Raw genomic sequence first — 137,836 nt, 5'->3', positions numbered from 1 at the left:
TCCCTCTGGACTTCACTTCCTTGAACCTTTCAAAAACTCTACCTCCAGCACACCTCATTTCCTGTTCCACTAACTGTCAACCTCCAAACACAGATCAACTTAACCTGTCACCTCATTTCTTCTTGTCTCACCTACCACTGAAGAAAAATCCCATCGCTTCTGTGACTGGTTCCATCACCAGGTTATGAGTTCCAATTTTGGCGGAGTCCTCCAGGGTTCAGGAATCTTCCACTCATGCCATCATCTTCAGACCTTCACCTCTCACCTCCAGCCACCTACTTCCTCCCGGTCTGCTACCCCTCTGTCATCTGATAACTTACCTCTTACTTCATCAAAACAGTAAGACCACCAGGTTTACATTCTTCCTCTTGGTTCTCTGCCCCCTTGAAATCTACCCATATACTCACCCACTTCCCTCAGTCTCAAAGAAAAGGATCACACTCTCCTGTCTTCATGATCTTATTTCTCCTACCTCCTCCAAGACATTGGTTCAATTGCCCCTCACCCTTACTAACTCCAACTGCTTCCTTCCCCAACAAACAAGCTCAACCTCCTCTCATCACAGTGTAAATGGGAAATCCTGCTTAATTCATTCAACCTATTAAGGACCAGGCCTTGCCACAGACATCAGAGATGGGGCAATGAACAAGACACCAGGTCCCCAGTTTCACTGACATCATGGTGGGAAGAGACAGGAAACAAACATGTGAGCAAATAAATGGACAAGGTAATGAGCAAGCACAATGAAGAAAACAATAAGATGATGTAATCAAGAGTGACTACAGGTACTTGGTGGGGACTACTTCACATTCGGGTGATGAGGAAAGGCTTCTCTGAGGAAGTGACATTTGAACTGAAATCTGAAAAGCAAGAGAGAGCCAGTGACAAGGCAGTCTTGGGAAAGCGCACTCCACGGTGAGGCTCACAACCAAGGGAATGGGTCTTCTTCTCCCTTCCTCGGCACTGATACCCCTAGGGCTGGCCCTGGAGTACACAGTGAATAGTATGCCTGGTGGGGGACACGAGTAGTTTCTCTGGTGAAGCACCGCACATGGCTTCTCGGCAGAAGCCACAGACTCACTGTCACCTTCCACTTTAATCAGGACAGTTCCCCAGTGGGCTACTGGCAGCCCTCCTCTCTTCCACTCTGCACTCATTCTGTTTAGGCTACCACTCCCATATCACATACAAAGGAATCCAGAATCAGAACTGCCTTTGAAGACAGCCTGGCCACCTCCCAGTGGACATTTCCAACCAGACATCCGTTGGCACCTCTAACTTACTGTGTCCAATCCAGGCTGGTCCTGACACCTTTTCCCTGCGTGCTGCTGGGGCCTTGCCAATTCTCCCACCTCCTATGTTGCCCATTTTAATAATTAATCATGTCAACATCCACACAGTGTCTCAAACGGGAATCCCAGAAACTGTTTTTGATTCCTTCCTTTCCCTCACTTTCCAAATCCAATTGGTCAGCAAGCCTGGCCAAGCCTCTCTCTGAAGGCATACTAAGTCCACTCCCTTCTCTTGGCCTCCAATGTCACTGGACTAGTTCAGGATCTCGTCATTTCTCTCCTGAACTCTAGCTGGAATAACGTAGATTCCCAGGGCCCAAGACACTTAGCAGACGCTCAGTAAATGATTTTTGAATAAACAAAACAGAGGGAACATGCATGAATGAATAAAATGATTGAACAAATGAGTGAGTGAGAAAATCATTGAATAAATACAAGAAATGCATGCTATATACAAAGAAAACTAAGGAATATATAGTTTAATGAAGGAGATGCAACCAAGCAAGTACAGGGCATCAGGTGATAAACAGAATGTTGGGGGCTGTGGTGCCGGGGGATGGGAGGAGGGGGAAGAGATGGAAACTAACACTCATTGAGTCTTCCAGTTGTCAACTACTAAACCAGGCACTTCACACACAGTTCACACATGATTCACCCAGAAACTATATGATATACTGTGCTTCTGATGGAGAAAATGACATTCAAAGGAGTTAAATAACCATCTAAAGTCACCCAACTCACATGTGGCAGGGTTCAGATTCAAACCTAGGTCTGCAGGCCCCAAATCCCATCATGGTTAACAGTCATAGGCTTACAGGATAGGCTGGACCTCAAAAGATGATAATAATAATAGCCAACACACAGAGTACTTCTGACAGAGTCACCATTCTAAGAACTTTGCATATATCCTCAAAAAAATCCTATGAGGGGCGCCTGGGCAGCTCAGTCAGTTAAGCATCTGCCTTTGGCTCAGGTCATGATCCCAGAGTCCTGGGATCAAGTCCCACGTCGGGCTCCCTGCTCAGCGGGGAGTCTGCTTCTCCCTCTCCCTCTGCCCCTCCCCTGGCTCCTGCTCTCTCTCTCTCTCGCTCACTCTCTCTCTCAAAGTCTTTAAAGAAAAAAATCCTATGAGGTAAGCTGAATGTGATCCCCATTTTACAGTTAAGAAAACAGAGACACCAAGAAACTAACAAGTAATTTGCCAAAGGTCATAAAGCTACTAAGTGACAGAATTGGGATCTGAACCCAGTCTGGCTCTAGTGTCTGTGTTGGTCGTCCCATTGACCTTCTGTGCCTTCGTGACAGAGGTAAGAGGGCAGAGGGGGATCCAAGTGGAGAGAAGTATGACAACAGGCCGTGAGGCCCGAAGGTGGGAACAGGAAGTGGTTCACTGGGACTGGGACTGAGGGGGTGGTCGAAAGTAAGGCCCCAGAGGAAAGATGGGCTCAGAAACGCAGCTTCCCGTTACCTGGTCCAGGGCCACTGGCCTGTCTTGTTTAATATGTAAAGTGCCTCCACCTTTCACAAGGTAGTGAACAGTCAGAGGAGAACGTTCACTGTTTTCCTAACCAACGTATTTAGTTCTCCTGAATTGGAAGGTGGAAAAGCTAAAAGGCAAAGGAACTGCTGATGCTATCAAGGTCTCACCGTGAACTAGCTGGTACAACCTCACCCACACTCCATGGAAATAAGTATCAGCACCCTAACCCACTGGCATGTATTTTTGAAACAGTATTAGTTTGAAAAGATTACACGTTTTTTTTTAATCTCTCTCTCTTTTTTTTTTTTTTCCAGAGAGAGAGAGCAGGTGAGTGTGGGGAGGGACAGAGCGAGATAATTCTTAAGCAGGCTCCATGCCCAGCACGAGTGAGACATGGGGCTCAATCTCACGACCCTGAGATCATGATCTGAGCCGAAAACAAGAGTCGGACGCTGAACTGACTGAGCCACCCAGGCACCCCGAAATCTCTAATTTTGTTTCATAATACTTCAAATGTGAGCCAATAAATTGCCATCTTTATGCCTCACTACACAAGTCAGTCAGATCTAAATTTTTCTTAGGAAAACTTCCGTAGAAACAAATTAAAAGGCAGACCCCAAAACTAACCTTTTGCTCTAACACGGCTTTGGGAAGGAAAAGGAGAACAGGACTCACAAGCCATCCAAACAAGCCCTTAAGTCATTCTGATTCAGACTCCCATTCTCATCAATCATTGGAAAAGATCATCTTGGAGGAATCTGAAAGTGCTACTCTGGTTCCTTCCTTCATGAGAATCTAGGAGGTTAAACAATAATCACTTCAGGCTCAAGGCCTCCCAACTTGTAGGAGACCAACATGCTCATTCCTCACAGTCAAGGGGAGAGACCTAAGGACTAAGTGAAAGAACCCAAAGAAATGTTCTCTGACCTCCAAAAGTAAATATTCTAAAGGGCTTGTTTGGCTCCATGGGAAAGGGGCAGGATCAGATCACCCAGTGCCCTCTGCCATGGGGGTGCCAAGCAGGGAGAAGATGGGAGATAGAGCAGAGTGACGTGAGCAATGCGTCAGACAGAAATAACCCCTGCCCTAAGCCTCGTCAGAGCCTCATGTTAAAATCTGGTAAATTATAAGTAAACAAATAAAGTGACTTGTTCAGCCCCTTAACTGTAAGTTGTTGCTGAACTGAAGTAGAGGACAGTGAAGTCACTAGGGTGCCCAGTGGTCAGCTGGCCTCACTCGCTCCTGGTACATGATTCATTCCCTGCCCCGGCATAACCTGGACCAGCTGTCACTGTTGGATCCGTGACCTCATGGGTCTGAGGTCCACCTGGAAAGGAGCCTTGGCCTGGGGAGTCTGGCTAGGAAAGGACTCAGGGGCAAGACCTCACAAAACTGACCAAATTAAAGCCAGAGGGAGTGTTTTTCAGACAACACTAATCTTATGATCTTGTCAGTTATTTCAGTCCAAAGATTAACAAAATACTAGAAGGGCAAACAGATGCAGGTGGTTGGGGAGTGGGAAAGAAAACCCAGACTGGCTTTGTTCTAGGAGCAGACTTGACAGATTCAAGTTCTCCGGGAATACATCTGGATTGAAGCAAAAGTCAGGATTTCAACACGGCTAAATTGTTACCTTCATACATTTGAAAAGGGTAAGCTAGCTGGGAGAATCATCTTGTCCATTAACTAGCTCTGTCCCATGACTCTGGGCTAGATATTGCTCTACCTGCTTCGTGGTCACATAAGACGCGACGCTATGTGAGTCAGAGCAGTGCTCACACCTTGAGCCTGCCCTGAATATAGGCTTACTGACTCCAAAGTCTAGAGCTCACACCTCCTTCAACCCAGAGTCCCCACTTCTAAGAAGGGATCCCTGAGAAAGAGGAGCACCCAGGGGCAAAGCCACATCCATGAGGCTGCTCACCTGTGGCCATGTTTATAACTGGAGAAGCTGAGACAACCTGAATGCCCACTAGTAAGGGAACAATTAAAGTAAGACACATTCGTGGAATACCTTGCAGTTGTTTAAAAAAGGGGGGGGAGCTCAGAAGAAGTACTATCCATGATGCACAAAGTGGGAACGACTTGCAGAACAATATGTGGTGTGATTCCATTGTTGGAGTATGTACATTGTCCAAAAGAAAACGAAAGGCCCAAAACGGAGTCATGTATGCTAGACCATGCCACCAAACCAGGGCTTCATACCTAACCTAAGTGCAGTTTAAATCTCCCCCAGAAATGTAGTCTTTACGGGTCAGTCAGGAATTTTCTGGTCAGCACCAATAAGATAATCTGTCACATGGGCCCTCACTTCCCTCCTCCTGAAAAGGAAGGTGAGGTAATCTTCATGATCATACCCCCTACTCTTCCCAAGGGAAAACAACCTTGCCTGAAGCAATTCTTTCTTTTTTTTTTTGCTAATAACTTCCCTGCCCCATCCTCTTTCCTATAAAAACCTTCTACTTTGTACAGTTCCTGAGAGCATCTCTCTACTTGCTAGATGGGATGCTGACCAGTTGAATTTTGTTTTTTAACAACATACATGTGTATACATTTATATGCACTGAAAAAGATTCCAGAACATGTGTGCCAAAGTGAACACAACTGAGGTGTATGGGGGAGGGGGAGACTTCCTTTTTTTCTGCTTTAGACACTCCTGGATTACCAACAACTCTTATTTTTTAAAGTGCATTACTTTTGTGATTTGAAAATATAGATAAAAATAAATGCGTAAATGCACAGAGCATATACAAATATGTAAAATAAACTGGAGCCCCCATTCACCTTTATTCCTCCTCTGCTGAATCAGGAAAAGCCAATTACTAGGAAAGGAAACGAAGCCTGGGGAAGAGACCACTTCCCTTCCTCCCTCCAGCAGTGTCTGACATTTCCCCCTCCCCTGGCCGACACATCAGGCTGTACTTGTATCCAGTTCTGATCCGTCAAAAACCACACTTAATTTCTGAGGCAGGATTCGCATTAGCAGACAAATAAAACAGGAACCTTGGAGCAAATGCCGCGGGGGTTTGGAAGCCAGTTCAGCCCGGCCCAGACAGGCCCCATCAAAGTCGGCGGCGGTACCAGGCGCTGACAGCCAGCAGCATCGTTGGCCAAAGGTCCCCTGGATATGTCTTTCCAACTCCACCCATATTGTCTACACCCACTTCTGAATACATTATTTATGTCGAGTTCATCCTTCCCTCGCTTCCCAATGGATGGGAAGCAGTTCCCAAAGAGCTTTAAGGCAGCAAACCATGGTTGACCCGAAGACACAAAAGCTATTAACACAGGAATTGTGATACAGAGAGAGTCAGAAGGAGGAAGAAGCAAAAATGTTATTTTAAGTATAAACTCCTAATACTCATCTGCATCTTTACTTTTTGGTTAATATACATTAGCGCGCCTTAACATCCGTACTGTAAAACCAAGGCTTATAACGATCAGGAAACTAATCCAGAAGGACATCCCTGCAACATCCTCTTCCACTGACTTAGTGAATAAATGTAAATTCAACAAGCTTCCCCATGCCCTTCAGAGGCCACAGACATTTTTCATAAGCCTTTCTCCTGACTGGGTAAGTCTAATTAATCTTCTGACATATATCTACCCTGCTGACACAGTGTTTGATAATCTTCGATAACTAGCTCAAAAGGCAGCATGGAAGTGTTTAGAGCTCAGATCTGGAGCCATTCGCATCTGGGTTCAAATCCCAACTATGCCACTCATGGCCGTGTGAACTTGCACAAGTGACCTAACTTCTCTGGTCCTCCGTTTTCTTTTTTTTTTTTTTTAAGATTTTATTTATTTATTTGACAGAGAGAGACACAGCGAATGAGGAAACACAAGCAGGGGGAGTGGGAGAGGAAGAAGCAGGTCTCCCGCAGAGCAGGGAGCCCGACGCGGGGCTCGATCCCAGGACCCTGGGACCATGACCTGAGCTGAAGGCAGACGCTTAACGACTGAGCCACCCAGGCGCCCCTGGTCCTCCGTTTTCTTGCAGGGGGAATATAGGATTCTTAATAGTGCCTGTTTCATAGGATGAGGATTAAATCAGATAATGTAATGTACTGAAAGCACTTACCAAGTGTGCAATAAAAATTAAGTGTGACCACTGGCTGGATCTTTGGTACCTTTTTCTTCAAAATCTAAGAACAATGAAAGATGCAAAAAATTATTATTGCAGTAAAAAGCTTGACTGTATACATATACATGTGTATGTATATGTCCCAGAGCACAGAGAGAAAAGCAAAACTTGCCATTCTCAAAGGATGCCCAGAAACCACTACACCTTTAGCTATAAAAAATATCCATGCAAAACTACACTGTAGCAAAAATCACTGGGCAAACACAGTACGGTATTGGTACAGAAAATAAGCATTAGCCTGGCTACTCAAGATTGACTGCCATGAGAAATAGAAATGTAGGAGATGTGATCTAAAAATACTGGGTTTTAAAATCTCAGCACATTACAATTGCTCCCAAGGCAGCCCCTTCTGAATTTGACTTCACAGCAGTGTGGCTTTGTATGAGCCTTCCCCACGTCCTAGATGCCAAGGACACTTGGCCTAGTTGAAGACCATCAATAAATCTCCCTTTAGGCTTCCATTTTCCAAGTTAAGTATCCTCAGGTATTTAGTGGCTCTTGCTAACCAGAAAAAAAAAAAAAAAAAATTAACAAGTATCTTTTCAAAGTTTCCAAATCAACAGAAAACAGGGACAGTAATAAAAATAGCTACTGGCTCAGATGGTTAAGTGTCTGCCTTCGGCTCAGGTCATGATCCCAGGGTCCTGGGATCGAGTCCCGCATCGGGCTCCCTGCTAGGCGGGGAGCCTACTTCTCCCTCTGCCTCTTCCTCTCTCTCTCTCTCTCTCTGACTCATGAGTAAATAAATAAAACATTTTTTTTTAAAAAAAGCTACTATTTCGGAGCGTCAGCTATGTGCTGGCATTGTGCAGAGCATATTATGTGTCCTGCCTCACTGGATTCCCACAACCACCCATTTTATAGATGAAGACACTAGGCTTTGAGAGGTGAAGTAGCTTGCTCAAGGTCATCACAAGGTCACCAATTCGTCCAAGGGCAATGCTGGAATTCAAACCCACCTGTCTAGTTAACCTCTACTCACTTTTCCGATCTTGGTCCCCGTCTCACTAACCCAGAGGAGCTTCCCTAACTCCCTCCAGCAAAGTCAAAACCCCCCTAGTTACACTTCCTTTGCACCATCATCTTCCTCTGTAGTTCTGGTCACATTGATATTTTTACCCTTACTTGTGTCAATACTGAATTAATGTCTGTCTCCCCACCAAACTATAAGCTCAGAGACAGCACAGGTCCTCACTGTGCTCGTTTACTTAGGATCTGACCTCTTACCACAGTACCAGGCACATAATGGGTTCTCCATACACATTTGCACCAATTGCATGAATAAACATAAATATAATAAATATAAATATAAATAAAAAATAAACAGTGCTCAGAAATAAGCCAGCCACTTGGGCACTGCACCAGTGGACATCCATGTGGGGGCACCACAATGCTACCTGCCCATTCTCAGGGACAAGATAACAATCTTGGCAGAACTGGAAGAGGATCTCAAGCACAAAACCTGCCAGTATCATCTTCCCATCTGAAAGAGGGCAGTACAAGAGCTGGACACTTCATCCACCCAATCAGTACACCATTAATAATAAATCATGTTTCTGATTCCCTTTGGTTGATTCTTTCCACTACATATGGCTTATTTCTGCTTTGATTCTCTTTTTTTTTTATCAAACAATTTTTTCTAAAGATTTTATTTTTAAGTAATCTCTACACCCAGTGTGTGGCTTGAACTCACAACCTCGAGATCAAGAGTTGCATGCTCCACCGTCTGAGCCGGCGAAGCGCACCCCCCCTTGCTGTTCTGATTCTTTTTCCTGCTATTATTAATCTGCTTTCTAAGTCCCTTCCTTGAATATCTGTTTTCTCAAAACACTTGAAGCAGAATCACATGGCGTTCACAGGCTATTTTCTTAACACTCAGCTACGAAACTGAAAGCAACTGGAAATAAAGGAAACTATATTCACAACAAAAAATAGTTATTAAATCTCAGCACTTCTTCACAAGTCACTGTCACAAGGAAAATCCCAAGGGTTTCAGAGTAAAATCTTTTTGTCTTCTTGGCCCAACGTGGGGCCCAAACTCACAACCCTGAGATCAAGAGTTGCATGCTCCACCAACTGAGCCAGCCAAGAGCCCCTGAATTTTTTTTTTAAGATTTTTAGGTAATTTCTACCACCAATGTGGGGCTTGAACTCACAACCCTGACATCAAGAGACATGCTTGAACGACTGAGGCAGCCAGGTGACCCTAAGCAAAATCTTTTAAGCAAGCCCTAGCACCATCCCACGTTATAGTCACTCATAATATTAAAATGTAAAACAGTAAAAGCATTGAGCCCTTCACGATAATGGACTATATTTTGGGGTGCCTGGCTGGCTCAGTCAGTAGAGCTTCATCCAACTCTTGATCCCAAGGTCATTAGTTCAAGCCCCATGTTGGGCATGGGGCCTACTTAAAACAAAACAAAACAAAACAAAAAAGACAGTATTTGAGAAAGGACTATATTTTGAAAACATATCCACAGCAAGCGATTTTAGTCCAACAAGACAAAAAAGGAGTAACTTCTTTAAAAAGAAAACTACATTTGATACCTGTCAAAAAATCGGGTTTTTAAAGGGCTCAGGGTCTGATTAGCAGTCTGATGACAGCTACAACTTTGCAGTGTTTTTTATTTTATTTATTTATTTATTTATTTATTTATTTTTGTTTTTTGTTTTTTATTTTTATACCACAGGTGAACACTGGGCTCTGAGAGGAGAGAGGAGGCAGAGATAATCTGGAGAGGGGGTCTAGTTACACAAATGCTCAGGATAGGGGAAAAAACAAACTTAGCCACACTGATTTGGCAGAGCCCCAAATTCATGAAAGCCCTACACAATCTAACCCTTTTTTAACATGCAATCTTTATAGGTATAAAATTCCTCTGAATATTCTTTTCAGAGCGTCAGAGATACAGCAGGTCTCCCCAGCCGGGCAGAACAATCCTGGAGAACCCAGCTATGCAACCTCTTAGCCAAGAAAAGTACCGCAGGTGAGTGAAACAACAGCCTTGGGGAAGAAAGACATCAGCTTACAGGTTCTAACATGATCGATCAAGTATCTGCTAGAAGAACCAATCTAGATAGCTGCTGTTCAATATGGTACTCATTGGTAACAATACCACATTGTATACTTAAAAACTTGTTAAGGGGCGCCTGGCTGGCTCAGTCCATTAAGAGTCCGATTCTTGATCCCAGCCCAGGTCTTGAGCTCCGGGTTATGAGTTCAAGCCCCGCATTGGGCTGATGCTGGCCGTGGAGCCTACTTAAAAAAAAAAAAAAGAAAAAAGAAAAAAAATCTGGTTAAGAGGGTAGATCTCATATTAAGTGTTCTTACTACAATAAGAAAAAAAATTTTTAAATGATCGTATATCTGCTAAGTGGTATTCTACTTAGCCCACAGGAAGGACTGAGAAAGAGAAACTGCAGGATTCCCCAAATGTTGCAAAGATGTCCCTTCATGCCTCTTCCGTGAACGTGCACACATACACACACACACGCACACCCACACACAACCAGCGTCTTCCTCCTTTTTCCAGTTAACTTCTAAATCTTGATTCCTATGTGTGCTTCATGTATCTTCTTCATATAAACCCTTGGCCCTTTCGCAAGAGGCAGCACCGTGTATAAAAGAAAAAGGTTCTGTTTCCCAAGTTGGCTACCACCTGCGGGTGGAGTCACTCCAAGCCTGTTCCCTCAGGAAGAGGAAGGGATGTGAAGCTACGGGCATGATCTCAAGGGCCCGGCATGAGCCCTCATGCGAAAGTTTTAAGAACTATGTTCTTAAGAACTAGCCTCCACTTTGCATGAATTGACCCACAGCCAGCCCTACGAGCCACCATTAGCATCTTTTTTTTTTTTTAAAGATTTTATTTATTTATTTATTTGATAGAATGAGAGAGAGAGCATGAGAGGGGGGAGGGTCAGAGGGGGAAGCAGACCCCACGCTGAGCAGAGAGCCCGATGTGGGACTCGATCCCGGGACTTCAGGATCATGACCTGAGCCGAAGGCAGTCGCCCAACCAACTGAGCTACCCAGGCGCCCCCACCATTAGCATCTTGAGTGTCCTCAGAATATATAACTCAAACTGCTTTATCACAATGGTCCTTAATCTCCAGTTACTCCTCCGGGCAACTATAATAAAGTCAAGAGGGACCAAAGCTTCCGTCATTTGCTTCCCACAGGACTGGGAAGGAGGCAGCCCTGTGTCCAGGGAACCACACCTTGCGCGCTGCGCTCCCCTGTCAGGAGGACCATTCCTCCTGGTCTCGTTCTGAGAAGGCAGTGGCAGGGAAGGCCAGGCGCCTGTCCAAACACCACCCAGACGCCAGCTGAGAGCCCTGGAAGAGGAAAAGAGAACCTCTACTGTGGGATAGAGGGAAAGGAAAAGCAAAGCACTTGCAGATGTTTCCCCAAACACCACCCAGAAACCCAGGAGACCTGGAGCCCAGACTGCTGCATCACCAGAACGCCTCTGTCCGGCTAAACTGAGGGCCACCATGTACAATGACGACCTGGCCCTGTCACAGATATGACCTCATACCCATAGGCTGTCAACACACATGCTACCGTCTCTTGGTTGGGATCTGTTTCCACGAGAGCAGGGCAGGCACTGTGCCGGTTTTATCACTAGTTTACCAGCCACCGTGTAGGTACTCGAGGACTACGAAACGGATGAGTGAACGAATACATGAATGAGTGATATCCTAGTCACAACAATCCCGTGAGGCAGGGAAAGTACTATGGTCTCTGTTTCTCAGGTAAGAAGAGACACCTAATGGAGGTGATGACTTGTCCAAGGACAGACGGGTCTGGGCGTTTCTTCACATGATCATAATAAACACACTCATTAGCACCTACCTGTCCCTTTGCACAAGTTCACTTATCAGATAATATAGGAGAGAAGAGGCCTTGAAAGACTGACACTCTAGCATCTAAATTTTTAGGGGGTGAAAGCCAAAGTGAGAAGGAGGGGCAGAAGGATGAGATGAGTCAAGAGCATGGAGTTCTCGGGGAATGGGAAGGAAGGACGCACTGAGGATCCCCTATTTCAGAGACAGCTCCCTGAGAGGCCCTCGGCATCCCAGAGTCTGCAGGAGGAATCTGAGCTGTGAGGAGAGAGGGATTTCCAAAAAGCAGAGGGAGAACACACAGGGACTAGGCAGCTGGTCTGGAAAATTCAGATTCCCATTTCTGCTTACAATGCCCCACCTCAGGATCATTCTCTCCAAGAACTCTGAAGGTTCTGGTGGTTCATCTGCTCAAGAACCAGCTCTACATGTTGAGAGGACAGAGACCCCAAATGGCCAGAAGGGAGCTGACTTCTGAAAGAGAACAGGGATAGGCCCAGCCTGTGGGGAGCTGCCGAAGCCACGACCCCGAACCCTGATTATCTAGTATTGATAAGATCTTAGATGGTGGCTCCTGAATCCAAATCCTGCAGGGTGGCAGAGGGAGCCCTGAGGGGAGTGAAGATGATCATCTTGGTTAGAGGTCAGGCCGCTCATTGTGAAGGGACAGAAAAGACAAGGTAAGTGGGAAGAAGACTCTGGAGTTCAGGCTCAGAAACCAAACCCGCCTCCCCACTTAAAGAAATCTGATCAGCACCCTTGCTCTACTCATTGTCATCCTACCTGCTGAATCTTCCAGGGCACTAAGTGGATGCTCTGCAGGCCAGGTCCCCAGGCCACCATCATCTGGCTCCATGCTCCTAAACAGGCTTTCTGCTCCTTCTCCCCACCGGGGCTCCCACCACTCAACTGAGAGCAGTGGGCTTGCTATCCCCAGATGCTCCACCACTGCCCCCTGCCTGCCTCTGCCTTACCCATCCATTAGGGCAAAATATCAACAGCAAACACTCCCATGCCCTTGGAATGGCCAGGAACCACTCCAAGCACTTGACACACATTGACATACTGACTCTGAACAACAGCCCTTTGAAGAGGCATTATTAGTATCCCCACTTTACAGATTAGAAAACTGAGGCACAGAGAGATTGACTTTCTCCAGGCCCCATAAGCTAGGAAGAGGCAGCGACAAGATTCAAGCCACAGTCAGCACCAGCGTCCTTCTTCCCAACCAGCAAGCTGCACTGCCTTTCACAGCACAACCCAGCCAGCCCCTCCTCCCCCAGCCTTCCCCAGCCCCTTCGTGGACAGCTCCTTGCAAATCTTCATGCCACTTTCCACATTGGCGTGGCATGATTATTGATTCGATTCTTGTCATCGCTTCCCTCCTAAATTAGAAAACCTAGGAGAGCAAGGCTTCGGGGTTATTTCTACATCATCTTTGTATTAATTTCCTATAGCTGCTGTAACAAATTGTCATCAATTTTGTGGCTTAAAACAACACAGATTTATTATCGTGCAGCTCTGTAGGTCAGAAATCCAACACCAATCTCTCTTGGCTAAAATCAAGGCATCTGCCTGGCTGGGGGCTCTAAAGGAGAGACTGTTCCCTTGCCTTTCCCAGCTTCTAGAGGCTGCTAGCATTCCTTGGCTCCTGGCCCCTTTCTCCATCTTCCAAACCAGCCACATATCATCTCTCTGACCCTTCTTCTGTGGGCACATCTCCCTCTGCCCACAGCCAGAAAGGTTCTCTGCTTTTAAGGACCCATGTGATTAGACTGGGCCCACCTAGAAAACCCAAGATAATCTCATCTTGAGACCCTTAACTTAATCACATCCATCCTTGAATGCAAGGAAACATTCACAGGTTCTGGGGATTCGAACATGGACATCTTTGGGTCCATTACTCTACCACAATCTTTGTATGAATGTCTTGAACACAGTGCTCCCCTGACCAATATGGAACTGAACTGAATCCCCATCAGACCTCAGCTGCACCAGCTCCTGAATGCTTGATTATATGATCCTTCCACTGGCCTCTGATTGTAGTGTACATTAGTCTTGTGTGCCCAAAATGGCCAATAGCGCTTTGAAAGGATGTCTCCCCTTTTCATAGCCCCAAACTGTGATACTGGTGGACACATAAAGATGTTTAATAATCTGGGCATCAAACACAATGCTAATGAACCTATAGGTAGGTTCAATCCCTATCTCAACTACTGTTTTATTTTCTATTTTTTGTTTCCTATTTAATATTTATTAATTCTTAAAATAGAACATTTATTTTAAAATGTAAAAAAATACAAAATACAAAAATACAAAATATATTAGTCTATAATAATAAAAACTCTCCCTCTTTCTCCTACCTCTTAGTCATTTTTTAGTATCCTTCCAGAGCCATTTTATGCATATGCAAACACATACACATATTTATTATTCCCCCCTTCCTTTCCTGTAAATGGTAGACTCACTTAGGGCCCTGTCTACACCTCACTCTGTGTAGACTGCTCCACAGCTGTCCACAGAGCATCCCTGTTCTCTTTTTGTGGCTGTGTCCTGCTCCCCTGTGCAAATGTACTGTAATTCATGCTCACCAGCTCCCACTGATAGACACTCTTGCTACTTAAACAGTGAATACTGTGAATTTATCTGAAGGACAAATTTCTCTAAGTGGAATTTCTGAGTCAAGCCAGACCATGTGAATTATTAACTCTGACAGATACTGGAAATGTGGCCCCTATAGGAAACTAATACACATTCACCAAGCATGTATGTGTGAGTTTTGTTTTCCCATAAACTCCCTAACATGGATGGTTTTCAAAATGTTTCTATCTTTGTCAATCCCAGATAGGTGAAATGTGGTAATATTTCAGTGCAATTTAATCAGAATTTTAAAAATCACATGTGAGGTCAAGCATTTTTTATGTGTTTAGGAGCCACTAAATTATTTTCTATGGATTGTTTGTTCATATCCTTTGACCATTTTCCTATGGTATGTTTGTTCTTTTCCTTATTGATTTGTAGTTTTTTACGTATTAGGAAAAATAATCCTTAATACATGACATGAAATGCAAATATATTTTTCTGATTTGTAATCTTTTACTTTGCTCATGGGGGTTCTGCTATGCCAACTGTTTTTAGGTAATGAATTCTATCAAACATTTCCTTATGGCTTCTAATTTTGTACCATACTTAGAAAGCCCATTCCTACTGCAAAGTTATAAAAATATTCTCCTTTGGATTATTCCAGAAACCAATCATCTATAAGCAGTGAAAAGTTATCTTCTATGGTCATGAATTACATCCTGGCCAATAATGCACACACACGGAATTTAAGTTTCTTAAAGTAACTTTTATTTTCTAACGTTCTGCAGTTTAGAAAGCACTGTCCCATGGCAGTTGGTGAGGCAGGCAACTTATCTGTCTCATTTTACAGAAGAGGATACCAATACCCAGAGAGGATAAATGACCACCGAAAGCCACACTGTGTGGTCCAGACTCAAACTGAGGGCTCCTAAATGCCAGAAACTGCTCTCCTCTCCCCTGTACCTCTTCTCTGAACAAAAGGACAACATCCACATGCATTAAAATCTTAAAGGACATCTCCAAAGTCATTTCTAAATAATTTCAAAAGAAAGCGAATCATAACTTTTCTATTCAAAAAACAGTATTTATTTAAGTGGGTCACACAGTGATCCAATTAAACAGTGACTCATCTTCAAATGCCCATGCCGATGTTCTCACCAACTGACAGAATTCCATGTTCTACAGTGTGCCTATATAACCTCACAAATTTAATTGAAAATTAAGAGATGTAAAAGTTCCCAGGAGGGGCGCCTGGGTGGCTCAGTCGGTTAAGCATCTGCCTTCAGCTCAGGTCATGATGATCTCAGGGTCCTGGGATTGAGCCCCATGTGGGGCTCCCTGCTCAGCAAGGAGTCTGCTTCTCCCTCTCCCTCTGTTCCTCATCCCTGCTCGTGCACTCTCTCTCAAATAAATAAAATCTTAATAAATAAATAAAGTTCCCAAGATCCCATGGCTTCAGAGTGGATCAGGATGAGCAGGGCTTCTTATTTTGGGGAAGGGGAGAAAGTGAGGTGTATCCAAATCATGGAGGGTTCTTTTCAAATCTCACATACCGCAGCATTCTCCATCACCAACCCCTCAACAGTCCCACCCCAGAAGGTCACTGCATGCCCCCTCAAGGGTACTGATGCTAGAAACTTTTTGAAAACCACTGTTTCAGAGGACATGGTCTGTATCTGCGCAACCCCTACAAAGTACACTCCTCTGGTTCTCCAACAAACACCTTGTCTCAACTCCTCTGCACACTCATAGTGACTAATTGCCATATAGGTCAGTTCTGAAACTCCCACCTCAGGCCTCTTGTTTTCTCTGATGGCCCCTCCCACCTTCCCACCCAACCGACCATGGTGGCTCCTTCCCATCCTGCAGGTCTTGGTTTAAATGCCACCTCCTAGGACACCTGGGTGGCTCAGTCGGTTAAGCGTCTGTCTTCAGCTCAGGTCATGATTCTGGAGTCCCGGAATTGAGCCCCACATCAGGCTCCTTGCAGCAGGGAGTCTGCTTCTCCCTCTCCCTCTGCTCCTCCCCCTGCTCATGCTCTCTCTCTCTCTCTCACTCTCTCTCTCAAATAAATAAATAAAATCTTTTAAAAAAGTAATAATAAATAAATAAATGCCACCTCCTCGGAGGGGCCTCCCCTGACCACCCACTAAAGCAAACTCCCCCAGTAATGCTCTACCTTTTTATTTTCTCCTTAGGATTTATCACAGTCTGTATTATTTTATCTATTAATCTATTCTGTTGTTTATTATCTGTCCTCTCAAAGGTCCCATGAGGGCAGGGACCTTGTCCAAATCATTCACGCTTTATAACCCAAGCACTTAGCAGAGTGCCTGCCATATAGTAAGTGCCCAATAAATATTGGGTCAATTAAATTTTATTGAATTAGTCCCAACTAATTTTCTCCACATCTGCATCACCATCAAGTTTCAAAGTAGCACAACCACATGGGCTGGGAGGTGGGGCATGAGAACAAGGGGCCTACCTCTCCTGCCAGCCCTCTTCCTCTTACCCGTGGTTCATCATTCACCTTGGGAAAAAAGAAAGCTTCTAGCCAGCAACAGCCCAGAGGGGAATGTCTTCAAGACCACATGTCTTCCTCTATTGTTTTCTATCTTTCCTCCTGACCTACCGCCACTGGATGGTAAAAGATGAGAATGGGGAGTAACGTTAGTTATGCCACTAATAATCAGAAATAGTAATCAAAGTAAAAATAGCAGATTGCTAACTATGTGCCAGACACTGTGAGGGGCCTCTAACATGAATTATCTCATCTAATCTTCGAGATACTTGTACTTCAATTTTACAAATAAGGAGACCGTGCCCAAGGTCACGTGGCTAAGGAAGTGAAGGAGCCAGGATCGGAAGCCAGGTTACTAGTCCCCCGCCTTACCACAGGGACCCCCTATGCCCAGCATGGCATCCGTGCTACATCCTTAGAAATAAATGCGTAAAAGATAGCAACCAATAAATTGAGTTATTAATGTCTCAAATGCTTTAGGGAGGTGAGGTGGGGGCAGAGTTCTATCTGTATCTGAGCCTGGGAGAGCCAGCAGCCGAACATCTAGACATGCCTTTCTCATCCTCAGAAAGGAGACCTCCTTAGTGTCAGGGGCTATAAAGAACCCTCTAAGAATAGGAGACAATGACAATTCAGTTCAATAAGTAATCACTGAGCACCTACTGTGTGACATTCTAGGTCTGGTCTTGGTGAGGAGCATGGTTTTTTTTAATGGTTAAGTTACATTCTCTGAGTTCTATGACCTAAAAATGCCCAGACAAGGATATGAGACAGTTCACTTGTAATGCAAAGCTCACTGTATGTGAAAAAAAAAAGATAGCACTGATAACAAGGCTACTGGCAAGAATGGAGAGGGAGAGGCTTCATGGACAAGGTGGGGCTTGATGAGGCCTTGACACTTGCATTAGGACAAGCACAGAAAACAGGACCAGGTGATTAAGAAGCAGTACCACTTTTGGAGATCTAGAGATCCAGCCTCCCAGGAGTGGAGGAGCTATGTTGGTAGAATACTGCAAGGAAGTAAGACTAGAATGCTTCCTATGGGCATCTAGGATGGGAAAGTCCCCTGCAGGATAAGAGGAGGAATTTGAACTTCAATCCTGCTGGAAGGCAGGGATGAGCGAGTTTCCATGACATGATGGCAATGACTCATCTGGGGATGGGGTGGAGGAGGGATTGACAGGGAGAGAAATTATAGGCTGGGGGCTTCACCAGGGGGTTGCTAGGATGCTCTAGCCTGCAGGAGAGATCATGGACCCAAGGTGAGCAGCGGGGGGGATGGAAAAGTACTTGAAAGTAACAAGAAGCAGGACACAGAGGGTGTTGGGGGCAGTGAAACTATTCTGTAGGCCACTAGAATGGTGGACACATGTCAGACCTTTGTCAAAACCCATAGGGTGTACAGCGCGGTGAGTGAACCTTGATGTAAAGTGTGTACTTTGGGGGGTGATGGGGGAGGGAAGGCTGGCGGTATATAGCATCTCTCTGCGCTCTCCCCCACGTCTGCTGTGAACCTAAAACTACTCTTAAAAAAAAAAAAAAAAAGGAAAACAGTATAGAGTTTCCTCAAAAAGCTGAAAATAGAGCTGCCCTACGACCCAGCAATTGCACTATTGGGTATTTACCCCAAAGATACAAATGTAGTGATCTGAAGGGGTACATGCACCCCGATGTTTATAACAGCATTGTCCACAATAGCCAAACTATGGAGAGAGCCAAGATGTCCATCGACAGATAAATGGATAAAGAAGATGTGGTATATATATACAATGGAATATTATGCAGCCATCAAAAGGAATGAAATCTTGCCATTTGCAATGACGTGGATGGAACTGGAGGGTATTATGCTGAGCGAAATAAGTCAATCAGAGAAAGACATGTATCATATGACCTCACTGATATGAGGAATTCTTAATCTCAGGAAACAAACTGAGGGTTGCTGGAGTGGGGGTTGGGGTGGGAGGGATGGGATGGCTGGGTGATAGACACTGGGGAGGGTATGTGCTTTGGTGAGGGCTGTGAACTGTGCAAGACTGTTGAATCACAGACCTGTACCTCTGAAACAAATAATACATTATATGTTAAAAAAAAAAAGAAGATAGCAGGAAGGGAAAGATGAAGGGGAGAAATCGGAGGGGGAGACGAACCATGAGAGACTATGGACTCTGAGAAACAAACTGAGAGTTCTGGAGCAGGGAGTTGGGGGGATGGGTTAGCCTGGTGACGGGTATTAAAGAGGGCACGTACTGAATGGAGCACTGGGTGTTATATGCAAACAATGAATCATGGAACACTACATCAAAAGCTAATGATGTAATGTACGGTGATTAACATAATAAAATTTAAAAATGTAAAATAAAAGAATCTATTTAAAAATATGTACATAATGAGAAAAACTTGGACAAGAGCATGATGGGGAAAAGGGAGTCAAGGATGACTCAGCAGGCAGGCGACTGGAAAAAAACGTCACCAGCAGAAAGAAGTCAGAAAGGGGGCGCCTGTTTTCAGAGCTGAGCGAGAAAGATGAGGTCGGGAGGGAACATGCTGAGATGATGTAGGACATCCACACAAAACCACCTTCAGGCACTTGGAGAACAGTTGGGGGACTGCGAGAAAAACAGGGTACAGGTAGGCAAATTAGAGACAAAAGTGAGCATTACATGTTCCTCTTCCAAACCGAGTGACAAATTCCCTTTCAGAAAGGAAAAGCGTTACAACACACTGGAAATAACAAGCGTCCCACGGAGCCGGCCGCCTCTGTCACAATGAAGTGCCACTTGGGTTTGTTCACTTGTGAGAAATTTGGTTGCTTTTGAGAAAAGCGACATCGGGAATTGTGATGTACTGGTCAAGTTCAAATCTGCCCAAAGTTACATCAGTCCGGATACGAAGGACTGGCAAGTAAGGTGAGGGCCAACTGAAAAGGGAGATTTTACCTTTGACTCCCCCTAAGAGGAGTTGGAAGGCCCAGCGAACCGGAAAGCAGAGAAGCTATTCAGCGCCAAGCAGCCTGGCTGTGAATTTCCACTCTGCCCTTTGCCAACGGACAGTATTTAACCTTTTTGTGCCTCGGTTTCCTCACCTGTAAAAAGGGGGACACCTCCTTGTCTGAGGAAAACGGCTGCATCCTCGAGACAGACTGGGAAGCAAGGATTTTGGGATGAATGTGGTAACCTGCCTCTAGACTTCCAGCCTCCTACCTCTGGGGCACAGCCCAGCCGACCCTGTTCTGCTGCAGACCAGCTGTCCCCACAGCCCACGCCCTTCTGTCCTGCCTAGTGGGTATTTGTGCAATTCGGGACTTTATTTCCACAAACTGACCCTTGTATCAGTAGTCTTGAGATTTAAGGACCTTCCTCCAGCTCTGAACAGCTTTTCCCCTCCATTCCAATCCAAAGATTTAACATGAACCTTTCCAGTTGGCTCCTTTGTGGGTGGCTTTTTTTTTTAAGATTTTATTTGAGAGCGAGAATGAGAGCATGAGGGGCGGAGGGTCAGAGAGAGGCAGACTCCCTGCTGAGCAGGGAGACCGACGTGGGACTCAATCCCAGGACTCCAGGATCATGACCTGAGCCGAAGGCAGTCGCTTAACCAACTGAGCCACCAAGGCGCCCTGTGGGTGGCTTCTTTGCAGCTGACATTCTCAGTCCTGTTACCTTTACATCTCAAATGGTGAAAATCAGTCGAATCAGTCCAATAAAATTCGAACTGAGAAAAAAAAAAAAAAAGGGGGGACACCTGCCTACTTTGTGGATCTGCTGCAAAGAGCAAACGTGGAGGTCTGTGCCTAGGGCTGGCTGTGTTGGCCACTGTCACCGTTCACTACCAGCCATCCTAGACTTTTCCAAGACCTTGGAGGTAAAAATGCTGAGGTCTCTTCCTTGGGATCACAGAGCACTTGCTCCTTTAAAAAAAGAATGTTCTCTTCAAGTATCTATTTTGTCAGATGGAAGAGTAATATTTACAGAAACAGAAAATTTTAGATCTCTATGCTCTGAAACTCTTGGCCATTGCCTGCAGCCAATCATTCCCCCAGGGATGTCTAACGCCTGACCTTGATCCAAGAAGGTGAAGATAAGCCAGATAGAAAGTCCTTTTTAAAGTCGGTGAAATAGCATTAATAAGTGAATAAAATCTCTTATGATTTATAAATAATAAACATAAATGAGTCTTGAATGAATGAATGAATGAATGAATAAGTAAAATACCAAAGTTATTATTCCTTAAATTATTTGCCAAAGCGCTGACTGTAATCCAAGGGCATTTGACACGTGTTTGTTTACAGACTTGGTTTAGCAAAGTTCTCAAAACAGAGGTCACAGTTTTTCAAGGTTTCTCAACTGTCAGGGAAATGAGCTGACTAGAAAAAACCAGCATCTAGTCTGCACCTCCTTGTAAATCATTGCATTGATTACCTGGCATAAGAACTTTCATGTGTGTTCGAGCAGAAGGAGGCCAGATTCTCAGGGTCTGGTCATCCATACATGGCTGATAAAAAGGTTCTGTCTCCTGTTCTGAGATACCAGAACCCAGAGCTATGATACCACCCCCCCAACCCAGCCGGGAACCCGGGGTTGCTGCAAGGACACCTGCCTTCTCCCCTTTTTTCCCTTCTCTCCTGCTCTTCCAAATGCCACTTTACAATAAGGACAGCTGCTATGTCAGTAAGAAAAGGGAAGAAAATTATCAGGTAATAGAAAACTCTTCTTTGCATGTTTGTATTTCTAAGTCCTGAGCACAGGTTCCCAACACACAAAGCGCCTTGTTGGGCTCTGCACTTTGAACTGTTTGGGTCTATAAGTTTGAGGAAGGAACTGGGGAGTAGCCACAATCATAGAGGGAAAAGCCTGCAGCTCAGCCGAAAGTGAGGAGGGAGGGAGGGACAGGGCTCAGAGGCAAAGAGAGGGAAGGTCAGAAGCCACACGGGCTGACTTCTCCCTAACCTAGGTACGTCCACTGAACAAGCAACACACGTGGTGCCACAGATTCCTTCACCAGTATGTCAGGGCTGACACCAAGGTAAAACGGAGAGAGCAGGGGAGCCCTCTCCCACTCGCACCCGAGGGAATTAGCAGAAAACCTGGGAGGATTTGGAATTCCCCAGGCCATGGGCTTATGGGTTCTCACCAAGGTTTATTAGTTCTCTAAGGAACAGGAGGCCCCAGATGCCACTTGGCTTAAAAAACAATGTGCCTTTCTTCCCCAAAACTAATTAAACAGTCTGATTTTACTACCTAACATCGAAACACCACAGGAACACATCCAAACGCAAAGCATGAAGGGACATCCACCCCATTTCGCTTGCACTCCACAGGTTTCACGTGGCACCCAGGTTCTCTCAGTGAAAGGTGGTAAACTGGGACAGAACCAAACAAGCAGTAGTGAACAAGGTGGGTGTGCCTCTCCAGATGCACCCCCACTTCTTTGAAACTAGTCTCCAAAAGGTCAAGCTCGTGTAGTGTGACCCCCACCCCCACCCTCTGCCATCCACCCCACATTCATGGCCCTGCCACCAGTTTCGGCCATTTGCAGGGACCATTCAGTCCACACTGTAGGGCTGGCAAATCAAGGGGATGACAGGTTCCAATGTATGTTCTTAAAAAGATTACTCTGGGGGCCCTGGGTGGCTCAGTCTGTTAAGCATCCAACTCTTGGATTCAGCTCAGGTCATGATCTCATGGTTCCTCGGGCTCCATACTCAGCAGGAGTCTGCTTGGATATTCTCTCCCTCTGCCCCTTCCCTCGCTCTCTCTCTCAAATAAATAAATAAATCTTTAAAAAAAAAAAAAGTTTACTCTGGGGGTACCTGGGTGGTTCAGTCCCTTAAGCTTCTGCCTTGGACTCAGGTCATGATCCCACAGTCCTGGGATAGAGCCCCGCATAGGGCTCTCCTCTCAGTAAGAAGCCTGCTTCTCCCTCTCCCTCTGCCCCTCCCCCCTGCTCGCGCTGTCTCTCTCTCTCTCTCTCCCTCTCAAATAAACAAAATCTTAAAAAAAAATCCCAAATCTGGCTGATTTGGGAAACTGGATTGGAGGGGAGCAGAGTGGAACGAGAGATAGGATCAGAAGCTGATTAAGGGGGAGCTGGGGCAGGGAGGAGAGCACAGACAGATGGGAAAATCAGCCAAGACCTTGAGCTGGCTTGGGTGGGGGTGGGATGGAGAAATGGCTCCGGGGTGCTAGCCTGGACAAACAGGCAGATGGCAGTAATAATCTCTTCAGATGGGCAAGGGAGGAGGATGGGTTAGGTGAGAGTGGGGAGCAGAGAAGGAATGACCAAGAAGTTAAAGAAGCTCCAGTTTCTGAGGCCACAATCTACACAGACACCTCCGTAGTCCTGTACTGCATTTTGCATTCACAATGCTGTGTACTTTTTCTTAAAGAGGGCCCCCAAATTGCCTAAGAGTTCAGCCCTACAAAACCGGGGAGGGGATGATCAATAGTGTTGGGCAAATTAATGAAAATGTCTGAGACACATCCAAGGAGTCAGATTCAATGTGAACTGCATAATCCTGGAGCTCACAAGAGAGCCAGACATCAGCATCCAGGAATTGATGGTTTAAAGTCACAGAAATGAATAAAACCGGCTGGTCCAGTGTTTGTCATTGCATCTGGATCACGTGGGAATCAAGATACAGATTCCCAGTTCTCATTCCAGACCTACTGAATTAGACTATTTGGAAGAAAGGCCCAGAAATCTGCTTTAACAAGTTTCCCAGGTAATTCTTATGCACAAAAACATCTCAGGAGAAAGCGTGGAGAAACAAAAGAGGACCCAGGATGGGCCGAGGAGCTACCAACTGAAGGGGTCAGCGGGGCAGTGGAAGAATAGGCAAGGGAACAGATCACTTATCTGGTCATTAATAAAGTTAAACATTTTTATATACATATGTGAATTACCTATTAATAGCCTTTGCCCATATTTCTATTGGATTTTTTTTCTATTGATTTCTAAGACTCCATTCCTGTTATATATTTTGCAAATATTTGGTTTACTAATTTGTCATCTGCCTTTCAACTTTATGACATCTTTTTTCTTACAGAAGTGTAATGTTTCATAAAGTTAAATCAATATTTTCCTTTATGGTTTCTGAGTTTTATTAAAGTTGGCAAACTCCAATAAATAAATAACTCCAAAGTTATTTTTAAAAACCATCTCATCTAGGTATATATTTTAATGTCTATAATTTGGTTTTGACATTTAATCTTTACTCTAAATGGAATGTGTTTTTATGAATGATGTGAGGCAACAGTCTCAACAGACTTTACTGAAGTCGATTCTGTCATACCTTCAGTTCCTGTCTTCACAACAGAACCATTTCTGGACTCCCCATCCCTGGTCCTACAGGATATATTTTGAAATCTGGCTGAACAATACATTTCAAAATATATTGCCTATCAGTACACAGCTACTTTTCCAGGTAAACTTTATCAGTTTGTAAAAATTAAATGAAGTTACAGGGCTGGCCTAAATTCATAAAGATCTCATGACCTTGGGGCGCCTGAGTGGCTCAGTCGTTAGGCGTCTGCGTTCAGCTCGGATCATCCCAGGGTCCTGGGATCGAGCCCTGCGAACCCTGCTTCTCCCTCCCCTGGTCCCCCTGCTTGTGTTCCCTCTGTCTCTCTCTGTCAAATAAATAAATAAAATCTTAAAAAAAAAAAAAATATCTCGGGCGCCTGGGTGGCTCAGTTGGTTAAGCAACTGCCTTCGGCTCAGGTCATGATCCTGGAGTCCCGGAATCAAGTCCCGCATCAGGCTACCTGCTCAGCGAGGAGCCTGCTTCTCCCTCTGACCCTCCCCTCTCTCATGTACTCTCTCTCATTCTCGCTCTCTCAAATAAATAAATAAATCTTTAAAAAATATATATATATATCTCATGACCTTTCAGTCTTGCTTAGTCATTGGAGCGTCAGCCTTTGGCCAGGAGGTGTGGCCTTACTTCCTAGTGACTCACACACTACACAGAAATCTCAGACTTCATGGCATTTTGAATTTACAAACCTCTCAGCAAAAACGTTTTAACCTACCATTCTGCCAAGAGGCCCACATGGCCTCTTTGAGACTCAACCAATGCATGTTCTGAATCTTTCCCCATCTTCTCAATTTTTATGCTCCCGGCTCATACCTTTACAGAGTTGCCGATGCCCATTCTGAATCACAGTAAAGTGGTCCAGTTAATAATGTGACATGCCAAAGGATGCTCTATTTTAAGAGGCACTTCCAGGAAGCTTTGCTGGCCTCAAACACTGTGGCAGCCTTATAGGAGAGGAGGGAGTCTTTTGGTATCTCATAATTTATTCACCTGGCACCCCTATTCCAAAGGGAGATAAGGGAATGTGATGGAAAGAAGATGAGACCAGGGGACCTGAGTTTTAGCCCCCTTTCTACTTCTAATGAGCTGTATGGTTCAGATTAAGTTATTCTGCCTTTCCACTGGGCCTCCGCTGCCTCATTTGTAAAATGAGATTATTGGAATAGAATGGGCATTTCTAACTTTGCTTTCCAGCACAGGTGACCCTTTAAAAATCAGAAGTAAGCTATAGATTCTCTCCCCCAGAATAATGCACCTTCGCACATGAGTATAAAATCAGACATGTTCAGGGGGTTCACAGATCCCCTAAAGCCTATCTCTGTATTCCTAGGATCAAGATCACAGAGACCTACCACAAGCTATTAAAAATAACAGAGAATACAACAAATATACACAAAATCACAAAACCTTAAGCTAAGATGAATCACTTGCAGAACTAAGAGCATCTCCCCTGCAGATCCTAGGAGTAGGGAGTAGTTATTTAGGGAAAAATAAATGGAAGTGCCAATAAGACTTGCCCTTGATTGAGGCCTGGCTCAGCCCTTTCCCTCCATTCACAGGGGACTGGGTGAGACCTCCCACTCCAGAGCCAGCCTGCCCAGTTCAAGTCTTGGCTCCATCATTTACTGGTTGTCTGCCCTGGGCTCTGTGACAGTTTCTTCATCTATAACAAAAAAAGGAGGGTAAGGGAGTAGAAATAGTACCAATCTCAAGGACTGTTAATAATATACATAGGGTATTTGAAACAGGGCCTGGTCTACAGTAAGCCCTAAATGATTATCAGCTACTCTAGAAAGGTGGAACACATTTACTGAGTGGTTAAAATTGTAGCTGTGAAGTTTAGGGAAGTCTTAAATACCTTGATGCCTTAGCTTCCCCAGATGTAAATAGGATCTGCTTCATCAGTTTGTGGTGGGGATTAATGAGACTGTCACGTAAAAACTCTCTCACAATGCCTAGCACATAGTAAGAGCTCAATAAATGTCAGCTGTTGCTATTAACAGTTCTGGGGGGAGGGATTATCACTACCTTTTTTTTAAAATTTCCGAATAAAGGATAAGTTATCGTGCCCTGCTGACAGTACCTCAGCTAGCAAATGATTGTGTCAAGACTTCAACTCTGATGAGTCTGAAAGCAGAATCTGTAACCATTACCCTGTACAACTATCTCTTACTTGAACAGGGCTAAGACAGCAGAAATGCTGACTCATACCTACTACCTTACCAAGAGAAAGAAAGAGGGGGGTGATAACAGTCTAAAATTTGGCGTATTCTCCATGGGGGTCAACCCAGACTTTGGCAAAAAGCCCCTCTTTGCCACTCTTAGAAACGAAAGACTCCAGAGGCTGGAACCCTATCTCTACCAGTTCTAAGCCTTTCACAAGCGGTTGCTAAACCACAGCAAAGACACCGAAAGAGGAAAAAAGAAGCCATTTCCCATAATAGCTTAACTAACAAAGTGAACCCTTTAAAATGAAAGTAGACATCCTAAGGCTGAAAAAAGATATCAAGAGTGCTCCGAAGCCACGTAAAAAACTGTGGTCTAGGACACAAACGAGAGTCTTTAATTAACACATTTTTATTTAGAAAAGAATGACAGTTTATATCTATTTTTTGGGATCTCAAGCTCCAGGGGGCCTTCCCCTAAGTAAAAGAAGAGGAAGTTCCCAGCACAACCCAGAGTGGCGGGGAGAGAAGTGGAGCGCCAATCAAGAGACCCCTTGGTGAGGAGCAGCGTCCCCCGGGCAGGTCCCCACTTTTTCGACACCAATTTCCTCCCCATTGAAACGGTACGGTGAGCACTGAGAACTTGCGAAACGGGCCACCGGAAGAAACAGGATGATCAGTTCAACAGAAGTCGGTGCTAATCACGTTGCTTCACATCTTCGTATACTGACTTCTAAGTGTATTTTATTTGTGTACCTCTATCCAAAACATCCCCAGGGGTCGATCTTCAATCCACCCTTGCTTAGAACAAAAGAGGCCTGAGGGATAGCCACCCCTGGAAGCCACGGCCCGAAGCGGCAGGGGCCCTCCCCTCACGTCCCTGGTACCCCCCTTCTGGGGCTGAGGTCGGTTCCCGCTGGCTCTCTCCCGCGTCCACCTCACCCCGCGGCGGCGCTCAGCCCCGGGGGAGGACCGCGAGGTCGCCATTCCAAGCCCGCCCCCGCCCCGAGGGTGGGAGTCAGAAGCCCCCTGGAATCTAGGCCTGTGTCTGCTTCCATCTGGCTGAAGGGCTCCCCTCCCCGGGCCTTAGTTTCCCCGTCCTTAAAACGAAAGGTTTGAAGGAGATCACGTGAAAGCCTCGTTCCTGCTCTAAATCTCTAATTCCATCACTCTTACAAGTAAACGCGTCTTGCAGAAAAAGACGCCCTTCTCCTCAAGCAGGACAGCTGCCTGCGTCCCCGTGACCATTCCCCTCAATAACCCGTGCAATCTCACCTAAGTATGATGCATCGGAACTGAAAAACAGGCTGTTGCTTTCCCGAGGCACCAAACCTGGTCATCATCATCATCAGTCAACGTGGATTTTCTCTCGGGCCTCTTCCCTCGATCCCGCAATCCCATGAAAACCCCTGCCTACCCTTCCCAGTTTCTAAACTCAAAGCTACCCCTTTCATGGGTTAAAAAAAAAAAAAAAATATATATATATATATGCCCACCCAACGCCGGCCTGGTGTAAGGTGCCCCAGCACTTTTTCTGGCATCCAGGGTTCCACCTCCGCCCCACCCTCTCCCCGGGGTGTCTTTTGAGCCATGAACCCCTGGATCGGGACGTAATACCCCCCATGCCCTCCCCTGGCAAACGGGCCGACCATTTCTTCCTCCCCTGCACATCCCGGCTGGGAAGGTGGCAGCTCCCCGGCTCCAATCCCGGGAGACCCAAGCTCTTCCCAGCCCGCAGGCAGCGGCACCTGGGCGCAGCAGGCCCTCTGGAAAGAAAAGCGCGGCCCTCGGCCGCGGCCCCCACCCGGGCGGCACGCGGGCAGGCCTCCCCCGCGGGGCTCCTGTCACTTACGGACGGCTCCTCCGGGCAGGGCCAAGCCGGCGGGCTGGCAGGCGGCGGAGTTTGCTGACTCAAAGGCACGGCGGCGGCGGCGGCGAGCGCCCAGGAGCGCACCCGAGCGCAGCCCCGCGCGCCCCGCGCACGCAGCGGCCCCGCGCCCGCGCTCAGCGCCCGCAGACCTCGTGGGGCCGCCCGGGCCGCCGCCGCACCGCGCAGTCCAGGTACGGCGCCGCGCCGCCCGCAAGCCCCGCCCTCCCGCCCCAGGAAGATGAGGGCGCACCCTCGGCCCGCCGGCCTGTGGCGGGCGGCGCAGCCGCCGGGGGGCGTCGCGGAGCCCCGAGTCCGCCTTCCGCGTCCGCCAAATCCGGGAGGGAATACCGGCGCTCGCCGGGGCCCTAAAACTGAAGGTATGCAAAGGGCATCCTCTGGAAGCACCACTTGAAAGCCACCTGCAGTTTGCTACTCCCGCCCCCTTAGTGAGGGGGAGGATTGATGAATGGGGAGAGAGATGAATAGATACTGTGACCAACAAGGAAGGTTGAATGTTAATGGTGGAATCTAGGTGGTGGACATGTGGGGTGTTTACTGTAAAGGTCTTTCAACTTTGCTGCGTATTTGAATTTTTTCGTAATAAAACTTCTAGGGAAAAGAAATGAGATCTGCCAAGGGGCCTGAATCAGGAAACCATTTCCCAAATGGCATGTTGGCCTGAGTGTGACCCACCTGTTTGCAGGGAAAACCCCAAGAATCACTGAAAGAGCTCCTGGATGCCTACAGGCCAGAATAATAACGTAGCCTTATACTTCATATTTCAAGCACGAATTTTCCCATTAGACAGCCGGCTGCAGATTATCATTCAGGGCCGTTCCAGGCCCATCTGAAAATGTGCCTATCTACCCTCCACACCTACTGACTTTGCCTAACAAAACTTCTAAATCTACAAAGTAGTGTCTTAACGTCTCGGGTCCTGAACTTGCAGCTCTGGATCTTGAAGCTCTGGTGTAAAAAAAAAAAAAACCCAAAAAACAAAATTTAACAGAGTAAATTTAAAGATCTTATTGGCTTTATTTGCCGATTCGCGAATCTGGCGGCATCCCAACTAGCAGATAGAAAGCTCTGAGGAGCTGTACAATATGGGAGAGTTTATAGGCAGAAGGGAGCAGGACAAGATATAGGAACAAAAAGCGGGTTGGTTGCGGTCAGGTTATTGTCCTTTAGGGTTTAGCAGGGGCCTATCAGGCAGATTCCCTAGCCAGTGCTAACCAGGTTATTCCTGATTGACTGGTTTAAGATTCCATTTCTGGGAGACATTAAAACTAAGGAAGTCTCAGTTTGGTGATGTGGAGCTTAGCATAACTGACTCCATTTGGGGCCTGTTGTCTAACATTGCTATTTAATTTCTAAAATCTCACCCAAGTCATTATTACACAAGTGACTGTAAACATGATCGCTTTTGAAAAACAAATTAAAGTGTATTTTTCAAATTCCTGTTCCTTCGCTCCACAAAGAAAAGCATTGACTGGAAAACAAAATGCAGCGTTATGTCTAAGATCCCAAGAGATTCTGGAAAATTAAAATCTTTCTGAATGTATTATTGTCAAATCACAACCTTACAACTGTAGACAGAGTAGCAAAAAACCTTTGAAGAGTCTATAGGAGGTCATTTAAATATCTGTTAGAATTATGACCCTAACAGAGAGGAAGAATATGAAAAGAATTCAGAATAGAATGAAGCAATAATGGAGTCTTTTAATCCACTCCATGGGTGTCGCAGCTGGATGGTGTTATAGGCTTGAGGATTGTAATGTGCAGCCTGAATCCAGAGAATGGAGCTAAGTGACCACCACCTTTTTAGGTTCTGACTTTGCTATACCATCGGTGGGCAGGTAAAAAACTAGGACTTTCTGGTGCTTAAGAAATCCTAGCCAGCTGAGAAAATCACCATAAAATTGCTTTTTTTTTTTTTTTTAAGATTTTATTTATTTGACGGAGAGAGACACAGCGAGAGAGGGAACACAAGCAGAGGGAGTGGGAGAGGGAGAGGGAGAAGCAGGCCTCTCACTGAGCAGGGAGCCCGATGCGGGGCTCGATCCCAGGACCCTGGGATCATGACCTGAGCCAAAGGCAGACGCTCAACGACTGAGCCACCCAGGCACCCCCATAAAATTGCTTTTAAGAAGAGATTCTTTTAACTGCCAAATCCTGCCTGACAGTGGCTGCTGGTATCCAGTTAACTGAGTTCAAACACTAGCTTTACCACCTTTCATTATATGATTTTGGGAAAATAACTTAAACTTCTGGGCCTCATTTTCCCATATGAGAAAGGATAGTAAGAGGGGCGCCTGGGTGGCTTAGTCGTTAAGCGTCTGCCTTGGGCTCAGGTCATGATCCCAGGGTCCTGGGATTGAGCCCCGCATTGGGCTCCCTACTCCGTAGGAAGCCTGCTTCTCCCACTCCCACTCCCCCTGCTTGTGTTCCCTCTCTTGCTGTCTCTGTCTGTCTGAAATAAATAAATAAAATCTTAAAAAAGAAAAGAAAAAAGAAAAAGGATGGTAAGAATAGCACCAGCCACATAGGGTTGTTGTGGCAGTTAAGTGAAATAATCTAGGTATGGGGTGCCTCACTGGCTCAGTTAATAGAGCATGTAACTCTTGGTCTTGGGGTCATGAGTTTGAGCCCCTTGTTGAGTGTAGAGATTAGAAAAAAAGTTAAAATACTTCAAAAAAAATTTTTTTAATAATCCAGGTAAAGTTCTTGAACTGTGCTGGGTATATAATAAGTGTTCAATACATATATTTATTATTATTATTTTATTATAACTGTTATTATAATTTGATCCTCTTTTCTAATCTCTTCCATCTCCAACCTACTCTTAGTAGACATTATGGAAAGGCACCTCCAGTATCCTAGCTCAAAAGAATAGTGAGTTCTTCCTACATCCCCTGGGAAGATTGCAAAATCCACAAACGGTAAAAATGGAAGTGGCCTGGACCCAGTGTTCAGAAATTATAACTAGCTGACAGAACATTACATTAAAAACTCTTCTTTTTTAAAAGATTTTATTTATTTATTTGAGAGAGAGAGAGCACAGAGGGAGAAGCAGACTCCGCACTGGGCAGAGAGCCCAACTCGGGGTTCAATCCCAGGACCCCGGGATCATGACCTCAGCTGAAGGCAGATGCATAACTGACTGAGCCACCCAGGTGCCCACATTAAAAACCCATTATCTTTAAATTTACATAAATGGTCCTGCCTTCTTGAGAAACATTGTCATGGTAGATATAATGTACAGAAGATGGCTTTTCTCACTCATCAATAAGGTATATGAGCCAAAAAATTAAACAAACTGCAAATAATTTGGATTTTGACTTCTGATCTTACAATCATAATCTTTTTTGAATAGTATGAGGACAGATTAACATGAATAAAAATAACCACTCCTGACCATTACTCTAACATGTTTTTTTCAAAATATCTCTCTTATGCACCCCTGCCAAACAATGACTAGAGAAAACTTTTGAGCCTGATTACCTATTTGTAAGATAAAGGGATTTAGGCTTCTCATCCATCTATCTACCCCTCCATCTTCCTTATTTTTGTTAGCGGACTACCTTTCTCTCAGTTAAAAGCCACAATCCTACCAACTTAGGCACTGCCTTTGACCTGTTCCCTTCCCGAATCCACACAGATCCAAGTCCCATGCATTTCACTGTGGTCAGATCTTGGTGTTTCCTCACCTTCAGCTTTCTATTCTCCTATCCAGCTCTTCGCTCTCTCAGAATCCTACAATAACCTCTTTACTGTGGTCCAAGATAGTGGTTTTCAAATGTTTTTAGCAAGGGCTAAAAATGAACCCCCTTTATAAAACCTACATAAACAGTATTGCATTACTATACATTTATTTGAAAACTTTGATTTTGTAACATTTGTATATCATAAAGAAATCCAAGGGGTGCCTGCGTGGCTCAGTTGGTTAAGCGTCTGCCTTCGGCTCAGGTCATGATCCTGGGGTCCTGGGATCGAGCCCCACATCAGGCTCCCTGATCAGCGGGGAGCCTGCTTCTCCCTCTCCCTCTGCCTGCTGCTCCCCCTGCTTGTGCTGTCTGACAAATAAATAAATAAAAATCTTTAAAAAAAATTCAGGGTAGTGGTTGTCTCTAATGATGGGGAGAGAGACATGGGATTAGGGAGGGGTGTGAAGAGGCTTGAGCTGAATCTGTAACATGTCTAAAGGGGAAAAGAGGGGGCACCTGGGTGGCTCAGTCGGTTAAGCGTCTGCCTCCGGCTCAGGTCGTGATCCTGGGATCGAGCCCCGCATCAAGCTCAGGGAGAGCCTGCTTCTCCCTTCCCTCAGCTGCTCCCCACTGCTTGTTCTCTTTCTCTCTCTGTCAAATAAATAAAATCTTTAAAAAAAAAAAAGAAAGAAAGAAATCCAAGACCACCGGAAGCTGCTTTGTTGAACACCAACATTTGAAATCAGGGATTTGTGAATGATTATTGGAATCTCCTATCAGGATCAACATCTGATTTATTTCTGTATTTATTGCTCAATATTGAAAAGAATCCTAATCTACTTAGAGAGGTATTTGTAAATAGTCACAGTTAATAAACAATTTTTTTCTTCAATCTATTCAGAAGTTTGAACGAGGAGTAGTTGAAATTTTTGTTTCAAAGATGAAGCACTAAGTATAACACATCTTTGTGTTTTCTTGCAAATAGAAAATTCAGGTCAGGGGGCGCCTGGCTGGCTCGGTCAGAAGAGCATGCCACTCTTGATCCCTGGGTTGTGAGTTTGAGCCCCACATTGGGTGTAGAGATTACAAAAAATAAATAAATAAATAGATAAACTTTAAGAAAAAAAGAAAATACAGGTCAGAAGACCAATATTTACAATAGGTGCTAACATACATATAATGGGAATTATTGCCACACGATATGCTGGTTTTCCAAGCAACATCAGATGGCTGTCCTATGAGTCACTTCCGTTCTGACACTGTCCCCCTGGAGTTAGTGTCAGATCCCATAGGTTAAGTGCTCAGTCCCATAAGGACTGCACTTGGACGCCAATTCAAGTTCCAAGCTGTCACCTGTACAGACGGTTCCTGACTTAAGATGGTTCGATTTAGAATTTTTTGACTTGACGATGGTGTGGAAGTAGTATATCTTCACTAGAAACTATATTTCAGATTTTGAATTTTGATCTTCTCCCAGGCTATGATATGTGGTATGATCTCTTGTCACACTGGTCCTTCTCCCCTTCCTAAAGGATAGGAAGTGGGGTGGAAAGTTCCGAGCTTCTAACAATGGTTGGGTCTTTCTGGCGACCAGCCTCCATCTTGAAGCTATCCAGGATCCCACCCAGAGTTGCCTCATTAGAACAAAAGGCATGCAAAGGATCTTGGAAATTCCAAGGGATTTAGGAGCTCTGTGTCATGAATCAAGGTCAAACCAAATATTGGAACAAAAGATCTCCCAATGTTCTTATCACTTAGGAAATTACAAGGATCTTAGGAGCCCTACGCCAGGAACCTAGGGCAGATATATATTATAATTATATATATATATAATTTTTTGTATTATTTCACAACAACCAACAGAGCACACACCAAGCAGAGAGGTGGGTACCTTGCCTAGTATTCCACAAGACCCACGCATGGATGTATGCTACAGTGATGTTCTGTCATTCTGCTCTATCAAAATAGCTAATAGCTCCGTTCCCTAAAAAAGAAAGAAAGAACCAAAGAAAGCTTTGCATTATTAAGAACTTTATTTTATATTTTATTCATTTTTTAAAGATTTTGTTTATTTACTTGAGAGAGAGCAAGCGAAAGAGAGAGCATGAGCAGCAGGGAGGGGCAGAGGGAGAGGCAGAATCCCCACTGAGCAGAGAGTCCGATGCGGGGCTTGATCCCAGGACCCCAGGACCATGACCTGAGCTGAAGGCAGATGCTTAACCAATTGAGCCACCCACGTGCCCCAAGAACTCCATTTTAAAAGCATTGGTTTTACTAGTAGATTTTTACAAACTAAAATAATAAATGGTTGGTTAGAACAGACCAAAAACAAGCAACAAAACTTAGCATTACTGAGCATATCTTGAACATAAATCCAGTCCTAAGATATCTCATTTCTAAGCCTTTGATACAAATTGCAGTATTGTCTAATTAGCACCAACAGTCAACCAAAGAGCAAGAGAACAACGGAGAAGCCGTCCTCTTGAGTGGGAGGAGCTCTGCAAATGCTGTAGCCTTTATTTTATTCACATGGTACTCGTTCTAGATTGTGAGTGCATTACAGCCAACAGCCATGTGGAGGTAGTAGAGTGCACTGGTTATGGCTCCAGAGCCAAAAACTCTGCTCTAATCCCAGAGCTTTTACTTAGTAGCCATGTGACCTGGCAAATCACTCCAAGTCTCAATTTTCTTATCTATAAAATAGTATCTCCGCAAGGGTTGGAATTAAAGGATAATAAATATAAATGACTTAGCCTGATTCTGCAGCAGAGTAAAAAGGAGCTTCATAAGCATTACTTAGATATTGTTGCTTCTAATGCACACCTCAACTTTCTTAAATAAATGGTTGCCTAATAACTAAATCTCATTGTGATAAATCTTGCAGAAGAGGATATGCTTACACTCATGTATACAATTTTCTGTGAATGGACATACACACGCCTACATTTTTAAAGATAACCAGTCTATGCATATGTATGAAATATCTCTGAAAGGCTACACTTTGGTGAGGACAAATAGGGAGTTGGGGCAAAGGTGGGAGGAAGATTACTTTTCCCTCTATATCCTTCTGAACCTTTCAAATATGAAAGAGCACATTTAAAAATATGCAAACAAAGTAAGAGGCAAGCACTAAAGACATGAACAGACAAAAGAAGTTCCAGTAGCTAATAAACCATAAAAGGAGAATCCATTTTTCAACAGTTAGCTGAGTTTAAAAAAAAAAAAAAATTGTAATTGCGAGTATTACATGTTGACCATAGATATTGTCATGCTCTATTCATGAGAGTGTAAATTGGAAAAACAATTCCAGAGAGCAATTTGTTAGTGTCCTATCAAGTCACGCATACCCCGTAGGCCAGCAATACCACTTCTCAGCCTCCCTCCTACAGAAACCCTTACTCATGTGATTGAGAATATGTATGTGCAAGGATGGGCATTGCAGCATTGTTGGTAAGAGCAAAAAACTGGAAGCAAATTCAACATCTCCCGATAAGGGAATGTTTAGAAATTCTATGGTACATGCATAGCAATGTCTGTCTGCATTGACATCAAAAGATCTTTAAGACATATTAAGTGAAAAAAGAAAAGTGGAAAATAATATAGTATGCTACTATTTATATAAAAGTTTTAAGCTTATAAAACTTGTTCTGTTGGTGTGTGTGTGTGTGAATAGATGGTCTAGGAGAACTTTAAACATTTATAGAGGTTTCTTCTGGGGAAAAGAATGACCCAACACCGCAGCAAGCCCTTTGTGAGAATTTGTTAAAAGCTCTCTTTCATCGGGACACTTTATGGCCATCTGCTGCGAAACTATCATTTAAAATATATGAAAACTTGGGGCGCCTGGGTGGCTCAGTTGGTTAAGCGACTGCCTTCGGCTCAGGTCATGATCCTGGAGTCCCTGGATCGAGTCCCGCATCGGGCTTCCTGCTCGGCGGGGAGTCTGCTTCTCCCTTTGACCCTCCTCTCTCTCATTCTCTCTCTCTCAAATAAATAAATAAAATCTTTAAAAAAATAAAAAATAAAAATAAAATAAAATATATGAAAACTTACTACCCCGTGAAGAGTGCCCCCCAGGGTTGTTCGAGGGTACAACCACACAATCCTGCTCTGTGGCCCTAGAGGACATGCCCTTTATGTGTAACAACTGAACTTTTTTGCAGTGAGAGGAGATCAAGTTTCATTCTGAGTTCTATACAAAATAAGTGAACAGTTAACCTGGCCACATGGATAAACATCAGGTAGTGTTCAATGTGTTAAAATTTAGCATGTAACACATTTCAGTGTGTGAAGGCAACTAAGTGGCGATGTGGTGAGGTGTGTGGTTTATGTCATTGCCAACATCAGAGACTTACTGCTTCCAGGGCGCCTGGGTGGCCCAGTCAGTTAAGCGTCTGCCTTCGGCTCAGGTCGTGATCTTAGGGTCCTGGGATAGAGCCCCCACGTTGGGCTACCTGCTCAGAGGGGAGTCTGCTTCTCCCTTTCCCTCTGACCCTACCCCTCGCTTGTGCTCACACACACACACAGACACACACACTCTCTCTCTTTTTCTCTCTCTCAAATAAATAAATAAAATCTTAAAAAAAAAGAGAGAGAGAGAGACTTAATGCTTCCAAGTACAGGGAGGATTTGAGCAAGCGGCAACTTTGGGTATCAGACCAGACAAATTAATTACCTCTCAAATCCTTCCTTTTAGATGATAGGAATGTAATAAATCTTGCATAACAGGGCGCCTGGGTGGCTCAGTTGGTTGAGCGACTGCCTTCGGCTCAGGTCATGATCCTGGAGTCCCTGGATAGAGTCCTGCATCGGGCTCCCCGCTCGGCGGGGAGTCTGCTTCTCCCTGTGACCTTCCCCCCTCTCATGTGCTCTCACTCTCTCAAATAATTGAATAAATAAAATCTTTAAATAAATAAATAAATAAATAAATAAATAAATCTTGCATAACAAGTTATCATTTCTCAGTAGCACCAGGTATCCATTTTCTTGCTTCTCTTTATATTTCAAACCATGTTTTGGAGACACCAGGAATTGGTGCAGTACTTGCAGCAACTGCTCATGGCAGCTTAGAGTGTTTTTGCAATATTAAGCAATTCGAATTGCTATGTGGGTTTAGATAAACAAGGGTAAAATGTGATATTGATTATTTAGAGTAGCAATTAAATTGGCATTGAGCATTAAAATTGTGAAGAATTTTGTTTGTATGAAAATATTAAATAATATTTCATTATTTTTCTAAAAAAATCAAATAAAAAAGTATCATTGTATTTAAATAATTTAATTAACAAATTTTATGTTTAGTAAGTATACTTTATTTTTGCTTTTTTGGTTTCTCATGTGTGTTTTTTGCTTTGGGGTGGTTTTTTTTGTTTTTTGGGGATTTTTTTGCCCATGGTTCTGTGGGTCAGGAATTCAGGTAGGACATAGCTAGGTGGCCCTTGCTCCATGTGTGTTGCCTGGGGCCATTCACTTGGTTGTATTTGGCTGATGACTTGGCTGCCCTCTCTGACATGTCAGTCTCAAGTTACTTAGCCTCTCTAGGCTGGTTCCTTTTCTTCCTATCTCAGATCTCCCTGTCGCCAGCAGTCCATGTGTGGCCCAGGAGAGTCTGCTTGGGCCCATTTCCAGGAGAAACCACGGAGTCTCCCAGGCAGAAGTGTCTTTGATGTACGACAGGCAGGGCATAAGGCAGTCAACGTGCATCTCTGCAGCCAGGACCCGTCTGCCCATCTACAGGGAGCTCAGCTTTGCAACCTGTGGTGGGCATCTCTGGCCACTCCTGCCACTGATTCCACCAGCTTCTCAGGGTCTATTTTTGCTTTTTAATTTTAACCGGGGATAGTGAATGTTTTGGAAGGAAAAAGAACTTTTGGAAAACACCTGAAACTTTCTATTCAAATTGTGGTCATTTTGACTATAATTACATTTTTGTTTGTTTGTTTGGTTTTTGTTTTTTTGTTTTGTTTTTGTTTTTTTCTTTTTTCTTTATTTTTTTGACTATAGTTCCATCTTATTTTTCATTCTTTAGATCGTTACTGTCAAGAGAAGGCAAATTACGTGAAAAATCTTCATTATAGTAATAAAATTAATGATTTAGCCAAAATAAAGAAAAATAACTTTATGGGATAAATGTGTAATAATTTATGAATTGTGAATGTTTATTTCATCCCTCATACAAACATCACCATTCCATCAACAGAACACCAGACATGCCCAATAATAATTAAATTTAGTCATCTTGGATATTTTATCAAACGTCAATCACATAAAAACATGACTATGAACATATTTTTCAATTTTGACACTATAAAGGTAGATCTGTCAAAGTAGAAGAATTGTATTTCATTTAACAGTTTGTCAGCTTGACTTATAACTTGTAAGTATTTAGACATACACTATGTATATCTCCATTATACACTTGGCCTGGGACCTATGAATGTTAAGGACACATTTATGAAAAAATATATATATTTACATTGTATGTATGTAAAATATACATAAAATGCATAATCAAATTAACATCACACCATATAGAAATATTATTTCAAGATGCATCATAGACCTAAATGTCAAAGGTAAAACTATTAAGCTTGATGATGATTAAGCTAGATGAACATTTAGGATACTATTTGTTGGACCTAAAACAAGACATAAAAAAGCACTAATATCAAGACCAATTGACAAATTGGACAAATTTAAAATTAAGAAGTTCTGTTCATTTATTTATTTAAATAAATAAAAATAATTTTAAAAAAGCAGAATGAAGATGAGAGAAAAAGAGGAAAACAAAAATCCAATCTCTAGTAACAAGTTTTATTGCGATTTGAGATAAATTTCACATCATTAAAAGAAGTCTGGATTTGAGAAATAAGACTGTTTTAGGGAGGGGCGCCTGGGTGACTCAGTCGGTTAAGCGACTGCCTTCGGCTCAGGTCATGATCCTGGAGTCGCTGGATCGAGTCCCGCATCGGGCTCCCTGCTCAGTGGGGAGTCTGCTTCTCCCTCTGACCCTCCCTCCTCTCATGTACTCCCTCTCTCTCATTCTCTCTCTCTCAAATAAAAATAAATAAAATCTTTAAAAAAAAAAAAAGACTGTTTTAGGGAAAGATCTTTTTCCTAAAAAAAAAAACCCCAAAAAACAAAAAAAAGAAGTTCTGTTCATCAAAGGACACCACTAAAAGAGTTGGAAAAATTAACCAGAATAGAAGATAGTTGAATATGTGAAATCTAGCAAAGAACTTATATCCAGAATATATAAACAACCCCTTAAAATCAATTTTTTAAAAACCAGACAGCCCAGTAGGAAAATAGACAAAGTCTTGAACTTCCCAGAAGATGATATTCAAATACACAACTAACATATACACATATAACAAAGTGTTCAGCCTCATAAGTTTTCAGAGGAATATACACCAAAACTACCAACCAGAATAAGACTAAAAATACTAAATTTTGCTGAGGATGAAGAGCAACTGCAATTCTCATGATCCATTTTGGAAAATCCTTCGGCATAAGGTAGTAAAACTGAACATATACATACCATATGGCTTAGTAAATGCACTCCTGGCTATATGCTCAACACAAATGCACATCTATGTTCACTAAATATAAATAGGAATGCTCAGAGCAACACTATTCATAATACCCCCAAACTGTCAACAACCAAATGACCATCAACATCAGGAAAGGTAAATTGCAGTGTATTCATACGATACTGACAGCGAATGCACCTATTGCCATGCACAACGATGTGGATGACTCGTACAGCATAATGTTCCATGAAAGAAGCCAACTACAAATGAGCATATAAAAATCAGTCAAAAGTCATCTGCAGCATTATTAGCCATAGCAGTGACCGGAAAGGACATGACATAATCGTCTATTTCTTGATCTGGCTAGTGTTCACACAGGTGCAGATGCAGAATGGACGAATACAGGGAGACGCGGTGTCTAATGTGACCCCCCCACACACATCTTGCGGCTTAGCCCTGCCCAGCCGAGACTATTTCATATAATCTCCCTCCTGTAAACTCTTTATACTCCCTATAAAGTTTCTTCCTAGGATCCCCTCTTGGGAATGGGAGACTGCTGGCTCCTAGTGAAGCGCTTTGGTAATTCTCTAGGACTAGATCCGCAGGGAGGACCACATGCCACACCGTGCCGCCCTGTGTGGGATGTCCTCCCCTTGTATCGCATCGCATCCCAGAAACACCGCTGAAGTTGAGTCTCTGGTTTTGCTGGACCTGCAGTGGTCCCAGCCTCTCCTTCATGAGAGTCTGTTTTCATTACTTCAGTGTTTGGCAGTTTTCTTTCACTGCCTCTCAAGTGTTCCGCTAAGCATCACTGGAAGATACAGATGGAGTTTCAAGAATCTCCCTGCTCAGCGTTTACATAAGCATGAACTGCAACAATAAGAACTTGAGCAATAGGACTTCCATGAAGGTCTTCATTCACCACAAGTAGAATTTTCCCTAGGCCAACATAGCCTGGCTTTAAAACAGCCCCGTGAAGCATGCTGGAGTCAAAAATGAATGATTTTATTTGGCTGAATCCCTCAAAGGGGAATAAATGGCTTCTGTGAGCAAATGTTCTGCAATCCCAACTAGACGTGACTGTTGCATTAATCCCTGCACAGTGAGGCATTTTTTTTCTCATTGAATATACGCTGTATGCAGCTTCCTGGATGCCACCAAGCCACCCTGCCCTCTTGACCCGGAGACACAAATGATAACCTACCACAGATCATGGTGGCATCACTATCATTATTACTGAAGGCAGAAGCAAGAACAGCATCCTGGAGGAGATCGAAAGGAAAAGAATGCAGGATGGAGCAAGGCTCAGGGATAGGATGGGTTAGAGGGTAGCGTATTTCGTGTATAGGACTCACTCCTTTTTTAAAAAGAAAGCTCAAATTTAATGGTTGGTTATTTTGTCTGTGTGAAAGTATGTTATGTCAAAACATCAGCTTCAACAAGTTTGCGTCAAGATAATTAGGTCAACAAGGTCACATACTATAATAAGAACTGATTTTTTTTTTCTAATATATTCTGATAACTTTTAAGTCTTACACCTTCCTCTTCCCCTCGCATCCCACGTCTTGGCAAGCTGATAAGAAAGTGTGGTGCTCCCCCCTTCGGCACCAGCAGGAAGTTCAAACACACACCAGGACTCCTTACCTGGACTTACCCCAAACATAATAAAAATACCCTCAAGCCAGTCTCTTTTCCCTGCTCTCTCAAACTATTTTGAGACCTGCGTGGGAGACACCCTACTCTCCCCGGTGAGTAGTAAACCTTTTCATACCCTTTCTGGGGTATGTGTGCCATAATCAGTCTCAACATCCCAACCAAATGCTTAGGTAATTAATTTGGACAGATGTGCTACAGATGCACTAGGATTTAAAATAACCACGGATGAAGACCCCCAAATGAGCTCCATCTGTAAGTCTAAAAAATGGTACACCTACGTTAATGCCCAAATCATAACGCTGAGTTGTCACCTACTTGACAGCAGAGCTTCACCTTCTGTCTTCCCAGACCCCACCCCTCCTTGTCTTTGGAAGCCCCCAAACAGGCCCTCATGTGCTACTTACACACCTGCCAATCTTCATCTCCGCCGGGAATCACCAGTTCCTCCTCTCCTGCTCCAACACTCACACGCTGCTGTCCCCTTGCCATGAGGTTCCTTCAAGGAAGTCCCCATTCATTGCTGTGGTAGAGGCAAACTGAAGAGAAGCTTCGTCTCTTCTCATGCGAGCTTCCGCCCCGACCCAGCCCAGATGGTCTCCATGTTGCTCTCCAGCTCATGAGACAGATGACCCCAACCAAATCCACCTGCTGCTACGTCACTGCATGGGTGAAGCCCCTTCCTCACTACAGGCAGGCCTGGAGGAGCATTTCAGGAACTCAGACAACGGGACAGCTTCAGAATGGTTTCCTGCGAGCTTCCCCCCAACATGGTTTCCTCTCCATACCCTGGCTGGCACTATCGCTACTCGACAGACCTTCCCCCAGCAGCACCTGGTCTCTGTCTCCATGGCGACCGGCAGGCCTGAAGGAGCACACTCACCAGCTTCCCTCCAGAGGACAAAATTAGGGTGCTCACACATAAGCTTACTACGGAAACAAAGACAATTGGCTCAATCAGAAAATGGAGTAAATGGAGGAGCAACTCATCTGAACAATGACCAAGATGAAGTTAACAAAAGTAAGAGAAAATTATATAAGGATGGAAGGAAGTTCGTGATATAATATCTAGTGAAAAAAGACAGGTTATAAAAGGTATGTAAATTATACTTTCATGTTTGTTTTCTTAAAGGAGGCACATATAGGTAAGTATAAAGTGGCAACCGCTAACTTGTTTCTTCAAGAAATGACCCATTTCTATATTTTGTTTATGAAAATAAATTGGACTCTAAATTCTACTGGTCAGTGGGAAAGTCTATTTCAGGCATCACGTCGCGTATTGCCCTTCCCCACAAGCCAATACCTGCCTCCATGACAGGCTAAAAAGGAAGCAGAGGTCTTACTCAGAGCTAAATATTTAAAGAAGCTTCAGGTCTTCGGTCTCCGCTGTTGTCACCAAGATGCCCATTGTCCAAACTCTTGTGGTCCTGTAATGTTACCTCCATGCCATGGGAATTTGATGAAGCTCTCTGGAAAAGGCATTGTATGTGCTTAGGATGTTAAAAGAGACAAATAAAGAAACAATATCCACTAAAGGGAAAAAATTATAAATCCAAAATAGGCAGAAGAGAAACAAGAACAATTAGATATACAAAAGTACCAACTGAAACTCTTAGGAAGGAAAACCATAGTCAGTGAAGTTTAAAACTCAACATATGGGGCACCTGGGTGGCTCAGTTGTTAAGCGTCTGCCTTCAGCTCAGGTCATGATCCCAGGGTCCTGGGATTGAGCCCCGCATTGGGCCCCCTGCTCGGCAGGGAGCCTGTTTCTCCCTCTCCCTCTGCTGCTCCCCCTGCTTGTGCTCTCTCGCTCTCTCTGTCAAATAAATAAAATCTTTAAAAATAAATAAATAAATAAAACTCAACATATGAGATAAACTCTAGGCTGACACAGGTGAAGAGAGAATTACTACACTGGAAACATAATTGCAGCATTTGCCCAGAATGCAACCCAGAGACAGGTAAGAGATGTGGATAATAGGTCAAAAGACTCCAAAACACATACAAGTGCTGTTCCAGAAGAAGTCACCGGATTGAATGGTAGAGAAGCAATGTTTCAGGTGATGGCAACTGGAAATTATCCAGCATTGATGAAAGGCATGATTCTTCAGATAGAAATTGTACTTTAAAATACAAGAAGGAAAGATAAAACTAAACCTACACTTAGACTTATAAAAAGCAATACCGCAGAACATCAAGGGTAAAAGAAAATCTATGAAGCTTCCAGAGAGAAGAAGCAGATTGCAGGAATGATCTATAATGGCCGTAGGCTTCTCAGCAGCAGCAACAGGTACCGGAAATGCTTAGGGAAAACAGCCGACAACCTCAACATTTTTATTCAGCTAAGCTGTCACTCAAGAATGAAGTCAAAATTTGAGGTACACAAAGATTGAGAGAATTTACTCCCCCAAAACAAAAATATCAGGGCTCCTGAGGCAACCCCAGGAGGTCCACGGTGAGATCAGGTGTTGCTGAGAAAGTGCACTGGTTCTGAAAACAGTTGCCATAAATCAGTGTCCCAGGGGCCAGCATTCTTGTACACCATCTTACTTAGTCCTCTAACACCCTTGCCAAGCGAATGGTCAAAGTACATGAATGTCAAAGATGGGGAAATATCAGTATTCCCTGTTATATATTCCTTTGCCTCTGTAATAACTCCTTTGCTTGACATCTTACGAGAATAAAGTGTTACACATTTTCCAGATGAGATGGAATCAGGAAGAATAACACCCCTCTCAACTAGAGGATTCTGGCCAGCACAGTTGTCTGCAACAAAGCTCCATGGTTACTATAAGGGATGTACAAGCCTCATTACTAAAACCCAACACCTCACAGGTAGGAGACCCTTAACACTCAGTTGGACCCCTTTTCCTTTTATTAACTGCAATTCTTGAGTAAACGGTAGCCCAGAAGACAGAAGGGCAGGAAATGTTAGAGGTAGACATGACGACACCAGAAAGGAGAGAGAAAAACATTTTAAAAGCAAGTCTGCAAAGATGCCTGAAGTTCCAACACCACCACAAGGCTGATGTCCACCATCCCCAGCAGCCTGTGAGCTTCCTGAGGGCCTTGACTGTGCCTGTATGCGGTAGACCTCTGTAGTTCCAGACCCAGTGCCTGACACACAGGCAGTAGGTCCTCAATAAATAGTCGCTAGGATAAAAGGGCGAGGGGACAAAGGAGGAAAAGAAAGAAAGGAAGCATGCTGAAGAAAACACTGAAGAAACCCAAGAAAATCCCAGTTGGCTGATCCTAAGGTACGTTGACTATATTTTCTTATTTTCTGTATTCTTGATCCTGGAGAGACTGCCCCCCCACCCAGGGTAGCTAATTCCTAGAGATAGCAAATGACTCCCTTGCAAGCCTGCCTTTGATATATAAACCAACTAAGCCAGAGCCCACACACTCAACCATCTCCTTTATCAAACTCTCCCATACCAAGCCGCATTCCTCTTGCCCTAAACCACCCCAGGACCAGGTACTGGACAACTAGAGACCACCCCTAGAGCCCAGAGTCTGCCCAAATTATTCAAACCATCTGATCCTAAGCTGACTCAGTGTACCTACCCTTCCTTGGTGGATCCTTCCCAAGAGAGCTCCAATAAAGTTTCTGGGCCATGTGCTGCCCTCTCCCGCTCTTCCACCTCCTGACCATCCTTGGTCCTTCCCCATGTGGCCCTCCATGGCATGGTGTGCCTCCTGTTTCTAGGGATCTGTAAGTATAAACTTCTTCTTTCCTGACAGGCATGCCCATGTCTGCTGTCTTACCACACCTGATTAAAACAAATCCGGCTACATTTTTAACACATCAGGGTAGGCTTTTTTCCATAGAAATATATCTCCAGCTAAATAACAGAATTGTGTGGAGAAGACAGGCAGGATCTATATATTTCCCCCCTATTATCTATTCCATAAAGCAAAGGGTACCTTGCCAAAAAAAAAATCCACAAATTTTATAAGACGAGAACAAACAGCCCATATCTTTTGCATCCAGCCAATGATCCATATGAGTCATTAAAGGAGAGTGTCTCTTCTTTTCTCCCTCAGGTATACCTTGGTCAAGCCCTAAAGAAATTATAGCTTGACCCTGGAATTTTATTTTATCTTCTGGAATTAAAAAAAAACAACAACACTTCACTATCCAGCAAGCCTGTTGCAGTTTCCAGTTGGGAGAAAATGAAATTAACAATAGAAATGTTCATTCCTTTTGTAAAGCAATACAAGGAGCATTTAATTGTATGAGACAGCAATGAGACAAAGTTAATCACAGTTTGTACTGTTCCAGTAGCTCATTTGGAATATTTCTCTTTCTTCAGTCTCACGGTGATTCAGTTTCCTGGAAATGAGTGTGGACCAGATGAAGCCAGTCACAGGCTGCCTAGAGTATTTTTCCTATGGAGACATTAATATACTTCGGCTATATATCAATATCCTGGTTATCAAACATCACCTCCCTACCTACTTATTTTTAAAACAATATTGAAATGTCTTTCTCTGTTTTCCACAATTCCCTCTCTGTAAGAAAGGCCATCAGAATAAACCCAGAACCATAGATGATCATAACCCTCTCATTTGCCCCTGCTTTGGTTCCTACTTATCTTCTTAAAGTTCATTCATTCATTCAACAGGTAGTTATCGAGGCCCTACTATGTGTCAATCCACAAGCTAGTTTGTTCACTAGATATTGTCCCTTTTCTCATGGAGCTAACAATCTAATAAGAGAGATGAATGTTAATCTAATAAACACAAAAACTAATTAAGTATAACCTGTGCTAAGTGCTGTGAAGTTAAAGTACTAAATGTTCCAAACCAAGAGAACTGACCTGGAGGAATCACAGAAGTTTTCACTGAGAAAATGGAATTTGACACAAAATCTAGAAGGATAGGGAAAGAGTTCAGGAGATTGTTCCAAGTGTTTGGAATAGCATACGCAAAGGCCCTATGGCTGAAGCACAGGGCTGGGAATGACAACAGGAGATGAAGCTGCAAAACTGCACAGATACGTAGCCAGGCTAGGGATTTGGGGTCAAATCCTAAAACATCATAAGGCCAGTAAGGGGTTTTAGATAGGACAGAAATACTATCAGCTTTCTATTTTGAGAAGATCACTCTGGATTATATTTGGAATGGGGATAGGAGTGGGAAGGAGAAGAGTGAATGCAAGGAGACTAGTTAAGAAATGATTACAAATGTTTAGGTAGGAGATAATGACCTAGCTTGTTGGCAGTAAGTATGGAGAACACAGAAAGTTTTGAGAAATATTTAGAAAGCAACATTGGCAGCCTTGGTTAACTATACGTAGATTGCTTGGCAGTAATTTCAGAAAAGAAGAATATCATTCTCATCATGCCTGAGAGGTAGCAAGTTAAAGTGGGAAAAGCCTGGGTTGTAGAAAGAAAAGTATATTCAAATTTTAGGTCCTGCTGCTTATTAGCTGTGTGGGCTTGGACTTGTTATTTAACCTCTCTGAGCTTGAATTTGTTTGCAAGTAACCCATGTTAATGTCACTCTATAAACTGAAGTGTGTGAGAACTATCTTGACTTTCTTCAAATCAACCAACTGGCTCTGGTTCCCCATTTCATTTGACTTGTGGGGAATTCAATCTTTGTTATTCTTAGGGCTACCTCGGGTGTGGTTGTGCAAAAGTCTTGGAGTGTTACATAGTGCCAAGGCACCCAGGGAAGCCTTGGGTCATCAGATGAAGTATATCCTAGTTACCACCAAGCCATCCCTTGTTTCAGAGTCCAGGATCTGCCACTTTTGTACCTTGCAGGGGAAAAGGGTATCTTTGGTGAAGTCTAGAGGTCATTTTCCAAGGGTCAGCCAAGGTCTCCCGGGTCCCTGAGCCACCCAGAAAATGAAATGCAGCTACCCAGTCCTTTCAGGCAAGGCTCAGAAAGAGGGATGGTGTGTAACCAGGACAAACTACCTAGACTGCAGTCTGGAAGTGGGTCTAGGAGCCAAGCACCCTTGCAGGGGAACCCCATTTTTTTCCTACCAATCAGAACAAACTTTTGATGGTCCTTCTTGAAGGACTCACATACTTTCCATCTGGGGAAACTTTCCTGGCCATTGCATGGCATCTCAAAGGCACGTCCTTCTTTCAGTCCCCATGGGACACTCCGAAAGTGTCTGCATCGATGAGCTCACAATGAGGAGAACACCTTCTTGGGGTAACATGAGTAGATCCAGCGAAAAGTCTGACACGTTGTCACTCCCCTTCCCTTAAGAGTCTGGAAAGGTGATAAGTTTCAAGAAACAGAAGAAAAATAAAAAAAGTTCAAGACAGAACAATGTACTCCAGATAGTATCTAGAAGGGCAGAGGGAAGTTATAACTCTGTCAGCCTCAGCTAAACACAATGGCCACGTGGACCTAGTGTTGTGGGAGAGAACCACAAGAACCAAGTGAACCTGTTGAGGCTGAGGCTCATTTCTACCAGTTGGGGAAGTAACAGTTGTTAAACGAGGAAGTTCAGTAAGGCCGGAGTCCAGGCAAACATAGGGTTAATCCACCAGGGGAACACCAGGAGCCAAGGTAGGGTAAGGAAGAAAGATGAGCACCTGTGTGTAATTTCTTTCCAGTAGGTATCATTCTCTTCCTACACTGCAATATCTAGGCCGTTTGCTCCACAGCGGTTTAAACCCAACAGGTACAGTTGGGGAAACAGTCTTTTCAGACTTGTTTTGAATTCGGGATGTTCTGGTCAGTTCTCAGGTCTTCCCCCCACCCCTGGGAAGCAGGTGGCAGGTGGGGAGTGCTGGAGAGGGAACTGCAATAGGGCCAGAGGGCTCCAACTGGGTGGGTGAGACCCGGGCCTGGGGAATTAACCTAGATGCAGGGCTGGCCTCTCTGCTCTAAGCTCCAGCCAGAACCAATCACTGTGGCAAGATGACATTTTAAAGCTGTTAACTTGTGTTCTTCCTGTTCCTCTCTCCACCTCTTCTCCATCCAGTGTTTTCCTTTTTTCTGTCTCTCTTTTCCCCAGTCAAACAAAAATCAGAAATATCATTAAGTCTCCCGACTTTGGTTTCCAAAACTCTAACCCCACTGAGATGAAGCTAAATGCCCCTGAGTGAAACAAACATCAAGAGAAAGATGGATGGCTAATAAACATGCATTTGTCTCAATAATCAGTGGTTTAATAAAGTGGAGTTTCTTTTTTTCTCACACAGCAGGAGTCCTGAGGTGGGGCTTTGTTCTCTGGGTTCAGTGGCTCTTTGATGTCAAGTTCTGAGTTCTGGGTTGGCAGCTCTTTTTTTCTGCCTTTCCATCTTGGCTGCAGCAGCCCCCAGTGTCCCATCCTCCCCCAACCATTTCAACAGGCAAGCAAGTTGGGTGCAACCAATGCTGTCAGTACCCTACCCTTACCCCCTTGGCATGTACCATGTTCATGGATGGGGGCCCAACTTCAAACTTGCTAGTGACCTATCCCATCCACACTCTCTGGCCACTGGAACCTCTGGGAACAGCAATCAAGCCAAAGCTGATGGGAACAGCTGAGTAAATCCTGCTCTTTGTGCTTGGGGAGGGGGGCTCACTTTGAAGTTATGTTCTACATTGCTTCCCAGTGGGACTATGCCTCAGTTACCTACACGGGAACTTGCTTTGATAATTCATCTTTTATTGGCTTCTTGCCTTTCCCAGTGTTACTTCCCCACTCCTCTACCAATGTTTCCTGGGAACATCTCCCAAACAAACTTCTGATGCTCAAAGGCTTGTTTTGGAGTCGACTTCTGGGGGAGCTCAAACTAGGAGAAGGGGTGAGTGAGGACAGCACCTGAAGCTCTCTCTTCCCGCGGCCCTGGCCCGGGACTGGGGAGGGTGGCTTGTCCCCATCCCGCCAAGCCCTCTGCAGACTCGCCTTACGACCTATTGGCCCAAACTGGATCACGTGGGCTCCCTTGTCCGAGAGGCCCGAGAGCCAGCACCTGGCAGAAGGTGGGTGAGGGCTTACCGCAGGGCTGGGCCTTGGTTGTGGCTTGCACCAATGTATCTGCTTGGATTAAGCTCAGTGACAAGGGACGGGAAACCCCAAACAAGAGTAGTTTAAATGAGATAGAAATGTATTTCCCTCTCTCACATAAAAATGGAGAGGCGGTCGCTGCCTGTTGGTTAGTGGACCAGACTTCTTTTTGCTCCACGAGGCACGGCTTCCAATGTCAACATCACCACGTGGTTTTCTGCGCAGCAGGCTCTGTACTCTCATATGCATTATTTCAGGTAATCCTCTTAATCCTGAGGTAAGTGCTCTTTTCCCCTCTGTTTTACAGGGAAGGAAGTGGAGATAGGGAGAAGTTAAGTTACTTGCTTGCTACTAGGTGGCAGAGCCCAGGGCATTCTGGGCCCAAAGTTTACGCTTTTTAAGCCACATTTTTAAGATAACATCTTCCTATCCAGGAACATGCTTATCTCTGCATTTATTTAGGTCTTCTTTAATTTCTTGTACATCTCTTATTAAACTTACTACTAGGCTCTCTACTTTGCTGGTTAACGGCATCATTTTGGAAATTAAGTTTTCTTTGTGGCTAGAATACCTAAATATAATTCATTTTTTGTATATTGACTTTATATCCAGCCATCTTACTAAACTTATTAATTATACTTTGTCTGAAGAATCTTGAGTTTTCTAGCAAATATTTGTATCATCTGTGAATAAAACCAATTTTGTTTCTACCTTTTCACTCCTAATGCCTGTCTGTCTGTCTTCTCTCCATTCTTACTCTCTCTCTTCCCCTTCTGCATGCTTCCTTCCCTTCCTTCCTTGTCTTACTGCACTGGCTACAACCCCTAGTAAGTGCAGAATAGAGGTGATAAGAGAGCGTCGTTTTTTGTGGATACTGTTTATCTGGTTAAAGAAATTTCTCTCCATTCCTAGTTTGCCAAGAATTTTTCACAAATGCTTTTTCTACAATTATTGAGAATATATTATTTTTCTTTTTTTTAATCTATTAATGTAATGAATTACATTTATAAAACTTAATATTAGGGGGTACCTGGGTGGCTCAGTCGGTTAAGCATCTGCCTTCGGCTCAGGTCATGATCCAAGGATCGAGCCCCGCATTGGGCTCCCTGCTCAGCGAGGAGCCTGTTTTTCCCTCTCCCTCTGCTGCTCACCCTGCTTGTGCTCTCTCGCTCTCTCTGTCAAATAAATAAATAAAATCTTTAAAAATAAATAAATAAAACTTAATATTAGATGAAACTAGTATTCCAGGGATAAACTGAACTTAGTTACAGTGTATTATCTTTTCTATACCTTGCTGGATTCACTTTACTAATATTTTGTTTGGGATTTTGCACCTATCTTCAGGCATGAGACTGTGAATTTTCCTTCTTGTACCATCTGTCAGATCTAGTTTTGTTACCAAGGTGACACCAGCCTCACAGAGTGAATTGAGGAGTGTTTCTTCCTTTTGTATTCCTTGGAAGTCTTGTATTAAATTTGAATTATCTGTTCCTTGAAAGCTGAGTAAAATTTTCTTGTAGGTATGGTGATTTGTTTTACATTTTAAACATTGTCTTCACTTTTTGTTTTAAATAATTTCAGCTTATAGAAAAGTTGTAAGTACACTACAAAGAACTCCCTTATATTCTTTACCCAGATTTCCTAGTTATTAACATTTTATCATATTTGCCTTGTTATTCTCATTATAGTACATACATACTTTTCTGAACAACTTGAAAATATGTTGTAGATGTGAAGTTCCATTACCTCTTAATACCTTAGTGTATATTACCTAAAAACAAAAACACTCTCCTGCATAATCATATACAACCAACAAAATAAATGAACAGATCCTGTATTTTCATCTGTCCACAGACTACATTCAGATTTCACTGGCAGTCTCAATGATGTCCTTTACTGGTCCAGGATCCAATCCAAGTTCAGAATTATACCTAGTTGTTATGTCTCTTTATTCTTTTCAATCTGGAACAGTTTGTCTGTCTTTCATGACCTTGACATTTTTGAAAAGACCAGTCCGGTTACTTTGTAGGTTGTGCTGAAATTTGGGTTTGCCTGATAATCCTTCATAATTAGATTCAAGCTATACGTTGTTGGCAGAAAGAAACCACAAGCAGATGCTGTGTTTTTTTCAATGTAACATATCGGAAAGCACATAATGTCGATCTGTTCCAATCCTAGTGACATTACCTTTTATCATTTGATTAAGCTAATGTCTTCCATGTTTTCCCACTGTTAAGTTAGTTAGTATTTTGTACTATCAATTAATAAGTAATCAATGACTATTTTTATGAAGAGATACTTAAACTACATAAATATCTTGTTCTCCATTCAACTTTCATCCATACATTTTAGGATTTATTGATGATTCTTGTCTAAATCATTTATTACTGTTATGGTGGTTGTCACTTGGTGGATTTTCTAATTCTGTCATTCCCTCCACATTTGTTTGTTGGCATACTACTAAAAGGTAGAGCTTTACTTTCTCTCCCATTTGTTTATCTATTCAATTATTTGTATCACAATAGACTCATGGATTTTTATTTTATTCAATACGTTATAGTCCGATGCAATGGCTTACATAAATCAAAATTATTTTTATAGCACAAATTATTCCATATTTGACAGTGAGAACCTCCTAATACTGGCTTTATGCCCTTTTGACATGCCCCAATAGTTCTTTGAGCACTTCATTGCTTTTTGGCACAATAGGATGTTCCAGATACATTTCTAGTTTCTCTATCCCAACCCTGGAATCAGTCATTTCTCATGGAGAATGGAGAGGACAGAACTTTCCAGTGACGATAGGCATGTCCTCTGTACATTGTGTTCCTTTTCTTCCCAGAGGACAGAACTACTGACCAAAGGCTTCCTTGAAAAATGGAGTCAAGGTATGGTTGTGAGGGTGAGGGGGTATCAGACTGAAGATGTATTTATTTAATCCATGAAGTGGGGGCACACGGCTGGTGGGAATACAGATTGGTATGCCTTGGAGGTAAATTAAACTTTAAATCTATTAAACATTCAAATGCACATACCCGGGACACCTGGGTGGCTCAGTCGTTAAGCGTCTGCCTTTGGCTCAGGTCATGATCCCAGGGTCCCGGGATCCAGCCCCGCATCGGGCTCCCTGCTCAGAGGAGAGCCTGCTTCTCTCTCTCCCACTCCCCCTGCTTGTGCTTGCTCTCTCTCTCTCTCTCTCTCTCTCTGTCAAATAAATAAATAAAATTTTTTAAAAAATGCACATACCCTTTGATATAATAATTTCACATCTAGGAATATAATGTGGCTTTCACTTGTGCAAGGAACTTATATCCAAGGATATTAATTGTAGCATTGTTTAGAAACAATCTAAATGTCCATTACCAAGGGACTGGTTAAATAAAGAAACGGAATATCAGCTGATAAGAAAGAATGAGTTAGTTATAAACCAAAAAAGAATGACTTCCAAGGTGAATTTTTAACCACTTGTTTAAAAGTTATACACCAGGGACACCTGGGTGGCTCAGTCAGTTAAGCATCTGCCTTCGGCTCAGATCATGATACCACAGTCCTGGGATCGAGTTCCACATTGGGCACCCTGCTCAGCAGGGAGCCTGCTTCTCCTTCTCCCTCTGCCCCCCACTCATGCTTGCTCTCTGTCTCTAATTCTCTCTCTCTCAAATAAATAAAACTCTAAAGAAAAGTTATACAGAGGAGCGCCTGGGTGGCTCAGGCCTTAAGCGTCTGCCATCAGCTCAGGTCATGATCCCAGGGTCCGGGGATCGAGCCCCACATCAGGCTCCCTGCTCCGCGGGAAGCCTGCTTCTCCCTCTCCACTCCCCCTGCTTGTGTTCCCTTTCTCGCTGTCTCTCTCTCTCTCTCTGTGTGTTAAATAAATAAATAAAATCTTAAAAAAAAAAAGTTATACAGAAAACTATCCGTATATATATGTATCCCTCCCAGGAAGGACATATAAGAAATGGTAATAGTGGGCAGCTGTGAATAAACCACTTGGGTCCAGCCCTACTGCTGAGGGGGCTACACCGGCTCAGGAGGCAGGGAGATGAAATCTGCTTAGCATCACCTGTGATAGACAATAATGCACAGTCCTTCCACCCTTATCTCTTTGTGTCTAGAAAATTCCACCCTGGGCGCCTGGGTGGCTCAGTTGGTTAAGCGACTGCCTTCGGCTCAGGTCATGATCCTGGAGTCCCGGGATCGAGTCCCGCATCGGGCTCCCTGCTCGGCGGGGAGTCTGCTTCTCCCTCTGATCCTCCTCCCTCTCATGCTCTCTGTCTCTCATTCTCTCTCTCGCAAATAAATAAAATCTTTAAAAAAAAAAAAGAAAAAAGAAAATTCCACCCTACTACCATGAAAAGAATTTAGAACAGCATGATTAGATTAGGCAAACAGGCTGGGAAGTCAGGCTGTCTGGGTTTGAATTCCAGGTCCACTGCTCATAAATCATGCAACCTTGGGGCAACTTCTCCGTGATACAGTGTTGTCTAGAAAATGAGGATGATAAACAGAACATATTCAGAGAGTTCTAGGGGATTTGAGTGAGTAAATATATGTAGGAAATCTAGTTTCTGGAACATAGTAACCACTAAAAAAAAGTGAGCTATTAGTATTAGTATTATTAGGCCCAGTGAGGAAAGGAGAACAGTCTCTAACTCTGGCAATCTTTTTTTTTAAATTAATTTATTTTTATTATGGTCAATTAGATAACTCTGGCAGTCTTAAGGGCACTTGCTTTTCACTGTATAAACATAGTAATTTATTGTCGTTGTTGTTGTTGTTGTTATATCACAAGCATGATTTCCTCCAGGGGAAAAAGAATTATTCTGCTGAATTAAAAAAAAAAAAAAGAAGAAGAAGAAGAAGAAAGAAAATCTAGTTATGGTAGATTCAGATGAGCTCCTGAGCTCTACCTGAAGGTACACTGGGGCAGATCATTCATTCACTCATGAGCATTAGGGCCAGGTTCCCTCTCCCCTCCCTAGAACTGATTAAATGCACCCAAATTTATCATGCATGTCACCCCCTTTTTGTTAATTCTGTCTGAAAGCACAATATAGGTGATTAAGTTTGACCTTTCTTAGAGCTACATCAGGCCAATGTCCTGAGATTTCATCCGGATGATCTTAATTGGATTTTCACTGCCCTGCACACTGCAATCCCATCTTCACAGCCCGCTTCAGGCCCCAGCACTTCTCACCTGGTCTCCCTGACTCCAGCCTCTTTCCTCAACTCTAGCTCTCACACTGATGAGGAAAATTCTTTTCTGCTCAAAAGTTTCGTTGGCTTTCTCAATTGCATATAGAATTAAGTACTAATTAAAAGCAAAATAAAATAACAACAAATTGAGGTTTTTGTTTGATGCGCTGGTAAGAATTAAAAGAGAAAAAAGTGCCCATTTGGGTATTGATACTGAGAAACAAGAATTCTCATACACTGTTAGTGAGATTAACCATCTCTTCTGGGGATAAATCAGGGAATATGGATCAGCATTTTAATGTGCATGTCCTTTGCCTCAGCATCTCCCTTTCTGGGAATTTAACTTAAAATAATCTAAGTACACAAAGATGGTTGTACAAGGATTGAATGTAGCTTTAAATGCTAATGGCAGAGGATTGGTTACTTCTTTATGATGTATTATACAACAGAATACTATGCACCCATTAAAATGATTATACAGATTTATATTTATTGACGTGGAAAAATATCTATTGTATAAAACAATGTGTGGCACATGGTAGATGTTCAATAAATGTTTATTGAATGAATGACTGTTTGCAATAGGTAAAAAAAAGAAGTTATAAAACAGTATGGGGTGCCTGGGTAGCTCAGTCGTTAAGTGTCTGCCTTCGGCTCAGGTCATGATCCTGGGGTCCAGGGATCAAGCCCCACATCTGGCTCCCTGCTCAGCGGGAAGCCTGCTTCTCCCTCTCCCACTCCCCCTGCTTGTGTTCCCTCTCTCGCTGTCTCTCTCTCTGTGTCAAATAAATAAATAAATAAAATCTTTACCAAAAAAAAGTATACATGCTCCTATTTTTTGTTTTTAAAAATATGTGTATCTTGATGTTATATTAAATATATACATTAATCTCTCTTTTCTATAATTTACCTATCTCTACCTTACTATCTGAAAATACCCTGGAAAGATATTGACAAAACATGGAGAGTATTGTTGGGAGGACACGTTGTTCTTGTTGTTGTTTTTTTAAAAGATTTTACTTTTAAGTAATCTCTATACCCAGCATGGGGCTCAAACCCACAACCCTGAGATCAGGAGTTGCATGCTCTACCAGCAGAGCCAGCCCTGCGCCCTGAGGACAGGGTGTTCACTTTCTACTGATTGGACTTTGGTATGGCCTAAGGTTTTTTAAATAATGTATATTAATTTTTTATTTATTTCTATGGTGAAAGAACAAAACTATATATAGTGTGTGGAATTTACAAATAAATAGGATTTCACTTGGATGATGGAAGTATAAATTCCTATCATCTTTATATGGATAATTTGACATTGTGTTTCAAAATTCTTGAAAATGTACATACCACCTGACAAGAAAAATACTTTTTTCAACAGAAGAGAAAAATACTTTTAAGATTCAAAAAACAAAGAAGCCAGTGTAGATAGATAAGAATGAACTCAGAGTAGACAGACACTACCCTTCTCTTTCCTCCCCCCACCCTCCCAGCCCTGGGCAGAGAGAGTGAGATTTAACTTCTACCCCGAGATGGAAGGGGCTTGAAAAAAAAATAGTAAGTTTAATTATATAGAAGAATTGAAAAAGTTGTAATTCTTGCACAACTGAGTTTGTATCTAATATGATTGATTCTAAGTGTTAAAAAAGAACGCATGAAAAAGATTGAAGACTATATATCAAAATATTTACATAGTGAATTTTAAAAAATGTGTGCATTTCTTTGATTTCTTTTCTAGCATGAATAAGAATTACCTTTGGACTTGAAAAAAAAATAGTTCTGTTAGGAATGCTTCTGAGCATGACTTGTCCTGCTTTGCCTTTAATAACATACTGTAAATGCTGTTCCACTTTGCTCCGACTGTGAAAGTGTTTGTAATCGTAGCTGTTGACTTTGCCGAGCTGATCTTTTTTACTTTGCATTAAATCTAGTTTCCTGGAGGTGCTTGGGTGGCTCAGTCGTTAAGCGTCTGCCTTCGGCTCAGGTCATGATCCCGGGATCCTGGCATCGAGCCCCGCATCGGGGTCCCTGCTCCTGGGGAAGCCTGCTTCTCCCTCTCCCACTCCCCCTGCTTGTGTTCCCCCTCCCTCTGTGTCTCTCTCTGTCAAATAAATAAATAAAATCTTTACAAAAAAATAAATCTAGTTTCTTGGGGATCTTTCTCTCATTTATGCTTGTGTTTTCCTGTGTTCCCACGGTGAAGGCACAAGTCAGCTCTAGAACCCGTTGTCATGGATATAGCTGACCCTGAGTTGGTCTAAAAGTACGTGATGGCAAGATAATGCAACTATGTAGTTTCTGAGACAAAGTAGTCCTCTCTTTAAAAAATTAAGTCAGTGGGAAAAAGAGTGACAATGGTTTCCACAGAATGTGTTATACTTTCATGGTTCTTTATTCGGTCACATGGCTATGAGGAGAGATGTCAGGTGGGATGAAGTTCACACCTGGAGGTGACTCAGAGCCCTAGACTAAATTCCGATCTGACTTCTGTCACTCGTCCCTTGTCCACTGTGTCCGAGGCCATTGGAGTCCCTTCCAAAAGGACTTAACAACAGTGACCTGGTAAGGCCTCCCAGTGCTCAGAGTGATGCCCTAAATCTAGCTTTCAAAATCTTTTGCAGGCAGGTTCTTCTGTCTTCCTCAGAGTATTCTATATTCTGGAAACAATAAGGTATTTAATGTACAGACAATGAAATCAAGGGGATAGATTAAAAGTTGACCAAGGTCACTCAGGTGGGTTGTGAGACAACAGAGATCCGAACCCGGAATTTCCAGCCCCCGGAACACTCATCACTACGGGACAGATACATAAGCAACAGTAGTTCGTGAAGTGCCTCCCGTGAGCAGGCACTGCGACAGGTGCTCGTTTGATGGGGTTTTTAATTTCTCCACAACCATGAAAGTCCGAGGGAAAGTTATTATTCCCATTAAACAGATGGTAAATGCGAGGCACAAAAAGCATTTGTGCCTTCCTCATAGGCCATAGTTGGTAAAGGGCAGATCTCAGGGACACCCAGGACCTCGGGTTTTATGTCAAATATTTTTGGATGGATTTTGAAAAAACTTTGAACATTAACGTTATTCTTTTTTTTTTTTTTGGTAAAGATTTTATTTATTTATTTGATAGAGACACAGCGAGAGAGGGAACACAAGCAGGGGGCGTGGGAGAGAGAGAACAGGTATCCATGGAGCAAGGAGCCTGATGCAGGGCTCGATCCCAGGACCCCGGGTTCATGACCTGAGCCGAAGGCAGACACTTAACGACTGAGCCACCCAGGTGCCCCTAACATTAACATTATTCTTAAAATGGTATCGTCTTTTTTTTTTTTTTTTCTGATGGTATCGTCCGAAGGTCAGTATGGTGGTTACCTCTGGGGTGGGAGTGAGGATTGACTGGAAATGGGCATGAATGAACTCTTTAAGAAGGTAATGTTCTCTCTCTTGATCTGGATGATAGTCCTATACTTATATCCATATGTAAAAAGTCATTAAGATTTATGCATTTTATCGTATGTAAAGTATATCTCAGTAAGGTACTATAAAAAATATCACTTCTTGTCCTACCCTGATGCAAGTATGTGATGTGTTCTTTTCCACTTATTTTGAAACACTTATCCATGTTGTTTCATAATGTGCATATTTGTCATTTTGAAATGATGATGATGACACATTCAGAAATATTTTCCTATTCCTTTCACTTTGATTCTTCTTTTTTTTTTCTCACTTTGATTCTTAAAGTCCTTCTGCAAGGTAGGAAGGGCCGGCATTGTTTTCCTCATTTAGTAAACAGAAGGAAATAAGACTCAGAACTTAATTTTACTTAACTTATGATTTATTTTCAATCTGTTTCCAAAAAACATTAGAGGTGGCAGTTAAGGGGTTTGTTCAAAGCCATGAAGAGGTAGGGACAGAACTAAGATGAGCTTTGGGTTTGGGTGCTCATTACTCTGGGCCCCAGATTCCCATGGCTACCTTCCATCCGTGCATCTGACAGGGGTGTGTACTGGGGCTCAATTCAACTGTCCGCATGCCATCTGGGCATCAAACTGACTTCTGATTCTAAATTTAAGGAGAGAAAATAAGAAAAGAATATGCAGCACAGTTGCGTGGCTAAGATTTTGACCACCTTTTTTAAATTACATACGCCATACATTTTTTTTTTTTAAAAGATTTTATTTATTTGTCAGAGAGAGAGCACAAGCAGGGGGAGTGGCAGGCAAAGGGAGAGGGAGAAGCAGGCTCCCCACTGAGCAGGGAGCCCGAAGCAGGATCCTAGGACCCTGAGATCATGACCTGAGCTGAAGGCAGATGCTTAACCGACTGAGCCACCCAGGTGCCCTAGCTTTTTCTTTTTGAGAATGATTTCCTTATGTGCAGTTTCTCCAAAGTGATATTACTGGGTTCAATAACAATATTTTTAGATTATAATACATTTTACTAAATTAATCCGAAGAAACGATCCCACTTTCCAAAATACCAATAGCACTAACCCCATCCCTACCTGGCAAGTCTTCACTGACATGCTTGGTTGTGAGGATTCTTCTCTGCACCACCCTTGGTGGTGCCATACTATGGTATCCTACTCCTATTCTTTTTTTTTTTTTTTAAGATTTAATTTATTTATTTGTCAGAGAGCACAAGCAGGGGGAGCAGCAGACAGAGAGGGAGAATCAGGCTCCCCGCTGAGCAGGGAGCCCGATACGGGACTCGATCCCAGGACCCTGGGATCATGACTTGAGCTGAAGGCAGATGCTTAACTGACTGAGCCACCCAGGTGCCCCAGTCCTACCCCTATTCTAATCACAAATCCAATCCCAAACTCAAAAATAGTCACGAACTCATGTGTTGTCTCTATGGCCCCTACTTTGCAAAGAAGTAAAAATCATTTGAAAGTTTTAAAAATGCAGTCATGAGTAGGAGTATAGTAGGTGTTATGTATTTGCTGATACGTAATGTATCCAGTAGTCCCCCCCCACCACCCCATCTGTGGAGGATACATCCCAAGACTCCCAATAGATGCCTGAAACCATGGATAGTACTGAACCCTAAATGTATTATGTTCTTTCCTATGTATACACATCTATGATAAACTTGTAAGTTAGGCACAGTAAGAGCTTAATAACAATAGTAATAAAATAGAATAAGTATAATAACATGCTATAATAAAAGTTATGTGGATATGGTCTTTCTCACAGATTATTAGATTGTACTCTTCTTCTTGTGAGATGTGAGATGATAAAATACCTCCATGATGAGACGAAGTGAGGGGAATGACATGGGTGCTGTGCCGTAGAGTCGGGCTACCGTATACGGCAGGAGGAGGATTGTCTGCTTCCTGACCACAGTTGACCCTAAGTCACTGAAACCTCAGAAAGCAAACCGCAGATAAGGGGGACTGTGGTGTTAGAGGTTTGGTTTGTCACAGACATCATTCCGTCAGTTGCCTGTGTTTGGCCACTGTGATGGTTTACTGGGCAGAGAAACATGTCTTGATTTTTATTTTGTTTCTTTTTGTTATAAAGGTGATATGTGTAATATAGAAGACGCAGCAAAGCAAATATCCATCGTTTAATAGTTTTATAGAAGTAGGAGTTCAGTAGACAATTATTGAGTGGGTCCCCAACCCCCTGAGGACAGATGAAAGGAGGTGCTCAAGTGTTTTCTCTCTCGTCTTTCTCAACAGATACCCTCTACCTAGCATAGTGTCATGGATTTAACAATATTATATGGATGTTAATACTTCTTTAATAAAGGGATAAACACTATAGGAACTCCCTAATGAGGTATCATCCCTTCTTTTTTTTAAAGATTTTATTTATTTATTTGAGAGAGAGATAAAGAGCAGGAGCATGGGGAGAGTGGCTGAGGCAGAGGGACAAGCAGGCTCCCCACTGAGCAGGGAGCCCAATGTGGGGCTCAATCCCAGGACCCTGAGATCATGACCCGAGCCGAAGGCAGACACCCAACCATCTGAGCCACCCAGGCACCCGGAGGTACCGTTCCTTCTTAAAGGATTATTCACTTGCTTGATTTTCTCTCCTGGGTCTATGTATTTTTTTTTCCCATGTTGGTGGTCTCTCAGGTCAGCAAAACTAGTTTCTTCCAGTTTTCTAAGAGCTGTCTCTGTGAAAGACAAGGAAGACATTTGTATTAGGTATCTATCACTGCAGAATAAATTACTCTAAAATGTAGCAGCTTAAAACAAACATTTATCATCTCACACTGTTTCTGAGAGTCCAGGATCCGGGAGTGGCTTAACACAGTGGTACTGAGAGTTTCTTGCGAGGTTCAGTCAGGCTGTTGGCGGGAGCCACAGTCATCTTTGTGCTTGACTGTGGCCAGAGAACCTGCTTCCAAGCCTACTGCTGAGGTTGTTGGCAGCCCTCAGTTCCTCACCAGGTGGGCCTCTCTGTAGGACTGCTCACTGCATGGCAGCTTGCTTCCTTCCCCCAGGGCAAGTGATCTGAAGTTGGGGTGAGGTGGTGGAGAGCACCAGACAGAAACTGTCACCTTTTACAACCTAATCTTAGAGGTGACCTACCATCTTTTCGGCTGCACGCTTTCAGTCACACAGGCCAAGGCTAGTATAAAGTGGAGATCTACCTAAGGGTGTGAATCCCAGGGGCAGAGACGTTGGGGGCCATCTTGGAGTCTGGCTAGGACAGCATATAACCAACGCTTCCTGCCTCATGCCTCCAGAAGAGCAATAGAAACAGGGGAACACAATTTTATTTTTAAACAATAAGCTTCCTACTCAGTCACTCTGGGAATTGTGAACTTACGCATGGTTTGCCAAGCCCTGTGTGGTTTATAGAGGCATATATTGCAGGGAGTGGGAGTTTCCTTGTTGTTTTGGTGGTATTTAATTGGCATTTTTGCCATAGTTTTTGTCATGCTTATCTAACATTGGGACATTGTCTACAACGCACTGTTGGTATTAGTTGCTTCATTATAAGGTTTCTATTTCCCTGCTGCAGTAACTAACATTATAGAAGTTCCTCTAACTCTCTACTTAAAAGATTACTGGTGTGTGATTCCAGACTTCAAGCTCTATTACAAAGCTGTAATCACCAAGACAGTATGATACTGTGACAAAAACAGACACATAGATCAGTGGAACAGAAGAGAGAGCCCAGAAATGGACCCTCAACTCTATGGTCAACTAATCATTGACAAAGCAGGAAAGAATGTCCAATGGAAAAAAGACAGTCTCTTCAACAAATGGTGTTGGGAAAACTGGACAGCCACATGCAGAAGAATGAAACTGGACCATTTCCTCACACCACAACAAAAATAGACTCAAAATGGATGAAAGACCTAACTGTGAGACAGGAGTCCATCAAAATCCTAGAGGAGAACACAGGCAGCAACCTCTTCAACCTCAGCTGCAGCAACTTCTTTCTAGACACATCGCCAAAAGCAAGGGAAGCAAGGGCAAAAATGAACTATTGGGACTTCATCAAGATAAAAAGCTTTTGCACAGCAAAGGAAACACTCAACAAAACTAAAAGACAACTGACAGAAAGGGAGAAGATATTTGCAAATGACATATCAGATAAAGGGCTAGTATCCAAAATCTATAAAGAATTTATCAAACTCAACACCCAAAGAACAAATGATCCAATAAAGAAATGGGCAGAAAACATGAACAGACATTTCTCCAAAGAAGACATACAAATGGCCAACCGACACATGAAAAAGTGCTCAACATCGCTCGGCATCAGGGAAATCCAAATCAAAACCTCAATGAGGTACTACCTCACACCAGTCAGAATGGCTAAAATTAACAAGTCAGGAAATGACAGATGTTGGCGGGGATGCGGAGAAAGGGGAACCCTCCTACACTGTTGGTGGGAATGCAAGCTGATGCAGCCACTCTGGAAAACAGTAGGGAGGTTCCTCAAAAAGTTGAAAATAGAGCTACGCTACGACCCAGCAATTGCACTACTGGGTATTTACCCCAAAGATACAAATGTAGTGATCCAAAGGGGCACATGCACCCCAATGTTTATAGCAGCAATGTCCACAATAGCCAAACTATGGAAAGAGCCTAGATGTCCATCAACAGATGAATGGATAAAGAAGATGTGATATATATATACACACACATATATACACACACAATGGAATATTATGCAGCCATCAAAAAATGAAATCTTGGGACATCTGAGTGGCTCAGTCGTTAAGCGTCTGCCTTTGGCTTGGGTTGTGATCCCAGGGCTCTGGGATCAAGCTCTGCATCGGGCTCCCTGCTCAGCGGGAAGCCTGTCTCTCCTTCTCCCACTCCCCCTGCTTATGTTCCCTCTCTCGCTGTCTATCAAATAAATAAATAAAATCTTTAAAAAAAATGAAATCTTGCCATTTGCAATGACGTGCATGAAACTAGAGGGTATTATGCTAAGTGAAATAAGTCAGTCAGAGAAAGACAATTATCATATGATCTCACCGATATGAGGAATTTGAGAAATAAGACAGGATCATAGGGGAAGGGAGGGAAAAACCAGAGAGGGAAACAAACCATAAGAAACTCTTAATCTCAGGAAACAAACTGAGGGTTGCTGGAGTGGAGGTGGGTGGGAGGGATGGGGTGGCTGGGTGATGGACATTGGGGAGGGTATGTGCTATGGTGAGCGCTGTGAATTGTGTAAGACTGATGAATCACCGACCTGTACTCCTGAAACAAATAATACATTATATGTTAATAAAAAGAAAAAAAAAAGATTACTGGTGTGTGGTGTTTTTTTTTTTTACATTATATCATTTTTCTTTTTCCTGAAGGTAATGTTAGAAACATGTTAATAGGCACTAACATTATTAATAATTATGATATCTTTTCACAGAATCTTTGTTTTGCTGTGGGCTCAAATTCACATGCTCCAGCATGTATTAGAAAAGAAATACACATACCATTGTGGGCATTTGCATGACTCTAAAAATACAGCTGTAGAATTTACTCTTAAATTTGCCTCTGTGCCTAAATTACTGCTTCTATTAGATAACCTACAATGTAACTTAAAAAAATCTGTGTATGAAAAGTATTTACAATTAATATTCTATAAACAAGGATGAAGGATCATGGAAAAAATATTAACACTTTTGTTTTCACCTTGTATCCTGTGGGCCTAGGATTCTGTTCCTCGTAAAGGATACAAATGCCCTTAAATAAAGGATATTAACTGTGATGGTAATAATGCAACCTTGGGTTAAAAAGGAACTGTAAATAGAAACTGACATCCTATTTGCTTAATGGTGTAGTTTTCTTTTGCTTACTATAATTTTGAATAATTCAAGTATTACTGCACACCGTCCAAGGAAAGACACCCACTATTGCAGGACTCAAGGGATTCCCTTCTGGGCCTTCATGCAAATGGAGAAATGACTACTGTGGGTTTTTTTGTTTTTTTCCCCCCAACAATCAGCTGTCCTTATTCTGGAGTTCTGTCTTATAGCCAAGAGTGTGTTACTGTCTACACGAGAGTGTCTAGTAAGATAGTCCACACCTCTGAAATCTGAAACATCCACACTCACCATCGACCTTTGACCTTTCTTCTACTCTCCCATTCCTACTTTCCCCATTAACAACTTGGGCTATCCTCTGCCCCACCAAGTCTTCCAGGTGGGGGACACCTGCTGGCCTTTTGCTTTAGTCTTCCTTGCCCTCCACCTCCAGTCATCAGCCCCTCTGAGTCCAACTCAGATCTTCATTCCCTCTGCCCAGAGCCTACATGGTAATGCAACCACCTGCAATACAGTGTTCTCACCACGGAATGTTCCTCCAACTCCAAACTCAGTCTGGCCCCTCATGGCGGCACGGATGACACGGTGTATGCCTGTCTTCCAGCCACCAGCATGCTCATGTCCTCACTTACAACAATGGACACACAGCTTGGGGCTGTTTCCTGTATGTCCTCTCCCACGGACTAAACCATACTCTTTTTCAAGAAGAAGTGTGAAGGGAAGAATATACCAGTGATGCTCGGCCAGGGGTGATTTGCTCCACAGGGGAGAGCTGGCAGTGTCTGGAGGTAGTTTTGGTTGTCAGAAGTGGGGGGCTGCTACCAGTACCATGTGTGGGCAGGCCTTCCCCAAAGAACTGTGAGGCTCACATGTTCGTAGCGGCAAGCTTGAGAACCAGCAGGTACACTGTCCCCATTAGGCCTCGCGAGGCCTAGAAGGATATTATTATCCTCCTTTTCCACATAAGGAGACTTTTCTTTTCCTCGGCTCTCTTTTCCAGGAACTGAAGCTGAGAAAAGTTACTTGCCCTAGTTCCGCCCTGTGGTGGAATGAGTTTGCACTCAGGTCTCTCAGCTTAGAAAAACTGTGGCCTTTTTTCTACTCCCTTCTAGGGGAGCAGGTCTCCGCTGACTGCCAATCAGGAACTGCTGGGGCAGGACTGAGAGGGCTCAGGCCAGTTTGTTCACACTGCAGGTCCCATCTGTTAGTGGGTTGTTCATGCAATTAGTGGTGGTCTGGGACCAGCAAAATAATAATAATAATCATCATAATAAGACAAAACAGATCAGAAAACATGTAGAAGTAATATTTTGTGAAACCTTAGTTTCGGACATGTGTGCAGCGGGGTACGGATACTCCTGTATCCTAATGTAAAATTTCTTATTAAGATTTGCCGTCCGGGCACCTGGGTGGCTCAGTCCGTTAGGCGTCTGCCTTTGGCTCAGGTCATGATCCCGGAGCCCCAGGATCAAGCCCTGCATTGGGCCCCCTGCTCTTTGGGGAGTCTGCTTCTCCCTCTGACCCACCCTCCTCTTGTGCTCTTCTCAAATAAATTAAATAAATAAATAAATAAATAAATAAAGTCTTAAAAAAAAAGGTTTGCTATGACAATGTTTGACAAATCTGTCCTATATAGTTGCTGAGTTGTGGGTATAATCCATTAAGAAACCCTTAGCCATGAGCCCCGAGGGTATATATAATTTTCTGTATCCCAAGGCCAGCCTGACTCAGGCCATGGAGGATATAGGAAGGAAAAGGGGCAGCTGGGTTTGGTATTGGAGCCAGTCCCAGCTCTCATTCATTCCCCACATATCTACCAAGCATCTGCTTCTACTTGGGCCTATTCTAGGCAGTAAGGGCTTAGTGGGGAACACAACCCGTTAAGCTCAAGTGGAGCCCATATTCTGGGGGGGGAAGGCCAGCCGCAGTCAGGTAGGGAGACAGAGTGGAAAGTCTGCGGCCACTTTCAGGACTGCTGTGTTCCTGGGCCCTTCCTCCTCCCCAGCCCCCCCTTTCCAGCCAGCCAGCCCATTCACAGGCTACACTGGGCGTGTTCCATTCATGTCTCCCTACACAATCAGTGCAGTGATCAACCTCAGCACACACAGAACTGAGAAACAGGAAAAAAATAAAGGGCTGAGAATGAGAGAGAAAGAGAGATCAGGTAAGGTAATCTCCCAAACTTACTATTTACTAGAGTTTTAAAAATACTGTTAAGATAGTTCAGAACTGCCCTCAGGAGATGGTAAGTCGTAGACCTTTTATCCCCCTAGTTAAAAATATAAATTCAAACAACTTGTCCTTTCTCCTATTTTTTTTTTTTTTTTAAGGAGTGGATTTCTTTTTAGCTTTTTGGGCATCCATCTCACGTTTCTAGATAATGACTCTTCCTGAACAATGGAGTCTGTATGTAATGGGTTATGAATTACTGGTATGGAGTCCGTAAATAATCAGAGCAGTACCTCCTTTGTTGCTATGATACGGGAATACCGTGTGATACACATGTATTGCTCTATTAGAGAGATTATTTGGGATTTTATGAGATGTCATATACACACCTGAACTGCTCCTGTCTAGGGCTGAATGTGTCTGTTTTGTGAAGTGAGTTGAATTTTTAGCCGATGGCGGGTAAAGACATTGCAAAGCAGCGACTTCTACAGTTGGGTGGAAATGGTCTTTAGGCTCTGGGAGCACATGGCTGTGTGTGGTGCTTGAACAGGTAACTGGTTGAGATTTGATTCATGTCTTTGGCAAATGGTTAATCAGAACCAGTTGGGTGTGGGCTAGGAACAGAGGCTCAAACAGAGCAAGAGACAGTTCCTGCCCCCCTGGGGCTTGTCATAGGAAGACAGGAAAACAAACTAGCAATTACAATACTGTGAGAGGTAAGGGGTGTGATGGGGGTAGACAGGAGGCTCATGGCAGGAAGTCTATCTCAAAAATGTATTTTTAGGGGCGCCTGGGTGGCTCAGTTGGTTAAGCGACTGCCTTCGGCTCGGGTCATGATCCTGGAGTCCCGGGGTTGAGTCCCGCATCGGGCTCCCTGCTCAGCGGGGGGTCTGCTTCTCCCTCTGACCCTCCTCCCTCTCGTGCTCTCTCATTCTCTCTCTCTCTCTCTCGCAAAAAAAAAAAAAAAAGTATTTTTAGGGGGAAAATGTAAATTATAGAGAGTAACTGCAGGCAGAAAGAAGTAGGTAAGAAGTGGGGGAGGTTAAGTTAAAGAAGGGAGAGGTCACTGAATGGCTGGGCCTGTGCAGCCTTTCTGTCAGACGTCAGTGGGTTGTATTTAGCATCTCTAGCATCCTCTATGCTACAGATGGGAGTCATGCGACAATCACACAGTGATTTTTTTTCTTCTAAAATTTAGTTGATCACTTTAGTACAAGGGTCCTTTCAATGAGCGTGAAATGTGAGGACTATCAAAAAAATGTCTGTTGAAGTCTAAGGACTTTTATGGCTTACAGTCTTCTAACTAGACTATCTGCTGCTGCACAGGAACAAGTCGGTAATAATAGTTAACCTGACATGTTAGGAGGAATTATTCTTGAAATTCACCAGCTTGTTTTAGTTATTTATTTCAGGGTTTTCTTTGGGTTACCTTAGATAATGCTTTGCATTTTGATTTTGGGATTTGTTTTCTGTAGGGCAAGGAGAAAATAGTAAAAATCAACCCATGAACAAATAGTGAAAAATGGGTTATTTTAAACTTTTCTGATGGAAAGTTGTAAAGTCTGCTGAAGTCTAGGCATTGTTTAGAAGATGCATTTCATCCCGATTTCTTTCTCTTGATTGGCTCTCTGGTTTCCAGTCTGTGGAAAATCACTGGAGCCCCAGGAGGATCAGAACAATCGAAAGGGGGCCCCAAAAGACCACCTGGGAGTTGTAGTACTGAATTCCAGAGTCAGTAGCCAAGGATGTGGCTGTGAATGGAAAACAAAATGGAGTCCTCTTGCCAACAGCATACCTAGCCTCTGGGTTCTCTGTGGTCTAAGCCACCCAACAGCAGACACTTCTTCATCTCCCCAAGAGTTGACTCAGAAATCTGCCTGAAAGAATTTCTCTCACCCCCAGCTCAGCTTTGAGGAGCCGAGGGCTTTCCAAGACCCAAGTGTTTACTCAATTCAGGTCACTGTGTGCCAAACACTTTCATTATCATTCTGTTAACTCTGCGAGATGGATAGCATCTTGACTGTTTTATAGATGTGACACCATACAAGTGTGAGGAAGGGAAGACATGGAGGCAAGAGCAGAAGAGAATATTTCAAAGAGGTGACCGAAAATGATGGCATGATCAAATTGAAGAATTTCCGAAGAAGAAAAACAAGAGGCATGATTTTCCTCTTAAAGTATTTTTTTAGCGAAGAGCCTTCTCATGCCTCAGCTTTTTTTTTTTTTTTTTTCTTAAAGACAGCTTTATTGAGATATAATTTATACACCATACAATTTACCCAAAGTGTACAATTCAGTGGCTTTGAATATGTTCACAAGTTTGTGTGTAACCAGAGGCATGGCTCTTAAATGTTGCATAGCCTTTCTTTGAGCTGGCTGAACAAGGGGTCACAATTGCATGTGTTTTTTTCAGTCCTTTATTTTCAGGCCAACTGAGTGATCTCACCAGCATCCATCTTAAGATGTAAATGCCACCAGGAAGAGGTATCTGTCTAAAATAGACATGGGTCCAACATCTAGGACAGTACCGAGCAAGAACAGAGCAAATGGCCAACACTATTTCATAATAATTGTACCATTTTCAATTTGAGCGTGTTTGTTAAAAGGAATGGTGTTAATTTCCATTATGGAATTAGTTTGTCCCTGAAAATGAACGTGTGTTCACAATCTCTGGGTTCTTCTCACTGCTCTTTCTTCCTTCCATTCCTTTCAGGTCAAAATAGTACAACAGGACCATTCTAGTCCACTTTTCTTGGAAAAAAAAAATATATGTATATACATATACATATATACATACATATATATACACACTTTTTTTGGAATGTGTATATATATATATATACACATTCCAAAAACAGTGTATATACTGAATGGGGAACACAGAGTTGCTACTGAAGACAAATATGCTTTTAGTTAGACAAATGAGAATGGAAGGAGAAATTATCAAGTTTCGAAAACAATGATAAGCACAAGCAGGGCTATTATAAATTAAAGCAGGCTTCATGTTTGTGGGGGAAAAAGTGTACCTTCCCAGATCATTTTATTCATTTAGGCACTTGACTCCCCAAACCACAACACTTAAAATTTAAAAATATATAATTTTACTCCTCTAGCCTTAATATAAGATCCACATACTGACTTACTCTATTCTAGGGGTCTTTTTTTTTTTTTTTTAAGGATTTTTATTTATTTGAGAGAGAGAGAGAGAGGGCACAAATAGGCAGAGTGGCAGGCAGAAGGAGAAGCAAGTCCCCTGCTGAGCAGGGAGCCTGATGCGGGACTCTATCCCACGACTCTGAGATCATGACCTGAGCTGAAGGCAGGCACTTTACTGAGACACCCAGGTGCCCATCTCCCCAAGGGGTTTGATCTTCTTTAGGCAGATCCTATTGGAGTAGAAACACTATTATTAAAGCCCAAATTTAAATCCAGGGCCCTCCCTTCCTCCATTGCCCTCTTCTAGGTGCCAGGGATACACTAGTGAAAAAGACAAATACTTGCCCCAATGCCCCCTACATTTTAGAAGAGGGAGAAAACAAAGGTTGAGTCCTTCTCTGCCCTCATTTGCATAACAAGCACCTGCAGAGAGCTGAGTATCCTGTGTATGCTAAAATAAGAGTGCAGTGTAATTTAAGAATCCTCTCTGATTAGTAGATGTAATGTCTGGTGCTAGAAACTTGCTGAGCCTGACTTTCTGGGGAGAACAAGTGGGATTTCAGGGTAAAAGGGGGTTTCCCCTTGCGTTGCCGCTCTGAGACTGCAAGAAAGCTCCAGCGTTCCCACTGCAAAACGTCCAAGCTTTTATCCCTTTCAGCACATCAGGTAAGTTTCTATTACTGTACTCAGAAAATTTTCCTAGTGCAGAGGTATCAGATATCCATGAGAGCGAAACAGAGACCCAAGGAGTGAGAAAGTAGAACAGGAGCCTCATTGTGACACTATGCTGGAAATGAATTCACTTTAAAGGGAGTCCAACTTGGGATCTATCTAAAGGTTTCAGTTCCTGAACTACCAACATGCCTTGTTAAGTGGTGGCATGGATCCTGAATGTAATATGTATCTTCTTGGGTTTACTAATCTCATCCTTGTTAAGTGGTGGCCTGGATCCTGAACGTAGTATGTATCTTCTTGGGTTTACTAATCTCATTCTCAAATTCCCCAATGCTCATTCTCGTCTAGACTTTCCTCCTGCATATCTGCCCCTCATTTCTCTTCCCACTTCTCCCCTACTGCTCATCAAAATGGATTAGAGCTTTGAGACACCCAAAAATGGCTTTGGAGCTCTAAAAATATCAGCTTATTATACCAGAACAACCACTTCCAGATATTAAATTAGGGTGTTGTTAGTATCCAAATAATGCATCAGGGGGAATAGGTAGGAGTTGGTGGACAGCACTGCGCTTGATCCTTAAAGACATTGAAATAAGTGTAAGAAAAAAGGTTGCTATGAAAGGTCACTTAATGTTAGTTTCAGTGTCCTTATTTTTCCTCCTTTAGGAAGCTATATGCAGAATTTTTGAATCAGGATAGAAGGTTTCATTTTTAAAAAGTGAAAATTCTCCATGCTTTCATGGAGCTACAAGAGCAGCTTTAAATATCAATGTTCTTGTTCTGCTCTAAGTCAATTTTTTCCCCAACACTCAAATTTAAGGAAAAGGGCAGATTTCAGTCTTATTTGTAAAAAAGGAAAGAGTTGATAGGAAGTTCTACGATGTTTTAGGCCACTGAAAATATTCACATGAGAAGTTTTCTAAAAAGCAAGGACAAAGGGTATTTTAAGAAGGTGCTTTCGAATTGGCTGAATTCTTTGCTTTAGTTATACATTTTGTTTATATAAAGCATCCACCTTTTTCTGGAAAGCACTCTTCAGGCAGTTGATCCAATCATATTTCTCCACACATCTGGTTTTATTTGATAGTTCCAGAGAGGGCATCTGACCCAAGCCAGGTCAATCAGAACTTGTGAACTCTTGGACAGCGAAGAGAAAACCCCAGTGCCACTTTAGAGGCAGACTTGGGCATTTGGGTGCTGCCAGCACTTGTTTTTGATGTGTAGACTGGTTCGAGAGAGCCAACAGCCAGAGATGGCGAGTCTTGGGATTGTACCACTCCAGGGGCCCATTGATCTTGAGGCGTACAGTGGAGACTGGCACGGACTTCACTGGTCCTTATTAAGTACTAGACATTCAGCTCTAGGTATTTTTCATGTTTCTCATTTAAATCCTGAAAATCCCATGAGATAAATACCATTAGGTTCTCCCAGGTTTATAGAGAATTCTGAGGCATAGCTTGAAGGCTAAGTAACTGCAGCTTGAAGGCTAAGTAACTGAGCTGGGTTTCAAAGCCATGGGGTCAGACTCCAGAACCAGTGCTGTGAACCACATTATTCTTTGGTCTCTAGGCCAGTGAGCAATTTCCCTTATCAAAGCAAGTTTGAGTTGGGTATCTTGCACTTTCAGCCAAATTATGTAATATGTATGCATTGTAGGTATACTAATACACTAATCAAAGTAATCAAAGGAATACCTGAAAGTATGTCCAAAGCCACTCTATCTTCCTCCTCAAACTTGTTTCCCTTCCCTTTCTCACTAAATGACATTTTCACCCATACAAGATGAAATGAAATCTTGGGAGTCACTCTGGATCCCTTTCTTCCCAACCTCCACATCACCTCATCTTATATCCCAAACCACTTTATTCTACAAACACATTATTTGGCAGTTAAAATGGACAAAACCTGATCTTCCTATCAGCCCCCTTCTCTTTATTCCCACAACTAATGCCCTAATTCATACAAATGGTCTTAACCTTCTTTAACCTTTCTGTGCCCTAGTATCTTCACCTGTAAAATGGGGTCAATCATACCTACCCCACATGACATTTGAGGAAGATAAAAGTATGAAAAACAGCACAATATTCAACAACTGTTAGGTATTTCTTTTAGGAACTAAACTCTTATATGTGCTCATGGACATTTTCATTGCTTTTATAGCAAAAACATTAACTGTAATGAAAGAGTCTTCAGGTGAATACGATTTCATATTTTTGCACTTCTCCAGGTGACTTTTCAACATAAATTCTTAGCACACACACACAAAACCTCACCCCCGCAAAACCCAACAACCTTCAATCCCCTCCTTAATTATTCTCTATTAGCAGATGTTAGGGATTGCCATGTTTCTGAAAAGTATAGCACATTATATACTACATTCAGAATCAACTTCCTTGATTATATCAAGTCAACTTTAAGAGTTTGAAGTTGTTAAAATATCTCTTGTTCAGTGAATATTCAAAGGTACAAATTCATTTATTCATCAGAAGAGTTGATATATCTTATAGGTTACATACAAATACACATATTATTCATATTCCACTTCATATTAGATTCTTTTGCTTGATACCCAATTTTGGTTTAATAAAACATAAAAATAATGCATACTGTAAGAATCAAATATAATTTAAGACAGCCATTCAGCCCTTTCCATTAAAACACACACACACACAGGAATTTTAAAGTAAAATTAAGCACTTCTCTTCATTAGCCTTCTAGGGAATGTAGCCAACATAAGCCTATGGGTGGGGTGTTTAAGACAAAACAAACTTGAGTTGTTCTTTGTGAAACAGAAAAGGAAAATATAATAATCAAGCCCCAGACTCATGATTTCCTTATATTTTTCTTTTCAACATATATCTTCATTGCCTAGTTAATTAAGGTTCAAACTTGAAAGAAGAGGAAGATAGTATACTAAGTTACCCTAAAGGACTACTTCCCCTTACCGATTTTCTTACTTTTCACTACCATCCATGTTGTTTACTACATTAACACCTAAGTGTATCAAGTATCAGGTCCTGTTAGAACCAAGAACCAGATTTCTGGCTTATGAACGAGATATATAATTTGTTTTCAAACACAAAGCAAAGCACAGAGAAGGGAAAGAGTAGTGAAAAATCACATTATTAAAACTTCAGAGGTTTTAAAAGTAGCTATTGGTAATGGTAGTAAGCTACAGGTCAAAGTGTTCCCTTCTGTTCTCAATGGTATTAAAAACTCAGGGATCTTGCCACACCAATACTTGTCCAGGTATCTGAACAGATTTCAGGCCCTTTATGAGAAAGAAAAACTTAAATGCTGACCAACATTTTTATAGTGGCATATGGTTTTCTTTGATCCATAGGATTAGGCAAACTTTGTTACCCACACATCTCACTACCTCAGTGGAATTGAGGTCCATCTTGGGGTAAAAAAAAAAAAAATCAGAAGCCTTCATCACAGTATCTAACAAAATCTGATTAGAGACTACTATAAAAATGACAGTGAAAATAAGGAAAATTTAAGATTATCCATACAACTTCAGGATGGGAGAAATATTTTTAAACATGACAGGAAAAACAGAAGGTGTAAAAACTGACAAGAGTTGACCACATAAAAATTTTTAAAAAAGTACAATAAATCATGTCAAAATATAGACAATGGGAAAAAATATTTGCAACACAAAAAACTTAGGTGTTAATATTCTCACTACAAGAAGAAGCACCGATTAAAAATTTTTGTAAAATTGGCAATTTATAGATAAGGAAATGGAAATATTCATTAAGCATTAAAAGAATGCTCAAAAAAGATCATAGACATACCAAATTAAAACACAAAACCATCGGACTGGCTAAAAAAAAAAAAATCAGTATTATTTATTTAAAAGATTTTATTTATTTGACAGAACAAGACACAGCGAGAGAGGGAACACAAGCAGGGGGAGTGGGAGAGGGAGAAGCAGGCTTCCCGCTGAGCGGGGGAGCCCGATGCGGGGCTCGATCCCAGGACCCTGAGATCATGACCTGAGCTGAAGGCAGACGCTTAACGACTGAGCCACCCAGGCTCCCCGTTAAGATCAGTATTATTAAATTTATAGTACAAGTGGGGATATAGGATAATGGTGACCAATGGGGAGAGTAAATCACTGCAAGCCTGACTTCAGTAGTACATGGGAATCTGTATCTACTTAAGGGTCACTACACATTATATGTAAGAACATTCGCTACATTAATAGTAAAAAATGACAAATAACCTAACCTACTTATGGCAGTTGGTTAAGTTGGGGAATCATTAATACAGCAGCTGGCTGTGCTATTGAAAAGAAGACAAGGAAACAGATTTTGCCATCAGAGTCTCGAGAAGGAATCAGCCCTGCTGATACCTTTTCAGGTCAGTGAGACAAATTAAGAGTTCTGACCTCCAGAACTGGTAATAAATTTATGTTGTTTTAAGCCATTAAGCTTGATGCAATTTTTTACAGCACCAATAAGAAACATACAACATAATAATAAGGGGCAATAAAAGTAGTATGTAGACAATAGTTTCCAGAAATGCCCTTACTAAAGTTTAATGTGGAGGCCACCAATTTCTGGTATCAACAGGGAGTTTGGTACCACATATGAACCCATTGTTGAGAGCAGTGCTAGGTATATAGAGATAAGTAATAAATAGCTTAGTATAGATAGGAATTAAAAAAAATTTTTTTAATTGAGGTATAAATTAACATGTAACCTATCAGTTTCAGGTGTACAACAGGATTAAATATTTATATATTGCAAAATGATTTCCTTTTCTCTGTATGGATTTTGAAAATTAGTAGAAATGTGTCTATCACAACAGAATCAGTCCTATAACTGTTTTTCAGACAGAAGTTTCAACAAACTAGATTCTAAGTATCAAAATTTCATTTTAATGAAGCAGATTCCTCTTAGGCATCCCAAGAAACCAATTTTCATTTTTGTGGAAATACATATTCTAGGGCGCCTGGGTGGCTCAGTTGGTTAAGCGACTGCCTTCGGCTCAGGTCATGATCCTGGAGTCCCGGGATCGAGTCCCGCGTCGGGCTCCCTGCTCCGCGGGGAGCCTGCTTCTCCCTCTGCCTCTGCCTCTCTCTCTCTCTCTCTCATGAATAAATAAATAAAATCTTTAAAAAAAAAAAAAAAAGAAATACATATTCTAGTAAGTTTGAAACTCCTCAGCTCAAAAGATCAAAGACATGTACTCTAATGCTTTAGTGTTATTTATAAACACGAAGAGGATTCTAAGGTTATGTTTCTACTTCCACTAGAAAGACAATCAGATAAAAAAAAGTCTAATCACATAAAGGAATATAAAACTATTTATTGACCACTGTTTACCAGTATTTACAATAAAGTAAACAATATACAGTTGGATAACATTCTGACTACAAAGTTATTGTTTTTCCTGGTTTCTGCTGAACCAGTAACTCAAATACTGAGAAGACTGAGCCTACATGTCAGGAACGAGTTGGGATAAAGAAAATACATGCAGGTTAAGAATTTGGATTATAAAAGTCTGTCCACCCATTTATTCCAGCAGGAGCTAAATTGCCAACATCTCTAACCATCTGATTATGATTAGGTTTCCATGAACAAAGTCTTAGACATTCCATGAATCATGACCTTTTAGTCAATACAGCACAGAGATTTCAACTTCTTGAAAAGGAATGGTTCACTAGAAGGAACCTTTAAATGTCCATTTAACTAAGTTTTGCTTACCTAATTAAAACACACCAGGACTTGTCTAGTTTTGTCATTTGGGTGGGGAGGTTGTTGGTGGTGATAAAATTTTCCTTTTAGGGAACTTGCAAATGAACTTGCATTTATGACTGTAGATATGAATATGGATTCAGATATTGCTGCTTTTAAATTGTCCAATTTAAAAATTTGAAAGGTTAAGGCTTCAGGAAAAACTTGTTTAAGTGATTTCTTAAGTTGCTGAAAATGATAGCATCCCAGAAACATGGGCTTATCCATGGTTATAAATGCTGTTTTTGTTTTGGTGAATGTTAAAAAAACAAAAACCATTTATGTATGTATTTTAAGTATACACACAAAAACCCCCTAAATAAACAAAAGACCCAGAATGGTCCTCAGGCATATAGGAGTTAAACACAAATTCTGACTGAGTAACGACTATGAAATTTCCCCCAACATTTAGAAAAGGTGTTCTCTAATGCAGGGGGATAATATACCATGGTCTCAAATATTTTTTTCTGATAAAGGAAGCAACTACAGAAAGCTTTTATTTGTTCAAAGTAACCAGTGCTATAGATGCAAAAAAACCCCAACAACTCCCCCAATACTACTTCAAAACAAACGTATCAAACGTGATTTTCATTAGAATGTTATTTCTTCACACTAATAAATCAAAAAACAAAGACCCAGATTTTATATATATATATAAATATATATAAAAAGCAATGCAAACAATTATTGAGCTTCATCTTCTGGACAAGAATGCCAAGTTAGTCTCTCTTCATAAAAAGCAATTACAATCTGAGGACACTTCATATTTGCCTCTTTTGCCAGCACCAAGTCTGCCTCATCTGAATCTTTCCTGTTGTGAGGAAAAAAAGGTTCAGTCAAAAGTCTCAACTGTTTTTGCCAACTGAATCTTTCACTTAAGTCATAATTCAATCAAAAGATACTGAAGTGCTTCAGAAGCAGATACTTGTGGCTGTGTTCCAATAAAACTACATTTTCCCAAACAGGCTAATCTTTGCTTTAAAACACCATTAGCAAAAAAACAGAACAAAACCAAAGACCCCCAAACTACAAAAATCCTAGAATCATCCTTTCAGCAGATACTATCTAATGATGAAAACTATAAAACCTTTTCTAGGTAAGGCTTCACAAATTAAAAAAAAAAATCTACTCTTACTTTAAAATAGAATAGCAATCATCTGCACACTCACCATTTCATGAGAAACATTAATTCTCCACTGCTGTCTGTGGCACCAATTATTCGTTCAGGATCAAGACCTCTGGCAAAGCCTCTTGGTTTATCAGCCTGATTAAAAGATGTTAAATGACTCTTCACATAAATGTTTCACCAACTTTCCATATTGCAAACTAGTAATACTAACTTCCAATTTGTTTTCATGAAATATAGCTTTCAAATGAAAGTGAAAAAGAAATGACAGGAGAAAGAACTCTTATTTAGTACTAAAACACATTGTAATTTCCATTAACCTTCCAAGAAAAAACAAATCCAGGTATCTAAAAGTATTCTGAATTCCAAGGCAAGAAAATAAATACCTTTCTTTATCCTAACACATTAGAAGACAGAACTGTGTAGGCACACAAATTAATCCCTTGATTTCTGCTAACTCATCAATAATTATAAATTCTTTAAAGTTAGTATTTCAAATCACTTTTAGGAATTAGTCTAAATTACCCACAAATTTTTAAAGTACACACAAAATACAAATAGCCAAATAGTAAAAACTCTGAAACTCAGACTGATCAGTATTGTAAGCGATCTGCCTTGTAGGAAACCTTAAAAAATACTTAGCATAAACCAATGGTTCTAAGAGTGTGGTCTCAGGATCCCTGGGGATCCCTGAGACCTTTAGTGGGTGTCTGTTTATCTTGCAAGGTCCCCTTCTTTCATTTATCTTTGACTTCAGAATATCTTCATATGCCTCTACCAAACAACATTAAGACAGCAAATCAAATGCAGAACTGTCTTAAGCTAGACACTGAAAAGATTTGCAAAACTGTAAAATGCCACTTCTCATTTAAAGTTATTTTTCGTAAGTTATGAACATGCAATAGGTTTTGTCTTTCTTAACTGAATACACAAATGTCTTAGAACTTTGTTTTAATTTCTGATATAATTAGGATTGATGGTCGTAACACATATAAATAAAAGTTCTCCGAGATTCTCAATATTCTAGAGTATTAAAGGGGTTCTGAGACCAAAAGAGTTTGAGAACTGCTTAGATTAAGAAATCCCTTCTCCCTACCAGACTTTCGTATCAATATCCCAGGTTCTGGAGTCAGACTACCTGGGTTAGTTAGAATGACGACTCTAACCTTTACTGTGTGGCTTTGGGCAAGTTAACCTCTCTGTTGTTCAGGTTCATTACCCTATAAAACAGGAATGATAATACTATCTGTCTCATGGACGTTTTATAGTATAAAAAATGCAAATTAAGTTATGTAGAACACTGCTGGGCACATTCTAAGAGCTCAGTGTAGGATAACTACTGTTACTAAACAGTGCTTCTGCTGAATATACGGTTGACTTTCAATTAATGCATATGGATTCTTAACATTGTTACCTTTTTGCTTTGGCTGCTAAAGCATCCAGAACCAAATTTGTAGTCAACCTCTGCTTCTCATCTGGAAAATGGGGATAATACCTATAATCTTAGCAGACCTGCCATGAAGATTTAACAGGTTATCTGTAAACTACTTGGCATCTAATTCAGATGATCAAATTTTAAATCCAAAGACCTTATCAATGTTAGTTCCCAAGCCTAAATGCTAATTCAGAATCAAGACCTTTTCCCAAATTGCCAGCAGGCATGGTAAATAGGACAATCTGTTTTGGAGCTGAAGGTATAAACAAGTAGTTGTATGTTTTGCCCAAAGCCACGGACACATTAGTGAAGCAAAGACTGGGTCAAAATACCCATGTAGTTAATGAACCAGCTGTCTCAATTCACACCAAAAAATATTAAAAAAATTCTATTACCGAAGATTATATACTTCAAAATCAAAATGTTGCTTGGCAATATTCTGACAAAACAAAGATCACATGTGAAAGTACATGCTGGTGGTCAGTGCCACCAATGGTCTATAATCAGAATGTGCTTTGTGGATTGTTTGTACTGTATTGTAAAGGATTGCAATGATCTAATCTTTGTGTTCACTGTATTTAAGACTGCCAGTCCTGGATCACAGGAAATGGACCTTATCAGGGATCAACTCCACGACTCTACTCAAAATAACACTAGCACAACAATGTGAGTTGTATAAGCACTTACTACTGAACATTTATATGATGCAGGCTAAATCATGCCTATCCTTTCTGTCCTGAATATTAAGCATTAAAAAGTATTTGAATTCTTAAAAGTATCTTTAGTGTATTTTAAAAATCAAGCCATCAACCTTTTACCAAGTCAGTCTGCTGGGCAATATTTTATACTTACAGCGTCTCTTTTCTTCTTTGATTTGCTATCATCAGATTCACTGTCAGATAAAGATTTTCTTTTTGTACCATCTTTTTCTTTACCAGCTTTTTGAGAATTAAGAAATGCTTCAATTAACTCTGGACAATCTAAATTTTCTTCAGGTTCCCAAGTATTGTCAGCACTGGGTTCGGTTAAAAAAAAAAAAATCAATTAAATATGATTCATCACCATCATCTACATTCATTTAACATGTATCTAAAAAAAAGTCTGCTGTACTGCAGATGCTTACCTTTTTCTCCCTATCCCCATTCTTTTGATAAAATCTGCTTATACTTCCTGTGTCTATTTTCTTAGCCTCTAGTAAGTGCGCAGTCTGCTGTATTACCTCCAAGTTAACACACCTGCTTCTGGCAGAATAATTGGAACTAATATTTTCCCCAGTTACACAGACAACCCACTTCAGAATCTCTCTGCAAAGGCTTTTTAAAAATAAGGATTCCCTATTCCCACCCCAAATTACTTTATCAGATCAGTCAGACTATGTCTCTAGTTGGGACCTTCAACACCACATTTGAAAACACAAAAATTCTAAGGCATGCTATATGTGAGGCAGTATTTTCAACTTCTGCTGGGTGCTCAGATTAGGCAATGATAAAAAGCAGGGGTTGGCAACCCAAAGGTCAAACCCAGCTTTTGTATGTTGGTCCAACTAAAAATGTTTTTCACATTTTTAATTGGGAAAAAATTTCAAAATGACAATTATAGGAAATGAGGGCCCATTCATTAGAACACAGCCATGCTCCTTTGTTTAACGTAGTGTCTACGGCTGCTTTTGTACTATATTTGCAAAGTTGAGTAATTGTGAGAGGTCTACAGCCCACAAAGCCTAAATTATTTATTTACTACATGATTCTTTAAGGGAAAAGTTTGGCAATCCCTGATATGATGCCAAAATGACTACTTTCATGTGTTTTTCAGAAGGACTGGAAAGAAAATGAATATCAATTACCAAACGTGAATGTTAGATAATCCTACACTAGTGATACGCTTGCTAACTTTTTTTTTTAAGACTCTACGCCCAATGTGGAGCTCAAACTCATGACCCCCAAGATCAAAGAACCACATGCTTTACTAACAAAGCCAGCCAGGTGCCCTATAGGCTTGTTAACTTTGTGCACTCTGATCCAAAAAGCCTTTAAAGAACAAGATAGAATGAAATTAATCATTTTAGAGTGATAGAAAAGAAAGGCACTATTTACAACTTGGGGTCTTCTGATATCCTGAGATGCTAAAACTGGCAAACTTGAATCAGAGGATAGAGGAGGACTAAAGAGTTGAAGCAGAGCTTCCATTTTGTAGTGTTACTTTAATTACAGACTTCTGTATTACCTAATACATTGTACTGCACATAGTAGGTTCTCAGCCATACTAATGGCCTTAAGTTTGAGAGAAAGAGGGAGAAAAGGAGTTAAGTCTCTTAACATTTTGATGGGCTGGACAGAGACAAACAGCATTTAATGTCTCATGAGATTTCAAAACAAACAACAAAAAACCTATCACATGAAGGTGATCAATTCTTTGGCATACTGGTTACATCTAACTTTAAAATAGTTCAGACTTATTTTGCTTTGTTCTGCTATCTGTAAGGAAATTTTTCTAGTGGCAAATTATGAACTTATACTATATACTTAAGCTCAACTAAGGATACTAGAAGGATAAAATAAAGAACCTTAAATCTTCCACTCAACTTGTAATTCCCAAATTGCTATGGTGGGGCAAGTAGTAGGTAACAGATATTCCGAAGCCTAATTATTTGACCAGAACCCTCCCCCATCTCCACCAAACTCAGAAAACTGTTGTCTATCTCTACCTATCCATTTTCAGTAAGTCATTGACAACAGAGCCTTGCTGTTTTTGTGGTATAAGGCAGATTTAGCACATGATAAATGTTAAATATAAGACTGGAATTCCTGCATGAGTTATTTGCAATACAGCTAACATTATAAAAATTATGAGAGCAATTAGTAACAAGGAACATAAAGAACTAAGGAGCTTAAAAAATGCCCACACCACTTCTTAAGAGATTAGGATACAGTAAACCTAGTGCATCCTAGAGGTCCTGGATGATAAGCACTTCTGTTCAACACCCACCAGTCTACCTTATATAGCTTCAATACTTTTAGTGTTCTTTGTATATAAGAAAACAATGTCAATTAGATACTTTAATTAGTACAGTATCTAACCACATTAAAATGCATTACACAATAAACTGTATGCCTATAAATTTGACTCTCCAAGTCAATCAACTAATTTCAAATGTGCTTGGTTACAACTGTAGGCTAAAGACAGGACTCTTTTTAAACAGGTCTCAAAGTACCCTGGAATAAAGGTGTCTTTAAATGAAGAGAAATGTATGGGGAAACGGATTTTAAAAACCCCAGACTAAAAGCAAATTTTAAATGTCACTTAGGTGCAGTTAAACATGTAACAGAAGCACCAGATTCCTTACTCTGTAAATCCCTTCCACTTCAGGAAATACTCCACCTTCCCATTCACTACACGTCGGTCCAGTACTTTTTCCACCACAAATTCTTCAGGCTCTGCCTCTTCTACTTTTTTACTCTTTCCATTTTGTTTCTTTCCCATTTTTTGCTAAAATAAAACAAAAGAGACATTTAAGAAACTTTTCTTTTTTCACTTTTGAGTACATTTTAAAGGCTAATATTCATATTATCGTTGCATCTGACACCTATATTTTTACTTCTATATCCCAGGGCAGACACGTTCTGAAAAGATAAAAGTCAACAGATAATCAAAAAGAATACTTAATTCCCTTTTATCTCAAACCTATCACCCACCCCTTTCAGTTGAAATAATACAATCAAAAACACTATCTGGAAAATATTCTTATCTTTTCTAAATCTAATGTCTTACCTAGTTTACAAGACCAAGTTTACTAGAGTTTGTACTCTTTTTAACTACAACACAGCAACAAACAACTACAAAGTATTAGAAGATGATACAAAGAAGTAAATACTAATGAGACCTTATTAAGTGAACCATAGTCCCATTTAAAAACTACAGCCCCCAAACACTAACAACTCTTTCTCAATATAAACACCAATGTTAAAAGTCTCAATTATACAGAAAGAGGTTAAGTGCAGAATGAAAACATGGTTCAGAATCCTGAGATCAATTGTAGAGTCAACTAAGACCATGAATAGGTTAAAAAGGACACTATTACTGTTCCATAATTTCTGTATATAATATTACAGATCACACAGAACAAAGTTACGTGGTCACTTGAAGAGGTCAAAATAATTCTCTAATGTGAAAATCCTTCTTTCTTGGTTTCTCAAGTGTTAAAATGGTAGCCAACGAAACTCACCTTAAACAAATTTTTAGATTAGTATTTTCTTTTTTGTGTTAACACTATAAGAAAAGCCAAAAGACCAAACTAAAACCACTATTTTCCAATAACTCATGTTATGAAGACTGAAAGCAGATAAAACAAAAAACTGAAATGGTTAATTAGAAGAGACGAAGCGGGGAAAATCTCAAATGTTATGTTAATTTTAAAATAATTTCAGTGGTGCTATTAAAAAAAAAAACTTAACTGCCTAGTCATTAAAGTCACCTCTCCACATAGCATACAAGCAGAAAAGTAACAGCAGCAGTGCCTCAAGCATGCAAAAGGATACTGATCCTAAATGATAAACAAATCAGCTATGTTCATGAAAGTAAGAGATTAACAGAATAAAGAGGATAACAAAAATAAACACAAAGTGAAAAGAATAAACACTAATACTATGGCACTCACAAGCTGGTTACAAGTAAGTGTTCACCTTTTTCTTTTCAGAAGAAAACTCACCCACTTTCCCACCTAAACTAACAAACCTCATCTCTTAGAAGATTAAGAAAAACTTTCAAAGTTGTCAATTTATGATCCTTTAGCAAAGAGTAAGATAATTAAGTATCATTTAGTTATGGACACTGAAGACTCTCAAAACTGTGTGCCAAAGCAACAGAAGCATCTATGTTTGCTTCCTGTATCTCTATTCATCCTCAAAGTCCCAGGGACAGCTAGTTCCTTCTCTTTCCAGTACCTGAAGGTCACAAGTCATACAGTCAATTCAATTATCTACACTTTGGTCTACCACTTATGGAATTTGAAGGACAGTTCAATCCTGAGGGGGCATAGAAGATGCTTTGTTTTTTTTTCCATTGACGGTTTTGATGGGAATCATTTGTGCCACAGAATTTGTATTTATTTCAACGTTTCCCAGAATAGGAGTTAAACGTGCAACCTCTTGATGGCAAAGATTAAAAACCAAACTTGCCTTTTTAGTATGAAACCCAAGGGGAGAATATACAAACCAAAAACCAATGTTTTGCTTTATTTAGATGTTAACACTGACCTTTAATACAATTCCAATTATGGATGAAATATATTAGAATTACTGTGAGAACCACTAACTTTGAATTTCACTATTTTTATGTGAATATGTCAGTGTTTTCAAAAAATCTGTAACTTGATATGGCTGAACATATGTATGTCTTTACACATTCACAGAACTTTTAATCAAGTTTAAGAATGCAAACTTAGGCTTTAAGACAGTGGAGAGAAAAAATGTAATTGCTCGCAAGATCCAAATCTACTCTTCTGCCCTTCTTGGACATATGTATGATTTTATTTGGTATTAAAAAAAAACCATGGCAATGATTTGAATTTAAGACCTTTATGTATTTTAGAATAATCAAATTCGAAATAGGACAACATGAGCAAAGTAACTGAATGACCTTTGTCCCAATCTAGGTTCTTTAAACTGAGCAATACTGAAAATACCTGGATTCTCTAGAATTCATTACAGGGTGACTTAGGGACTGTTACGCCAATGAGCAAGGGCGTTACAGCATTGTGTTTATGCTTGTAAAAATTCATGTTGCGAAAGTTTATTTTTATTTCAAGATAAAAATACTCTGTAAAATTCATTGTACTATCCTGCCAAGATTAGGTTTCTCTAAATGGATTAAGACACTATTCAGCCAGGTCAATAAGTATCTCAATGTAATGATTTCGTTTTTGCCTCTATTTCTCCCCATTACAACACTGCGGGGGGGGGGGGGGGGGGGAACTGGGAAATACATGTGGATGTAAATATCTCAACCACAGAGATGCAAACTTATAATTTTGGGGAAAAAATTTGAGTTAGATCCTTACAAATTTTAGGTTTTCATGAACTTACCAATGTAGTTTTATTGGAGGCCATTTTTTATTGCAGACTTGAAGAGCTATTACTAGAAAAATGCATGACAGTTAAAAAGAAGTTTGCACGACACAAAAAAGGTAGCTAAACACAAGTTCTGTTTGGATTCCAACCCCCACTATGTATCGTATATTGTAAAACTTGTACTCAAATCCAGAGATGCAGATTTGAGATCCTGCGTTATCAGTGATCTATGTTTGCTGAATACATCAGTGCTCTAACCAAGTGGGTCTAGAAAACCTTACTGGGTACGCTGGTATCTGAGACAGTTTTACAAAGGAAAAAATAGCAAAAAATTTTTTCAATATAAGTCCCGTTTATGTCATACCCAGCATTTTTAAGAAAATGGCCAGATAATTTGGTTCAAAGTCGACGTGATCACCCAATCACAACGGTATATTATCGTCAATTTCCCCTCTAGACCTTTTAACAGTCCAAAGAGGCGCCTATAAAACCCCAACTTGGTTTCTTGGAAACCCTCCCCCTTTCTAATCACTAGTTTAAAAACTGAAAAAGGAAAAAAACCGTATCGAGATGCTTCAGTCCCATTTCGTACCACTTTTAAAAAAACAAACCACCTCTTCTATCCGTTCCCCGTAAGCCCCACCCTGCTTAGCGAGGCCTGAACACCCGGCCCCCGCCCCCCACCCAGGAGCGCGGGCCTCGTGGTCAGCCCATCCGCCGGGAGAAACAAAGGCCGCGGCCCGGGGGCTCAAGGGCACTGCACCACCGGGCCCGCGTTGTCCCCCACCCGGCGGTAGCCACGTAACGGAGCGCCCGCCGCAGCCTCGGAACAGCGGGCCGCGCTGATGCGGGAGAACGCACCGCCCTCACTGGAGGCCCAAGTCGCCGACCGAGGCCGTGAGGGGGAGGAGGGCCCCTCATCTTGATCGCGGATGGGGGAGGGGAAAAGGAAATGCGCTTTGTCTAGAAATCAGGCGGCTGTCGCCACGGCTCTCTACCCTCTCGAGAACAGTCTCGTTCTCCCCCTCCCCCACAACTAACTCCAGGCGCCGGCCCAGCGCCAGGCCAGCCGCGGGGTCTCCGCTCGACTCTCCGCTGCTTCCCGCCTGCTCCCCACTCGGGGTCGGGCGGGGAAGGGCGGGAAGCAGGGAACTGGGTGGGGGTATCCCTGGGGCGCAGGTGGTATTTTAAGCACCACCACCGAGTAGAGAAAGAGAGAGAAAGAAAGACACCGACTTCACCGCCTCCGAGCTGCTCCGGGTCCCGGGTCTGCGGCGTCTCCGGCCCTGCGCGCCTCAAGCTCCAGCCACATCCGAGGAGGAGGGGGCTGGGGAGCTGCGCGCCGGGCAGCAGCTCGAGGGGGGGTGGGGGTGGGGGTGGCACCGCCCACGCCGGGCGGCCGCGAGGGGCGGGGCGGGCGGGCGCGCGCGCGCCCGGCGGGGGGAGGGGCCGAGCGCCGCGCCCGCCGGGAACCCGAGCCCGGGGCAGGTGGAAGGCTGCGGCGTCGCTGCACTCACCGTTCGCGGCGTGGGGCCTGGTGGTCCCCGGAGGGGAGGGAGAGGGAAGTTGAGGCGAGGACAGTAACCGATCTTCTAGACGGAGGCGTTTCTGCTTCGCAGCAGCCGCGTCTGGCGCCAAAACCGGGCTCCGCCCACTTCCTCGCCCCTATAAGTGGGTGCCTCCAAACGCTAGGGGTGAGGGAGTAAAGAGAAACTCGGATGGGGAGAATTGGGAGCTAAGAAGGAGTGCCCCTCCCAGACCACCCTCTCCAAAGACCTCTCTTGAACCCAAGGGGTCGACTCCCAAAGACGTTGGCCAGGGTTAGGTTGGTGGAGCGTGAAGTGTAACGTGTTGACTGGAAGTCGCTTCGGGTGTTTCCGGAAGGGGCCGAGTCAGTCCTCAGCGCTGGGGGGAGAATTAGGAGAGGGAAATCGCAAGGGGGAGGTTACAAAGATTATTCTGGCGGGAGCTGGGGGGGGGGGGGGGGGGGGAGGCGCGGATTATCACAGGCTTTGCTGCAGGGACCACCTCCCGGGTTGAGGGGGCTGGACTTTAGGGCTGTGCTTTAAGCTCCTCCCGACAGCGTTAATTTCAAACTGCGCGACCGTTTCTCACCTGCCCTGCGCTAAGGCGGGGGCTGGACCCAATTCCGTGAGAGAGAAATACGCAGGACTCGAGCCTTCCGCAATTCACTGAGACCAGTTACGCAAGTGACGTCAAGCACTACTACTGGCTGCAAGGGGAGGGAGGAGTACGTACCTGGCGTAAGGAGGGCGTAGAGCGTTCCCGCCATTGGCGGCGGTTAGGGCGTTTACGCAACGGCTTGACGTAGGGGAAGACGCGTTAGTCGGGGGGAAGGTTCTAGAAAAGCGGCGGCAGCGGCTCTAGCGGCAGTAGCAGCAGCGCCGGGTCCCGTGTGGAGGTGCTCTTAGCGGTGTTGTTTCTCGAGCAGCGGCAGTTCTCACTACAGCGCCAGGACGAGTCCGGTTCGTGTTCGTCCGCGGAGATCTCTCTCATCTCGCTCGGCTGCGGGAAATCGGGCTGAAGCGACTGAGTCCGCGATGGAGGTAACGGGTTTGAAATCAATGAGTTATTGAAAAGGGCATGGCGAGGCCGTTGGCGCCTCGGTGGAAGTCGGCCACCCGCCTCCGTCTGAGAGCGGCGGTGAAATTGGGCCACTTCAAAAGCGGTTGGTTTCAGGATATTTTTGAAGAGGGTTCGTTAGCCGAGGCCTGATTGAAAAGTACCTTCCCCACCCTCAGCCTGCCGGCGCCATTTCCCTTTGCTGGGGGTGGGGGATGGGGAACTTCCACATGGCGGATGCAGCCCTCGTTCGGCGAAAAGTGGGGCGCGGAGGCGGGAATTCTTACTCCCTCTTCAAAGCACGCTGATTTGGGGGCTCTGGCGTCCCCGCTTCTGAGCTTTTCGGCGGGCTTCGGATCCTCCTGAGCGAGGCTGCGGAGTTTCCCCTCCCCCCTCCCCTCTCCCGGGAACCGGATTTGGCGGCCGCCATTTTCATTCCTTTCCTTCCTCGCAGCGTTTTTCTTTTCAATCTCTGGATTCTGCTAGTTTGATTACTTTATCGAAGAATAGAAGTGGTTAACTATTTTTCTTTCTTTTCGGGCTGTTTTCATGCCGTTTCGAGGTGGATTCCGAGTGTTTTGTGAGCTTGGATGTTTAAAAGTCCTGCGCACCTCGTTAGAGGCTCTTTCCTTTTCCCTCGATGAAATGGCGCCATTGCGTTCAGAAGCCACACCGTAGAGCGGGCGGGTGGGGGAGTCGGTTCCCCGGGGCTGGTTCGCACGGTTTAAGAGGAGGAGGTAAAACTACCACCCAGGGTGTCGGGCCCAGTTTTAAGTCGAGCCGTACTAAGAACATTTTGTTTTTCAGTTTCGTGGGTTTTTTTGAGTAACGGTTTTATCTGGGCCTGCGGTGATTAAAAAAGCTAGTTGAATCGCGGGAAACTTTAGAAATAAAAATTCGGAGCCATTAAGTTAGTACCGACTGTGGGTGGCAGTGGGAAGGTGGTTGGGGGGGGGATGTCGGTTTCACAATTCTTTACTTTCCTGAAGGATTTCTTTTGAACTGTAGAATTCATACTTCAATATTTTTGCTGGGAAACAATCTTTACTGGGTGACAACAGAGGTTCTTGCGATACGGTAGAAATTAAGAGGAAAATGAAAAATGATTTTATCTTTAGCTCTTTGCTTAAAACGTGGTGCATTGCTTCGTTACGAGTAACGGCTGGGCCACTATGTATTTGAACTTTGTCATTTGCTTTTCTCATCTCTGTTTGCTATGATGGTTGATCATTACATTGATAAGAATAAGGTCTCAAGCGAAGGGGGCCTGATTGGGTACTTTCTTTGACCTTAAGCACACTTTTAAAATAACTTTGTTTGTAATCGATAGTGGACATCGGGTAAGTTTGGAAAAAAATTGAGGTAAGTAATGAGTTTTTGCCTTTTGTTAGTGATGTGTAAAAATTATTGTAAATGATTTTTTTTAACTGCGTAATGTGGATTGTGAAAGACCGACTTAACGCTAAAGCTTAATTTAAATACCAGTATGTCAAGTAATCGTATAACGAGTTATTTGAATGTTTTAAGAGCTTGATAGTTTTTTGACCTTTGAAAATTTTTCACAATTCTGAGAACTGTGCAGGGAAAAAATCTAAATGCTTATCACTGTTTTTTGAGCTGTTCGGAAATTTCATGTATGGAGAAAGAAACCTCCATAGAACTGAGTTAGAGAGCTGTAATATTATTTGCTTATGAAGTATTTCGTGTTATATGGAAAATTATATTTGAGCTTTGATTTGTATTATACACTCATAGTAGTTGCCCTTGGACATTATGATCGATTCTGGTTTCTGAGTATTTTAATTTTTTTTAACTTAGTTCTCTGAAAACAAAGTATAACCTGTTTTTTTCTTGACTGACAGCCGAAAATACAGGGCTGTTAATGCAAAATACTTGCTTGGTGGTTTATAGGGCTTAAAATTTTTCAGCCCAGGTCCCCAACCTCCCCGCGTAAAATTAGAGACATTTTGTGTTGTGTATTTTGCCAGGTGGCCATTAAGGCCAGTACCACCTGAGTTTTTGTGGGTGATTTTTTTTCTTCGATGTAGTGTAAATTGTAGCAGTACAAAATGCTGAGTAGTTAACAGTGATCATTTAAAGTTTTACGGTTTTTGAAAAGTGAGATTATAGCAAATATTTTACTGCATTTATGGTTCAGTAATAATTCAGATTGTTCTATAAATACCAATATAAGTGTGCCCTCAAAAAAACCAGGTATGTTAAAAACTGTTGAAGCTCTAAATACCCACCGTTGGTAATAAAAGTCATTTGTGCCTGGGTCAAAGGAAAGAGGCAGATTTTATAAGGATATTTTGGTATTATGCATTGAATGTTTTAAGTCTCCCCCCACCCCCCATGGAGAGTTGGTGTATGGGGAAAGAATGATTTTTTTCTTAGTGGGTTTTTTTTTTTATTGAGATACATTAGAATCACCACCAGAGGGAGCAGTAAAGAGAAAAGATGTCACTGTTTTAGACACTGAATCATGAAATGGTAAATTATGGGTTATAAGTAAAGAACGAACAGTTTTTATGTTAAAAAGCGGTGTATTTACAATGTGTATTTAAAAGCAAGTTACTTTGTTTCGGGCAAAGGATTGAATGCAAATTTTGACAAAAGTCCTTTAAGCCTTCAATGACCAAAGAATAGGTTTATTCCTTTCTCTTCATAAAGTTTTAAGATAAAGGGATGTTAAATTTATTCAAAATAATTTAATGTCAAGTAAATTTAGATCATGCATTAATGACTTTGAAACTTGTGTAGATCAGCTGGGGCAATTTTTTTGGTGTAACACAACTAATTTGCAGTTTAACATATGGTTTAAATTTGATGTAAGTTTTTTTTTTCCCCCCAGAAAACTTTAGAAACTGTTCCTTTGGAGAGGAAAAAGGTACTCTGCCAGCAGGTCACCTCATATTTAAGAATTTAATTTCCTGCATACAAAGAGGAAATGTAAATAAAAATTGAAATGGTGTTTTCCTTTGCAGAGAGAAAAGGAACAGTTCCGTAAACTCTTTATTGGTGGCTTGAGCTTTGAAACCACAGAAGAAAGTTTGAGGAACTACTACGAGCAATGGGGAAAACTTACAGACTGTGTGGTATGTTACATAAAAGTGCCTACAGATAACTAGTCTTTCAACTGTTGGGCTACTGTGTTTAAGATGTTGAGTAAAATAATGGAGAAAATTATTTTAATGTCTGTGTTCATTGTGAGAACTGCTAGTCTTTTAAATTGCTAGTTCATAACATAAGTAATGAAATGAGGGGCTAAAGTTTCCCCTTTGGTTTTAAGGTTATGAGGGATCCTGCAAGCAAAAGATCAAGAGGATTTGGTTTTGTAACTTTTTCATCCATGGCTGAGGTTGATGCTGCCATGGCTGCAAGACCTCATTCAATTGATGGGAGAGTGGTTGAGCCAAAACGTGCTGTTGCAAGAGAGGTGAGCAAATATAACTGTACAATAAATATGAAGAATATTCTGTCCCACTGAAGATTAGACTAACATTTGAAAGAATTCAGTTTCCTATCTTTTTAAAGCCGTTAGTTTTGTATTCTTTGCTTTTTTTAGATTTACATCTTTGAAAAACTGGGTTCTTAGTCGTAAGCTGATGCTTTACCTGATGGCGTTAGAGGATAAAAGCTATCTTTGTACCCAGATAATGTGCTTTAAATCATGTTTTGGTTTCTTCTGTTAAGATTTTTTTCTCCCATTATTTCAGGAATCTGGAAAACCAGGGGCTCACGTAACTGTGAAGAAGCTGTTTGTTGGTGGAATTAAAGAAGATACTGAAGAACATCATCTTAGAGATTACTTTGAGGAATATGGAAAGATTGATACCATTGAGATAATTACCGATAGGCAGTCTGGAAAGAAAAGAGGCTTTGGATTTGTTACCTTTGATGATCATGACCCTGTGGATAAGATTGTGTGTAAGTGTCTATAAGCAGTAGGTGTGTGGTTTTTTATAAGGTTTTGGGTTTGTTGATTTTATTAAAAAGGTTGTAGAAGTTGCTTACTGATAATGTTGATATAATGGAGTGTGAACTTTTCATTGCAGTGCAGAAATATCATACCATCAATGGTCATAATGCAGAAGTAAGAAAGGCTTTGTCTAGACAAGAAATGCAGGAAGTCCAAAGTTCTAGAAGTGGGAGAGGAGGTAACTTTTAACTTCTGTTTTTCTTTTTAAAACTTATTCGAATAAATGCTCGTTACTAACCTGGGCATTTACTACAGGCAACTTTGGTTTTGGAGATTCTCGTGGTGGTGGTGGAAATTTTGGACCAGGACCAGGAAGTAACTTTAGAGGAGGATCTGGTAAGTTGGGAGTTCTTAGTGTTAGAAGGGTGCATGTGCTCAAATAAAAACTGTTTGAATTAGATTTAGGAAATCCAATCTTAATTTTTTTAAGTTATTTTAAGACTTAGGCAGATTGTATCTTGGTGGGATATTCTAAATTAGCCAGGTCGGAAGTTATAGTTAAAAACATCTTATAAATTGTAATTCAAGATAATCAGTTGCAGAGTTCCTTTTTTAGGGTAGTCAGCTTTAAAAAAAAAAAAGTTACATCAATTGCAACTAGCCTAAATGAGTGTTGCCCCTCAATGGGAAGTGAAGATATTGTGGAGGCTTTATGTATAGGCTCTAAGAGGTCTGTATCAGTTAAATATTTTTCCTTTAGGCTTCAGATATATTTGAATTACTAATGTAATGAGGTGCCAACAGAGAAACCTGCTGCCCCTTTCAGTGTCATTCTTACGCATAAATAAATGGAATCTCTTAAAATTGAGTCTTGCCAAGTCCAAGCCCTCAAATTAGACAATTATCCTTAAAAGATTTAATTATATACACTTCTGTATTTTAAGAAGAAATAAGTAAGAGTGGTGTTACTTATTTCTTCTTAAAATACAAAACACCACTCTTCTAGCACAAGGAGGGTGGTCCCTAATAATCTTCACTCAGACATGCTAATAAAGAATGCGGAGGGAAGAAATTGTAACTAGGGCGAACAGCGTATAATAATTCTTTTTCCTGTCTCTTAACAGACGGATATGGAAGTGGTCGTGGATTTGGGGATGGCTATAATGGGTATGGAGGAGGACCTGGAGGTCAGTTTTTTTCTGCATTTTAGTTTGTGACTTAAAAGATCAAAGCAGTACATATTTTTGTATAGTTATATGTCTATATTAATTTTTAATGTTTTGCATTTGTAGAGGGCTTAGGTGGTAGTGGTTCAGTTATTTGGCTATTCCTTTATAATTTGCATCTTAGTTGTATATCCTTTGGAAAGTATTTTTGCTTGGCAGGTGTAGATACCAGTTGCAAAATCATTTAGGAGGATTTTAATAGAGAATTTAAAGATGCTGTCATGCTATCCCATTGTTTCTCAAGCAAAGAATTTAATCTAGATATATTCTATATGCTGTTTTCCTGAAAAACAGACTATTAGATGTGATCATGGTCAACATGTAAGGGGAAGGATATATAAGATCAATTGTTCCTTAAAATTAGTCCCTTACCAAGATAAGTCCCCTAGGGTAATCTGTTAAAAAGAAAAAAAAAAGTAACTGAAAGAACTTCCTAAAATACACAATTGTACAGTTGTATTCTTGGGACCAGCTAAAGTTGTGAGCCACTGTTCCATAACAAGTGATGTATTAGATGTGTTCTTTTGGAGTACAGAAAAGTTAATACTTACAAAAGTCCTAATAAGAATGGGATACTAAAAACTGAGCTACTAATAGAAAAACTGGTTTTGCCACTCCTTAAGTATGATTATAAGTTAATCCTATATCCTATTTCAGTTTTGTTTGAAATCCAAATACTAATTTGGTATTATGAGAAAGAACAAGGTCTTGTATTTCAATAATTGGAGACTGCCATTTTAAGTTTTTGAACTACATGCAAGTTTGCTAATTTCTGGTCCTCCCCCCATTTCTACTCAGAAGAAGGGTATAGTGGGCATATTATTTAAGAGACATGGGAATTTATGGGGAAAAAACGTTTGCAACTTAATCTTTTGGACCAGTAGGGGTGTGTGGCTTTTTTTTGTCCTGCTACCCTATGCCTCGTCTGTCCCCACAATCCTTACGCAAAATATAAATGTTTCAAGATATCTTCAAGAGAATCTTTAATATTTTTGCTCTCAGGGGAGAGCTGTGGCATTGCAAGTATTTGTCTCTGTAAAGGTCTTTATCCAGTTTAATAGGTGCTCCCTCCCCTGAATGTTTACCAAGGATACGTACTCTGTTCTGCCCTTGAGGCTGTTAAGAGATTTCATAGAATAAATATTTTGTTGATAAGAATGTGTTTTGGAAAGCTGGAAATGGGTGTGATAAGACAGTTCAAATGCCATTGAAAATATTAAGTAATTACTTAAAGGCTTATTTTATAATAGGTGGCAATTTTGGAGGTAGCCCTGGTTATGGAGGAGGAAGAGGAGGATATGGTGGTGGAGGACCTGGATATGGCAACCAGGGTGGGGGCTACGGAGGTGGTTATGACAACTATGGAGGAGGTAATAAATTCACCTGCAACCTTTATGTGGGAATTTGGATTGGAATTAATGACTTTTAACACGAGATTTTGCATTTCAATGTTGTCAATAGTTGTCTTAAAAAAAAAACTGTAGAGTTGTAGATAGGTGTCTTGCATTTATTCTGATGATTGTTTTTATGGGAGATTTGTCCTAAATATGCTTACCATGTTTCACTGGTTTAATGCTTGAGTACGTTATTTTGGAAGTTACTGTGCAAAACCTATTTCAATTTTTTCACAGGAAATTATGGAAGTGGAAATTACAATGATTTTGGAAATTATAACCAGCAACCCTCTAACTATGGTCCAATGAAGAGTGGAAACTTTGGTGGTAGCAGGAACATGGGGGGACCATATGGTGGAGGTAATTTATTAGATTGTTTAAATTTTGTGATTAAAGAATACTTCCATGACTTTAAGAATGGAAGATCTCCTGATTGCTAGTTTAATACTTCCATTGTAATTCAGTGTTAATTGAAATGGTGGGGATATTCAGTGGTATAAAATATTTAGGACTTGGGAAAGTAAGACATTTCAGGTGGGGATCTTTTTCCTTGGCTAATTATTTCCTTAAAAAAAAAAGCCAAAGAAGATTGAGCACATTGCAAGGTGTATAAAGTTCTAGGAATTCTCTCTTTTAAAGTTAATTGAATAAAAACTTGGGATTATTTACTAAAAGTATTATTTGTTTAAGGTCTTGAGAAAGTTTGTAGTAGTACTAAATCAATGTTTTTATGCCTCTTCTGTTTGCTTTACGTTTTTTTAACTCTGTACTGACTCCAATGATTGTGGTAGACAACCCTATAAAGGAATAGCAGCAGTAAATACATGTTTTCAAGTGTAAAGGGCAAAATTAAACTTTCTGTGAGTCTGGATAATTGATCTCCCAAGTAGGTTAATTATAAGCAAATAACAGGTTATGAGCTGTGTGTTTCAATGAGTGTAGGTCTCTAAAATAGAAATTAGCTATAGATAGTATTAGGCTTATTACGGAAAATGGAAGTAAGTTTGCTTTCTCTTGCTGTTTCAATGATTCTAGGAAACTATGGTCCTGGAGGCAGTGGAGGAAGTGGGGGTTATGGAGGGAGAAGCCGATATTGAGCTTCTTCCTATTTGCCATGGGTAAGTAGCTTTTGAGTTTTACATTATTATTGTCTTGGGAGATCTAGCTGCCAGGAGTAAAAGCTTTTTAGGATCATGTTATCTTTCCTTAAAATCTGGTTAGATGGATAATTTCATAACCTATTTTTTTTTTACTCTTTACTTCTGTTGAAACAGGCTTCACTGTATAAATAGGAGAGGATGAGAGCCCAGAGGTAACAGAACAGCTTCAGGTTATCGAAATAACAATGTTAAGGAAACTCTTATCTCAGTCATGCATAAATATGCAGTGATATGGCAGAAGACACCAGAGCAGATGCAGAGAGCCATTTTGTGAATGGATTGGATTATTTAATAACATTACCTTACTGTGGAGGAAGGATTGTAAAAAAAAAAAAAAATGCCTTTGAGACAGTTTCTTAGCTTTTTAATTGTTGTTTCTTTCTAGTGGTCTTTGTAAGAGTGTAGAAGCATTCCTTCTTTGATAATGTTAAATTTGTAAGTTTCAGGTGACATGTGAAACCTTTTTTAAGATTTTTCTCAAAGTTTTGAAAAGCTATTAGCCAGGATCATGGTGTAATAAGACATAACGTTTTTCCTTTAAAAAAATTTAAGTGCGTGTGTAGAGTTAAGAAGCTGTTGTACATTTATGATTTAATAAAATAATTCTAAAGGAAATTGTGTAATTATAGACTTTTTATTTTAAATAAGTTAAGGAGTGGGTAGTATAATTAAGGTCCATTGCAAAGCTGTTGTTATATTTGTGTAAGATAAATGCTGGTCAGATATAAGTGTGTTGTCTGCAATTCATCAGGATTAAATTATCTAGATAACTTAAGGGATATCTCTGCAAAGAGAAACACCTTTTTAGATCTTTTAGATGCTGCTTCTTCAATGCAAGGAAAGGAAATAACCCCAGCGAGGTACTCTTCAGGGATACAGGTCTAGTACAAGAGAACTCTTGACGGCTACTAAGTTCAGCCAGTCTTAAAAAACTGTGCTGTTTCTACAAAGCTTTAACTACAGTAGTTTATAAGGATGACAACGAAAGCTGAGGGTGTAGAGCAAAATAGTTCTAAGCTTCAGTTAAACTTCTTTAGGTAAGATCTTATTTACTTTTCCTTTCTTAATTTTCCTCCCCAAAAGATAAACTAATACTACTCTTCAATGGCCTTTCAGTATAGTGGTTCTTACGTAGTTTAACATAGCTATAAATTTGAGTTTAACAATTTATAAACTCAAGAGAATAATCTTATAAACCCTGTTTTCCAATCTGTCATTTACTTAAATTATTTTGGTTGTTTTTTTTCCCCCCTTTTTTTCCTTCTTTCCCACCCCCCTCCCCCTCTATGAAGATTCAGGTGCTTAACATATCATTTTTTTCCCTGCTGGAATTTTAGCATTGATATGAACCATGGACAAGTATATTCTGCTGCCACAAAGACTGTAAAGTGCTTCATTTCAACAGCTGAGGCGCAAGCCAAGTGATCATTAATAAAGCTTTTCTTGGTTCCTTCAGTGGTGTTGGTAGTAAAATGGTAGGTAAAAGTTAGGCTGCAAGTTGAATAAATCATGAAATTACCCATCATTACACCCTTGTGTATTCACGTTTCTTGGATCAAGCATTTTGAGTGAACCTAGTGGTTTTTATTAAAAATAAAGACATTTTGTTCTTCTGTTATATGGTTGTTCTAGTTTTACATGCTTATCAGAATCAGGTTCAGGAGAAGGTAGGGTAAAATGGTTGAAACTATTTCCAGATGATAGTTTATACTTACAAATAAAGTGTCTACATTATAAATCCTGTATGTATCCAGTACTAAATATTTGGGTTTAAATGTGGTAATTCTTTCCCAACCCCGTACCTTATAGGAGAGATGTAGGTTGGCTGCTGAAATTCTTAAATGTCATCAGTTTGATTTGCCTGGCTTTATTGCCTTTTCAGGAATGTGATAATCAGGGCATATTCTACTGTATGCACCAGTGAGTCTTCTTTGATCCTAAGACCACCACTGAAGTTATTTAGGTTCTTTGGACAAACATGATAAACTTCTTCAGATACTTTTTTTTTCCTTTGGCAGGAAGGTGTCTTGCTGCAGGTAACTAATGAAGAAGTGGTCAACCACAGAGTCTTCAAGAAATAAGAAATTCTGTACCATCTGAAAGTAGTTCTTGTTGGTGCCTTCATTTAAAAAAAAAAAGCACTTTAAGTTTAAAGGGAAATGTTTTCTGATAAAATACAAACTTCATTTAGTACAGGTTCTTAATATAAAACAATTACAAATTGAGTATTGTTTGTAAAAGAGTAACATCAAGTAAGCTAGAGAGAGAAATGTATCATGTTTTAAACTAGGTTTTGTGAGTAGACAGATAAAAATTCTATTTTAAATATAAAGTTTATAAAATAAACACTTTTGTATTCAAATACTTGGTGTAATGTTTACACATAAAATGTGTGAATCTTGTTCTATAAACATTCAGTTGTCTAAAAGATTGCCATCCCCTAGATTTTTGAAGCAGTTTCACAAAGCTATGCATATTGCCATTTTTCTTTCAGTATTGATAGTCAAATAAGAAAAGCATTGTGGACATTATTGGCTGTCCCTAATAAAATGCCATTCTTCATATACTGTACATTCAGCGTTTGAATACTGCTCTAGTTTCCTGGCTTTACCTTGTATGTTTAACATTGCTGGTGGAGTTGTTGCAAGTATTTTAAACAGTGGTCCCAATTAAGTGACTGCAAAGCACTGAGTCTGTCATGGTAGCTTCTTAAATGTCAATTACCTTTATATGCCTTTTAACTGAGTTTCAGTGGTTGTCTTTTTTTAGTATATGTGCTGCCGAAGCGAGCACCAGTGGTTGTCTTTTTAAAGGTTTAAATATGGTGGAGAGAATTTAACAAGCAGTGGCTTTCTTGTATATATTTACCTGAAACAATGAAAGATAACAGGAAAGATACACAGTAAAGTTGATTTAATAACTTTTTTTGGTTTTGATAATGAGGTATCTCACAGGTAAGTCAAACTGATGGTTAACAGAAGATGAGCTAAGCTGTTACTTAAAATATAGATGCGTCCATCATCTGTAAACTTAGAGAGTACTTGAAAATAAGGTAAATATTTGAAGGTTTTAAAAATGCGGCTCTACCAAGAACTCAAACTTAAAGGAGGTAAATCAAGTTGGTGTATGACAACACACCCTGAAGTACGCAACCCTTAATCAGGACAAATTTTAAGAAAATTCAGTACACAATAGGCTGAAATGAACTGGCTTATTGCAACTAAGGTAATGCTGAATAATCAACCATAGGCATTTCCCTTGTGTGTCGTATATTGGGCTGTTAATTTCTATTAGAACTTCAGATTTAAGGTAGTTCTTAAGTTTTCTAAACGAAGGAAATAACATTTTTTCGCATATGTTGCTGCATTATATCACTACATCAGGCTTAACCTTTAACCTCAATACTTAGCAATTTGGAGCAACAATGAATTTGTTACTTTACATAGTATTTGCAGGTCAACAACTTAAAAACTTAGAGCTGTGTGATTTTTGCTGAAGCTCAGGTTGCAGTTAGGAAAAACTTCACTAGGGCATGCTGACAGGGTTGGCAAGTTGGGGCTGGCTATTTCCTTTCCCTATACTGAGCTTTTGGAGCAATCAAAACCCAATAGAATCAACATTTGGAAGTAGTACTTTGTATTATAATGGTCACGTCGTGGATGGAAGGGTTTTACTTCTAGGATTACTGAGAACCCAGCATCATTGGGAGCCATATTGAGGGCTGGCTTCCACATTAGAGTGTTAATCTTTACTGGAAGTTTCTGAAACTGGTTCGTTCTATTGCGTGTAAGGTTTTAAATAACTGGTGTATGGATACAAGCTAAGATGGTCTAAAAGGGATAACTTTGTACTAAGTGTTTACAGTACTGAGTTAATTTAAGGAAACTTTAAAAGAATACTCTCAGTAATGACATTTACTAGTTCACAAGTGTGGGTTCCTTTCCAAAAAGATAGAAGACATCCCAATATACTAAAAACAGATATATTCTTGGCAAAATTTTATGTAAATCTGATCTTTTGAGCTTTGGAATGACTGGGTGGTTGATAGACCCCATTCAGTTTTAATAACACACCACTGTTGACTACTGCGCCGATCACATAGATGTAAGAGGTTTTTTGGTGACTGGGCAAACTAGTGAGGTGAGTAGACTACCCAAGAAAGGGGCAGATTCATTTCTTTGAAGATTATAGAAGGGGGAAAAATTAAGACTGATCCCAACTATAAAAAGGTTTTTAAGTTCTGATACATGCATGCACTATGTAGGCTGACATTCTGTTCTGGGGCTTGGATGTGTGCAAATTGGGTTTTCTGACTGCTATATTCCAAAGATCCTTGCTGAACTGAAGCCAGCCTTTAGAGGGATCCAAATATCCAGATATTATTTAGTACATGTTGCATGGAGATCATACACTTGAAAATCTAATTTCACCTGTAAGGTGGTTCAACATGGATACCTGTTGATGGTTACTTGTGAAATATGAAGGCTTTATCCGGAAAAGGACAAATGAGATGCTGAGAATCTGGCTGACCAACCAGATTTCTTTAACTTTATAATTGGATGAATGACTGCAGGATTAAGTTATTTTCCATAGGTAAAGAAGGTAAGACTAGTTTCCTGTTGGGACCAATTTAAACTGGAATGTAAATTTGGGCCTTTCCGCTGCAGATTCAGGAGGGGGGGGGTACCCACCAGAAAATGTAAAAGCAGCTAAGGGTTAATTAGTTGCCTAAGTAAGCATTACTGATCTCAGGGATCTTAAGTCTTACTGATTCCCTTGAAATTTGCATTTGTAAACCCTATACCAAATAGTTGGGAACACACTGGGGGTATGAGGACACATACATGCCCCTCCCTTGAAACCTTGTTTTGATAAAGCTGCTCAGTAACAACAGTCTTGACTGCATAACCATGTCTTATGCAGCTCAGTGAGCAGTTTGGTTCAAGTTCTACCAAGCAAAGTGCATACAGCTTCAGTGAGAACTTTGAGATTCTGAAGATGGTCAGTTTCTACAATCTGAAGCTGAGTAGATTAGATTTCTCCTTTTCTGTAACCTTTCTGAACTCCAGGAAAAACTACATTTTAAGACCACTAGCTAGCAGAACATTTCAGTCATCCTTCAGGTGTCCATTACATTCCTAATCTGCAAGGGCATTTAGACTAAAATCTTGGCGGTGGGATTTCCACTGCTGAAACTGGTAGAAGAGTAAGCAGCTGAGGTTTACATGCTTTGAGGCCAGATTTTTCTTTGGAAGTTTGGTGCATTTACTTTTGGTCACAATGTACCAAATACCTTCCAGACTCAAACTATTTTAAGCTTTGGTTACTGTGAATGTCAAAATTTTAAGTCCCTGTTCTTAGGTCCGTATTTATCCATGTTTGATCCTTTGGTGTATAGTTCCATTGTGCTTGATATTTTCAGGGATTTGAGGATAGTGCACCGTCATAAGTGTTAACAATTGGGTGGATAAGGCTACTTGTAGGTAGGTAGTACTGTGGAAGTTTAAATTGTAGATCTGAAGTAATTTCTGGGCACTACAAAACTGTCAAAGCATTTTGTTGAAAGTCTGGTCTTGAAATTACCTACCTAGGTTCAGTTTAAGGTGTTAAAAATCTAGACTCTGAAACCACTGCATGTCTCTAAACCAAGGTGGTACTCCTGTGATACCCTTTGGTAGATCATTATGACAACGTTGACTCTACTAATTTTAATGTTGCCAAACCTTGAACATTTTCAGAAAGTTATCCAGGTTGCTGTTGAAATAAGCTCACTGAGCTTTCATTTACAAATTCACTTACTGTTTTTTGCCTTTTTTTAAGCATTTAAGAGTGTTTCATGTGGTTCCAATTATTCCAGGTTTTATTTGGTTGTAAAGCCCATACTCTACTGACTTCCCCTTTCCCCTACTGTTGGCTTGTGTTGCTTGTAACGTTTTCACATTGTTATGTTGAGGCCTTTTGGGGGAGAGGTCCACGTTACAGATGTGCAGACATTTCTACAGGCTGGCTGAACTTGCTAGGTAGTTCTATTTCTCTATATGCAAGTAGCTGTGTCTACTTACAAGAGGCATAAACCTGTGTAAAGGTCTTTGTCCTTAGACAAAGTCTAATGTTCTGAAGCCCCAATTTTGTTCCTTGGCACCTTGGTTTAGAAGTTGGGTAAGTTGAAGGCGTGACTGTTTGGCCTAAGTCTGATCAATTTTTGTGCAATACTAATACCCACACTGTGCTGCCCTGTTGGCTACATGTATCACCTGTATAGCTGAATGTGGGTTTTGTGGAGAAAAATATCCAAGATAAATACGGTTAGAATTTCTATATAAGAAATTTTTATAAATTCAAATATAGAAGTTGCACAGAAAGTTGTAATTTAAGTATTCATTGAAAGATAAAATAGCTTTTGTAAGACTCCATATATTCAGTGCTAAAATACTTAAAGCTAAAAGCTACATTATGTTGCATTTCAAGTCACAAAAACCAAAATGCTTAAAATTTACATCCAGTGTTTGCTCTTTGAAGTGACCATCTTGCGGGGGGTGGGGGTGGGGATGGTTACCAAGTGACTGGACTGTCCTGTCAGGAGTCCTGCATATAATGCAGTCGGCTTCATGAAAAGTTGTGGTTTCCCCAAAACTAACCACAAATTTGTCCAAAAGCTTCAAAACGTAGCCCTGAGTGATTCAAGTAGCAGTAGTAAAAGATACTGGAGCCAAACTTGAAGCAGTTTCAATGGTTTGTGGCCATGTATCCGTTTGATACCTTATACATCTTAATGGAATCTGTCTTCAGTTTCCTCACTTTCTTTTTCCCTTACGGTTTTCCTTTTTGTGGCCTGAGCTCACCAGTTCCTTAGGTACAATCAAAACACTTCCATCTTGGCTGCACTGTAGAACATACTGGTTTGGATTGACTGGCCTACCATCATCATCTCTTAACCTACTAAAAATATCACGATAAAGGTCATGCAGTTTTTGTCTCATTGTGTTAATAGCTTTGTTATACTGGGCTCTTTCTCTCTTAAGGATTTCTTTCTTGGCTTGCAAGTTACATAAATCGTCTTCAAGATTCAGAATTATGTCCAGTTTGCGTTTACGACAGTTCTGAGCAGCAACTTTATTTTTCCCTCTTCTTCTGATATCACGGATGAGTGACACTTGTAAATCTGTCAGGTAGTGCCTGCTTAGCATGTTGTTGAAAGAATCAACGGGCATACGGACAATTTCATCTACGGAAAAAGGGATATGCAGAGCCTTAGCACGCCGCTCATCACGGCTTAAGTTTCTGTCTGTGTCATTGAGGTACTTACTTATTTTCTGTGACTTCCCATGCCATGAAAAAGATCTAGAAGTGGAATCTAGAGCACTTGGCTGTAGGTGGTAAGTGTGGTTATGATAAATGTGTTGAAATGCAAGGTCCCCATGAAAACCAGTATCACTCCTATGGTCCATGTGACAAAGCTTACTGGGCTCTGGGTAGTACCCTCCTACAGCTCCTTCCAAGTCACGGTGGAAAAGAGGTTCAAGATCACTACTACAACCTGTAGCACCTTCACACACAGACCGAGAGGAATTAGACTTGGTGACAGAGGTACTATTGTGGCTTGAATTTAGGGAAAGCCCAGAATCTGAATCTGGTTCTTCAAAAAGCTGAGACACTTCCATTGGATCAAAACCTGTGGCCAAAGACATTAAATTTATCTCATCAAATATGTTTATATCGAGGTCATGTAGAAGATCTTGACTTGTTAGATTCCTCATCTGATTGCCAACAAGGGGAAGAAATCCTGTCAGATTAGTTCCAGGAGGGGTCTGTTCAGGATTGGTAGTATGAGAATTTAACTGCAGAAATGGTTCTTGTGGTTGTGAAGTCCTTGCTACTGGTTCTCTTCTAAATGTATTGTCAGGACACAGCAACATGGCCTCATGGAGATTCACATCGTGACTTATAGCTTGGCTAAAGTTTACATTATGTGTTGAAGAATTCATGCCATCACTGATACTTCCTGGAAAAATATTTCCAAGGGAGATGCCCTGAGAAGGGAAAAAGAGCATTTTAAATACACAACCTTATTTCAGTAGCAGTTCCAGTAACAATAGAGCACTCTTTCCTCTCTCGTCAGTTCCTCTCTATGGTTACCTATGAATCAATCACTTACTAAACCTAGACAAATACAATATGCAATGTGAGCCCAAATCTGAATGATGGCATATTTGGGGAAAGATTTTTTTGTATATACTGAAAATTCAGAAAGTTTGATTCAGTTAATATAAAAGTTGGTCTTGCTATTAATTCTAATATTACTGTAACTTGCTGCTTTATAGATGCAAACAATCAACCTAGCTGTTAAGCTTTAAGTCCACATTGAAGTCTCTGGGCGAGGTGGGTGGGTATTCTGGTTTTCGGGGGGTTTTTTTGTTTTTTAAAGTAAATCAGACCAGCATAGTAAGAGTATGGTCAAGATATAAATGCTACCAGAAAAATAATTATGCCTTAGTTTGTCATGTTTACTGTTTTGTTTTTCATTTATCAACAGCACGAGCAGGGGAGGAGGGACAGGAGAAGCAGAAGCAGGCTCAGGGAGCCTGATGCGGGGCTCGATTCCAGGACCTTGGGATCGTGACCAGAGCCAAAGGCAGAGGCTTAGCCGACTGAGCCACCCAGGCGCCCTTACTTACTGTCGTTTTGATTCAGTGAATCCTAAATTTAACTATATCCTTGTGATCATTTAGGAGGAGGAACAGTATACATATTTGGTTAATTCTCTAAAATTGAAAGTAGTTCTATAAAAAGTAATCCTAAATCTGTGCACTTACATAATGCAGTACTGTTACAGAACTATTACTCCGTCATAAACTGTGTCATCCCATTAAAGAGGTTAAACATATTCACGATCAGTGCACATTTTCCTACAAAGATAAAAACCAAGGTTCCAATTACCTCCAGTGAATTTTCAGGCTGTGATGAAAGCATCTGAAATAAGTCTTCCAGAGAGAGAGCTGTTTCTGTCCCATTTAGAGATCTCTAGAAAAAAATGTAAGGTGCACCATTAAATTAAAAGGCAGAGGAGGTTGCTTGGGGCTTTAGGCTTAATCTTGAAAGGATAACCAGGTCTTTTCTCCATTCTGGATTTTTTATCCCTATTTTGGAATTTTTAAATTCCTCTTTCAGTATCTGCCCCCCCCCCCCCCATTCTTGCCCTAACCATCTTTCATATTTTTGGCTAGTATTCTTTGTTTGACCTTATTTTTTACCATGGCTAATAACCCTCCAAATTGGTTACAACATTATGTAATTTTTACAAGTCAAATACATACTTAGATTTACCAAAATGTTTTGCCAACTTCACTCATTATTGCTTTATCCCAGCCTTCAGGTTTGTTTCTTGTTGAAATAACTCCTTTGACAGCTCTTTTTAGAGAACTCAGTTTTTATAACCTGGAGTTATTTTGCTTTCATGCTTAAACAGTGATTTGGTGAGATGATCAGGTTTAATGTTTTCCCTTTGTGCTTTGCACTAAGGCATGTATTGCTACTGATGTCAGTCTGTCATTTATAGCCAATTTTTTTTCTCCAGTAATTTTAGAGGTTTTTTTCTTTGTAGTCTTTGTTGTCCTATTTCACTTTGATGTATTGGACTTAATTTGTTTTTATTTATTCTGCTTGGGACTCTGTACTCCTTTAATCTGAGTCCTAAAATCACTTTAATCTTCAAAATACTTTGTCATCCCATTAAAGAGGTTAAACATATTCACGATCAGTGCACATTTTCCTACAAAGATAAAAACCAAGGTTCCAATTACCTCCAGTGAATTTTCAGGCTGTGATGAAGACTGCTTCACCTTCATACTTTCTAGTCTTTTCTGGGACTCCTACTAGAAATAAATTTTCTCATTCTGTCTTAATTTTTATATTTAAGGGTGAGCTCATCTTTGTTGGTAACTGTTTCTGTAGGAATCCTATATACCAAGGGTTACCTGCTAACTATAAAAACAATTTTTTCTCTGCAAGGATCAACTGCTCAGGATTCCTGATAGTAATGGTAGTGTGGATTCAGACTCTAAAATGTTGGGCTCATTTGGGGTTCTGATCTCTAAGGATGGATAGACTGCTTCCTTGCTCTTGTCTCCTAGGTGGTGGCTAGGATTGTCCTAGTCCCATCTCCTGAAGAGTCTTTATAAATTCTGAGCTTTAAGTGGGGAATTTAGGTAACCCCCAGGTATGGGCTTGAGACCTTGTTCCTCGTCTATTCAACCCCAGTCTCTGTCATGAAATGACATCTGTATCCAATTTTTCATTAGGGCTTCTTCAGTTTTGGGGTCTGGTTATCTTTTAAATTCTGGATTTGAGGGGCACCTGGGTGGCTCAGTCATTAAGCATCTGCCTTCGGCTCAGGTCATGATCCCAGGGTCCTGGGATCAAGCCCCACATCGGGCTCTCTGCTTGGCAGGAAGCCTGCTTCTCCCTCTCCCACTCCCCTTGCTTGTGTTCCCTCTGTCGCTGTCGCTCTTCTCTGTCAAATAAATGAATGAAATCTTAAAAAAAAAAAGTTCTGGATTTGAGTAGCCTCTTTGCTTCTAGCATCTACAGAGTTCCCTTTCTTGCTTTCGAGTTCCACTATGCACTTAAAAAATATTTTTATCCAGGATTTCTGGTTTTGGTCTATCGGGTTTTATCTTTACATTTTAGGAAGCTCACATTCCTGACTCCCCTCCCCTAGCTTTGTATTAAAGGGTTTCCTTTTTTGAGGATTCAGGCCAGTTAGACTTGTTTTAAGTGTATACTTGGTTTCCCTTCCCACCAAATACCATGTTTTCAAGGCCCATAGTACAACAAATACAAGGCTTTCTGTGTCTATGGATGCTATAGGACCATCTGAGCTGAACTGGTGGATAAGATTTCTTCATTTACTAGCAAATCGTATATACATTCTTAGTGGGCTGGAGACTTACTTGCTAACATGACTGTTAATTCAAAATGATTTTTAATTTCTTAAATTTCAAAAGTGTTCTACGTCCATTAATGATCCCAAACTTGAGACATTAGTCCTGGCCCAACGATTGACCAAAATTTGCAGATGGTCACAAGTGTGTGAGTATCAGAAGTATACAGGAGTATCAGCACAAATCTGGATTCCTGTGAAAATCCTAAATTGTGGGTAAATAAAACTTTGCAGAAAGGAAAGCCTTAATATTTAGAACAGAGGTAAGGGTATGAAGCCCATTCTGCTTTAAGTGAGTTATGGACTGATCCTTCAGGCTAGTCACATACATTTCATTAAACCTTTGTTTGTTCCCTTCTTCAGTGCCCCTGGAGATGGCAAACTGAGGAGCTAACTCCTACTGAGCCAGGCCCCTGGCTAGGTCCACAGGAGACACGGATCTGAGATGGGAGGGACAGATGTGCCTTAGAACTGAGCACTCATTCTTCCCAGATTCCCTTCTGCCCTGATGGGGGTAACGGCTTCATGTTGCTATTGGTCCTTGAGAGTTTCCTTATTCTTTGATGTTTCCCTTAAACATGCCCTCCCCTCTTTTTTTTTTTTAAGATTTTATTTATTTATTTGAGAGAGAGAATGAGAGAGAGAGAGCACATGAGAGGGGGGAGGGTCAGAGGGAGAAGCAGACTCCCCGCCGAGCAGGGAGCCCGATGTGGGACTCAATCCCGGGACTCCAGGATCATGACCTGAGCCGAAGGCAGTCGCTTAACCAACTGAGCCACCCAGGTGCCCCGCCCTCCCCTCTTAAACAATGAAAACCCCTTATTTCTCTTCAGAATCTCATCAGATGTGTTACATGCTTTCTAGTTGAGGGCCTTAACATCTGAAGTCCATATGACAGAGTTCTTTCTACTACACTTAAATTATAAAGAACAATTTTTTTGAGATATTAGCTCTTGCACAAAAATGGACAACTAAGCCATTATTTCAGTTAATCCACGAGACACATTCTATACGTTGTGATTTTTTTTTTTTTTTAATTTTATTAGACACAGCACAAGCAGGGGGAGTGGCAGGCAGAGGGAGAGAAGCAGGCTCTCCCCTGAGCAAGGAGCTCCATGTGGGACCTGATCCTAGGACCCTGGGATCATGACCTGAGCCTAAGGCAGATGCTTAACCAACTGAGCCACCCAGGTGACCCCTTAATGGTAATTTAGATTGCCAAGAAATGGTCAGTCTCTTTTTTAAGTCAGATTCTTAGAATTTTTCCTAAAACTTTGTGTTAAATTTAAACACATGGTTCCCCATCTGGGGCAGGTCATTGGCTGAGAGAGCCATCAGGGCAAGACCTGCAAGGGTGCACCTTCTAAGTGGAAGTGCCAAGTGGGTTAAGGGTCTGTGGAACCTCCAGGCCTGTCTTTGGAGTGGACTGGGATGTCCGAGGGCTGAGTAAAAAGAGTAGAAGGAAGGGAAAGTACAGGCTGCAGGAAGAATTCATCTTTCTATAATCATCTTCTTATAGCCAAAGGGTATGGTTAGAGTAGCCAAGGGGGCTGTCCCTCTGGACCTGGCCAGAAGTACAAAGTGGGCTCCCGAGTTCAGAATGGCCTACCTCTCGGGAGACTGAGGGTTTGAGCCCAAGACCTAGCTGGTTTTGAGGGGTGGATTTGCCTTCAAGTTATTCTGCCTCACTATCCCAGACCTAGCCAGCTTGGTTGCCTCTGCAGAGGGCTGGTTGAGGATTCCTGGGTTTACTGTTCCAGTCACCTCTTTATCCCTTGCCATGGCAAACACAAAACCTGCTAGCAGCTTCCTGGAAGGGTGTGTGTGTATAAATACACCCTCCCACACACAAACAATCTTGAGTTTAACTAGAGATAACTAAGTCTGTGGGCTGATTCCTTTGTAAATCAATCACTTCCACAACTACAAAAAATATTTTCATATATCTGATTTGCTTATAGTAGGGCACTTAATGGAAGATTCATTACCAACACATACTGTCAAAGCCATAAAATCTACCTTACAGGGGCACGTGGGTGGCTCAGTCGGTTAAGCATCTGCCTTAGGCTCAGGTTATGATCCTGGGATCCTAGGATGCTAGGATCCCGGGATCTAGCCCCTCAAGGTCATCATTATTGACTCCCTGCTCACCGGAGTCTGCACGTCCCTCTCCCCCTGCCCCTCCCCACCACTCCTGTGTACTCGTTCTAATAAAATCTTAAAAAAATAAAAAATCTACCTTACAGCGAAAATAGTAAGGCTGAGCTACTATGATAACGCTTACCTCATTTCTAGATTCAGTGGTCTTTTCTGCCTCCCAGTCAGGTTTATCTGCTATTTTACTTTCATCCTCATTCTTCTGCGGTAGTGATTTTTCTTGGGCTGATACTCTTTGCTCATTTTCCACATTCTGGGAGCTGTGATCCACAGCTTCGTGCCTCTCTCTCAGTACTTCATTCTCCTATAGAAGTACCCAAAAATGTGCTAAGCAGAAATCCATATTTCATCAAATAAGTCAACCTTTAAAACTGCATTATACTTACTGCTCAGTGATATAAAAACCACAAGTCCAAAAGCTAAGACTGGCATTGCATATTTCAGTATTAAACTTTTTAATCCTGAAACAAGGCACATGAACTCACTGAGACACAGGCTGTTGTAATCTGCATAATTTAAATTATATGCATTTATAAAGCCCTGGAGTTTAAAATACTTACAAATTTGATGAGATTTAGAAATCAGTTTTGCCAACAGGCAGTTTATTTACTTAGTTTTCTGTTGAAAATAGATCAAACAGCTAAGCTGGAAGCAAACAGCAAATATATACAGAAGAGTCTGGAAAAGTATTATTGCAAGGTATTGTGGTTCTCTCTGAAAGGTGGAATAAGGTTGGGGAAGTGTGGGAGAAAAATTATACTTTATACATTTCTGTACTGTTTGAATATTTTACAACAAATGTTATTTCTTTTAAAGTCCGGAAAAGTATATTTTTATTTTGAAAAAATAGAAGTTAACAAAGCTTTAGAGACTAGCATCTCCATAGATATTTTAAACTATGCTTACCTACCCAGAAGTGTCTTACTTTTTAATTTAACTGGAGTTAACCATTAAGAATTAATCATTAACATACACTGTGTATACTGATACTTTTAATTATATTAAAAGTGCAGCTTTTCCCCCCTAACATAACATAAAGGCCTCTCAAACTCTTTCAAAAGATCTATTTTTAATTTTCCTCTTTCAACAGCATAGCACACTGGACTAAACTCAAGGACAGCAGCACCACCCCCGCACTCTAAAGCAGAGAAATGCTAATTAAAAAAACAAAACCAAAAACAAAAAACAAGCACATAAAAACACATGAAGTCAAAGAAATGTAAAATCTACAGATGCCAGAAGTGAGATAAATCAAAACGAGCAGGAAAAGGAAACTGACGTGCTAGCGGCCTGCTTGGTTTTACTTGCTTCTCTGTTCACTGTACTTAACCTGATGCGGTGTTGGTCTTGTTCCTTCCTCAGGCAGTCTCTCTGTGCACAACCCTGCTCTTGTGCTCAAGGACGTTGTTGCTGCTACACTATCCTCTTCTGCATCCAGTGTTCCTTGTCTGGATACTCCCACCACTAACCCAAAACACCTCTCAGCTTTAAAAATCTCTCCCTTGATGTCCCATTATCACTCTCTAGATCCCATTCCATTTTTCTGGTCCTTTTAGAGCATAATCTTCCAAAGAGTCATCTGGACGCTGTGCATTATCTCTTGAACCTACTCCAGTGGGAATTTTGAAACATCTCAACGGGGTCTTCCCAAGTTGACAGTTCTCCATGCTCACCTTACCAGACCCATCAGCAACACTTCCCTTCCTTACTCCCTCCTCTTGGAAACAGGTTTTCTACCTGGCATCCAGGTACCTTCTCTATTACCCTACCTCACCAACTACTCTTTGGATGATTCTTCGGCTCAGCCTCAGGCACACCAGGCACTCTCCCACCTTTCAGCTTGTGTTTGCTGTTCCTTTTGCTTGTAGGGCTCTCGCTCCGTTCACAGCCCCAGCCCCATGATTTTGAAGCTTTATGTCTCTCTTCAAATATTACCATCTTACTTTTATTTAAAAAAAAAAAAAAAAGGGCATCTCTCCCATCAATATGTCCCTTGCTTTTTTCATAGCATTTAGCACCAGCTGAATGTATTTGTCATCTATCCCGCTAGAATGCTAGTTTCTTGAGGGTAGAGGCTCTGTTTAGTTCCTGCATGCACGCTGCCTACCCCAGAATCTGCCACATGGTAGACCCTTACTAGGTATACTTGTTGAATAGATGAACTCCCAGACACAGCATCTGAAGACTTTTGGTAGGGATTCACTTAAAACGGGTGAGCTGCCATTGTCTTGCTCTTTCCTGCAATTACAATTCTGATTCCTATCCAAATTTGGGGAAAGGAAGAAGTGACTGGTCATCAGTCTTTCAATGTCTATCTTTTGCCAAGGCAAGGTTTCTTTTGTTAAGCCTCAAGATATCAAATCCCAAATTCTGGAATCCTGAGGCAGCTTTGTTTATAAATTTGCTATCAGTGGGCACAGGAGCTTCTAAACTCTAAATTGCATGATCTATTTTAGAACCATGAAGCAAGGTACCTTCCATTAATGTGTAGTATTCAATAATGTGATACCTGATTCAAAGAAAACACTACTGGTCTGTCTACCCTTGGTACTACAACACTAATTCATTCGACACTAGATGTGTGTGTTTCCACACACCGAGCAATTCTGCAACACAGCTGCGCATCCTATAACTTAATTCTGACACTACCTACCTGAAGATTGCGTCAGATCCCACAGGTTAAGGGCTTAGTATCACAAGACTGCCCACTCACCTCCCTTCAGATGCCAACTGCAAGTCCAGGTTATCACCTGTGCTTCAGAACAACTGGCTATAAATTGGAGGTTCCCACGACCCCCTCCCTTGGGTTTAATTTGCTAGAGTGGCTCACAGATCTCAAGAAAAAATCTTACTTACTAGGTGACTGTTTTATTATAGAAGACTGTAACTCAGGAACAACCAGGTACACAGAGCAAGTTATGTGGGAAGGGGAAAGGAGGGAGGGAGGGAGGGAAGGAAGGGAGGGAGGGAGGGAGGGAGGAAGGAAGGAAGGAAGGAAGGAAAGAAAGGAAGAAAAGAAAGAAGGAAAGAAGGAAAGGAAAGAAAAAAAAAGGAAGGAAAGAAGGAAAGAAAGAAAAAGAAAGAAAGTTAGTTGTTGGTGGCCTTCAAAAAATCAATTTAGCGTAGAAGCCAAGTGATACTGTGTAGAAGAGTAAATGGGAGCTGACAAACTAGAAACGGCATACTGACAACTGTTCAGGAACGTTGGCTATGGAATGAGTGAAGACATGGGGCAGAGTAGTGTTTTGTTTTGAAGATGAGAGAAACTAGAGTACATCTGTAAGGGAATGATGTAGGAGAAAGGGTAACAGTAAAGCAAGGTCCTCCAGAAGGCAATAGAGGATGGACCCCACAGTACAGGGGGCAGGGCTGATGCAGAAACAAGTTAAAGCCTTTATTTCAAGATAAGGAGTAGGAAGTGGATGCAAGATTGTATTTGAGGATTTAGTAGTGGGAAGACCTATCCTTATTTTTGAAGGGTATTTTTAAAAAGTAGAAGTGGATACTGAATATTAAAAGGATTTTTAAATATGTCTGCAAATTATTCGACTCTTTTCTCCAAGACGTAAAACTTAATTCCCCTCCCCTTGAGTGGGGGCTAAAAACCTAGTGAACTGTTCCCAACAAGTCAGGTGGAAGTGATGGTTAGAGCCCCGGCTTCTTCCTCGCTCACTATCACTTGTTCTAGCAAAAGCCATTGCTTGTGTTGTAAGATCAAGCTCTCCGCAGAAAGGCCTACTTGACAAAGAACTGAGGCTTCCTGCTAACAGCCAACACAGATCCATCTTGGAAGTGGATCCTCCAGCTTCATCGTGCCTTCAGATAGACACAACCAACACCCTGGTTGCAATCTCATGAATCCCTGAATGAGAACCACCCAGGCAAGCTGCTACAGAATTTCTAACCCACAGATACTGTGGGATAATAAATCCTTGTTGTATTAAGCCATTAAATTTGCAACAATTTGTTAGTCAACAATGGGTAGTTAATATAAACAGTAAAAATGCTTCTTGCATCTACATTTTTGGTATGCCTTGCTAATATTTTATTTAGTATTCTGTGTGAATATGCGTAAGAGTGATTCTTAGATTTCTCTGATGTATGTATTTTTTTAGGTCTTAGTATCATTGCTGTGCTGGTTTTGAAAAAAAAAAAAAGAATTGGGAAACTTTATGTAACAGAACTCCCTACTGGAAAGTCTCAAAGATTTCTTCGTGAATTCTGCCCGCACCAGTTTGTATTTTTTAACTTTTTAAAAAAATTATGCTGACGTTGTTTTCAACTTCTTTCATGGGGAGGTGCCTGGGTGGCTCAGTCGGTTAAGCGTCTGCCTTGGGTTCAGGTCATGATCCCAGAATCCTGCGGTCGAGTCCCAGGTCGAGTCTGCTTGTCCCTCTGCCTGCCCCTCCCTGCTGCTCATGTTCTTTCTCTCAAATAAAAATCTTAAACAAAACAAAACAAAAACCTTCTTTCATGGGGTATGCCAAAGAGCCCTCCAAAAAGGCTCAGTGGTATTTGAATATATCCACTTCCTCATACCCTACCGACTCTGGATTTGTTTCTTAATATTTTGTTAATTAAAAGGTTAAAAATGCAGCTCATTAGGCGGCAATAATCTTGGAGCTCTCAATGTACCCATGAAGCAAGTGGTGACATGAAGACAGTAGATGGCAGTGCTCTAGATTCAAGTTGGGGAACAGAGTCTACATGTAAGAGGGTTTCTGAAGACCCTTCAGGATGGAGGCATGAGGAGCTAGCTGAAGGAGCCAAGGGAGGAAAGTCACGGTTGGAACAGGGATTTGAGCAGTGCTGCCTGCAGGTATTTCTTCTTCCTCTCTGGCCGCAGAGAGAGGGAGGTAGGAGAGGCAGGTGGTGAGACATGCGGCGCTTCCCTTCAGCGGTGAGTACCTACATAGGCTCCTGAGAGGGCCTTGCCGGTTCTGACTCTCCAAAGGCCTATGAAAGTGGCTACAGAATTTATCCCCCAAACCAGGCCACTTTTGAAAAGGTAAGACGGTGCTATTAACAATTAAGCTGGACCCCAGGCACAAACTAAGACTGTCCCACATGGTCACCCTGACTATGAGGCCCCAGGGGACAGAGGAGACTGGTGACCATCAAGAATCTTGATGGCAGGGCGCCTGGGTGGCTCAGTCGTTAAGCGTCTGCCTTCGGCTCAGGTCATGATCCCAGTGGCCCGGGATCGAGCCCCGCGTTGGGCTCCCTGCTCAGCAGTTGTGCTCTCTGTCAAATAAATAAAATCTTAAAAAAAAAAGAATCTTGATGGCAGATGGAATTCCACAGACGTGGAATGCACAGCCTTAGGTGTTCCGTATTTCCCTGGCTGGCTCTTCACTCATTCCTTCAACTATCATTTAGTGGCAGCTGCTGCAAAGCTAACAGAAACAGATCATGAGAAGAGACGAATGCAAAGACTTTTCCCTGGGTCAGTGTACCACACGTGGACCTGTGTAACCCAGACTGCCCTCAAGGAAGGCCCGGTGGGCAGAGAGCGTCCAGCTGTGCCTCTAAGAACGCCTCAGCTGCTGACAGCCACTCCCCCTAAGGGCACATCCTTCCCTGGGCAGGGAGGGTATGAAGGCCCAGCCATCTTGGCCCAAGATGGGACAACTGTGATGAACCACGTTAGCCCCAAAGCTCCTGGTTTCCTTAGCCTGCATCAAGCTTGACTTCTGCTTCTGTCGGATCCTGATTTCTTGTCCTCCCTTCCCTAGACGTAGTGCCCATGGTTGCTGCCTTAGAATCATCCCGCACACCTAACGTGATCTCAGAGTTCCCCTCCCAGGGAACCCAATTTGTGACATCACAGTTCATAATTTTATCTTGGTGGGAAGAAAGGAGACCGGATCTCAAGGCAGGGAGGGGTGTAGAGGATGATATTATAACATTTCTATTTAGAAAGTACAAAAAGGCGTATCGTATTTGTAGTATTAATTTGCCCAGCCTCGAAAGCCCTATGGAGGGGCACCTGGGTGGCTCAGTCCGTTAAGAGTCTGACTCTTGATTTCGGCTCAGGTCATGATCTCAGGGCTGAAAGATCGGGTGCGGCTCCGTGCTCAGCATGGAGTCAGCTTGAGATTCTTTCTCTCCCTCTGCCTCTTCCCCTCCCCCCACCCCCAACCCCCATGTGCTCGCTCGCTCTCAAAATAAATAAAATCTTAAAAAAAAAAAAAAAATGCCCTATGGAGGGCTCAGACCCAAAAATGGCTGAGTAAAAAGGCCGTCCTATTCTGATCAGCTGTACGACCTCGGGCCACTCTGACCCTCCATTTCCTTGTCTGTTGAAGTGAAAGGATATTTTCTAATTCACATTTTAAGGAATTAGTTGAGAAAAAGCACTTTATACATTTAAGATGTTATCCTAACTACTACTCCTTTCTACTCTGTGATTCTGAAGAGTTGCAATTAATGACTAACTGCTGGCCACTCCATCAGAATGTCAAGAGAAAGCGAAACAGGCCCTGGTACCAGGACTTCTTATCTTTGCTCGGGTCTCCTCCGATTTTTCTCCACTCGGTGACATGGAGCTGAGATACGGAGTATATGTGCTTTACAAGTACTGTTGTATATACTGGAGATTTATGGGCCATGCTCTTAATTTAAAGAATGGGTCAGCCAAACCCGTCATTAAGTTACTTTTTATTTGTGCATAGGTGATTTTTACTTTTGTGGGGTTGAGACTCAAAAAAAAAAAAAAAAAGTCTCCATGCTTACCATAGGAAGCCATCGTAAACTTGTGAGTTGCCGCCCTGAAGAATCACAGCTAAAAATCCAGTGACTTGGACTGAACTGGCACCTGCTAGAAATGTCCTCCCCACCACAGCCCTCTCAGCTGGGAGGTGACTCATCTCTTCCTCTGCACGGGTCCAGAACCATGCCATTTTGGGCCCCTCAGCTAAAACTTGGTCCTCCTGTCTCTCAAATACAATGGCTTCTGGATTTTCTCTTCTGACACTTATCCTATCCTATCTAAAATTACAATTATTTGGATCTTTTCTCTGAGGGGCTGGAAACTTACGAAAAGCTGTCCTCCAGCTGTTATTCACCTCTGCCACCAATGTTAAGGAGCAGAACCTTGCACACAAGTTTTCTGAGTCAATGGAGGTGGTGGGAAGGGGACGAGAGGAGCGAAGCTGGGCTTTTCTCTTTCTGCTGACTCTCCGAAGCTCCTGATAACTGGCAACATGATTTCCAAGTCTGTACTTACTATAACGTATTGGGACCTGAATAGTGTGATGCAGAGCTTGACCCTGAAAAAAGTCTTTGTGAACAGTCCCAGCTGGCTTAACTGGGCCTTTCGTTTATGCTTCTGGGGGAGGAACAAGACTGAGACCTGCTTTGACCTTTAGGGCTGGATGAACCTTCAAAGACAAAGAACAATGTGTTGCCTACGAGAAGCATGACATCAGAGGGAGAGGGGTAAAGGCCAAAGAATTGTGAGGCCTGTCTCTAGGCTGGAGGCAAGCTGGAGTCATCAGGTCTAGAGAGAAATGAGGAGCCAGATAAAGAGAGGCTGTGTCCTATTTGGCCCGGGTGGTTTTTAATAGCAGTTTATAATAATTATAGCTCCCATTTATTGAGCACTCGCTGTGGGCCAGGCACCCCATACATGATCTCATTTAAGCTGCTCGGCATCCCTGTAAGATAGGTACTGTTGTTACCTTCTGTGACAGAGGAGGAAGCAGAGGCCCAGAGAGGTTAAGCAACTTGGCCTAGGTCACATAGCTTTGAAGCGACAGAAGCAGGGAGCATCTCTCCCCCTTGATCTGCCATGACTGCACCCTCCTCACCCTCCTCACTGGGCTCTGGTAACACGTTCAAACCTTCCCCCACCCCGCCCGATGGGGGGGTCTCTGGGAGCTCTAACACCCCCATCTGCTCCTGTAACAAGTCATTCATGAAGTCTCTTCTTGGGAGCCATCGAGGGGGAGATTCTGCCTCCGGCCAGGACCCCGCCAGCACCACCACTGGCCCTGCGCTGGGACGGGCTGACCCCACTGGAGGAAATGACGCCCCTGGCGGCGTGAGCATCACTTTCCCCACACACACAGCTGGCTGCCGGCTGGGTGTAGATCTTGTCTGCGCCGTGAGTCCAACAGACCAACCGTGGGAAGACTACTCACAGAGTGTTCAGGGGAACTTGAATACCGACTGGAAATGTGGTGACATTGAAGAATTATAGTTGATTCTTTTTTAGGGGTGTTAATGGTTACCCTCTATTAGGAGAGTCTTTCTATTTTAGGGATATAAATGGAAATCCTTACAGAAGTTTTTCTGAGTCAACGAAGGTAGTGGGGAGAGTAAGACCAGGACACAGCTGGGCTTTTCTCTTCTCTTTGCTAAGTCCCTGCAAAGAACTGGCACGGGAATCACAAGAAACGATGCCTGGGATTTGTTTCAAAATAAGGGGGTAGGGTGGGGGCTGTTATGGACAGACCAAGCCCAGCCATGAACTGCGACTGTTCAAGCTAGACAACAGCGCCTGGAGGTCCCATTTCCCGAGGCCCCATTCTCTCCACTTGGAAGAGACGCTGGAGAATTTTCCGTCACAACATGCGCTATAGTCTAACTCCTGTATGAAGCCCCTGGAGGCGGGAGGGAGGCAGCTGGACAGTTGGCAGGAATGCTCCACAGGGCTAACACCAAGTCACTTGATGTGACTGCCCGCTAGAAGTCAAGTATAGAAATAATAAGGGGTGTCTCTAAATAGGAGCCTCCACACCTCTGCCGCAGGGCAGGAGCACCAACTCACAGGCTCTCACTTTAAAAGGCATTGTTTCTCATGCCCAGTGGCCCCTCCATGCGGGCTGAGGGGCTGGGGGAGCGGGGAGGTGGGCAGTAGAAATGCAGCTACGATTCATTTATTTTAGGCTGGCTTACCCCGACAGGCAAGGCAGGCCAAGTGGGCCTCAAAACGCATGACGTTTTTGTATTTTCTTTACAATCGAACATTTCAAACACATAAAATAAGCAGAAAACAAACTCTAGTAAACCCTCCGGGTATCCATCACCCAGCTTCGGCCACTATCAGCTTGCCGCCGTGCTTCTATCATCAATAACCACCCCCCCGGGGGCCCCCGCAGAACCATTCCATCACGGTTTTTAGGCGAGATTTACACAGGCAGGAATGCACAAACCTTAGCTGTACAATTTTTTTTTATATAAAGATTTTATTTATTTATCTGACAGAGAGAGAGACACAGCGAGAGAGGGAACACAAGCAGGGGGAGTGGGAGAGGGAGAAGCAGGCTTCCTGCGGAGCAGGGAGCCCGATGCGGGGCTCGATCCCAGGACCCCGGGATCATGACCTGAGCCGAAGGCAGCCGCTTAACCGACTGAGCCACCCAGGCGCCCCCTTAGCTGTACAATTTTGATCAATGGAGGCGCCCACTTAGCTCACATCTCTAATTGACACAGAACATTTTTACCTGCCTAGAAAGTTCTCTCCTATTCTGATTATTTCTACCTTGGCTTTGCCTGTTTTAGAACTTAAGCAAGAGCTTTGAACTGCCTTTCTGTGCAAAGCTACCATTGACCCTTGAACACAGGTTTGAACTGCGCCAAGTCCGCTTATACGTGGATTTCCTACGGTCCTGTACTGTACTGTATTTCCTCAAGCTTCCTTTACTGCGAGGACACAGAATGTAGTGCATGTAGCCTACAGAGTATGTGCCATCGACTCTTCCAGTTACCAGTAGGCTATTAGTGGTTAAGTTTTGGGGGAGTCAGAAGTTCTACGTGGATTTTCATCTGTGTGTGGAGTCAGCACGCCTAACCCGACTGTTGAAGTTCTGCACTCATTATTAGTTTCTTGGCAAGCCAGTTCCCCATGCTCCAGCAGGGAACTAGACAGATGTGGCTTCAGCTCGGAAACACCTGGTGAACCAGACCACTAGCTCTGGCCCTGCTGCCCAGGCCTTCAGCTGTTCTGGGCCTTAAATTTACAGAAGGGCAGGCTTTCAGCCAGGCAGGCCCCCCTCCCATGCAGGGGTTGTGGGATACTGGGGGCCCCGGGAGAGGAGCACTATGGCTGAGGGCAGGCTTGGACTGGTGCAAGGATCACCGGGAGGTCAGGTAAACTGCAGACTCCCAGGTCCCACCTGAGAGGCTCTAGTTCAGCCCGTCTGGGGTGGGCCCCCAAATCTGCATTTTAACAGGCAAGTTAGTAACTGATGCACTCACTGGATCACCCTTGCAGAAACTCAGCTCTTTTATTTTTTTCAAGATTTAATTTTTTTGAGAGAGAAAGAGCGAGCAAGAGAGCACAAGCGGTGGTGGCGGGGAGGGGGGTGAGCGGCAGGCAGAGGGAAAAGCAGACTTTCCGCTAAGCAGGGAGCCCAATGCGGGGCTCAATCCCAGGCCCCCTGAGATCATGACCTGAGCCAAAGGCAGACGCTTAACCAGCTGAGCCATCCGGGTGCCCCGAGAAACTCAGCTCTTAAGAAAGGCTACAAAAGGGGTGCCTCACTGGCTCAGTCCTTAGAGCATGCAACTCTTAATCTCAGGGTTGTGAGTTCAAGCCCCAGCCTAGGTGTAGAGCCTACCTTAAAAAAAAAAAAAAAAAAAAAAAAGGGTTCTTCCTTTAGATGAGCCTTCAGAGGTTCAGGGTCTGCCTCCTCAACAATTTCAAGGCCTCCCTTACATAACAGCTCTTCAAATATTTGAGTTGCCCTTCGTGTTCTTCCCTCAGTCTGATCTTCTCAGCATGGGACATCCCCAATGCACTCAAGCATTTCCAGCATGATTTCCCCCTCATGGAGAGAAGAGTTCCTCCTCCTACACCAAAGCAGGCCCCAGCATGACCTAGCAGTCTGAAACTGTCCTCCAGAGGACAGTGGCTCCCTGGAGAGTCGACCCCCAGCTCCAGGGCAATCAGAGCAAATTCTGTTACACATCTAGTAACATGCCGGGACCTGTCCCAGCCCTCTGACAGACTGCGTGATGTAATCCTCCTAAGAACTCTCCCAGAAACAGGTTAATACTCTCCTTCTACAATTCGGAAACCAAGGCTTGCAGAGGCTGCCCGGAAGAGGAGGAGCTGGGGTGGTGTGAGGGTTGGTTCCGTGTGTCGGAGTGGCTAGGTTGCTGCTCTTGGTTGTGCAATTAAACGCTCACCCAGGTGTCACTGCCAGGATGGTATTCGGGACGTGGGGTCAACAGCTAGTCAACCAAGTTCCCAACCAAGTGACTTTCAGGAAGAGACGGTCTTGGTAATCTGAGTGAGTCCCATCCAACCAGTGGAAGGACCTTAAGAACAAAACAGAGGTTTCACTGAGGGAGAAATTCTGCCTCAAGCCTGTGGCACCAGGGCCCGTCCAGAGTTTCCAGCTCCCCTACAGTTTGGACCTGCCAGCCTCCATGATCACATGGGCCAGTTGAAATAAATCTCTGAAAGAGACAGAGGCACGCACACGTACATATACACACGCATATTGATCATACTGGTTCTGTTCTCTGATGCCCATGGGAACCCAGTTCTCCCCAACCTCAAAAGGCCGTGCCTGGCCTCTATGCCACCATCCAGACTCTGCCAACCACCACCGGCAACTGAACCAGAACCGACCCAGGGGGGTGCCTGAGCCACAGCCAGCTTCGGCTGCCCAGAAGCATGTTTGAATATTCACACAGATCCTTAACAACTAGATTCTGAGAATAAACTTCTTTGTATCAAAAGGCTGCCACAAATGGGAGAACTGTGTCTTCACAAGTTTGCAGTTTTGTAGTGGGTGGGAGGCTTGTTCTAGTCTGGGTAAGGTCACTAACTTGCTATATAACTTTAGGCAATTCTAAGTTTCACCACCTGATTCATTACAGTGCCAACCTGAAAGCTTTCCATGGCCCCCATCCACTCAAACTGGCATCAAATGCTCAGACGGCCTATCAGGATTTCAGATCTGACCTACTTCCTAGTTAGGACTCTACCTTGAATGACCCAAGACACACTCAAGCTCACGGAATCCTGGAAGTTCTGCAAGGCCGACGGGGGGAACAGATGAGGAGTGCTCAGCAGAGGCTAGCTGGGTGGGCGTCTGCTCTTAACCCTGTCTCTGCTGCTACCCTCCAGGTTAAAATGAAGACCCAGTTTCCATGCTCAAGACACTGCGGTTCCACGTAGAGCTTGCCAAGGCCCATAGATGAAATAGTACATAGTGTGACAGGGCTTGACAGGACTCAAAGGAAAGAACGGTTAATGCTTGTAGATGAGGTGATGATAGTTGAGATGAGTCTGAGAATTTAACAGTAAAAGACTTGGAAGGAAAGAAAGGATGCCATTCTGAGCACAGGTAACAGAGAGTTAGGCGCGGGAAAGCATGGGCCTGTGTGGGGAAAAGTAAGGGAGAAAGTCTGAGGTGGAAAGTAGGCCACGGGTAGGGGGGGATGAGCTCAGCGAGGGCAGTTGGGGAGTTAGGTCACACTAGCCAAATGCGGAGCCTCGAATGACAAAATGTCCAATTGGTAGGTAGGTAATGAGCTGGTGGAGGCTCCCCAGATGAAAGTGAAGAGACGAACGTGAGCTTTGGAAACCTGTGCCTGGCAAGAGAATGAACAGGAATAAATCAGGGAAGGGGCATTACAGCCCCAGCTGAATTAACAGCAGTCGCTGACATTACTGAGGGCTTACTACGTACCAACCTGCTAACCTGTATGATCGCCTTTAATCCTCACGACGACTCCGTTAAGGTACTCTTACCATCCCATTTTACAGATAAGGGAACCACGGCACAGACAGGTTAAGAAGTGTGCCCCAGATCATACGACCAGTCAGCAGTGGAGTGGAGATCTGCAGCTACCCCAGCTGGTCTGACCCCAGCGCCAAGCACACTTGACCACTAGCCCGGCCTGCCCTGGAGTTGGGGCCTGGGCCCTGCACTCTGACTTTTGAGCGGAGAAGCAGGGGAAAATGGAGAGCAGCCAAATGATACAAAGGACAGTGCAGAGGGGAGATTTCTGTAAACCACAAATTGAGGTGAAGGACTGACTGGAAAAAGTTGGAAGTAAGGTTCCTTGGGGTTAGCTGCACATGAAGTCAGCAAAAAACCAACCAACCAACCAACCCAGGTTTGCTCACAAACATACACCAAATCCTGCAGCAAATGATCCTACACTTAGACCAGTTGCTTCCAGAAATTGTTGCAGCCTACTTGCTAAGCAAGCTAAAGAGGGCATGAGTCCCTCGAAATCCACATGTTGAAGCCATAACCCTCAGTACCTAAGAATGTGATTTTATTTGGAAACTGGGTCACTGCAGATGTAATTAAGATGAGCAGGGTGAGCCCTAATCCAGTATGACTGGTGTCCTTATAAAAGGGGAAATTTGGATACAAATGAGCACACAGGGAGAATGTCTTGTGAAGATAAAGGCAGAGACTGGGGTGACTCAGTGGAAACTAAGGGTCGCCTCTTGATCTTGGGGCTGTGAGTTCAAGCCCCAGGTTGGGTGTGGAGATTCCTTAAAACTAAAATGGGAGGGAGTGAGGGAAGGACCAAGGGTCACCAAAGATTGCCAGCAAACTACCAGAAGTTAGGAGAGAGGCCTGGAACAGCCTCCCTCTCAGCCTCAGAAGGAACCAAGCCTTGATTCCCAACTTTTCACCTCCAGAACTGGGAGACAGCAAATTTCTGCTGTTCAAGCCACCCAGTTGGTGGCATTTTATTACAGCTGCCCTAGGACACTAGTAAGTGATGCATGCCATCTTTCCCCATAAGACCTCAGGTGAATTTTTATCGAGTCCTTAAGTAAGCAAAGAGCCTCCTCTGAAACTTCATTCTACTGAGTTGTACGAATGTCTAAGACTATCTCTGTACCACAGTTGTAAGTTAAAAACAAGCAAGTGTTTGAAATTTCATCTACCTCCAATTGCCCAGGCACCAGGGATTAACTTTGCTTTTGAAATGAAAAACAAATTTTACTTTAACAATCAAGGAGCTTCTTCCTCTTCCTTTACTCTTAGAAGCGAGTCCTGATTGTATCAGATTCTTGCTGTGACCTGAAGAAACCTGGTCCATCCCACGAGGTCCCCCAGGACCCCTCACCCATCGCCGGGTCCTGGTTCTGGGGCTTGAAACCATTATCAAGATGACTACAAGCCTCTCAGCTTCAAAGTGGATACAGTGCTCTAAAATACTGGTGCTGGCTATAGGTAGTCACCCGCCTTCAAATATGCTCACACAGTCAAATCTGCAAAAACTGTTCAAGTCCTCGTTTAACCCATGCCTTACTCTGAAAACACACGCGCCTTCGGTTGTGAGTGAATGGCTCTGGTTTTCAAGGGAAGCAGGTCTGCCCTGGGGAATTCCGGATTCTGTTTTCAGATAATGATTGGCCCCACTAAGAAGTGAAACCAAAGCAGTACCTCTTTTGATACCTGGAAAATCCCCCACTCCAAGACATTTTTGCAAATGTACAAAAATTATGGAAAATTATCCTCTACAACCAGAATCTCCTACAACTCAAATATAAGCCACCGGAATTATCTATTTAAAAACAAACACCACAAACCTCTGATGTTCCTGTAGGACAAAGCACTCCCTCTTTTCGAAGTTAACAGCAGCTAACTTTTATTAAGTGCTTCGAGACGTGACCGGCACATTTCTAAGCCTCTGACGTGGAATGAATGAATTCTCAACCCTATGTGGGGGGCACCTTGACGATTCCCATTGTGCAGGTGAGGAAACTGAAGCAGAGACAGGTGAAGAAACTAGCCCAAGGTCACAGAGCTGTAAGCAGCAGAGCTGGGATTCAAAACCAGGCGGTCTGGCCACAACACACCACACCCCCTTAGCAAGCAAACAACCGGGGCAGACTCATAAACAAGACAAAAGCGAATGGAGGGAGTGGAGGCAGGTCAAGAAGGGTGGCTTGAGAACAGAGGCGAAGGAACAGCAATTACAACCCAGGCACTGGGCTGGCACTTCACGCAGGCTTTTCCCATTTAATTTGCACAAACCGTAGAATAAGCAGCACGCTCCCACCTGACATTAGTAAGTGATGGCCCTAAACCCAGGTCTGCGGACTGCAAACCCCGGTGCCGTTTCCCCCCCCCCCGAGTCAACGTTCCAGATTGTAAGCTCGGTATTACGGATGGTACAGTCTGCTTTTAAAAGTCAATGCAGCATTGGAGAGCAGTGGTGCTGAGGTCAGGAGTGGGGGGTGGGGGCACCACCCCATGGCAGCCGCACGCTCAGTGTGCTAACACGGGAGTCAGGAAGCTCAGGTTCTGTCTGGGTGCACTTCTGGCACCAATTAACTGTGTGGCTTTAGCCAAGTGCCCTAACCTCGCTGGGCCTCTATTTTCCTTTAGTACAAATTGGATAGAAGGATGCCCCACCTGCCTACCTCTCAAGTTGATGTTAAAAAAAAAAAGGTATTACCAAATACATACAAACTTACAACCAGATAGAAGCTCCTTATGCTTTTTTGTTTCTGTTTTTTAAAAGGTGTTACCGGGCGCCTGGGTGGCTCGGTTGGTTAAGCGACTGCCTTCGGTTCAGGTCATGATCCCGGGGTCCTGGGATCGAGTCCCACATCAGGCTCCCAGCTCAGTGGGGAGCCTGCTTCTCCCTCTGACCCTCTCCCCTCTCATGCTGTTTCTTTCTCTCTCATAAATAAATAAAAATCTTTGAAAAAAATAAATAAATAAAAGGTGTTACGAACAAAGGTGAACTGGCTGTGAATACTGTAAGGTGTTCCACAGCGGATCATCGCCGGAATGAAACTACCCAGGGCACCCCATGGGTAGTGTGTGTGTGTGTGTGTGTGTGTGTGAGAGAGAGACCCAATGCACCGTGCTATGACAGACGCGCGGTCCGCGCGCCCCCACCCTCCCGAGGCCCACCCAGGGTCCAGCAGGCCCACACATGCCAGGGGGGCAAGGCTACACCACGAGATTGGCCCCGTATGAACTTCATCCTCCCCCCTAGGAAAGCGGGGCTCAACCCTCCATGGGAGGTGTGGCCGGTCCTTGGCCCCCAGAGCTTCCGCCAAAGCAGGTTTGCCAGTCCAAATAGGTAATGCCAAGAAGGGGAAGGACGTGCTCCCAGAGCGAACAGCTACACCTCCTCCAGGCCCAGTATGCTTTGCAAGGTGGGTGGCATCCAGCGGAGGAGGGGAGGGTGCCGTCTGCCATAGCACAGTGCATTGGGTTACACACACACACACACACACACACACCCCACCCGACCCCACCCCCGCCGGTTCCAGGATCTGAAAAGGTTGTAGCGCAGCACGCACCACTCCTTAGGAAGCAGAGGACTCAGGTGAAGGTCGGGACTGGCTGAGTGAGGGAGAAGAACCTTCCACTTTTTGTTTTGGACAGAAGCCCACCGAGACTCTCGGTGACCCCCACCCCATTAGTTCCGGCCTCAGGAAGAGGAAGGGATCCGATCTGCATAACAGTGAATCACAGGCACTTTGGCACAATGACCCCTCTGGGAGAGGGTGGAGAAGCTCCTCTGGCAACTGCCTACACAAACAGGGCAATTCTGAAGAGCAGCAAACAAACCTGTCTAGCCCCAGTTCCCATTTTGCATAAGATTGCACCCCACAAAAACATCCAAGGAACACCTGTTGATCGATACCGACTGCTAATACTACGGTTTGGGCCAAGAGATATTAAAAAGGTCCCTTTGAAGGAACTCTGGGTAAGGCAATTTTGTAAAAATGGGTAATAAGTGTCTTTAGACTCCAAGAGCCAGCGGGAGCACCACACAGATACTCTATCAGTCAATCTTAGTGAACTTTGCTTCAAAAGGATGTTAAACCGAAGGATCTGAAACCATAAACCAGAGGGCACTTGTTAAGTCACTAGGTGACTGTCAGGGTACCTGCTTTCTTTATGCTCGTAAGAAGTTACACATGGGGCGCCTGGAGTTAACACAGTCGGTTAAATGCCTGACTTCGGCTCAGGTCATGGTCTTGGGGTCCTGGGATCCGGCTGGGTGGGGCTCCCTGCTCAGCGGGGCCTCCGCTTGTCTCTCTCCCTCTCCCCCTCCTTCCCGCTCCTGCTTTCTCTCTCTCTCTCAAAGAAATAAAATCTTAAAAAAACAAAAAAAGTTACACATGTTCCAGAGGGAGGAGGGTCGTTAGGCGCCAGGGCTGGTTAGGTCACAGCGGGACCGTCTGCCAACTGGCCTGGAACTGAACACTGGCCACGGCTCCTTAATCCAGGGTAAGTAGCAAAAACGAACTGCAACTGGGTTAAAATCTGGCAGGGGCCATCACGTTAGACCGGGGAGCACGGGTTAAGAGAAACGCGTCCTCCCTGTGGCCAAGGCCTCTTTTGGATCCTCTGGTTCCAGAAAAAGACATCTCCATGTACACGAGGTACAGAACGAAGACCTTAGGCAAGAAAACTACCAGCATCCCTTCTCCCCTCAGCAGCCCCGAACTCAGACCGCCATCAAACACAGTAAAGGTATCTTCTACAACCGAACGGATGATCTCTCCTATTTCTTTCCCAAACACCTAAAAGCATAGCGACCGCACTAACAGCTTCCGTTTAGATTCACAAGAAGGGGAGGCAAGCGTGGTCCCGAAACTGCAACCACCAGGGGCCGAGGGTGGAAGCAGAGCGGGTGTGCTCCGTCCCCGGGTCCGTCCCAAGCCTGCAGGGCTCCTGGCCAGCTCCCCCAGCACAGCGCTCGCGTCCCCGCGCTCCCCTCACCTGGTTCGCGCGGCCGCCGGCGTCCAGCACCTGAGCCGTCGGTTCTGCCGGTGCCTTCTCCTCTTCCCCGGCGGCCAAGGGGCTACTTGCAGCCGCTCGGGGGTCCCCGCCATCCCCCGGCGCAGCCTGGCTGCTGTCGTGTACACTGGCGCCGACTCCTCCGGCGGAGGAGGCGGCGGCGGCGGCGCCGAGCAGCCCGTGCGCCCCGTCGGCTTCCCCGGCCGCTACGCTGTGCACGAGCCACGCATCCACTCGGGTGCGGGGAATGAAGGGGGCCCGCAGCGCGCGAACCTCCCGAAGCAGCCGGCCCTCGGGCTCCGCCTCGGGGTCCGGCTCGCGGCCTTTGGGGTGCAGCTGGTCCGCACGCCCCCACTCTCCCGAGGCCGGGAAGGGGCTGAGCGCGTAGGCGGAGCTCGTCGGGCCGCCAGCGAGCAGCTGCTCATCCCAGAGCAGGGTGGGCGGCGGGAGCAGCAGGTAGAGGTCCAGGTCCACGTCCAGGCGGAGCCCCGCCAAGCTCAGCAGGATGGTGAGGTGCAGGAGGCCGCCGCCGTCCGACCACCAAGGCTTCAGGTACTTCATCTCGCGCCGCGCGCCCGGGACGCCCCTGCCTGCGCCCGCGGGTCCCTGCCCTCCTGCAGCCGCTTTGGCACGTGCGGGCCTCGCGCGCCGCGGGCACCTGCCCGGAAGAGACAGAGAAGCGAAACAATGGACCCGGGCGCGCAGCGGCCGTCGCGGGCTCTCGGGGCCGGACACAAAGGCGCTCCCACGGCAGCCGGCACGGCGCCTGCGGGGTTCAAGAGAGGCGGAAGAGGAGCCACCTGCAAGGAGAGTCAGCCCGCCTGGCCACCCCGCAGCCCAGCGCCTGACCAGGCCCCGCCCCCCAGCTAGGCCCCGCCCCGAGCCGCGGGCGCCGCCGCCGGGGACACGCCCACAGCCGTCCCGGGCTCGCGGCCGTGGGAGGAGCCCGCAGGGGGCGGGGCTCCCCGGCTCAAAAGCTCTTTATTCGGGGGAAACGCAAAGCTTTCTGGGAACAGGGGGTTGTTCTGGGCCCAAGGTGGTCCCGATTCGGTGCTCGTGGGCTGGGCGACTGTAGCTGAATGTGCGGGGTGGGGTCAGGAGTAAAGGTGGGTGGGAAGGGACAGGATGTGTAGACTGGGGGAAAAGTAGAGGCACTGGGCAGCATGCAAAAGGTTACCGCCAAGTGAGAACACTGGCTGGCACAGTGAGTTCGGGAGTCCGACCCTTGATTTCATATCCCAGCCCCACGATCAGCCAGTCGTATAACCTTGAGTAAGTTACTTAACTTCTCTGTACCTCAGTTCTCTTATCTGTAAAATGGGGATAATAGTGCCTGTCCATTAGGGATGTGGTTAAGTCAGATGAAATATTCTATGTAAAGCCCAGAGTTTGACATATAGATTCCACAGCTGCCGTTGAGATCAAACAACACTCCACCTAAACCCTTGTTCCTCCTCACACACACCCCACACCTCAGCCCTCCAGGTCTTGTGCTCCAACATCACAACCCCTCACTGTTCCCTGGACACTCCCTGCGCACTGCCAGGCCTTCCCTTCTGGTCTCCTTTGCTTGTTAAGTAAGCGTTAAGAGCAGCAGCTCTAGAATTACCCTGTTTGAGTTCAGATCCTCCTCCACTCCACCTACTACGACCCTGGACCTTGGACAAATTACTCTGTCTGTGCCTCAGTTTCCTCACTGTAAAGTGGGACTGATAATAGCACATCCCCAGCAGACCTGTTGTGAACCCCAAATGAGATGCATCTAAACCACCAACCACAGCACTTGGTATAGGAAGTGTTTTTTGAATGTTACCCATTATTTATGTTACCATCCTCCAAAGCTTAACCCCAAAGATATATCCTCTGAGTTTTCACCATTTGGAATTAATCTCTTCCCCGATCTGTTCTCCCACAGTGCTTTCTCCATATGCCAACATTACAACACTTGGCACATTCCACTTTGTTTTGTAGTTGAGGATTGGTTTCATTTGCCCATTGTAAATTCTTAAGGGGGGCAGAAACCTGTTTGGCTCACTTCTGTGCCTACATGGTACTCAGTACTGGGCCTTGCAAATGTAGCTTTTACTATAACCCTCACTCCCTTCCTCAGATCGGGGAGGGAGAAGGAGGAGATGACCAACTGAGGGTTAGCAGTTGTGTAAGGAGTTGAGCAAGAAAGACTTGTTTTTAAAGGTCCCTTTCTCTACCTGGTTCTCTCTTCTGGGCCTAGTGTGAAAAGTTCACATGAGATTTCATTTTTCCCACTGAGAGCCAGGGGGGCAGAAGCAGGCTTCTTAAAGTTGCTTCTGCTTTAAGCCCTGAAGGATGGGTTAGGGGGGTGACAAAGAGGCTAGAAGAGAGATACTCGCCAGATTAGTGAGGTTTGGGACCAAAGCCTTGTTCACAGCACTTAGTCCCTGGACAGGGGATTCAGGTTCTGGGTTCAGTTCATGTCCACTGAACTCAGGTTTTTACCAAGCACCTACTAAATTGCCTGATGCTGAGAGATTAGATAGAGATGTTTGACATATTCAGAAACAAGAGAAAGAATGTACTCACATGCCAAAATATTGAGATGTACATTACCCTAAAGGGAGTGTTATATACCAAGTGAGAACAGAGATGGTGCTTTCTTCAAGGTCATATCTTCCAGAATCTTGCACACAGAGTTGGTGCTCAAAATATATTTTTTTCAGTTGAATTGAGGAATTTAGACTTGAGAAGTGTTTTGAGGGATCTGAATAATAGACTAGCATCAGGAAGGACATTCAAACTTCCTTTGTAACATTAATTGAGAAGGGGGTTGACCCCTCATCTTTAAAAACGTGCTTAGACAATCATATTTGTCAGACTGCTTCATTCAAAAGTGTCTTAATTCTTGCTTACAGATTGGTGAACAGGAGAGCACATAAAGGACTCTGCAGTAAAATCTTAAACAGGAGACTCAGAATCAATCCCATACACTCTTGACTTTAATCACAAGAGATCCCAATTTTAGGTTTGCAGAGAGTGGTGCATTTAGAAAGAATGACTTCTTAGGTGTTTAAAAATTTCTAAAATCTCTCCCTCCAGGAATAGCCAGGTAAAAAGTGCAAACCATTGTCTTGTAAAAGCCTTGAAAAGTCACCTACATTTGTTGAAGTCCTTAAGTCAGTGCTGCTCAAAGAATGGTCCAAGACTGGTGTCAACCCACAAACTGTTTCTGGTTCAAATGAGGTAGGTAATAGAATTGAGAGTGTTCAGAAATTTTTACAGCAATTTGACATTGTGTGACATCCAACACATGATCAGTGGGTTTGCTTTTTTATGCCATTGTTATGTTTTTAGAAATGAATTTTTATTTTACAAAAGTACTGACCTCCAAAGATTGGGGAAAAAAGCAAGCTGGTCCTTCACCAGGATTAGTTTACAAAACACTGCCTTCAGTGGTATTCCTGTGAGGAAGGCAGGTTCTAGGATGATTCCCAGTACTTCCCACCCCCTGAGTGTGGGCCAAACCTAGTGATTTACCTCTAACAAATAGAACATAGCAAAAGTGATGGGATGTCATCCTTGAGGTTAGGTTATAAAAGGACTCAGTGGCTTCTTTCTTGCTTGCTTAGTCTGTTCTGGCAGCTATAACAAAATATCATAGGCCTGGGCGGCTCTTAAACAGCAGAAATCTATTGTTCTGGAGGCTGAAAATCCAAGATCAAGGTGGCAGCATGGGCGGGTTTTAGTGAGAACCCTCTTCCAGGTTGCAGACTGCTAACTTCTTGTTGTATCCTCACATGGTGGAAGGGACAAGGGACTTGCTCAGTGGCTTTTATAAGGGCACTAATCTCTTTCATCATAGTTCCACCCTCCTGACCTAACCACCTCCCAGAGGCCCTACCTCCTAATAACATCGTCTTGGGGGTTAGATTTCAATTTGGGGGGCACACAAAAAATCAGACCATAGCACTTACCTGCTCTCTCCATCTCTTAGTCTCTCCTTCTTGGAGAGAGCTGCCATGTTGTGAGTAACCCTATGTGGAAGCTCAAGTGGCAAGATACAAGAGTCTTCAGCCAATAGCCGGTGAGAACCTGAGGCCTGCCAACAGCCACTTGAGGGAGCTTTACAGATGTTCTGAGATGTTCTGTAGCCCTCTCTGCTGCCTCCATTGTACCTTGTGAAAGACCCTCAAACCACAGGACAAAATTAAGTGGCACATGGATACCTGACCCAGAAAGGACTTGAAGATAATAAATGTTCTTTCAAGGGGCACCTGGGTGGCTCAGGCGGTTAAGCGTCTGCCTTCGGCTCAGGTCATGATCCCGGGGTCCTGGGATCGAGTCCCACATCGGGCTCTCCACTCAGTGATGAGTCTGCTTCTCCGTCTCCCTCCATAATCTCTCTCGCTTTCGCTCTCTCTCAAATAAATAAATAAAATCTTTAAAGAAAATAAATGTTCTTTCAAGCCACTAAGTCTTGGGGTAACTTGTTACACAGCCTAGATAACTACCACATCCTGTGTCAGAAGGGGACTACAGTTGTGCTGTACGGTTAGTGGGATAGGCAATGAATAATTTATAACTACGAAGCAACATTGCAGTAGTACATTCTGATCCTGAGACACAATAATCTAGTTTACACCAATTTAAAATGTAAGATTGTAACTTGGCACGAAAGATAGGCACCGTGAAAACATAGCCATCAACAGCTGGTGTGAAGTGAGCACCAGTGCTTTGTTCTGTGGCAATTTCTTGTAAGTATCTATCCAGAATCAGCAAAGAAAAAAACAGGTTAGAACTTTGGCATCCTTCTTTTGAAAGTTTCTGCTAATGTTAGCCACTGGAAATTTAAATTTGTAGTAGAAATTCCAAGATTAAGCAAAGTAGCCTATTAAAAGTCCAAGACATGAATTAAGATAGAAGTCATTTTATCTAGAAGGAAGAATTCAGCATAGCTAGTTTCAAAACAGGCATAATCACTAGAACTTAAATGACCCTGCAATTGTTGAGACATTTTGCCAAAGGCTTCTGTGAAATAGATTTATGAATAATCTCGTTTGCTGGCTAGTACCCGCCTCGGTCATGATGAATCAACTGATACCTAATCAAGAGGAAGAATTTGTCCTCGTTCTCTTGTTAGTCTATAACCTTCTGAAAGTTTGACTATGAAGCTGTTGTTTTGTTTTTAATTTTATTTGTGAGAGAGAGCACTGAGCTGGGAGGGGAGGGAGAAGCAGGCTCCCTGCGAGCAAGGAGCACGACACGGGACTCGATCCCAGGACCCCGGGACCATGACCCGAGCTGAAGGCAGACGCTTAACTCGCTGAGCCACCCAGGTGTCCTATGAAGCTGTTTGGGATGCTGTGATGATGATGACCATCATTGATGTGCTCAGACACAGCATTCACAGTGGAAGCTGCGATGTGCTGAACCCCACTATGTGCTGGGCCTTCTCATGTGTGATATCATTTACTCCTCACAGCAACTCTGTGAAGGAGGTATGAAGTCACAGTTCCATTTTATACTGTCTAGATAAGGACAGTAAGACCCAGGGATGCAACACCCCATGCCCAATGACATGCTGCTGCTAAATGGCAGGGTCAGATTTCAAACCCACAAGCTCTCCACTTTTCACTGCAATCCACACCTCCTCTGGGCTGTTTGGCTTGTTTCTTCATTACCCATCCTCCTCTTTCAGTAGGAGGGAATGCCTTTCTTCAATCAATGCGTGCTTCCCATGGCTTTTGAAAGTGTCAAACCTGCTAAAACCTTCTCTGCAAAGTTTCAGGGAAGATAACATATTGGTTTGTCCCTTATATGATGTTCTTCCTTTTTGATCTACACAAAAATAACCACTCCCATATTTAGGACACAGTTTTGAGTTCTATCTTTATTTTTTTTTTTAAGATTTCATTTATTTATTTATCAGAGAGAGCGCACAAGCAGGGGAACAGCAGACGGAGAGGGAGAAGCAGGCTCCCCACCGTGCAAGGAGCCCGATGCGGGGCTTGATCCCAGGACCCTGGGATCATGACCTGAGCCGAAGGCAGCCGCTTAACCGACTGAGCCACCCAGGCACCCCTTGAGTTCTATCTTCCAGTCTTCTGAGGGCAGCAGGATGTGCACAGGGTGAAGTGCATGCCACTGATTTGGGAACCTAAGATTCCTCCTGTGAGAAATCGATTTGTTTAAGGCCAGGCCCATGCCAGGGAACTCACAAGCGAAGGAGCTTTGCTGCCACCCATCCCGTCTCTGTAGTGTGAATTAGAATTCTTACCTTCAGGTTAAGCTTCCAGAGTTTGAGGTTGCCATGCGCACGTGTGTGTGTGTGTGTGCATGTGTGTGTGTGTGTGTGTAAGGGGACTGCGGAGGATGTAAAGGGAATTAGGAAGAGAGGTCTGGGGGACAGAGTGAGGCTGATCGGCAGGGAATGAGAAATCTGCAAGTTTGCAGCATACATAGTTGGGAGCAAAGGGAATTAGCATCGTCAGCCTTGGTCCTGTCACAACGAAGTGCCTCGCCCCTAAACTATTCTGGCCTGTTCTGGTTAACCACCCACACAGACCTCATCAGAGCGGCTAACCACTATAATAAATAACCCCCAAATCTCGGTGGCTTGGCCCAATGCAAGTTTACTTCTTTCTTATTTCTCTGATCAAGAAAGGGTTTGGGATGAGGGGAGTCTGTACTTTCTTAGGTCATTTGAGGACACAGGCCCTATCCTTATTATGGCTCCGTCTTCTTACAGGTCCTCAGCGTCTTCTCCATTCAGCTGGTGATGGAGAAAGAGAGTGAAGACCAAGCATGGGAGGAAATTTGTGGGCCAGGCCTGGAAGTGCCACCCGTGACTTCCACTCACATTCCATTGGCCAGAACTCAGCCTCATGGCCACGCTTAAAAGCAAGGAAAGCGGGAAGGTGGGGCCTAGTGGTGCTCCCAAGACCAAGAGGAGAGCGTGGATACCAGTCTTGGGCACAGCTGGGAAGCCACTGTTCCTTGGTCTTATTCTGCATTCTATTCATTTAGAAACCACTTGTTCAGCACCTACTTGGTATCTAGCTCTTTTTGACTGAAGATACTCTTTTAGCCCCTCACAGTGACTTGATACACTAATGCAAACCAAGAGTGGCTTATTCAAAGTAGAGTAGCACTTTACTCTGACAGTCTAGGTGTTTAAGGAATGCTGCCTGATGAGAATATTCAAAGCATATCATGAAGGGAGCTTGGGATTCCTGGTTCTAATCCTAGTTTGGCCCAAGCAAGTCATTTTGGAAGGGGTACCTATATATCTGGACCTCGGATCTCTTACCTGCACAGAGAGAACTTGAACTGGACAGGTTTCTAGGTTCCTGTCTTGCCTTCAATGTCTCTGGAAGTCTTGGCCGTGAATGAGGAGTTATGTTTGATTACTATCAAACTCATGTTCTCACTTGTCTATGAGGCTTTCAGTCGTAAAAGCACCACCACATAGCTTTGGAAAAGAAAATACGCTCTACTCTGGATTCAATCTCCAGCAGGAAAGGGAACATGAAAGCATCTCTCTCTGACTTTATGATGCGACTTCCCTACTTTTTTGGTTAGTACATGTACCTGCCAGACGATGTTTGGAAAGTGTATCACATTGATCTTCACTCTGCAGTTTCACACTATTTGCTGATAGGGAAGAAGCACATAAGTTGGGTTGTGGGGAACGTCACTGATCATCCAGAAAGTAGAAAACCCAAGAATCCCCTAATCGGGACTCAATATAAGTCCAGTTTCTAGAGGCCTGACTTACTGCTCCTTTGCTATCAGAAACTAGTTCTGAGGCTGACGACCTTGATCATTATTTAGTAGAGTTGATGCGTTTTTTATTTCCTGAATTGATGGTTAGTTTAGCACCTGAATTCTCTCATTTCCTTGATCTTCTCCTTCAAGCACATTTGCATTTTTGATAGTAGCTGTAATGTTCTCTGTGCTAATTCACATCATTAACCAATTCCTGCTTAACTGTTTCTTTGTCCTTGTTGTTTTTCTCCAGTTCCTAATTTTATTGTCCTGTACTCCAGAAACTATCTGATCTTAACCCCAAGGCAGCTTGCTGATTGCCAAACTACAAGACAGAGGCAGGGCTATCTGGGCCCCGGTAGAGCCGATTCCGAGCCCCCTGGCAACTCCTGCCGGCCTTCCACCTCCTTTTTAGAAAGGTAAATTCTCGTCAGAGTTGTTGATTCCTGAACAAATATTGTCTACAATATTATAGTGGGCCAAACAATGTCCCCCAAAATTCACACCCACCCCAAACTTCAGACTGTGACCTAAATTAGAAATAGGGTCTCTGCAGATATAAGGTGAGGATTGAGAGGAGATCATACAGGAGTAGGGTGGACCCTGAATCCACTGAGAGTGTCCTTATAAGAGACAGAAAAGGACACACAGACACACTGAGAAGGGGGCGATGTGAAGACAGAGGCAGAGATGGAAGCAGTGCTGCCCCGAGCACCAGGAGCCACCAGAAGCCGGAAGAGGCAAGGAAGGGTCTCCCTGAGAGCCTTCAGGGGGAGCACAGTCCTGCCAGCACCTCGATTTCGGACTTCTGACCTCCCAACCACATGTGAGAGATACAGTTCCATTTCAAGTCACCAGACTTTTGGTGTGGTAATTTGCTGTAGCATTTCTAGAAAACAGATACAGGTAAGTTTACTATTTCCCTTCGTTCTTGTGTGCTTCTTGTGATTACATAAGAACTATTTTTCCCCTGAGTAAAGATTGGGATACTCTGGGTGCTGCCAAGTTCATGGCAGCCTCAGAACCAGGGCACGGGAGGAAGTGTTGCTGAAACGTGGTGTTTCCCCATTGGCTCTCAGGCCAGTTCAGGTCAGGGCAGATGTGTGGGAGACTTGACTTGGAAGCCCTCTGAACCCTTTACCTGGTCCCAGTGTCTAACCTTCAAGGCTCCCTCTGCCCTGAACTTGGTTCCGTAGGGCCCCAGCAAAGCACCATGTCAAGCTTTTGCTGGAGAAGTTGATTAAAAGTTATCTGTGACTTCCTTTTTACAACTTGGAATAACTTTTAGTTTGCCTCCTCATGATAGAAGCAATATATGCTCCTTGTAAAATACCACCAACAGATAATACAGAAAGGAAACTGGAACTTAAAACACCTAGAATTTCACCACCCAAAGATAACTATTTTTTAGTGTCTCACACACACACACGCACACATCATTTTTATAAAAATAATTTTTATAATTTCTATAACTTATAGGAGTTCTATAATAACTTTATAAAAATAATTTGGTTTTGTAACAAATTGCTTTTTGCACCTGCTTTTTAAAAACCGCCAATACTGATTACATCTTCCATATTAAACAAATACTGCCACACATTGTCATCTCTGTAGGCTGCAAAATATCCTCTAATGTGGATGTATCTTGATTTAGTGAAACAATTTGCTGCTGATGAATGTTTAGGTTGTTGTCATACTTCCACTATTATAACTCCATGATAGACTCTTTTTATACATATTTTGGGGCTCTTAAAAAAAAGTTTGAATTTTTTTGTCACTTGTCTTCCCTCTCCCTGCCTATACTCCCTCATTTCTGCTCGAAAGTGATTTGTGATCACAGAATATTGCTTACTACTTTGTGACTTTTACGAGCATCAATTAACCATGAACGTTACCCTCCTTAATGTATGTGTTTTTTAATTCAGTGGCAAGTGCACTTTCCCAATTCTATTGAACTACATGTCTCCAAACCTTCAGAATTGCCAAGATGAGTTAAGAAGAAACAGGATCTGGATCTGTTTCCCACAAAAATGTCAATATTTGCTAACACAAAGAGCTGGGAGTACCCCCAATGGGATGCCATCTGTCCTTGTCTTGGAGAGCCTGCCAGGAAATCTTTGCACAGCCAAGAGAGGATTATTTAGCATAGCTGACACTGAAATTCAGCAAGGTGGCTGACGGACCAGAAACTGGCTGATGTAAAGAGATATTCTGCCATGTGAAAACAGGAAGTATAGAAATGTGTTTCATGTTTGAGACTGTAAACGAAGGATTATGTATTTTCCCAAAATATTTCCTATAGGAATCTTGTAACCAGCAGGATCACCTTGTTGATTTAAACATTCGGATCATTAACAAGTCATTCTGCTGTACAGCTTTTTAGGAAGTGAGCAGCTGGTGAAAGCCAGTTCCCCTCCCAGGGTTCCCCAATTTCGGCCGTGCTGTCTCTCCAGCAGAGAAGCTCACTGCTCTCTTCTGTTACATGTGGAAACTCAGTTCCTTGGCAGTTTTAGAGGAGAGGCAGAACATACATAACCCAGCTTCTTAAGTGTGAGCTCTGACCTGGGTTCCCAAGGAGGGTCTTAGCTACTTGGATTCCTTTGGGGGAAAACAACGACGACCACACAACCACCACCCAGATTCCTTTGGACAGCAACCTGAGGAGTAATTCAGGAGGTCATCCTGGGCAGAAGTGAAATTCTTCAAAATACGTTGGACAGCCATATCAGGGTCTAGTTCTCTGCCCACACAATATTGCTCTGTGGGATATTTACCACTCAGAATTGCTTATCCATTTGTATATTGTCCGGCTCTCCCCTGAAAACAAATTCCTTTAAGAACCTCAAACCAGGGGCGCCTGGGTGGCTCAGTTGGTTGATCGTCTGCCTTCGGCTCAGGTCATGATCCCAGGGTCCCAGGATCAAGCCCCGCATCAGGCTCCCTGCTCAGCGAGGAGCCTGCTTCTCCCTCTGCCTCTCACCCAGCTCACGCTGTCTCTTGCACTCTCTCTCTCTCAAATAAATAAATAAAATCTTAAAAAAAAAAAGAACCTCAAACCATCTGTAGCATCTGAGTCCATAGTATTCTTGTGACCCCTAAACACTCTGTCCAGCTGTGTCCTTTCTTCCAAGTTTGCCTGCTGCCACCCTTCAGCGAGACCTTCATCTAATCTCACTCTTCTCAAGAAAAGAATAGTCATCCCAGCCTCAACAGAGCTCTAGGAGATCTCCCCCAGCTATCCCTCCCGTAGGCTGAATGGACTAGGAGTCTTCTCTCACAGCAAGGCATTTGGCTGCTCCACAGGCTGCTTGGCCCAGCTTAAGTACCTCCAGCTAATCCGGGAGGGTCTTGGCCAGTATGGAAATACATTTCAGCCCCCCATGGGGTGGGCATGTTTACCTACACACTTTTGGATATGCACTAAATTAATTAATTCAATAAATATTTAATGAGCACCTACTAGGCGCTAAAAAAACCCAGGAATAAAACAAACCCCAGGTCTGTTGGAGTTTGCAGTCCACATGGGGCAGACAAACAATCAACAAATAATTTTTCAGGGGGTGATCAATGCTAAAAAATATGAACAAAGCAGGGAAAAAGAGATAAAGGAGAGGTGAGTGATGGTATGTGTACGGGAGCTCACACCTGTGTTACATAAGGAAGTGCCTAGGGAAAGTCCGACTTCAAGAGGGCAAGAGAGAGAACCACACAGCTAGCTGGGTGAAAGAGTATTCCAGGTAGTGAGAATAGTGAGTGCAAAGGCCCTGAGACAGGAGAGCACCAACTTTTTTCAAAAAATAGCGGGAAGGCCAGTGCGGAGAAGGGTATCAGGTGCCAAGTCATACTGGACCCATCACAGACCATGGTGAAGAATTTGTACTTTACTCTGAGTGAGATGGGAAGCTATTAGAGGACTGTGAACAAGAAATTAATACATGCACGCAACAAACACTTAAGGAATGCTTTTATTTTTGCTTTCCTTGACTCTACCCTGCTTTATGAGAATGGTATTTTCTTTTCCAAATATGGAAGGATGGAAAGCAAATATAAAAATCCTGATCTTAAAATCTCTGGGTCTAATTTTAACATCCTACATCTACATGTACCCCATGTCCAAGACTTAGGTCCTTCTTTTCATTTGTTGCTCAGCAATGTATTTTAAAAATACTTCTTATATGGACATTTTCAAACTTAATACAAAATTAGAACACCCAGCTTCCAGCAATTATCAATTCCATGGCTAGACTTTTTTCTTCTAAACTGTCATCTGTTTTCCTCCCCTTCTTTTTTTTTTTTTTTTTAAGATTTATTTATTTGACAGAAAGAGAGAGATCTTGGAAGGGAGGGGCAGAAGGAGAGGGAAGAGAGTATTAAGCAGACTCCCCACTGAGCGCAGAGCCCCACGTGGGGCTCCATCTCATGATCCTGAGATCATGACCTGAGCTGAAACCAAGAGTCCAACATTTAACTGACTGAGCCACCCAGGCGCCCTTCCGCCCTTTCCTTATACAGAAAGGGTACTTTACGACAAGTCCCAGGCACATCTTTTCATCCGTGAATGCTTCAATATGTATTTCCAAAAATAAAATCTTTCTTTTTTGCATCATCATAATGCCATATCACACCTACAAATTGAACAATAATTCCTTAATACCATAAAAAAATCCAGTCAGTAATCAGATTTTCCTGGTTGTCACATTAATGCTTTAAAAAAATTAGTTGAGGGCACCTGAGCCTTCAGCTCAGGTCATGATCCTGGGGTCCTGGGATTGAGCCCCGTATCGGGCTCCCTGCTTGGCGGGGAGTCTGCTTCTCCCTCTGCCTCTGCCTCTCTCTCTGTCTCTCATGAATAAATAAATAAATAAATCTTTTTAAAAATAAATAAATCTTAAAAAAAATTAGTTGTTTTGTTTAAATCAGGATCCAAACACGGTTCACACACTGCATTCGGCTGATAGGTCTTATAAATCTTTTTTAAACTGTGACTGTTCACTCTCCCTCTTTTTCCCCCTTGTCTTTTATTTGTTAAAGAAAGCTGATGATTTAGGGTGCCTAGGTGGCTCAGTTGGTTAAGCAACTGCCTTGGGCTCAGGTCATGATCCTGGAGTCCCTGGATCGAGTCCCGCATCGGGCTCCCTGCTCG

The 137,836-nt window shown here is 42.8% G+C and overlaps 4 protein-coding genes across 20 annotated transcripts in view; 1 reads left to right on the top strand and 3 right to left on the bottom strand.

Annotated features, from left to right (window-relative positions):
- Positions 1-28,389, bottom strand: part of SNX10 (sorting nexin 10) — a 68,991-nt gene extending 40,602 nt beyond the window's left edge. For 2 of the 6 annotated variants that reach the window (XM_035020779.1, XM_035020784.1), the window contains exons 1-2: positions 28,198-28,389; positions 6,854-6,917 (exon numbers count right to left, since the gene is read on the bottom strand). The gene's annotated coding sequence lies outside the window, so the exon portion shown is untranslated. Of the gene's footprint in view, positions 1-407; positions 427-6,853; positions 6,918-19,804; positions 19,824-28,197 lie in introns of those variants that run through there. The other 4 variants (XM_035020778.1, XM_035020783.1, XM_035020781.1 and 1 more) reach the window with 3 other exon arrangements.
- Positions 28,390-74,796: 46,407 nt separating this feature from the next.
- CBX3 (chromobox 3) lies at positions 74,797-86,051 on the bottom strand. Of its 3 annotated transcripts, XM_035020777.1 has the most exons (7): positions 85,986-86,051; positions 85,388-85,558; positions 83,886-83,937; positions 81,149-81,291; positions 78,658-78,820; positions 76,414-76,508; positions 74,797-76,055 (listed from the first exon to the last, which is right to left on the bottom strand). In XM_035020777.1, the coding sequence occupies exons 3-7, from the start codon at positions 83,907-83,909 to the stop codon at positions 75,929-75,931; spliced, it is 552 nt and encodes a 183-aa protein (XP_034876668.1). In that variant the 5' UTR covers positions 83,910-83,937; positions 85,388-85,558; positions 85,986-86,051; the 3' UTR covers positions 74,797-75,928. The 3 variants fall into 3 exon arrangements, with proteins under 3 accessions (XP_034876668.1, XP_034876667.1, XP_034876666.1); XM_035020776.1 differs by lacking the exon at positions 85,986-86,051 and having other exon boundaries at positions 85,388-85,645; XM_035020775.1 differs by lacking the exons at positions 85,388-85,558; positions 85,986-86,051 and adding an exon at positions 85,107-85,214.
- On the top strand, positions 85,398-96,896 carry HNRNPA2B1 (heterogeneous nuclear ribonucleoprotein A2/B1). 8 transcript variants are annotated; one of them, XR_004682042.1, is made up of 13 exons: positions 86,208-86,437; positions 89,308-89,343; positions 89,441-89,551; positions 89,746-89,892; positions 90,173-90,383; positions 90,512-90,613; positions 90,691-90,771; positions 91,500-91,562; positions 92,852-92,971; positions 93,233-93,355; positions 94,031-94,113; positions 95,493-95,630; positions 96,174-96,896. XR_004682042.1 is itself a non-coding variant. In XM_035020773.1 (12 exons), the coding sequence occupies exons 1-11, from the start codon at positions 86,432-86,434 to the stop codon at positions 94,090-94,092; spliced, it is 1,062 nt and encodes a 353-aa protein (XP_034876664.1). In that variant the 5' UTR covers positions 86,208-86,431; the 3' UTR covers positions 94,093-94,113; positions 96,174-96,896. The 8 variants fall into 8 exon arrangements, 3 of the variants coding, with proteins under 3 accessions (XP_034876665.1, XP_034876664.1, XP_034876663.1); XR_004682041.1 differs by having other exon boundaries at positions 94,270-95,630; positions 96,174-96,583; XR_004682043.1 differs by lacking the exon at positions 89,308-89,343 and having other exon boundaries at positions 85,398-86,437; positions 94,270-95,630; positions 96,174-96,583.
- A 3,084-nt stretch (positions 96,897-99,980) lies between these two features.
- NFE2L3 (nuclear factor, erythroid 2 like 3) lies at positions 99,981-125,796 on the bottom strand. Of its 3 annotated transcripts, XM_035020769.1 has the most exons (4): positions 124,936-125,796; positions 107,379-107,555; positions 103,093-103,176; positions 99,981-102,185 (listed from the first exon to the last, which is right to left on the bottom strand). In XM_035020769.1, the coding sequence occupies exons 1-4, from the start codon at positions 125,512-125,514 to the stop codon at positions 100,950-100,952; spliced, it is 2,076 nt and encodes a 691-aa protein (XP_034876660.1). In that variant the 5' UTR covers positions 125,515-125,796; the 3' UTR covers positions 99,981-100,949. The 3 variants fall into 3 exon arrangements, with proteins under 3 accessions (XP_034876660.1, XP_034876661.1, XP_034876662.1); XM_035020770.1 differs by lacking the exon at positions 103,093-103,176; XM_035020771.1 differs by lacking the exon at positions 107,379-107,555.
- Positions 125,797-137,836: the final 12,040 nt, after the last annotated feature.

The sequence above is a fragment of the Mirounga leonina genome, unplaced genomic scaffold, assembly GCF_011800145.1.
Source record: "Mirounga leonina isolate KUSES-001 unplaced genomic scaffold, KU_Mleo_1.0 Mir_174, whole genome shotgun sequence".
In the NCBI taxonomy this organism is placed as follows: Eukaryota; Metazoa; Chordata; class Mammalia; order Carnivora; family Phocidae; genus Mirounga; species Mirounga leonina.
The sequence above is the reverse complement of the archived record's forward strand: the minus strand, read 5'-3'. Positions and strand labels throughout refer to the sequence as shown.

Bases quoted from the DNA above. Each gene is read 5' to 3' on its own strand.
- HNRNPA2B1 (XM_035020773.1), top strand. The intron at 89,344-89,440 runs GTACTCTGCCAG...TTTCCTTTGCAG, and splicing joins TTCCTTTGGAGAGGAAAAAG to AGAGAAAAGGAACAGTTCCG. The intron at 93,356-94,030 runs GTAATTTATTAG...CAATGATTCTAG, and splicing joins GGGGGGACCATATGGTGGAG to GAAACTATGGTCCTGGAGGC.
- NFE2L3 (XM_035020769.1), bottom strand. From the start codon at position 125,514: ATGAAGTACCTGAAGCCTTGGTGGTCGGACGGCGGCGGCCTCCTGCAC. The intron at 107,556-124,935 runs GTGAGGGGAGCG...GTACTTCTATAG, and splicing joins CCGGCGGCCGCGCGAACCAG to GAGAATGAAGTACTGAGAGA. The intron at 102,186-103,092 runs GTAATTGGAACC...TTCCCTTCTCAG, and splicing joins AGCCTGAAAATTCACTGGAG to GGCATCTCCCTTGGAAATAT.
- CBX3 (XM_035020777.1), bottom strand. From the start codon at position 83,909: ATGGCCTCCAATAAAACTACATTG. The intron at 81,292-83,885 runs GTAAGTTCATGA...GTTTTATTTTAG, and splicing joins CCTCCAATAAAACTACATTG to CAAAAAATGGGAAAGAAACA. The intron at 78,821-81,148 runs GTAAGGAATCTG...AACCGAACCCAG, and splicing joins AAGTGGAAGGGATTTACAGA to TGCTGACAATACTTGGGAAC.